This window comes from Asterias rubens, chromosome 8, assembly GCF_902459465.1.
Source record: "Asterias rubens chromosome 8, eAstRub1.3, whole genome shotgun sequence".
NCBI classification, from domain to species: Eukaryota; Metazoa; Echinodermata; class Asteroidea; order Forcipulatida; family Asteriidae; genus Asterias; species Asterias rubens.
In genome coordinates this window covers 3,304,809-3,422,481 of record NC_047069.1, presented here as the reverse complement: position 1 = coordinate 3,422,481, position 117,673 = coordinate 3,304,809, and the positions used below count along the sequence as shown (strand labels likewise).

At 37.9% G+C, this 117,673-nt stretch overlaps 3 protein-coding genes across 6 annotated transcripts; 1 reads left to right on the top strand and 2 right to left on the bottom strand.

Annotated features, from left to right (window-relative positions):
* Window positions 1-3,322: 3,322 nt before the first annotated feature.
* Window positions 3,323-36,619, bottom strand: LOC117293910 (multifunctional protein ADE2-like). 2 transcript variants are annotated; one of them, XM_033776388.1, is made up of 8 exons: window positions 36,469-36,619; window positions 19,796-19,987; window positions 18,106-18,284; window positions 15,309-15,516; window positions 8,799-8,968; window positions 6,070-6,247; window positions 4,588-4,746; window positions 3,323-4,119 (listed from the first exon to the last, which is right to left on the bottom strand). In XM_033776388.1, exons 1-8 carry the CDS (start codon window positions 36,473-36,475, stop codon window positions 3,947-3,949), a joined length of 1,266 nt encoding a protein of 421 aa, XP_033632279.1. In that variant the 5' UTR covers window positions 36,476-36,619; the 3' UTR covers window positions 3,323-3,946. The 2 variants fall into 2 exon arrangements, with proteins under 2 accessions (XP_033632279.1, XP_033632278.1); XM_033776387.1 differs by lacking the exon at window positions 36,469-36,619 and adding an exon at window positions 34,303-34,452.
* A 10,884-nt stretch (window positions 36,620-47,503) lies between these two features.
* Window positions 47,504-78,787, top strand: LOC117293332 (amidophosphoribosyltransferase-like). 3 transcript variants are annotated; one of them, XM_033775604.1, is made up of 8 exons: window positions 47,504-47,528; window positions 63,941-64,145; window positions 64,706-64,973; window positions 68,815-69,067; window positions 72,986-73,216; window positions 74,145-74,272; window positions 75,114-75,335; window positions 77,667-78,787. In XM_033775604.1, exons 2-8 carry the CDS (start codon window positions 63,982-63,984, stop codon window positions 77,931-77,933), a joined length of 1,533 nt encoding a protein of 510 aa, XP_033631495.1. In that variant the 5' UTR covers window positions 47,504-47,528; window positions 63,941-63,981; the 3' UTR covers window positions 77,934-78,787. The 3 variants fall into 3 exon arrangements, with proteins under 3 accessions (XP_033631495.1, XP_033631494.1, XP_033631493.1); XM_033775603.1 differs by having other exon boundaries at window positions 63,917-64,145; XM_033775602.1 differs by having other exon boundaries at window positions 47,510-47,644.
* An 11,736-nt stretch (window positions 78,788-90,523) lies between these two features.
* LOC117293895 (xaa-Pro aminopeptidase 3-like) lies at window positions 90,524-102,373 on the bottom strand. The gene is made up of 4 exons (XM_033776372.1): window positions 102,161-102,373; window positions 96,289-97,433; window positions 91,934-92,054; window positions 90,524-91,008 (listed from the first exon to the last, which is right to left on the bottom strand). The coding sequence occupies exons 1-4, from the start codon at window positions 102,345-102,347 to the stop codon at window positions 90,848-90,850; spliced, it is 1,614 nt and encodes a 537-aa protein (XP_033632263.1). The 5' UTR covers window positions 102,348-102,373; the 3' UTR covers window positions 90,524-90,847.
* Between the last annotated feature and the right edge of the window lie 15,300 nt (window positions 102,374-117,673).

Sequence of the window (117,673 nt, the reverse complement as noted above, 5' to 3'; positions counted from 1 at the left end):
AAACCCACCCTTGTTTCCACACGTTTCGCCGTGTCATAACTTGTGTTTAAAACAAATCCGTAATTTTCGATATCGAGAATTGATAATTGTTTTAAAGTTTTCTCAAAAAGTAAAGCATTTCATGGAATGATATTTCGAGAGAAGTCTTTCACCATTACCTTCTGTAAACCCTGTAAGTTATTATTATTTTGTTTCTGTTCCGAAAGTGTCCAATGGCTTTAAAAAGAAAAACATGATTGTTGTCAAGAGTACCCTATAGTTGGTGATCACCTTACATGCCTTAGCAGTTTGATTATACCAACTCCAGTAATGAAAGAGACAGTCTTTACATAACATAGAAACATACATATACATACATGTAGCAGCTGGTTTATTTTGAATTTGCCAAACTTCTTTATTTCACTCTTTGTAGTTATTCTGCTCACACTTCTATTTAAGATAATAACAAAGTAGTTTGTCCCTCACTCCTAAGCCCAAATGGAACAATCCTGATGAGGACATTGTACATTCTTAAGCTCATACATTAACTCTGGGCCAGGTTTGAGATAATTTAGTTTGACTTTATGAACATTCAGTATGGTGGGAAGTAGCAACACTAATTTGAATATTCAGTTCAAGGCACCAGTGATTGATACAACATACATCTTATTTATTATAGAAAAATAAAATAGGATTGGAATGAGTCTAAACTTAAGAACCAATCAAATGTAAGGTTTTTTGTTTTTTTGTCTTCAAATACTTATGACAATGTGGAATGCTGACTGACATGTCCATTACCATTGCACAGATGTTTGCCTGAAACTCTATTTGTAAGTTGGAGTAATCAAAATGATTCAACCACTTTTTCCCACCACCTGAAAATTAACCAATGTTTACCGCCACCACGTGAAAAAGAGGATATACATGTACATGTACGTATTGTAAGTCACATTACATGTATGTTAGTCAAATTACATGTATACAAGTCACATTACATGTACAGGTACATGTTACATGTGTATGTACATGTGAGTCACATTATTAAACAAATAATTAATCAAGTGTGTACAATGTGCCAGTGTCTCTCTTGGTGCAGATTCATGACACTAAGGGAACTACACCTTGTACACGTATATGAATGGTTAAATCTGCCTGCCATTCTGGTGACTACACCTTGTATATGAATGGTTAAATCTGCCTGCCATTCTGGTGACTACACCTTGTATATGAATGGTTAAATCTGCCTGCCATTCTGGTGACTACACCTTGTATATGAATGGTTAAATCTGCCTGCCATTCTGGTGACTACACCTTGTATATGAATGGTTAAATCCGCCTGCCATTCTGTGGACTACACCTTTTATACCAACATACAGGTAGGAATGGTAAAGTCAATTATTGAACTTATTATCCCACATCAGTGCAGGGTAAAAACCAAGATAATTAGAAACCTGACAAGTGTTTATTTCGTATGCAATTATTCCAATGGTTAAAGACAATGTACACCACTGTTCTTGAATGATTTAATTAATACCTTACTTCTAGATTTCAATTAACACATACAAACACGTCCCAAACATTTCAGTAAATTAGGTGGTCAAGGTTAGCTGAAGACTTTAAAAAATATAAGCAAAACATTTAATAACAATGAATGGATGATTTGTGGGTGCTTCAAAAGTCATTTCAACGACTTGGGCAGTATTTCAGAGAATTGTTTTCCAGGAAAGATTTGCACAAAAACAGTTAAACGTCCTTTCTTTTCTTCTAGTGCAACCAATACCGTAATTTTCGGCTTATAAGCCGCCAAGCAAAAAAAGGGCATTGCCCCCAAAAATAAAATAAAAAGATTTAGGTGTCAGTGTATAAGCCGCTCGGCATATAAACCGCAGTCACGAGTGCACAAAGAGAGGGGCCGTGCGTATTTGCGGTCCATTGAGGTGATGTGCAGTGACTGGCGGTAGGCACATCAGTCATTGAACGTCGCCAGTACATGTAGGTGATGTGTTGCAATAAAGTCAAACTGTATTAAAGTTAACACCATAGATCGTGTTTGGATGGTCTGCAGCAAGTGGGTCTATTTAATTGTTATTGGTATCATAATTTTGACAACTGATCAACGTTGTAGCTACTACCACGGTCGCTGCCGGTCAGTTCTGACAGCAGCCCCAGCTTTATAATATGACCGCGGATCAATAACAACTTCACAAACCCCAACCGACATAAATTTATTTATAATTGTTCACATTTTCATTGAAATAAGTGAAAAATAAAGGAAAAAACTTGACGTCTCCGTATTAACGTTTTTATTACATGGGCCGCTTGAATGGTGTGCGAGTTTGCGAGATGATCCTATCAAAGTCTACTCTAAAAAGCATGCATTTATCTGTACACGCATTTACTATGGCAGCTGGTACCCAGAAGTGTGTGTCGCAAGTTAACCCAACTATATTTCTTTAATATCTCGTACCTCGTACTACGATCATGCCTTGACCTGCTACATCATGAGACATTATAGTCTAGACCAGATTTCCAAAAAGGGCTCTAGTTAAGGAAGTGAGCGGAATTTTTGAGTAAAAGTTGGTAACATACCCGATTTAACTAATTTGGGGGTGCTGAATTTGAAAATGGTGGATACCAAGGCTAATTTTTAGTCCTTCACCCTGAAAAATCAAATTTAAAACAATACAGAAAACCTAGCAGACGACGGTGAAGAATACTTTCTAAAACGACGGAGAATTGTAATCGAAAAATGAGTTACTTTAAAATCCTCTAAAAGATTTTTTGACTGGTAAGATAATTTCAAGCCATGAGTGTGAACACTAAAAGCTAACCTATTCAAAAACAGGGAGCACTGAAAAGTTGATATACAATACAATTTTCTGAATCATTGTTGAGTCTAGACTACACCTGGTAGGCCTACCTGTTTAAGTGGTGTATATAGGCCTATATTATAAGAGAAAATAATCGGTTTGTGCTTTTAACAACAGAGAAATTATGTTCAAATAATAAATAACTCTTTATTAGAAAAAACACTAACTCAAATACTTTCAAAATGACATTGAAAACACCTGTTGGTCCCTCTGAAAGTGCAACTTGGTTGTAGATCTATCAAGTACACCCAAAAGTTTGTTACTGATACCTGACCTGCACCCGGGTACCTGCCCTGTATGGTATCCTGACAACATCAATATGGAACCACAGCAGAACCTGACTATTTTTCACGTGAGAAGTCCGTCGTCTGCTAGGTTTTCTGTATTGTTTTAAATTTGATTTTTCAGGGACAAGGACTAAAAATTAGCCTTGGTATCCGTCATTTTCGGATTCAGCACCCCCAAATTAGTTGAAATCTGGTCTAGACCATTACGGATTATATCATCTGTTCGAGGATGACAATTATTTCCAATTGTTATCAAGAAAAGCCGCTGGACTAACAACATTTTGACGTTCAAAGTGTTCAGAAATATGAACAAAAAACAATCTTGTTGAATAGACAGAGATCCTTATAGAAATATGGAGTAGAAATAGGACTTTTTGCAACCCATTCATCCAGGAATAAAAAAGGGACATTGTAACGGCAGACAATATTGGTGGAGTCGTCCACCATTCAATAACTTACTTTTTAAGAATTTTCTGAGTAAGTTTGCGGCGGCGATGTATGATTTTGCCTGTCTGTCTGTTTGTTTATTTATTTATTTTTTTTTTTAATTTAATTTTACAATCGATCTTTCTTAAAAAAAAATTACGCTGTTTTTTCCCCCTCCAATATTAATATATCGGCATATAAGCCGCTCGGCGCATAAACAGCAGAAGTTAAGGTCGAAATCAACGTATAAACCGTGGTTTGTAAGCCGAAAATTACAGTATAGGACTATATGTTTATAAATAATCACTTACATGAAAGCAAGGTCTGACCTTAGTATTGAATACGTAGATAGAAACCTTGATTTGGATTGTGACTGTGGCTGATCTAGTTTGTATCAGCAGTAGTCTGGAGCTTGAAGTCTGCCGCTTTAAGTGCCAGCCATGTATTCATCTGACGGGCACGAATAGTACTCCAGATGACATGATCAGTCAGGGATAGCATTTGAGCTGCACACCATGCTGCTCCATCAGCTGACATGACAGTACTACATCCAAGGCCTACATTTATCAAGCCAAGAAACAACAATAAGTCATACAGTTCAACTTCAATCTAAAAAACAGTATGTACAACATATCATGTTTAATAATAATAATTTTTTTTTTTTAACGCGCCGTTTTCCAAAGGATACAAGCGCCAATTTATTTTACTGCAAGGTGAGTGGGACGAAATTTTGAAATTATGAGACCTAATCCTTAGCACCATGTAATGGTTTACAAGGTGCTACGGCACATACAGCAGTCACAGCCAGAAACACTGGGGCGAACCCCTTCTCTTTTCATGAAAGATTATACAAAGAAATTACAGTACCTCCCATGGGAGGCAAGTCGCACATTCTAGCATGCCATTGCTAATTATCAGCTGTGTCTCCTAGCCAAGGTTGGGCCATCTCCCAAGAGACACAAACATTAAATCCCAGTGCATTTTCCTTTATGTGATTAAGTAATGGTTTCAATCTGAAATCTTACCAGAAGGCAGACGTAGAGATGACCAAATGTCTTGAGGTCCCCATTCAGCTTTGACTGGAGGGCAATTAATGACTGGGAATGATGTGTTACCAGATAGGACTGGACCAAGCCCATTACTACGACCAGCAACTGCTATGAAGACAGTGGCAATCCCTGAAGCTGCAAATAACAATCAATCTTATTATATATCCAAGTCCCATTCACAGTGCACGATAAAAACATTTCACTTTCTGGTTTGATTATAATGCAATTACTAATTATCAAAACTATGTCAATTAAAGGAAGGTTACAGAATTAGTAAGAAACCAAATCGTAAAGATCACAGATTTACATCGAACTTACACGGTCTAATAATGATGATAGTAGAAAACATCCCTTGAAAATTTCTGCCTGAGATGTCTTTAACTTAACTTTGCATTTGGAGTTATCGCTCAGTGAGCATTTTATTCATTTTTTTGTTTTCATCAATGTCATGCAAAATGTATTATCGGTTTTTCACTAGTTTCTCGTGACCCAGAGAGTCGATCGATCTCAAACTTCTACAGGCTTGTCAGTTTATGTATGGTGGATTATATAAAGTGCTTACACTGCCAGCAACTGTTTTGTTAGCAAAACCAATTCTGTAATGTTCCTTTAAAGAATGAGTTTCCTCTTTAATATTGGTTGATGATCTAAAAAGGAAACCAATAACTCATAAGGGAAACACAATAAAATTACACTTGAAAAAGTCAACAAACCCCCCCCCCCTCCCCCCACAAGAGCATGTGCCAGGGCGTGACTGTAAAGTTGTTTCAATAAAAAAAGGCCTTTTATTTACATGATGTAAAGATGTATGTATGACATAAATACAGATCATTCAACAATTCAGTGAGCAGGTGTAGCCAAAAAATTGTTTAAAGTTGAGAACTCAAATGTTTTAATGAAAATTGAAAACGCTATTCATATCTTATTGTACTGTGAACTAGAATTAGCAAAAGATGCCAAAGCATGCCGAATGAGGGGGGGGGGGAGGGGAGGTGACACTGTTAAAATTGCACAAGCCAGCATGCATGGAGTGCTCTGTAAGAGTATTATGTCAAATGCCTCAAATATTTAAGAACAAATGTACATTTAGTTTGAGTCTGCTTGCGGACTGTAGGTATGTTATACTAATGCTAAACAGTTGTATGACTGATTTGACTGTTGAGTCCTAACTGACATAGATCTATAATCTTGATACGCACCAAGCATGAACTACACTTCAACAAGAAGTGACAATACTAACCTCCTTCATAGCAATGTATCAAATCATGTCTGGATTTTTTTTTTTTTAAGCTAGTCATTACAAGTGACTTCCTGCACAGGAAAAGATATTAATGAAAACACGGAGAAATAACATTAAACCTAAATGATTAAACCTATTAAACCTAAATGACTGAAGTTTTAAGTTAGGTGAGATAACAATGTGGATATATTTAAAACCACAGGTCTTGATTGTTATACCTTCATATTGAGCTACTATATTGAGTGTCTCGTCAGTTCCCTTATGGGCGGAGCTTACTCGTAGATGACATGGGAATCCAAAGCTCAAACACAGATCACGTATCTTCTCCCCATGTACCATATCACTAGGTGAACCCATAATGACCACAGCTTGTCCTTTGGGAGATGGGATGAAAGACTAGGAAAAAAATAACAACATCAAGCAGGTAAGTGAGTGTTAATGTCAAGTTAGGGGTTTAGTGTGACTAATGCTTCTAGCGGGTGGGTCTAGATTCTGGTTGTGACACTTGTGTTACTTGAGTAAGACTTTCCAAGCAAAATGCTGCATCAGCCAGCCAGAATATATGATTTTATCGCAATCAATCTACTCCAGCTATAACAAAGAACATTCATTATGAGTGATCCAGCCGTAGCCATTGCCATCAATAAACACAATCAACAACTGGGTCTTGAGACTCATAATATAATGTAATCAAAGCAAGCCAAGCACAGTGTGCATGGTAAGCATACAGCTTCCTAGTGCTTCTGTCATACATGGGAAGCAGCTATGTATTTCCACACAAACTGTGCATTGCTTGCTTCATTTGAGTGTACCCTCTATGAGTCAAGTGACTGCAGTCCCTGATTGTGTCAATTCGGACAAGGCCTTTTAGTCTAGTGGGATTCCTGGAAAAAGTGACTGTTTGGAGCATTTTGGGGTAAAAGTGGGAAACCAGACTTTTTCACACATTTTTGGTGTGCTGATTCTGAAAAAAATGGTTCTCAAGCGAAATTATGAGTTTTTGACCATCTAATTTGCATAATCATATTTTTGACTTGTTGTCAACCATTTCAAGCAAACCTCTGGAACATGACAATAAAAAATGTCAGGTGATGCATCTGTACTTACATGGTTAAGGTCACGCAATAGGATTAAAACATTTCTAAAGTAATTAGTGGTAATTAATATTCATAAATATGCAAATTAGTGCCACCATTACAGAAAAATCTTTTTTCTTCAATATCTCAGTAACTAGGCAAGCAAAGATGACAATTTAAGTGGTTTACCTATGTTTTGAAGGTCTAAAAAAGGATTAAAGCATTTCTGAAGTAAACACTTGGGAAGGAATAACTTCTAAGCCTAGATTGGTAGTCTACTTAGGAGAAGCAAAACCCTGATCACTATCCCGAGTAGGTAGAACCTGTAAGCCTAGATTGGTAGTCTACCTAGGAGAAGGACCTCTCTGGCCGCAAGAGTGGTTCCCACAAGTCCTATTATAGCCTTAAAAGGACACCAATGGTAAATGTTATGGCAAAGCATTTACTTCCAGTCCCGGGAGTGGACAGGATCGATGCTGCGGACATGTGTGCAGGCAATGTCTTGGCCCGACATATAACAGTGTCTATACCCCCCACACCCCCCCCCCCAGGTTGCAGGTTGTCCAGTTTACTTGCGGCTGTCCTTAAGCATGGGCTTCTGCCAAGTCCACTTCACTGGCTGAAAAGTTTGAATTAAGAGATGATTTAACTAAAGATTTAACTTTTTGTGGCTTCAGTTGACTTTGTAACTCTTTATTGATCCAAGGTGTGAACTATGACAGCCCAGCAATCCCAACGATTGATGCTCTCTGTTACAATTTGATGGGTACTCCCTATCAAGCAATGTTTTGATAAATAATCAGTGTTCCATACCTGAGCTTCCTGAGCCCATATACAATGGATGGGAACATGGTGACTCAGAACCACAGCCCATACTGATGTCATTGAGTCAAATCCCTAAAAGTTAACTGCTGGGCGTTATTTTGTGCTCATGCCAGAAGCATGGGTTTCAACACATCAATGAGTGCATTTCAGCAACAGATTGGTGATCAAACTCATTGTATGGCTACATGTTCCTAGGCAACAGCAGTTCACTCTATACCCAATTTAGGATTGACCTTAGATATACATTAAGCATTGATTCGTGATTATCAAATTCATTGGTAGTCATACTTGCTGATTTGCATATTAATAAGCATTTGAAGCTATTTTACTAGCTCGTTTGCATATTTATAAAGCATCTGGCTTATCATTGATCACATTGTTTCAGCCTCAGAGCATAGGAAAAACACTGTTGCTTGCCTAGTTACAGAGATATTGAAGAGAAATGATGTTTTTGTAATGGCGGCCACTTATTTGCATAATTATGAGTATTAATTACCACTAATTACTTCAGAAATGTTTTAATCCTATTCCGTGACCTTAACCATCTAAGTACAGATGCATCACTTGTCATTTTGTATTGTCTTGTTACAGAGGTAATTGCTTAAAATGGTTTTAAAAACAGTCACAAATATGATTATATGCAAATTAGATGGTCAAAAACTCAAAATTTCGCTTGGGAACCACTTTTCTTCAGAATCAGCACACCCGAATTGTATAAAACAGTCTAGTTCCCCGCTTTTACCCCAAAATGCCCCAATCACTTATCTAGGGCTCTTTTTCAGAAGTCCCACTAGATTATTTGGTGCAAAGAAGTTTACTTTGCTATTCCTGAGGTGCCACAACGATTCAATTTGGCTGCAAAGGGTGCCTTCTGGCTCTTATATTGTCCTCTTTGTGGACAAATCCGATTGTACACCACAACTAACGTTTGGTGTAATCAACCTACATGTAATCACTCACTTTTTTTACAAAATTCCCACAAAATTCTTTGACAATACAGACTGAATCATATCCTATTTTAATGTATACTGCCTGTATGTACTTACATCAAGCTGATCTGCAACCCACTGGAAGTTGCGAATCACTTGTTGCAAGCCCTCACTTGTCACTTCCTTGAACTCTCGATAGACTTGTTTATCCTTCATGAGTCTACGATCACCCTTTGGCCATAAACGCCATGAGTCACTGTCAATAATATCAGCCAAAACGATTTCACCTGTAGTAGATAACATATCATTGTATTACAATTTTGTATAGATCTATGTAGAATGTTTACACCACAGCCATAATGAATCCTTTCTAGTGTATTATAAATTATCAAACAAGCGCAAGAGGAATACAGAAAAATATAGCGCTTCTGCGTCCCATATCCAACGAGGCCGAAATCTTCCAGTCACACGTGCAACACACAAAGTTTAAAATTTCAGAACATTATTTCACGACGAACAGCATGCACGCGCAAAGTTTAGAATTAAATTTTTGCATTGTCCGTATGCGGAGCGTGACACATTGACACTCACAATACGCAGAGTGCAATATAAAAACTGGGAGTTGGTAGCTTTTTATACCACCCTGCAGTTGTAGCATTTGATTTGTGGATAAGCGCGTACTGGAAGATAATAAAGTTATCACACAAGCCCGAGTGGAATACCGAAAAAAACCGTGCTTGAACTGCGCCCCATGGCCTCGTTGGATATGGGACAGAGACGTGCTTTATTTTTCTGTATTCAACATGCGTGCGTGTTATAAAGAATTCATCTTCCAGTCTCATATTAAAGTCAACCTCATTTATAAAGAAACAAAGAAACAACCTAAATCCCTCAGTTGAACATAAATTGGGTGTTATCAAAACACCTAATCATTGAGCTGATTCCATCATCACCACTGAGATCGAGAAGGACAACAAAAAGTGCCACATCCACCGATCTCTACAGAAGTGCAGGTATCCTACATGTAAGTGGGCCTTTAAGAGGGTCACTAACCCAATGAATACAAAAACAAATAACATCCCACAGGGACATCGGAAGCCCTTAAAAGAATCTTTGCTTCATACACATTAACACGTGTTTCAAACCCACAAACACCCTTAGACAACTACTCGTATCACCCAAGGACAAAACAGCCAAGAAGGACCATACGGGAGTGGTCTACCAAATTCTTTGTCAAGGACAGACCAGACAGGGCCAATGTACAGAAACCTACATCGGAGAAACCGAGCGATCGCTCAAGACTAGGTTTTGGAGCACGGCCGCCCCAGTTCGTCCTGTTCAGAGATTTCCCAACACATCCACATAGAATCACCTGGCCACCATGTAGACATTTCCAAAGTAACTTATCTAGACAGAGACGCAAGATCTTGATAGGGGAGTGAAGGAGGCAGCCTACATCAAAGCCTACAAACCCTCCCTCAACCGAGACAGGGGGCGGTACATGACAGGAGTCTATGACGCGGTCTTGGGATCAGGTGTCCGTAAGGTCACGGGTTCAACATCCGTGTCATCCTGCTGATGAACACCGAAGTTTAGGTCGAAAATTTCAGATGGTGGCCTCGCAAAAGCCCGTCCACAACCGTCGCGGGGAAACCCATTAGGTCGGCGAGGGCGGGGTACGCTGAGCCGTGTGGAAGGGGGAATCCCTTCGGGGGAATCCCTTCGGGAAAGGAGTAACCATTAGCCCTACAGATGCGCTCAGAGTATAAGCCCTGGCTAACACGCTATTTTAGTGGAACGTGCAACACGATCGCGATAAACACGGGCGTAAACCTGAAGTGTTAATCTGTTCACCACACAACTTATGACAATGAATGCATTTAGTGAACAATGGACGAAGTTATCGCAGAGCGCCGCCATCGTGTTCATAGTGTTAATGTAACACGCTCGTTTACAGTTGACAGTCAGCAGCCAGACAATAAACAACCAAGAATAACCGACCTTCAACAGTTGTACTTCGTTGGTAATTATTGGTGCTTACATTGACTCAAACATTTTGTTTCAAAACGAAACGTATTGATTGAGCTAACTGAATAGATTGTATCCGAATGCCAGTTTGCCAACACTTCTTTGCAATTCCAGTTTACAGTACCATTTCCGCTGCCAACTCATCTTTCTTTGACATTGAAACTTGATACATTGTCTGCCGATAAGGAACACACAACTGACCTTGGCTGTATAAACCTAATGTTTAAACTGGAGGGGGAAATAAACCTTAGACGGGACACAATCCTGGACGGGGAAAAATTAAGGGACAGAGACACAAACGGGACTCGGGAAATAAACCTGGAACGGGGAAATTAGCCGAGTTAACCGGGACGGGGAAGTACTATGAGAAAAAAATGGAAAGGGCAAATAAACCTTGGAGGAGAAAAGAAACATGGGATGGGGAAATGGTAAGGGACGGGAAAAAAGGAAATAAACCTTCTTTGACAGGGAAACCACCCAGGACGGGAAAATAATAGTTATGGGACTGTGAGAAAAAAACCAGGAAGGAGAAATAAACCTAAGACGGGAAACAACCCTCGACGGGAAAAAATTAAGGGCGGGAAAATATTCAGGGAGAGAAAACCCGGAGGGATGAGGAAATAAACTTTCTTTGATCATGTTGATGGAGGAAACAACCAAGGGTCGGCGACATAATTATCACGGGACTGACAAAAAAACGGGAAGGAGAAATAAATCTAAGACGGGAAACAACCCTGGACGGGAAAAATTAAGGGACAGAGAAAAAACGGGAGGGGAAAATAAACCTAGGATGTGGAAAAATTTGCGACAGGGAACTTAAACCTGGGACGAGGAAATATTACGAGACAGAGAAAAACCTGGGATGGGTAAATAAACCTAGGACGGGAACGGAACGGGAAAATATTAAGGAGAAAAAAACCAGGAGGAAATCAACATTCTTTGACGGGGGTAACAACCCAGGTCGGCGAAATAATTTTACGGGACTGAGAAAAAACTGGAGGGGGAAATAAACCTTAGACGGGAAACAATCTGGGACGGGGAATGATTAAGGGACAGAGACAAAACAGGACTCGGGAAATAAACCTGGGACGGGGAAATTAGCCGAGTAAACCGGGATGGGGAAGTACTACTGAGAAAAAACTGGAAAGGGAAAAATAAACCTGGGAGGAGAAAATAAACCTGGGGGAAAAAACGCGGAGGGAGAAATAAACCTGGGAATGGAAACAATCTTAAACAACCCTGGAGGGAAAAATTAAGGGACAGAGAAAAAACTGGGATGGGGAAATAAACATGGGACAAGGAAAAACTTGGGACTCTGAGAAAAACGGGTAGGGGAAATAAACCGGGGATGTCATGGATGTGGAAAAACTTGGGGACGGGGAAATATTACGAGACTGAAAATAAAAACAGGGAAGGGGGAAATAAACTTTGGATGGAGAAAGAAACCTGGAACGGGAAATATTACTAGACAGAGAAAACACCCAGGATGTGGGGAATAAACCTAGGAAGGGAACGGGGATATATTAAGGGGGGGGGGGGGAACGCGGAGGGAGAAATAAACCTGGGAATGGAAACAATCTTAAACAACCCTGGAGGGAAAAATTAAGGGACAGAGAAAAAACCGGGATGGGGAAATAAACATGGGACAAGGAAAAACTTGGGACTCTGAGAAAAACGGGTAGGGGAAATAAACTGGGGATGTGGAAAAACTTGGGAACGGGGAAATATTACGGGACTGAAAATAAAAACAGGGAAGGGGGAAATAAACTTTGGATGGAGAAATAAACCTGGAATGGGAAATATTACTAGACAGAGAAAACACCCAGGATATGGGGAATAAACCTAGGAAGGGAACAGGGATATATTAAGGGGGGGGGGGAACGCGGAGGGAGAAATAAACCTGGGACTGGAAACAATCTTAAACAACCCTGGAGGGAAAAATTAAGGGACAGGAAACAACCCAGGACTGGCGAAATAATTATTACCGGACTGATAAAAAAAAAACGGAAGGGGAAATGTTACACTAACTTGTCCTAAAATTGATGCAGGTGTAACAACACTTGGAAATTAATTTTGCTTCTCTGCCATTCCTTAATGGATTTTACCCATTCAAAAAAGAAAACCTGATAACTTTTTACAACTCTAAATATTTTAAATACAATATCACTTATTATCCTAGTGTTCCATTAAAATAAATCCTCATGGATTCCCTCAGGTGGGATGGCTTTCACACCTTTGTCAAACACTATAGGATGAGTGATGATAACAATCTCAATTGCCCCAACTCCCAGCTGATTGAAGCCCTCCAAAGGTATGCGTCATGTTGGTCGTTGGTCGGCTTTATTGATGGCTGGACAAATCTCGGGTGTGTGTTTTCTTCAGTCCATATCATGTCCTGTATTGGAGCGTGTTTAGCGTGTAGCACAGGGAGCGATGGAGGTTTACTATAATCCAAACTAATCCTCCCATCGTGTCTTAATCCACACGCTTCAAGCTTACACGCTTGGATCGTGTTTATCGTGTTTCTAAAGGCTTATACTCTGAGCGCCACTGTACCTCTCTTGGTCGCCACCCCAGAAAAAGTTTTCTTGGACTTGCCGGGGCGCTTGACCTTCAATGGGTGGACCCAAGTACGCTGACTAAAGAGGGGGAGCGGGAAGGCTCCCTCCTTGGTCAGTGGGTCCCCCAGCCGACGCAGCCGACTGAGGCTGTGGGGGCCGGTTGAAGGGCTGCGAGCCCAGAGACGGAGTGTCACCGGCCCAGCACTCCGAGAGCTCTGATTGTCCCGGAGAAATGGACATACCCCCACTTCCGACAGTCGTAGCCGTCCCCAATTACCTTGAACTTCTCATTTAATCAATGATCTATATATCTCAAACACTTCAACTTAACAACAACTCTACTATCTTCAATCTCAGTCTTTATTTCAGATCTCGGCAATAAAGGTAAGGTGTTTTAAAAAACAGTAAACTGTTGGACACAGAATTATTTACGTCCTCACCCAACTGTGGGTAAGAGAAAAGAGGATGACTTCGTGGCAAGCATGTCAAGGGGCATTGTGGGTAGGACGGCGCTTTTGTGTCTAAAGTCTTAGCAATATTGCCTGGTGGTATAGGGAATATGCAATTTAGTCATTCGACTCTACCAGTTAGTAGAGTGAAGAAGACCTGTATTTTTGTTTTGACGTTTAGTCTATCATGGTTGGCCCCATGCTGTCTGATAATAGTTACTGTCAAAAGCTGACCAAGCCAGTTTATTGGATGGCAAATAAATCAAGTTAGTGTAGATTAATTTCAAAATTTTTTTTATGTGAAGTTGCAACATCACTTATGCCACGATTCAGCTGATTTTGACAAAAATTATCAATCTTGAGTTGAGAAAGCAAAAAAATTTATGTTAACCATTTAGTAACAAATCTGTCAATGATTTTATTGTGTGTAGCTTGACCAGTTGTCAAGGTTAGCACTCAACCTGGGCAAATAGTGCGACTAGAGAAACAAGTGCCAAAATCACGACTATTAATTGCTACATGTATGTCCATTCGCGATTGTTGCTTTTCTTTCAACTAACCAGTTTAACCCCGCACACACAGCTCTATGACCTTTCGAAGACCATGCAGATCACCCCTATCTCAAAAAGTTATCAAGTCAGGGCACAATTGCTGTCAAAATCCAGCAATTTGGCAAATTTAAGACTACCAGGTCAGGGAAAAGAAAGGCAGGAAAACTTTTGTCCGGAATTTGGGCCATCGGAGAACTTGTCCAGATAAGGCAGCGTAGACAAAACACTCACAGAAACATAGGCTACAATTCTTACATTGTTACAATGTGTTGTGCATCCTCATTTTCAAGATATTTTTAAACAGGTATTCCACAAGCGCGATGCGTCCTCATCGTCGACTGCCATAATATTTACTTGCCTCAAAAATACACACACAACATACATTGTGTACGTACGTCGATGCTTGTGGGAAAACTATGTGTACCTAGTCTTGTCTCAGGATGTTGGCTTTTTAATACAGCTTTTAGTAAAAGTGCCCTCTCTTGGTGCAATGGAACAATGAGATTGAGGTACATGTATAACAGACATCATGCTAAACGAAAAATTAACAACAACGGCTCCAATGAAAGACCAACGCGGATCATTTTACTGGGTCTAGCCCCCGACTCATACATGTACGTCATAATTAAATCGCAATTCCAGGTACATACTTTTTGATGATCTATTTCGGGTGTAAAAAAAGGAAGATAAAAACGAACGGGAAAGAAGCGGAGCCCGCAAGAAAAACGCAAAACGGGAAAATTACAAAAGCGGAAATCCGCTTCAAGGCGGATATTTCACAGGCCTGGACTACATCCTGACTATACAGCTTAGTTCACTGCTAGTCGCTCACATGACTATGTACACAACACAATCAGTGACAATCCTGATCATATGCAAAAGTTGCACTAACACACAGCCCAGGGTTCTCCATTAGTACCCTTTAAGAGATGCTCTTGACCGTTGTTCACCAGTGAGGTTAATTGGTTCCTCTCAATACTCTCAATATTATTTCACCAAACTATTTATCAGGTTGTGGCTTAACCCCTAAACACTCACCCGTTTTAGCACTGACTCCAAACTCAATTTTCATATCAATTAGTGAGCAGTCTAGAGACATCCAAGCTTTCTCCAACACCTCAAAGATAACGACTGTCATTTTACTCATCATATCCACCTGATGACGCCCAATCACCAACCCACCACAGGTGAGTTTAGACTCAATAATCTGCTCAGCAGACCACTGGGGATCCCCTGCAGCATCATCCTACATCAAATTACAACCAAAATGCATCTTAAAGTTCATTTATACACAAATAAGAAGATGGGAGTGGTGAAAAGCCACACCTGAATCTTTAAATGATCACTAAATCATTAGTGTAATTTTAGCTAGGCCTGATCTGAAGGCAAACAGGGGAGGCTACATACTTAGGTACATGTAGTTGCTTCATTAATTCTAGGGGATACAAGGTACTAAGGCCAGAACAATAAAAAATTAGTTGATGAACAAGGCTACATCCTATTTGGTTTGGTTTTGACAATTTTGGTTGACAAGGAACAATGAGAAATTTTCTTCGAGAAATGATAATATAAAGCATCTATATATATATGGTGTCCGTCAGTGCAGGGGTACAAGAGAATCATTGCAGGTTTTTTGTTAATGAAAAACATAAAAAATGTTACATTGTGGGCATGTTTTTAAAAGAGAAAAGTTTGTAAAAGGGTTCACTAGACATGAGGCCTACATGTAATCAAACAAAGGATTCTCACTGAACAATTTTGGCAAGAATCCTGGACTCTCGCATTTTTGGGGGAATGGATTCTCGCATTTATTTAAAAGCCATCGGACACTTTTGGTAAACAGTATTGTCCATAGGCCCATACTTCCTGTATCACAAAATAACAAACCTGTGAAAATTGAGGCTCAATTGTCAAATCATACCACGTTTTGAGTTCAATAGAAACAATGTACAGTCGACTCCCGTTAATACGAGGTCCGCCAGACTGGCCCGTTTTCCTTGTATTATCCGAACCTTGTTGTATCCGATCACGGTAATAATCATTGAACCATGCACAAAGTGCGTGCATAATGGCCGCACGTGTACACAGATGCATGGCAGAGCTGCAATGGACTAACTGTGTGCATGCATAGAGTAGTGTGTGATGTACTGCACAAACAAGCACAAAATTAGGCTAAAAACTGTTTTAATTAAGTTGGTTTAGTTTTTAATTAAATTTTAAAATCAATTTACATTTTACAAGATTGAAAAAATGTGTGAGATTTTAACTTGCGTTCTTGTTTTGGGAGGTTTCCCTTGCAAAACAAATAGAGTCTTGGTTTACATCAGTAACCACCTGTATAATGCTGGATGGTTCATTGCTACTGCGAGATACCAGGGAAAATCTTGCTGCTGCAATCATATTGCACACGCTGTAAAAAACTTCGGCCGTAGCAGTCAATAAAATAAAAGAGCCCCCTGGATTTTAATTGGTAACCACTAGTGTTATAATAGATGGTTCAGTGCTAACGCGAGATACCAGGGAAGATCTTGCTGTTCCGAGTTTTTTTTTATATTGCTCATGCATGTGTGTGCACGTGCAATACACCTAGCCGCAGCGAGCAGTTCACAAAAAATAGAATCTTGATTTTCATTGGTAAACACCTGTGTCATAGATGGTTCATTGCCAATGAGGGATACCAGGTAAAATCTTGCTTTTGCATTCGATAATATTGATCACGCAACTAGTTTTGCTTGTAAGTTACGGGTGGTTGTTTTCTTCTGAAAATGCATAATGCGCTTATAAACTCAGTGGATCAGTATCTTTTCTAAAGATTTATCCATTGTTTAAACCATGCAAACCTCCCAATCCCACCATTGTCTGGAATTAACAACCTTGCTTGCTGACTCGTGACTCCCGGTTTTGGATTAGTGTTGCTAGCGTAGCGACCACTTACCCCACTATTGTATGTCTTAAAAGCCACAAATAACGACTTGACAGGCTGTACGGGTATTTCCTCTGTTGGTTTTTGAATTGTTGTCGTTAAAAAAGGGTTTTTAACAATGTTTTGCTCGTAATGGGTCGCCCAAAGTACCTCATTATAACCGTGTTCTCGCTACTACCGTGCTCGTATAATCACTATTTTAATGCATTGAAACACGCATGGGGCAGTTCGGGACTGGCAAAAAAATAGTAACCGGAACCTCATAATATTAAAAAAAGTAGGCCAAGTTTTCCTAAAATATTGAATATCATGAAATTTTGAAAGAAAAATTTACTTTTTGTTCCATCAATGTATTGTTACTTTAGTAGTACATGTAAACTTCAAACAGGTAAAAAAAAACTACTTAATCAGGGTAAACACTTGGAATAATTGGCAAAACATTATTTTTGAGCCAATTTCACAATTTTCCAAGTATTTTTCCAGTTGAAAATAGCACTTGAGCCCCTAATATACTTTTAGGAACAAATTGTATTTTATTAAAATTCATACAATTAGCTACAAAATCATGTCTCATTTGTCACATTTGTGCCATTTTGAAAATTTGGCATTTAGGATTACACATTTCCACGGACCGGTTCATACATGTACTTCCTGCGAATGTGAAGCGAATGTTGACGTCACAAGTTTCGCAATGAATATTTGCAGCAGTTCAACTCTGCTCCACTCACTTGGGAATATCGCTGCGAAAGGAGGGTTGTCGCGTCAAATTCACATTTGCATGAAGTATACAGGGTTTTAGAAAGCCTGGGGACAACAGGAACACGCGGAATACTATAAAAAATCATGGATTTGTGATACGAGGACCAGTTTTATAACACTTCTTTTGCAATGATGTTTTACTTAATGTTTTACCTTGTAGAAGAATTCCAACTTAACTGGTGCAAAGCGATAGCCTTCTTTGACACCAGCATTACGCTTCAAGAATGATCCAGTAGCAACACGTCTTGTCACCCATTCAATAGGAATCATGTCACAGTTGGCTGCTGTGAAGCTTGTATCACTATGCTTTGCAATGAAATGATTCTTCACACCTAATCGAATTATAAGCAAGATAAACATTTATCAAAGCTATGTCTATTTGTACTATTCACTTTAGATTCTTTAGATTCTGTTAGCCTTGAACACCCAGCTGCAGCAGGGTGAATATGTGCGCATTACAAGTAGAATTGTGCTGTGTAGATTTGGCAGCTCAATCTGCATATTAAGAGCCGGCAACATTTCTCAGACTCAAATTTAGGGGTTTAAAAACTACTGTACTTATTGTTAATTATTAGTATTGATTACTTAAATCTTGTTAATCATAACCTGCTGATAATGCACTCTGCAAACGCGCGTTTTTACAACTAATTACATCTACCAGTGCGTAAATAGAATGTGTAAACAGAGGGAGTTTGTTTGGCCAGCTAGCGCCCGCAAGCATGAAATTTGAAACTTTGCCTTTAGATAAGGAATTAAGTGGTGTGCTTTTCACGTGTGAGCGCATCTGACTATAATACAAGAGCTGCGTACATTTCAAGCTGAAAATATCATGATTTCTATTTCAGAAAGATATTTTGACGCTGTTTATTTTTTCTCCTAGTGCAACAGGCAGTAGGCCTTGACATTTCCCTTAATTGCCGCAAAAAATTGTTACGTTTTCACAATTTTGACATCATCTCACCATTGTCATTTAAATCATACTCAAAAGATGACACAATTTACCACTTCTAAGTTCTATGATCCATGTTTGTAAATTATCAGAATAATTCGGAAATGTTTCCTATTGCCAGCCACCTGAGGTGATCAACCTCCTTCCCATTCACAGGCAATGCGTGTGTACAATGGTGCAATGACATCACGCACTTATCATGCCAGGGGGACGAAATTGCAACACTCAATTAAGCTGATGATGCAGTGACAAGAACGGCCAAAACAAAATATTTTTCTCATTCCAAATCACAGGAAATATTAATAACAGAATCGCTGCATACAATAGATAAAAATATGGAACGTTACATTGTTTCTTCGAGCCTTCCTGAGATTTTGTCAACAAATCTACTACAGTGGCAGGGACAGGCCTGAAACTTCACAGAGGCAATGAAGGAGGCATGCAACTCTAACTTTACCAAATCAGAGAAAATTACAAAACTTCAAAGATTTTATATAAAACAACATTTTCAATTTAGAATGGTCAATCTGAGAAAATCAGCTGCAATCATGCCTGTGAACACAAGGTACTTTTTAGCTGAAAGTTGTTTTGTCAAGCAAACCCCTGCTGTGAACATATTTAGCAGTGAGTTAGCTACTCATGTGAACATGCCAAACCATTGAATCAGAATACTGACCCCAGCACTTTAAATATTAGCACTTTGAAAACAAAAGTCTCAGTCAACAGAAAAACAGACTACAGTTACTGACCTTTGTTTCAATTAGTTTTGACTCAAAACCTCAAGTCATGACATTGTCTGCTGTCTACCGTGGATAATCTTAGAACACAATTAAACTAAATAGTACACAAGAACATTTTGGGTTTCAGATCAAAACAATATTATGTTACTCTTACCAATTTTGGAGAGAAACTCAAAGACTTTACATGCTGTATTGTTCGAAATGGCTGCTTTTCCTTCCAGGTCATTGGTCCGCAGTGCATTATTGGCAGAGATACGATCCTTAGACTGCACCAATACTTCATTATTAGGCAATTCATAGATGATTTTAGTCTTTCCTTCAGCTAATTGTTTACCAGGTTCAGTCCCTAGAAAAGATAACAAACAAGAAATCTCAAATTTGATGTACGGTATATTCCTCCATAAACAATTAAGCATCACCACTCGAGGCATTTTTGTGTAATGTTATTACATGTCACGGAATGAAGTCAGTGGGTGTGTTCACTGTTAAAATACACATTTTATTGCAAAAATATAAATAATGTTTGAGTGTTGACAGTTGAATAGAATTATTGGTAAAGAAGCCAAATCTAAACATTCTCATTGGCATTTTCTTTGGGAATACATGGAAATCTAAACTCATTGGAATGCTAATTGAAGTGTTTTGTTAAAAAAGTGTCCAGACAAGCATATCGGTAACTTGTTCACATTTTTAGGGGTTTCAGTCTGGTAGCTGAAACACCCAATGTAATCATCCAGATTAGTTTTGTACCTGATTTTTTTCCGAGATGATCCAATACAATCATAACGTCCTATCATAACAAGTGAGTTATACCTATATTATGGATAGCTAAAAGTAATTAATTGACTTAAAGATGATACGTACATGAACATTTAATAGCCTATCTTGAGACTGCAGTACCTTAAAAAGTACATGTAGGTATCAAGAACGTCCAATTGCCAAACGTTTGAAGTGTTTGTGCAATATGAGTTCAAACACCTCTTGTTATTGTTCTGGCTTCTTTTTGTCTTCTCAGTATCTTCTTTACTGAACTCTTTTCTGTCGCAAACTCAAGATTTAAATTGAATTGAACCTTGAAACTCATCACCCATTCATGCGATTTGGCTCCATTTGGGTTCTGTGCCTGTCCAGTCTGACTCTATGTTTGTGAAGAATTAATTGACCATGCTGGCTTAGGCCTATAAGATGCATAATGTTGCAGGCTGTCAAGAGTTCGGCTTAGTAAATTAATCTAGTCTTAGAGGAACATGTTGCCTTGGATCGGTCGAGTTGGTCTTTGCAAAGCGTGTGTAAGCGTTTGTTATAAAATGCATAATGGTTTGATAGATAATTAACAAGTACATGTAGAATATAACATGTATAATGATCCACAAAAGCATCACTCAAAATTGCGTGGTTTTCATTTTATCTTGTCAACTAACACTGTCACCCATTTATGGGAGTCGAGTTTTTGACTCCCAAAAATGGCGGACGGTATTAGTTCGCAAAGTAAAAGGAAAAGCATGCAAATTCGAGGCAAATTTGTGTGGATCATTGTAGAGAGCTCTGTGATAAATTGGAACTTCCAGCTTGGAAATGTTGTTTTGACCAACATTGACAATGCGCCCTATACTCAGAGTTTTAGTTGTGTATTCATAAATACCCCAGACAGTTTCTCTACTCCTATTGGTGGAGAGCGCGTCACGTGGGGGTGTTTTAAACGGTGGATAAAGTACAGCTGAAGCCACGGCTGGCTTCCGCGTGTCGGGCGCGCACAAGATTATCACGCGAAACGCAATTCATAGCTATACAGCGCGTAATATATGTAAGCGCACGCGTAATCTATTTATAAGCGCGTGCGCGTACACACAACAACCCACGCGCAATTCTTCACAAAGTTTTTGAAAAAAATATTTCAAACCTCAAATTTTCAATTGTCAAAGTGTCTATAATTGTATTTTGTTTAACGTTTTTTAACGTCTCACATGGCAACGACCCTGCCGGTTTTAAACGGCTTTTTAAGAACTCGTCGCTACACTTTTATTCCCTTATTTACACACCCAAAGGAAATACGTCTAAAATTTGAAAAACTCCTGAAATTATGAACCACACATTGGATATTCACAATCCTTGCATCATCTGAGAAGTCTTAATACACTTAACATGGCTACACAAAGTCTGACCCGTTTGACACCGACTTTCGGTTCCAGCTGGAAGATATAATTTAGTGATTAAAAAAAAAATAACTACTTAACAACACATAGGATTTTTACTATTGGAACATAATATATGTAAACGATATACAGAATGTAACCCCATTTGACATTTACTTCCAGTACAAACCAGGGGATGAAATTTAATATTAAAACTAATTGTGAACCACATGTAGCATCTGTATGTCTACAGAAAGGGCTCTTAAAGTCTTATAAATGCTACACACCTTAATAATAATTTATTATACTAATTAATGCAAGTATCGCGTCTGTTTGTGTTAGAAAAACTCCCAGGTGCCTCCACAAATCAGGCTGCAAATTTTCTTACGGCATTTTTTCGGTCCGATGATCATACTAGTGGGGTTTGATTTTTTCAATTTTCTTTATATTTCAAAATTTGATCTATTTCACATCCTTTTTTTGAAAGATGAACGAATGCAAGGTATGAAAGCGTGGCTTTCCATATGCCCAAATAGTACACTCTATCACGTCCGCCATAGAGCACGCACCTCAAAGTATGACGTCAGATGTTCAGGCTAGGTTTACCGTATGCTAGGTTTGCTGTAGCGTGGTGTAAGGGGGTGAAGGGGGGGGGGGGAAGGTAAGTGGATGGACACAATAAGAGTATAATACAAAATAACTGCGGCAAGCAACCCATCTTAAGTTAAGCGGATCTGAGTGCTTTGTGAAATCTATGTTTTTGTCCCATAGACTTTTGCCGAAGAAAGAGAATCATTCTAAAGAGTAAAGGCATCAGAAAAACAGCAGCAGCAGTAGAGCAGACATTCCCAAACAGTGCCAAAAGTAGTTTGACAATAAAAAGGGAAGGAAGAGAAGGAGCTCGAACAGCCCGCAAAACCGCTGAGTAACAAAAGAATACTCTGACAATGCCCCTCTCTGGCCAGTGGAAAAAGATAGGGGACCTCCAGCTGGATGGCCGATTAACGAGCGGGATTAAATCTCTTTGTACAGAACGTGTGGTACTGCCAGTCTGCGCTCTTGCCTGCTTGTAAAGTTGAATCATTGGAGACAAGAACTGTGAATATACACGTTTTCATTTACCGTTTGTGGTGTTTCACGGAAACATCATGGCATATTTTTACATTTTTTGTGACTTTCCGTTCACAAGCGGTGGTTCAAAGTTTGGGTATTACCACACGAGGGTGGTAGGTATTCAATTGTGTTTTTCGATTTGGTGGGCACAAGTGTACACAATTTTATCAGGTCTCAAACAAGTTGTTTTTTCTGTATTATATCCATACGACATACGACACCATAGTTGAGTGAAGAACCAAGTGCGCACGCGCAAACTCACATACGCCAGGTCGCCCATTGTCTGTATAAGGTATGTGGGTGATTACGAGGTGTCGTTAAACGACCGCGGTACCGCAGGTTCGACTTTTGAAGTCCCTTCGTTCGAGCTCCTTCTTCCATGGTTAGACTAAGTATTGCACCACAGTCCAACATTAACAAATGCAGTGTAGTAGTTGAAAACAGTGTTCTCAGTTGAATCAATCGTTTTCTCTTTTATGATAGAGTAATTATCTGTCGAGATGAATGTTACACAATTAATTCCTTATATCTTTCAAACACTTCGCACCATGTATGTAATCATCAGGTTTATAAAACAATTTTACTATGATTATCAACCAAATACTTGTACTAAATTTCAACAGCTTATCCACTTCCACTTTCGAAAAACACAGCATTGTAAGGTTAAATTACATAATCATCACAATTTGTTTGGGGCAGATTTACAAATTCCATACAACAAATTCCATACAACCAAACCCGCCCCCCCTTCCCCCCAATTTTTTTATACAGTACCAGCCGCAAGTAATTCCAAACCCCCGCGAGTTCGGAACGGGTACCCGCGAGTAAACTGCGTGGCGGGTACGGGGACCCCCGCACCCCCGCGGGTATTTTGCTGGGACGGAACGGGGTACACGCGAGCGGTGGTACTTGCGAGTGGCAAGTTTTGCGGGGCACACGAAGGTCCCCGCAACAAGTCTAGTAATAACTTCACGCATGGGTTAGCATGAATACCTTCAATGATAATAGGGAAGGCGGCCTGAATAATTGTACACAAAAGAATTCTTTAATGCCGCTTGAGACTTTGAAGAATGTCCGTTTCCGTCTTTTAATAATGCCGGCATTCGAGTTGGGGTACATTTTTTTACAAATTAAGAATGTCCGACCTCCCCTCCTTGTTTATTTTTGCCGTCCTGGGACAATGAACAATTATTTTTTAATGGTAAAATGGCAGCTGTATTCCGACTGATAATATTGCTGGCATTCGAGTTGGGGAACATTTTTTTTAATGGTAGAATTTTTTGTAATGGTAGAATGTCCGTTTCCGTTCTTTAATAGTGCCGGCATTCGAGTTTGGGATTTTTTTTACAAGCTAATAATGTCGACCTACCTTTTTTTTTTTTTTTTTTTGCCGTTGTGGGAAAATGCATTTAATATTTTTCTTTTAAATTGTAGAATGTCCGTGTTCTGTCTTTTAATATCGCCGGCATTCGAGTTGGGGAACATTTGTTTACAAGCTAATAATGTCGGACCTACCCTCGTTAGTATATTTTTGTCGTTGTGGGAAAATGCATTTAATATTTTTCTTTTAAATGGTAGAATGTCTTCCGACATTTAATATTGCCGGCATTCAAGTTGGGGAACATTTTTTTACAAGTTCAAAATGTCGGACCTCCCCTTGTTGTTATATTTTTGCCGTTGTGGGACAATGCATTTATTGGTAGAATGTCCGTATTCCGTCTTTTAATATTGCCGGCATTCCAGTATTGGGGAACATTTTTCTCAAGCTAATAATGCCGAACCTACCCTCGTTGTTATATTTTTGCCGTTGTGGGAAAATGCATTTAATAATTTTCTTTTTAAAAGGTAAAATGTCCGTTTTCCGACTTTTAACATTGCCGGCATTCGAGTTGGGGAACATTTTTTTACAAGCTAACAATGTCGGACCTATACCCTTGTTGTTATATTTTTGCTGTTGTGGGAAAATGCATTTAATATTTTTCTTTGAAAAGGTACTGGTAGAGTGTCCGTATTCCGTCTTTAAATATCGCCGGCATTCGAGTTAGGAAACATTTTTTTACAAGCTAATAATGTCGAACCTACCCTCGTTGTTATATTTTTGCCGTTGTGGGAAAATGCATTTAATGTTTTTCTTTTAAATGGTAGAATGTCCGTATTCTGGCTTTTAATATTGCCGGCATTCGAGTTGGGGGAACATTTTTTTACAGGCTAATAATGTCGGACCTACCCTCGTTGTTATATTTTTGCCGTTGTGGGAAAATGCATTTAATAATTTTTATTTAAAAGGTAGAATGTCCGTATTCCGTCTTTAAATATCGCCGGCATTCGAGTTGGGGGAACATTTTTTTACAGGCTAATAATGTCGGACCTACCCTCGTTATTATATTTTTGCCGTTGTGGGAAAATGCATTTAATATTTTTCTTTTAAATGGAAGAATGTCGGCAGTATTAAAAGATGGAATACGGATATACAAGAAAAATGTTTAAACAACGGCAAAGATATAACGAGGGGAGGTCCGACATTTTTAACTTGTAAACAATGTTCCCGAACTGGAATGCCGGCAATATTGAAAGATGGAATACGGACATTCTACCTTAAAAGAAAAATGTTTAAGTAAATTTTCCCACAACGGCAACAATATAACAACGAGGGGAGGTCCGACATTTTGAGCGTGTAAAATAATGTTCCCCAACTGGAATGCCGGCAATATTAAAAGATGGAATACGGACATTCTACCTTAAAAGAAAAATGTTTGAATGCATTTTCCCACAACAGCAAAAATATAACAACGAGTGGAGGTCCGACATTTTGAGCGTGTAAAATAATGTTCCCCAACTGGAATGCCGGCAATATTAAAAGATGGAATACGGACATTCTACCTTAAAAGAAAACTGGACGACAATATTAAAAAATTCAGTGTCGAAACCAAATGGTTGCGTAAAAAAAATTATACAATGCTGGAAAGTTTTGAAATGGCATAAATTAAAAAGACGAGTAGGCCTATGGATATTCTTTTCTTACAAACTAATTGTTTTGTAAGTAATATACAAATGTCCCACAACCACAAGTTATTAAAAAGATGGAAGTTATATTAGAGAATGGAGGAATGATTGCAATACAATCATGCCAAGCTCGTTCCCACGGGTTAGGAATCCACACTCAGTCATGTTTTATGTAAACGCTGGCAACGAGTTTGAGGAATAAGGGGAAATCCCAGACTGAGCAATATTTGGAGAAACACGTGCACGATGTCACGGACCCTCATTGGACAACACTTTCGGTTGCCAGTTTTCATGAATGAAGTGAACGGGATCAAATCATTGAATCATTTGACTGGTTGGCCTATAAATATTGTGTAGGCATCTGGTGGATACAATTGCAAGGACAACATTAACTGTAAATCTCCAGAAAAAGAAAAGCTGGGAAGGTGCTGAGAAAATCGTCTCAACATGTGCTGTGCTGTGCCAAACGTCATTTTTGTAAAGAAAATATGAATTTGTAAGAGTGGAAATAAAGACACAAGACACAGGTGTGGTATTTTATTTACTCTTAATAGTGAAATATACCGTTGAATTTTTTTTAGTGAGGTGTGTACTCCATGGAATAAACCTCCAAACGAACGGCAGCATTATGTTTCATGGGTATACAGCACTCGCTGTTGTATTCAACACAACAGCTTTATGCATCAGTGATTGCCAAACAAAGGCCCCCGTTGAGCCCACGAAGCCGTTTGCGGGTTGCGGGGGCCAATTGCGAGGCCCCGCAAATCTCTTGCGTGGTCCCCGTTAATTTTCTCGTGGGCCCCCTCACCCCCGCGGTATTTTGCGGGGGTCCCCGCCACGTACTCGTTGCCCCTCGGGTTACCCTCGGGGGCTTGGAATTACTTGCGGCTGGTGCTGTATCACATTCACACTGTACTGAAACCGGAATTCCGGTTAAAACCGGAAGATTCTCATGCCTTGCCATTTCTATAAACCGATCCTCAAATTATTAACCCATATAAAATTTGCTGTTGATGAAAACACTTTTATTTGGGGCAGAAATTAAGGGGAGAGAAAAGATGGCCAAAAAGCAATTTCACGACCTCCACTTCGATTTTGGCCAAGCTGCTTCTTTAGCCCATCACAAGCCCAATTCAAACCCGAAGGCGCCGATGAACCTTTTTTCATATCCATGGTTCTTGTGATGTGTTCGGAGCCCCTTCTCTTAATTCCTTTCGTGGTCAGGTTTTGCGTGCCATATCCTCTTCCAGTAACTAATATATAACTACAGTGTTTTGTTTTATTTTATTCGGTATTGTTTACATCGATTTGAACATTCATTTTTTCCGTGGTAATTTCCCCTTATAAGTTTTATTGCTTCATTTTTTTAATATATTTTTTTGTACAACATCAACATCAACAAATATTTTTTCATTTTATCAGTTTGTCTGTTTTAATTTCTTTGTTATTTTTACCTTTAGTCTTGGTATTTAGTTTAGATATATATTTGTTTTTTGTATTTTATTTGACTTTAAATTTATTTCTCTTGTCTTTTATTATTTATTCTATTTAATAATTTAATGTAGGCAATTGCTTTTAAAGTACATTTTTAATATATTTTCACAGTCGTTCATGGTGGTTTGTTTCTGTTCCCTATTTTATTTTTATTTAATCTTCAATGTTATGTTCAATTTTCTTTCGTAAGATGATTCTATTTTAATTGTTAACTTTGTACACATACATATTGTTTTTATATACATGTAGTCTATATGAATATTGTTAACTGTGTATTATCCTTTCCTGTAATTGGCGGCTCGTCCGCTGTTGGTTTGGTCAATAAAACATAAATATAAATATAAAAAAGCACCATGCTTTTTTATATTTAAAGTCACCTGGAAATAGATATTTGTTTTCTTCAAACATAAGAGTATATGTTGATGAATAATAAAATATTTTTTTTAGTAATTGTTTGTCACGATTTATATGTTAAAAAAATAGATAAAGTTGTTTAGGGCGGTAACCCTGCCTACCACTTTTGTGACGTCAATCGAGGCAGACTCAGCCTCGATCACACATCGAACACACGTGCGTACATGCAAGTCCTTGTCGTAAGTTTGTACATTTAAAAAAAAAGTTTTTTTCTTGCATTTTTCTGGCAATGTCGACCAGGTCTATTGCTGCTGGATGCAGCAAAACAACTAAAGATGGGGTCAGTTTACAAAGTGGTCCAGTCCATCGTCCTTTTTCAGCGCTGTGCAGCGAACACTTCGAGCTGTCGTGCTTCGAATCTGGAATACAAAACACCACACATTTTGACACGAAGAGAAAAGTTATTGTAAAACATGACACCATCCCAACAATTTTTCTAGCTTGTGGGAAGTCGAAGAATGTACCTGAAAGACGTGACGAACCTAGAGGAGAATTTGAATAACGTGAAAAAAAAAAAACGGGTAATGTTTCAACTTTGAGGCCATGTTTTTAGCTTACACTACACCAAGCGTCAAGCGATCTTGTGTTAGCACTGCATGCGATTCACCGTGCAGGGTAATCCGAGTGGACCGTCCGCACAGCAGCCATAGTGCGTGCAGACATGGTTCGCGACCGTAGTTCTGTACATATGCGTATGCATCATACCGATCAGGTACCAAGACTTAGTGTACTGGGCCAGACTACACATTTTCTCTTCAAATATCGCCCCTCGATTGACGTCACGAACAGTGCCCTCTCGGGTCGGGCCTACTCTTAAATTTGTAAATAAAACAAAAACTAATCTTTTGAAATGAAAACATGTTTAATAATTGTATTGTGACAATGAATGCTGCGATACCTGGTCAACTATCACAGTAATCGGTGTTTCAAATCTTCAGCGATGTAATTTTTCCATGTCTGTCACTTACTTTCATGCGGCGTTCATGAATTTTCCGATCGGCCTGTAAGTTTACCTTTGACACGAGACGTAGCCCCTCAAACGCCTGCTTGTAGTCAGGCACCCTCAGTGTTTTCACGAAACGTGCGATCAGCACATGTTTTTCTGCGCGATCTTATACTCGTATAAAATAAATCTGTCAAGAAAATAACGCTGGCATTTACTTAAGTTCGACAATCTATTTTCTCGAACTTCATGCAAATCTGTCATTGTTTGTGTTTGATGGCGATCGTCACTTAAAATCTGTCAAATACGTTCGAAACTGACGTTTTTTACCTTTAAAAAAAAATATGGACGCTTGACAAAGTTTTTATTTTTGATAAATATTACGTATGAGAGGCTGCAATAATCAGAGAAATTACAGTAGTCTTGTGCCATAAAAAAAATAATTACAGAAAATTTTGCTTGTTTTTCTGTCAACCTTTTGCCCTCCTCTGTCAGGCTTATATTTTCTGTGTTTGGTATTTTGTTGACTTTTTACTGATTTTATTTGAAAGCCATTTGTTGGGCCTCATTATAGTAAACAATGAATGTTCCTTAGTGATTTACTTAAGCTAGTTTTGAATTAAATATATAAGCACAGGTTTCACTGCTGCAGACTCTACATTTTAAAAATGAACACTACAAGATTAAAATTAACTGAACTATCCTTAATATATGAACATTTTAGTAAACCTTAATATGTACACAATTATTTGAAATATCTGAAAAGGTCAAAAATAATTTTTTGAAAAATGACATTTGAGGTTGTAAAATGGTCCATATTTCAAAGAAGCTGAGATGCCATATCTTGGCGACAAAAGCTTGATTTTGAAAAAGTACCACTTCCAGGTGACTTTAATACATTTTATTTATATAAGCAAGTTTTAAAGGGTTTGTCTTAAAGGGACACAATGTCTTGGATCGGACAAGTTGGTCCATAAAAATCGTCTGTAACCGTTTGTTATTTTGTTGGCTACTACCCGCAGGAACGGCCACCAGATGACAGATTTTTCTCGCTCCGACGATCAACCGCCATCGCGTTGACCATGATAAATGACCTGTGCTTTAAGGCAGTGGACACTATTGGTAATTACTCAAAATATTTATTAGCATAAAACCTTACTTGGTAACGAGTAATGGGAAGAGGATGGTAGCATAAAACATTGTGAGAAACGGCTCCCTCTGAAGTGGAGTAGTTTTCGAGAAAGAATTAATTTTCCAGGAATTTGATTTCGAGACCTCAGATTAAGAATTTGAGGTTTCGAAATCAAGCATCTGAACGCACACTACTTTGTGTGACAAGGGTAATAATAATATAATAATAATAATTAGAGATTTATAAAGCGCACATATCTGCCTAAAATGGCACCCAAGGCGCACAAGAAAAAGAAAAAAACTAGAAACAGTAATTAGCGGAATGACAAGTATGGAAATGACATTTGTTCTTTTATTATTATCTCGCAACTTCGACAACCGATTGAGCTCAAATTTTCACAGACTTGTTATTATAATGTTGAGATACAGCAAGTGGGAAGACTGGTCTTTGACAATTACCAATAGTGTCTAGTGTCTTTAAGTGTGCAATCTTTATCTTTTGCCTATTGACATGATTGATACTAAGTATACTGATTTGCTCAAAACAGATTGATTACAACTATTTGTGTTTTTTCTTTTTCAAAGACAATGGAGAGCCGATGATCAGAACATCTGTTTTTTTCATCGTTAAGTTTGAGATAATTTAATGCCATCCAAAGTTTTATGTCCTTGCAGCATGCTTCCAGTCGTTTCATTTTACTGTATCACATGTACATGTAGGGGTTGCAGAGATGTAGGGGTTGCAGAGATGTAGAGTTGATTATCATCAGCATGAGGTTGTGTCCAGTGCTGGTGTGTCAACAGATGATGTCACTATTAGTAGCAAATAAATGTTAAATAAAATAGGACTACATGTGTAACACTGATTACAAAATAGTGTAGCTCGTTTAATATGTTCCACACCCTTCAGAGAACATATTACCCCATCACTTAGGAAACTTCATTGGCTACCAATTAGAGACAAATCCATTTTTAAGATTGCTCTTCTCGGTTTGAAATGCTTTATAACAAAACTACACCTCATTATATTACCACTTTACTGTCACATTACACTCCTCACCGATTTCTTCGGTCCACACTTGACATCACTCGCTTGAATGTTCCCCGAGCAAACAAAATTCTAGGTCAAAAGGCTTTCAGTGTGGCTGGATGGGCTAAGCTTGGGCGATATCACGATATTATCGAATATCGCGATATTAATTTGGACACGATTTCGATATCGGATGGATTTGGTTTTAATAGAAATATCGCGATATATCGCGATAAACGCGATATATATCGCGATAAACGCGATATATATCGCGATAAACGCGATATATATCGCGATAAACGCGATATATATCGCGATAAACGCGATATATATCGCGATAAACGCGATATATATCGCGATAAACGCGATATATATCGCGATAAACGTGATATATCGATATATTTGCTAGCTGAGACATCTTGCACCCCATAGGTTTGGAGTAATACCAGAAGAATAGGTCATTAGAACACCTCTCGTATGCTAGGACTGTCTCTTCTACAACTTTCACTTGTAGTTTTAAGACTGATGATGTCAAATTTCATTAATCGCGATTATATCGAATATCGCATATATTGTCGGCGATATATCGTGAATACCGAAATAGTTCTAGGAGTAGGCTCTTACTATCCATTGGTACACGATGATCAACATCGTCAGTGCAGAACTTCGACATATTTTCGGATATAATTTCTTCCATGGATATATTTTTAGCTGTGAACTCGTTGAAAATATAGTGAGGGACACTATGAATATTATGAACAGAATTTCAGCTTCTCAAATCAGGTAAAAAATAAAGAAAATTGTAGTCAAACTTGTGTTCGCATTGTAAAGAACCTTTATTAGCGAGTCCACCGATCCGCCCCTTTTGGGTATTTGTATCTGTCACACGTAAAAAAGGGCAAACTTCATCGATGAAAAAGTGCTACATATACGACGCTTTAGTTGCTCCAAATACCTTATGTTGTTCACGATCATGGGTTGTGATCATTTATTGTTTAGTTTTTCAACTTACGTGCACTTAAGATGAGGAAATTTTCGATTAACTTTCACCTTTTCAGACAACCACCGCTAACGCGGGCGCATCCATTTTGAATTTTTTCACGTGACGATGTGTTCTCGTTTTCGCCTTAAAATCTCGTGAGAGGATAGTGACACAAGATTCATATTTCACACAAATGTTGTAGAGAAATAAGCGTTCCTGACCGTAAGAAAGTTGTAAACATTTAGGCATTTAGGCTTTCAAAAGGTAAGAAAATTTGCCTCAAACTTTGTATTGTTTGTAAAATTTGTTTCAGATTGGTGTCAGGTTCATTTCATTTCGTTGATTACTGAAAATCTAAAACCAAATAAAGTCCAATAGGGGTGTAATCATATGTGTTAGGGTCACCGCTATAACATGAAACCATAATTTTGGTTGTAAATGCTGGCGCATTTTAGCGCAAGCCCATCTTTTGGAGGCAGTCCAGACTCCATTTTATCATTTTGAGTTTTCCATTTTCTGTTGTACTAATTTGTCGTCAAGCCGCCGTCAACACAACCACTTCGCAGATGGCAGTATTTGATTAGTCTTGGCAGAAGACGTCAGTGAACAAATTACAGGAAAGCGATGTTCATAATACATATGAACACAACCCCGCCCCCAGGATGCGTCGAGCGATTACAAGGTTACCTATTAAAACATGGTTTAAAATTAAGTAAACTATGGGGACGAGGTTGATATTCACGGGAACGATCATTAACGTCTTGGGCTAAGACTATTCCATATGCAGGAATGTTGGCCATCCTGTACAAGCTAAGTGAAAAGCAAGATGTCGGCCGACGGCTTTGCTGATTGAGATACGTTTTGTTCGCGAGAGAAAAACTCATTTATTGAACTGAAATGTAACCTCAAACTTATGAAAATTCTCTGTAGCTAATATTTTCAGTTCTCTGCCTCTTTTGTGGATTTTAATTAATATTGGAGGACTAAACGGCAAGTTGACAGCCTTGACAGCACCAAGGGAATTGACGGCAAATTGACGGCAAGTATATTACAGGCCCCCTCCATTTTGAACTGCGTGTCAGCGATTTCGCCAGATGGTTACGTGGTAAAACTGTAAAATTATATTGTTGGTCCCACAGAAAATCCACAACGGATAAAAAGTAATTAAACTTGAAGCACATCGTCAATTATGATTGGTTATTTTTTTTACTGTTTTATAATGGTTTTATCAAAGGAACACCAAACAAAAAAATTACTCAAAGGTGACATAAGATTTTATTACACTTATGACTCGTGTTTAAAGTTTAGTTATTTATTTATTTTGAAACTTATCGTGCAGGAATGGATCAACCAATTGTGTTGTCAAGTGCTCTGTCCCTGGTTTTAACAAATGTTGAAATTAATAATTTTGAATCATGAAGACACCCCCCCCTAAAAAAAAACTAAAAAAAACGGGCATATCTTTGTGTAGTTGCGATAACGTAACCCACCTACCGACAGCCGCCAGGCCAGAGGGTTACGAGTTTGTTTCGAGCGGAAACAGTTGATCTGGTCCAACACGTACAATTTTGACAGCTAGTCACCAGATTTGCCCCGTTTTCACCACTTTCAAAAATCATGACACAAATTCTGAGGGTACGAACTTAATCCGCAATGTCTAATGCAGCCTGCCATAATACTCAAAACACCATTTAGGAAACTAATCTTTGTGAATAATGAACCTATGGCAGTATTTTTTTTACTATCAACTTTTATATAAGACAAGCTTTCCATTGATACCAATTTTGTGTATGTGCGCTAAAAAATAATTGATTCAAATATATGACAGACACCCTCCCCCAAAAAGCAACATTTAAACGAGCATAACTTTGTGAATAATGATCCTATATAGGATGGCAATAATTTTTTTACTATCAAATTACTCATGGGACCAGCTTTCTATTTATACCAATTTTGTGTAGGTGCTCTGGAAAAACCTCAAAAGTGCCGGACTCCCTACCTTTATACCCAGGACGTCAGTGCCACTGACTGACGTCCTACCAGGGCTACGATTTGTCCCATCTTTACGGGAGATTGCAGATTATGTTGTATAGACCTACTTTCATGAAATCAAACAATTTTGTCAGTGCGTTTTGTAAACAAAAAGTTACGCGGCAGGAAAGGTGCCTGCGGGAATATTTGTAATGCGGGGTATTTGTAATATTTGTAGATTTGGGGTATCGGAGGGTATAATTCAGATTCAGATACCGACGGCCGCCAGAAGGAGGGTTACGTTATTGCAACTCGATGAACTACCGAAAAAATGGCGTTTTTTTAGAATTAACAAGCATGATGACAAGTGGAACTACACAGAGAATCGAGATACGGAAAATACTTAAATTCCAACCTAAGACCCGTGCAGGGCAAGCTACATACTCACCAGCCATAGTGTATGCTTTGCTGCTGCTGTACTCAGGTTTCCACAAAAATTATAATAAAAGCAAGCTCTGCAGTCACCTTACTTTGGCTGAGTTACTACGACAGTGCATGTGCTACGACTACTTACTACGACTACTAGGTACTGCTACCATGCCAATTGCCAACCAACATACAGTGTCTACAGCAGATCTCCTTTATTATTGTAAACGTTCAACACGTGCGTACATTGGGCGCAATTTAAGAATTTGCTCAATATGACAGATTGCGCTGCTCGTTTTGAATAGCGTTTTGGCCTTGGCGTTTTGCGCAAAATAATTATCTCCAGTTCGAATAGTTCGTAAAAGCCCGCATATTTATATTTATTTCTTGGGAAAGAAAAAAGCAAAAATGCTCACGTATAAAATCCAAAGTTGCCGCTCAGAAAAGATTGCCAGTCTCCAGTCACCATGACTCCAAGCGCTGGCGTGGTCACACTGCTCCCACATTGCGCACCGTTAGTGGATTTCGACAGTCAAGCTGAAGATTGAGCGAAATTGAGCGCAGTCTTCAGATTGAGCATACCACTAAATTGCACTCGTTGCCATTCATATGCCCATTGAACCATTCTCGCGCCGTCTGCCTGGTCACGTGCTTTCCTACTGAAGATAACATGCTGGGCCCAGTTTCAAAGAGCTGCTAAGCACAAAAAATTGCTTAGCATGAAATTTCTCCCTTGTTAAAAACAGGAATGCCAACCAAATTTCCACGTGACTTTTTCAGGAGAAGATTACACCAGCTGAATACCAAGTAAGAAGTAACATACAGCAAATGGAAATTTGGTTGGTAATCTTGTTTTTATCATGAAATAAATTTCATGCTAAGCAAATTTTTGTGCTTATGAAGTTGGGCCCTGTTGATCTATATTGATCTCCCACTATTACTAGTAGCGGGATGCCGCGCTTCCTATGGCAAGCCATATGCCCAATAATTCGATAAACAGTGTTTATCACCGATTTTCATGTTTGTCACTTGATATTAACATAGTTTATCTCGATGAACACTGGTAAACATAGTTTTTCGCTGGTAAATCTTGGGCCCCATTCACCAGCCATAGTGTATGCTTTGCTGCTGCTGTACTCAGGTTTCCACAAAAATTATAATAAAAGCAAGCTCTGCAGTCACCTTACTTTGGCTGAGTTACTACGACAGTGCATGTGCTACGACTACTTACTACGACTACTAGGTACTGCTACCATGCCAATTGCCAACCAACATACAGTGTCTACAGCAGATCTCCTTTATTATTGTAAACGTTCAACACGTGCGTACATTGGGCGCAATTTAAGAATTTGCTCAATATGACAGATTGCGCTGCTCGTTTTGAATAGCGTTTTGGCCTTGGCGTTTTGCGCAAAATAATTATCTCCAGTTCGAATAGTTCGTAAAAGCCCGCATATTTATATTTATTTCTTGGGAAAGAAAAAAGCAAAAATGCTCACGTATAAAATCCAAAGTTGCCGCTCAGAAAAGATTGCCAGTCTCCAGTCACCATGACTCCAAGCGCTGGCGTGGTCACACTGCTCCCACATTGCGCACCGTTAGTGGATTTCGACAGTCAAGCTGAAGATTGAGCGAAATTGAGCGCAGTCTTCAGATTGAGCATACCACTAAATTGCACTCGTTGCCATTCATATGCCCATTGAACCATTCTCGCGCCGTCTGCCTGGTCACGTGCTTTCCTACTGAAGATAACATGCTGGGCCCAGTTTCAAAGAGCTGCTAAGCACAAAAAATTGCTTAGCATGAAATTTCTCCCTTGTTAAAAACAGGAATGCCAACCAAATTTCCACGTGACTTTTTCAGGAGAAGATTACACCAGCTGAATACCAAGTAAGAAGTAACATACAGCAAATGGAAATTTGGTTGGTAATCTTGTTTTTATCATGAAATAAATTTCATGCTAAGCAAATTTTTGTGCTTATGAAGTTGGGCCCTGTTGATCTATATTGATCTCCCAATATTACTAGTAGCGGGATGCCGCGCTTCCTATGGCAAGCCATATGCCCAATAATTCGATAAACAGTGTTTATCACCGATTTTCATGTTTGTCACTTGATATTAACATAGTTTATCTCGATGAACACTGGTAAACATAGTTTTTCGCTGGTAAATCTTGGGCCCCATTCACCAGCCATAGTGTATGCTTTGCTGCTGCTGTACTCAGGTTTCCACAAAAATTATAATAAAAGCAAGCTCTGCAGTCACCTTACTTTGGCTGAGTTACTACGACAGTGCATGTGCTACGACTACTTACTACGACTACTAGGTACTGCTACCATGCCAATTGCCAACCAACATACAGTGTCTACAGCAGATCTCCTTTATTATTGTAAACGTTCAACACGTGCGTACATTGGGCGCAATTTAAGAATTTGCTCAATATGACAGATTGCGCTGCTCGTTTTGAATAGCGTTTTGGCCTTGGCGTTTTGCGCAAAATAATTATCTCCAGTTCGAATAGTTCGTAAAAGCCCGCATATTTATATTTATTTCTTGGGAAAGAAAAAAGCAAAAATGCTCACGTATAAAATCCAAAGTTGCCGCTCAGAAAAGATTGCCAGTCTCCAGTCACCATGACTCCAAGCGCTGGCGTGGTCACACTGCTCCCACATTGCGCACCGTTAGTGGATTTCGACAGTCAAGCTGAAGATTGAGCGAAATTGAGCGCAGTCTTCAGATTGAGCATACCACTAAATTGCACTCGTTGCCATTCATATGCCCATTGAACCATTCTCGCGCCGTCTGCCTGGTCACGTGCTTTCCTACTGAAGATAACATGCTGGGCCCAGTTTCAAAGAGCTGCTAAGCACAAAAAATTGCTTAGCATGAAATTTCTCCCTTGTTAAAAACAGGAATGCCAACCAAATTTCCACGTGACTTTTTCAGGAGAAGAATACACCAGCTGAATACCAAGTAAGAAGTAACATACAGCAAATGGAAATTTGGTTGGTAATCTTGTTTTTATCATGAAATAAATTTCATGCTAAGCAAATTTTTGTGCTTATGAAGTTGGGCCCTGTTGATCTTCATTGATCTCCCAATATTACTAGTAGCGGGATGCCGCGCTTCCTATGGCAAGCCATATGCCCAATAATTCGATAAACAGTGTTTATCACCGATTTTCATGTTTGTCACTTGATATTAACATAGTTTATCTCGATGAACACTGGTAAACATAGTTTTTCGCTGGTAAATCTTGGGCCCCATTCATCGTGATTTATCTAGCGTATGTCTAATGACACATACAAAGTTGTCGGAGCACCAAATAAGCGAGTTTCGGAACATGTTGTGCAACAGATATCTAATCTACTGTTTTGACCACCGCTTTTGGGGAGTAACAGAGAGTCGGGCTCATTAGTTTTTAGTTTATTCTCATATCAATTAATTGTCATGTAAACTTTCTGGTCAACATCCGCCGGGACGCGCACCCCGCGTGACGAAGTTCCCTGACAAAACATCAAATTTTATTATTTATCATATCTCTGGAGATCAATGTCTGGAACCCTATGCTCTCTTAATATTTATACATGACGTCATAATTCTTACCCAAAATGAGGCTATGTGCGCACTTCCTCCATCACTTGCAGTGGCTGCGCCCATCGCCTCGTTTTGGATTAGCATTGTGACGTAGCTCATGCATAAATAATATACAAACTAAATAGGAACGGTAATTTTATTGGTCTTGAATAATTACAGTCTCGACGCCCGACGAAACCCGACGCCCTATGGCTTAGTACAAACGAATTTGGCAAAATGTACATCATGAGTCCTGACCAAACTGCTTTAAGTTCTTTCAATTTTGTTGCTTCTCAGAACTTTTGCCCAATGGAATGTTCGTTACAGCTTCAAAACAGCCGTTGATGTTTTTACAAAGTTCGTAACTCTGTGAAAACACTCACTATTGGTAATTGTCAAATTCATTCTTCTAACTTCTTGGTGTTTCTCACTATATGAATTAAATAACAAACCTTGGTGTTTCTCACTATGTGCTTTAAATAACAAACCTGTGCAAATTTGAGCTCGATTGGTCATCGGAGTTGCGAGATAACTATAAAAGAAATAACACCCTTGCCACACGAAGTTGTGTGCTTTCAGATTGTTGATTTCGAGACCTCAAATTCTAAACTTGAGGTCTCGAAATCAAATTCGTAGAAAATTACTTCTTTCTCGAAAACTATGTCACTTCAGAGGGAGCCGTTTCTCACAATGCTTTATACTATCAACCTCTACCCATTACTCGTTACCAAGTGAGGTTTTTATGCCCACAAATTCATTTCAAATAGTTTTTAAATCAATCGCTATGCATTTATATTGTAATGTGCGCATTTTCATTGAAAATAGCATTTATTACTGTGGCTAATTAACAACTAATTGGTAGACCAATTTTTCACGCTTTGTTATTTTGAGTGCTGTTGGTATCAGTCTTCAAGATTCTGGTCTTAAAAATTAATTTTATATCTTAACGAAGGGTACAAATTCTTTTCAAATAGTTTTTAAGTCAAACGTTGTGCGCATTTTTACTGAAAATAGCTAAATTACTGTGGTTAATTAACAACTAATTAGTGGACCAATTTTTCACGCCTCGTTATTTTGAGTGCCTATGGTATCAGTCTTCAAGATTCTGGTTTAAAAAATTAATTGTTTATCATAACAAAGGGTACAAATTCTTTTCATTATATGATTTTTACAAAACGGTGCATTTTATTACATAGTGATGCAAACAAAATATAGACTCGTATTTGGCTCGGTATTTTGCGGCCCATTTTTTAATTTATTTTTTAATTAGTTCAATATAATATTTTGCTTAAAAATAATTAATAGTTAATAAATAAATATATTATATATTAAAAAATTGTGTTTTATTGTTTGTATTGCAAAATTCGTTCGATTAAAATAACGGATTCCAGTTTTGAATCCAGCAAAATGCGAAATCTTGTCACCTCCCTGTACTGTATGTGTTCTATTTCCCGAATACGCGGCTGGCTTTTCCGTTTATGGCGTGTCAAACGTTGCATTATTCGATAATGTACAATATGTGCGATGTTTCTCATATAATATATACGATAATTGTCACATATGTGCGATATTCATTTGATGTATGCAATAAATGTAACATATATGCAATAAATGTAACATATATTACAATTTATCGCACATATATTACAATTTATCGCACATATATTACAATTTATTGCATATATATTACATTTATTGCATATATATTACATTTATTGCTTATATATTACATTTATTGCATATATATTACGTTAATTGCAAACATCAAATGAATATCGCACATAATATGTGACAATTATCGCATATATATGAGAAACATCGCACATTATATTGTACATTATCGAATAATGCAACGTTTTACACGCCATATCCTTTCGGTTAGTGGTCTGAACTTTTTCACCAGACTGAAGTGAGCACCAAATTTGAGCCAACACCAAATTTGGTGATGAGCACCAAATTTGTTGCCAGCGCCAAATTTCAAAAAAACTGTCAACGACCGTCAATGACCGTCGAAGACAGTGCGATGGGATTGTACACGCGTAAGGTATGGGCAGATACAAAGCCAGGAGTTCCAACTAAATTGGAGAGTATAATTAATTTTTATTTCATAAATCTGTTCCACATACCCCTGACTATATCAGATTAGCGCCCCAACTTGCTAAGTCTGCTAATTAGCTCAGCCCAATTAATTTAATAAGGGAAGAATTTACGAATTTTGGTACTGTATGCACTGTATGCGTAAGGTATGGGCAAATACAAAGCCAGGAGTTCCATCTAAATTGGAAAGTATTATTAATTTTTATTTCATAAATCTGTTCCACATTCCCCTGGCTATATCAAAGTAGCGCCCAAGTGTTTTAAGTGTGCTAGTTAGCTCAGCCCAATTAATTTCATCAAGGAAGAATTTACGAATTTTGATACTGTATTGCGCTGTATGCGTAAGGTAGGGGCAAATAAAAAGGCAAGAGTTCCATCTTAATTGGAAAATATTATTAGTTTTTATTTCATAAATCTGTTCCTTATTCCTTTGGCTATGTCAGGTTAGTGCCCCATTGTGTAACGTTTTCTAATGAGCTCAGCCCAATTAATCCAATTAGGGAAGAAGTTGCAAATTTCGTACTGTATACGCTAATATGCCTAATACATCATGCGTAGGGTATAGGCAACAACTAAACAAACGAATTCCATCTAAGTTTGAAAATATTAATATTATTTATCTCATAAATGTGTTCCACATACCCATGGCTAAATCAAATTAGCACATCGACGTGTTACCTTACCTAATTCTCTCAGCCCAATTAATTTAATCAAGAGAATCATTCACGAATTTCTTACTATACGTTGTATGATATACTAAACACACGCGTAAGGTATGGGCAAATACAAAGCCAAGAGTTCCATCTTAACTGGAAAATATTATGAATTTTTATTTCATAAATCTATTCTTTATACCTCTAGCTATGTCAGATTAGCGCCCCAACTTGTTAAGTTTGCTAATTAGCTCAGCCCAATTAATTTAATCAAGGCACAATTTACGAATGTTGGTACTTTATACGCTGTATATGTACTTAATAACAAGCGCGTAAGGTATGGGCAATTGCAAAGCCAAGAGTTCCATCTTATTTGGAAAATATTATTAATTTTTATTTCATAAATCTTTTCTTAATACCTCTAGCTATGTCAGATTAGCGCCCAACTTGTTAAGTCTGCTTATTAACTCAGCCCAATTAATTTAAACAAGGAAGAATTTTCGAATTTTGGTACTTTATACGCAGTATATGCTATACTAAGAACTAGCGTGAGGTTTGGGCAAATACAAAGCCAAGAGTTCCATCTTAATTGGAAATTATTATTAATTTTTATTTCATAAATCTGTTCCCCACACCCCTGGCTATATCAATATAGCGCCCCAACTTGTTAAGTCTGCTAATTAGCTCAGCCCAATTAATTTAATAAGGGAAGAGCGTAAGGTATGGGCAAATACAAAGCCAAGAGTTCCATCTTAATTGGAAAATATTATTAATTTTTATTTCATAAATCTGTTTTTCATACCCCTGGCTATGTCAGACTAGCGCCCCAATTCGTTAAGTCTGCTAATTAGCTCAGCCCAATTAATTTAATAAGGGAAGAGTTTACGAGTTTTTCTACTTTATACGCTGTACATTATATTATGCTATACACAAAGAACAGGCGTAAGATATGGGCAATTACAAAGCCAAGAGTTCCATCTTAATTGGAAAATATTATTAGTTTTTATTTCATAAATCTATTCCTCATACCCCTGGCTATATCAGATTAGCGTCCCAACTTGTTAAGTCTTCTAATTAGGTCAGCCCAATTAATTTAATAAGGGAAGAATTTACGAGTTTTTGTACTTTATACGCTGTACATTATGCTATACACAAAGAACAAGCGTAAGGTATGGGCAAATACAAAGCCAAGAGCTCCATCTTAATTGGTAAGTTTTATTAGTTTTTATTTCATAAATCTATTCCTCGTACCCCTGGCTATATCAGACTAGCGCACCAACTTGTTAAGTCTGCTAATTAGCTCAGCCCAATTAATTTAATAAGGGAAGAACTTACGAGTTTGTGTACTTTATATACGCTGTTTATACGCTATGCAAAGAACAAGCGTATAGGTACGGGCATATACAAAGCCAAGAGATCCATCTTAATTGGAAAATACTTTTTTGTTTTCTTTCAAAAATCTATTTCTCATACCCCTGGCTATATCAGATTAGCGCCCCTACTTGTTAAGTCTGCTAATTAGCTCAGCCCAATTAATTTAATAAGGGAAGAACTTACGAGTTTGTGTACTTTATATACGCTGTTTATACGCTATGCAAAGAACAAGCGTATAGGTACGGGCATATACAAAGCAAAGAGATCCATCTTAATTGGAAAATACTTTTTTGTTTTCTTTCAAAAATCTATTTCTCATACCCCTGGCTATATCAGATTAGCGCCCCTACTTGTTAAGTCTGCTAATTAGCTCAGCCCAGTTAGTTTAATCAAGGAAGAATATACGAGTTTTTGTACTTTTAACGCTGTATTATGCTATACAAAGAACAATCGTAAGGTTTGGGCTGAGCAAATTATAGGCAAGGTAACACGTCGGGGTGCTGATCGCATTTAGCCATGGGTATGAGGAACAGATTTATGATTTAAATAAGGATAATATTTTCCAACTTAGCTGGAATTCGTTTGTTTTGTTTTTGCATAATTATACCCTACGCGTGTATTAGCATAATAGCACATACAGTACAAAATTTTGTAAATTCTTCCTTTATTAATCAAATTTGGCTGAGCTAATTAGCCAACGTAACACATTTAGGCGCTAATTTCATATAGCCAGCGGTATGTGGAACAGATTTATGAAATACAAAGCCAAGAGTTCCATCGTAACTGGAAAATATTATGAATTTTTATTTCATAAATCTATTCTTTATACCTCTAGCTATGTCAGATTAGCGCCCCAACTTGTTAAGTTTGCTAATTAGCTCAGCCCAATTAATTTAATCAAGGCACAATTTACGAATGTTGGTACTTTATACGCTGTATATGTACTTAGATAACAAGCGCGTAAGGTATGGGCAATTGCAAAGCCAAGAGTTCCATCTTATTTGGAAAATATTATTAATTTTTATTTCATAAATCTTTTCTTAATACCTCTAGCTATGTCAGATTAGCGCCCCAACTTGTTAAGTCTGCTTATTAACTCAGCCCAATTAATTTAAACAAGGAAGAATTTTCGAATTTTGGTACTTTATACGCAGTATATGCTATACTAAGAACTAGCGTGAGGTTTGGGCAAATGCAAAGCCAAGAGTTCCATCTTAATTGGAAATTATTATTAATTTTTATTTCATAAATCTGTTCCCCACACCCCTGGCTATATCAATATAGCGCCCCAACTTGTTAAGTCTGCTAATTAGCTCAGCCCAATTAATTTAATAAGGGAAGAGCGTAAGGTATGGGCAAATACAAAGCCAAGAGTTCCATCTTAATTGGAAAATATTATTAATTTTTATTTCATAAATCTGTTTTTCATACCCCTGGCTATGTCAGATTAGCGCCCCAATTTGTTAAGTCTGCTAATTAGCTCAGCCCAATTAATTTAATAAGGGAAGAGTTTACGAGTTTTTCTACTTTATACGCTGTACATTTATGCTATACACAAAGAACAGGCGTAAGATATGGGCAATTACAAAGCCAAGAGTTCCATCTTAATTGGAAAATATTATTAGTTTTTATTTCATAAATCTATTCCTCATACCCCTGGCTATATCAGATTAGCGTCCCAACTTGTTAAGTCTTCTAATTAGGTCAGCCCAATTAATTTAATAAGGGAAGAATTTACGAGTTTTTGTACTTTATACGCTGTACATTATGCTATACACAAAGAACAAGCGTAAGGTATGGGCAAATACAAAGCCAAGAGCTCCATCTTAATTGGTAAGTTTTATTAGTTTTTATTTCATAAATCTATTCCTCGTACCCCTGGCTATATCAGACTAGCGCACCAACTTGTCAAGTCTGCTAATTAGCTCAGCCCAATTAATTTAATAAGGGAAGAACTTACGAGTTTGTGTACTTTATATACGCTGTTTATACGCTATGCAAAGAACAAGCGTATAGGTACGGGCATATACAAAGCCAAGAGTTCCATCTTAATTGGAAAATACTTTTTTGTTTTCTTTCAAAAATCTATTTCTTATACCCCTGGCTATATCAGATTAGCGCCCCAACTTGTTAAGTCTGCTAATTAGCTCAGCCCAGTTAGTTTAATCAAGGAAGAATATACGAGTTTTTGTACTTTTAACGCTGTATTATGCTATACAAAGAACAATCGTAAGGTTTGGGCTGAGCAAATTAGGCAAGGTAACACGTCGGGGTGCTGATCGCATTTAGCCATGGGTATGAGGAACAGATTTATGATTTAAATAAGGATAATATTTTCCAACTTAGCTGGAATTCGTTTGTTTTGTTTTTGCATAATTATACCCTACGCGTGTATTAGCATAATAGCACATACAGTACAAATTTTTGTAAATTCTTCCTTTATTAATCAAATTTGGCTGAGCTAATTAGCCAACGTAACACATTTAGGCGCTAATTTCATATAGCCAGCGGTATGTGGAACAGATTTATGAAATAAAAATTATTAATATTTTCCAATTAACATGGAACTCTTGGCTTTGTAATTGCCCATACCTTATGCGCTTGTTGTCCAAGTATCAGCGTATAAAGTACAAAAATTCGTACATTCTTCCCTGATTAATTTAATTGGGCTGAACTAATTAGCAGACTTAACACATTGGGGCGCTGGGCTTATATAGCCAGGGGTATGAGGAACAGATTTATGAAATAAAAATGAATAATATTTTCCAATTAAGATGGAACTCTTGGCTTTGTATTTGCCGATACCTTACGCGCTTGTTATATAGCGTTTAAAGTACAAAAATTCGTAAAATCTTCCCTGATTAATTTAGTTGGGCTGAGCTAATTAGCAGACTTAACATTATGGGGCGCTGGGCTTATATAGCCAGGGGTATAAGGAACAGATTTATGAAATAAAAATTGAAAATATTTTCCAATTAAGATGGAACTCTTGGCTTTGTATATGCCCATACCTTACGCTTGTTCTTTGCATAGCATATTATTATACAGCGTATAAAGTTCAAACACACGTAAATTCTTCCTTGATTAAATATATTGAGCTGAGCTAATTAGCAGACTTAACATGTTGGGGCACTAATCTGATATAGCCAGGGGTATGAGAAACAGAATTATGAAATAAAAAAATAATAATATTTTACGATTTAGATGGAACTCTTGGCTTTGTAATTGCCCATACCTTACGCTTGTTCTTTGTGTATAGCATAATGTACAGCGTATAAAGTACAACAACTCGTAAATTCTTCCCTTATTAATATAATTGGGCTGAGCTAATTAGCAGACTTAACAAGTTGGGGCGCTAGTCTGATATAGCCAGGGGTATGAGAAATAGATTTATGAAATAAAAATTAATAATATTTTCCAATTAAGATGGAACTCTTGGCTTTGTATTGGCCCATACCTTACGCTTGTTCTTTGCATAGCATAATATACAGCGTATAAAGTTCACACACGTAAATTCTTCCTTGATTAAATATATTGGGCTGAGCTAATTAGCAGACTTAACATGTTGGGGGCGCTAATCTGATATAGCCAGGGGTATGAGAAACAGAATTATGAAATTAAAAAAAAATAATATTTAACGATTTAGATGGAACTCTTGGCTTTGTAATTGCCCATACCTTACGCTTGTTCTTTGTGTATAGCATAATGTACAGCGTATAAAGTACAACAACTCGTAAATTCTTCCTTGATTAAATTAATTGGGCTGAGCTAATTAGCAGACTTAACCAGTTGGGGCGCTAGTCTGATATAGCCAGGGGTGTGTGGAATAGATTTATGAAATAAAAATTAATAGAATTTTCCAATTAAGATGGAACTCTTGGCTTTGTAATTGCCCATACCTATACGCTTGTTCTTTGTGTTTAGCATAATGTACAGCGTATAAAGTAGAAAACTCGTAAATTCTTCTCTTATTAAATTAATTTGGCTGAGCTAATTAGCAGACTTAACAAGTTGGGGCGCTAATCTGATATAGCCAGGGGTATGAGGAATGGATTTATGAAATAAAAATTAATAATATTTTCCAATTAAGATGGAACTCTTGGCTTTGTAATTGCCCATACCTTACGCTTGTTCTTTGTGTATAGCATAATATAATGTACAGCGTATAAAGTAGAAAAACTCGTAAATTCTTCCTTGATTAAACTAACTGGGCTGAGCTCATTAGGAGACTTAACAAGTTGGGGCGCTAATCTGATATAGCCCGGGGTATGAGGAATGGATTTATGAAATAAAAAATAAAAAGATTTGCCAATTAAGATGGAACTCTTGGCTTTGCATATGCCCGTACCCAAACGCTTGTTCTTTGCATAGCATATACACAGCGTATAAAGTAGAAAAACTCGTAAATTCTTCCCTTATTTAATTAATTGGGCTGAGCTAATTAGCAGACTTAACAAGTTGGGGCGCTAGTCTGGTATAGCCAGGGGTATGAGAAATAGATTTATGAAATAAAAATTAATAATATTTTCCAATTAAGATGGAACTCTTGGCTTTGTATTTGCCCATACCTTACGCGTGTGTTTAGTATATCATACAACGTATAGTATATTCGTGAATGATTCTCTTGATTAATTTAATTGGGCTGAGCTAATTAGGTAAGTTAACACGTCGAGGTGCTAATGTCATTTAGCCATGTGTATGTGGAGCAAATTTATGAGATAAATGATATTAATATTTCCCATCTTAAATGGAATTCGTTTGTTTAGGTTTTGCCTATACCCCACGCATGTATTAGGCATAATAGCGTATATACAGTACGAAATTCGCAATTTCTTCCCTAATTGGATTAATTGGGCTGAGCTAATTAGCACACTTAAAACACTGGGGCGCTAATTTGACATAGCCAAAGGTATAATGAACAGATTTATGAAATAAAAATTAATAATATTTTCCAATTAAGATGGAACTCTTGCCTTTTTATTTGCTTCTTTGATTAAATTAATTGGGCTGAGCTAATTAGCAGACTTAACAAGTTGGGGCGCTAATTTGATATAGCCAGGGGTATGTGGAACAGATTAATGAAAAAAAATAATAATAATATTTCCTAATTTAGATTGAACTCTTGGCTTTGTATTTGCCCATACCTTACGCATACAGCGCATACAGTACACAAATTCGTAAATTCTTCATTGACTAAATTAATTGGGCTGACCTAATTATCAGACTTAAAACACTGGGGCGCTAATCTGATATAGCCAGGGATATGTGGAACAGATTTGTGGAAAAAAAAACTAATAATACTTTCCAGTTTAGATGGAACTCTTGGCTTTTAATCTACCTATACCTTACGCGTGTACAATCCTTCCGCACTGTCTGCGACGGGTAATGACGGTCGTTGACAGTTATATCGAAATTTGGTGCTAGCACCAAAAATTTTTGCCAGCACCAAATTTGGTGTTGGGCCCAAATTTGGTGCTCACTTCAGCCTGAAGTGAGCACCAAATTTGGGCCCAACACCACAATTCGATGATTTTGAAAAGGCCGGTTGGTAAGTTGGTAAACCGAGAACAACCTGCAAGCACACACTTTAATTGTTTTTGATACTACATGTATACAAGTAGAACTAGCACTACGTACATACTTTGGGTAAAAGTGATCTTGATTGTAAGTAAGATATCGTTTTGTTCTCTACTTTATTCTTTAAAATATCAAAATAACTTAATAAGGGAATCAAATGTGTGGTGAACACTGGAAGGTAGACCCAGTGACTGGGGCGATTCCTTTTTTCGAAATTTTGACATTTCGAAAATGTCAAAATTATCGAAACGGGTCAACTCGTACCCAAGTCAACTCGTACCCAAAATATTGTACCCAAGTCAACTCGTACCCAAGTCAACTCGTACCCAAGTCAACTCGTACCCAAGTCAACTCGTACCCAGGTAGGGAGGTCGACAGGTTTTCCAATTGTTTTACGAAAACAAACAAGTTTGGTACCATTGGAAAGCTTATCTCAAACGTAATCCAATGGTAGTAAAATCAATCATTTATCTTTAAAGGTTGCGGAGATATTATATTTTAATGTATTTTTGTACTTTGTTTTTGTCTGTCAGACCATTCTCAAAATCATGTCAATTGTCAAACAAAATGTCCCCATGTGGACAGCTTCAATACACGTAAGTCCATAGGCTGCAAAAAAAATCTGTCAGGACCCCCTCTAAATCTTAAATGCGCAGCTATGAGCAGCTACCTAGCAAAGAAACAAAGATATGCACATGATCACGAAGGTATAAGCTTTCAGAAAATATGAGTTTTGTAAAGGTTTTGTAGTTTCCATATCTGAAGAATTGAGGATTTTTGATGTAAATTTATGTGTAAAACCTCAACTTTTGGTAACAAAATAAAATGAGCGATATCAAAACAGTTTAAAATATCAATCAAATTCTATCAAATTTGGTACATATCAGTTCCTCAGACCTTCCGCTACACAAATATCAACATATCCCATGTGACCGTAGGCTATCGAGGCCACAAGAGGGCTCACTTTAAAAAACCCATTTTCGACACAAAATCAATTGAGTTTTCCCGCGACCATAAATGGGCTCTCTGTTACGCGCTAATTTTCTTATTTTCAACTCTGTGTTTTTCATTTAAAATTCCAATCAATCAAGAAAAAACTGCTTAATTGTGAAAGGAAATGTCTTCAGCCAACCACATACGATTTTGAACATCAAAATTCGCACTTAAATGATGTCTTTTGGGTGAGTTTTCACAAGCACTTTTCGTGTACAAACAGATACAAATCACGATTGAGGCCTTTCCGTCGACCTCCCTAACCCAGGTAAGCTTGGGCGATATCACGATATTATCGAATATTGCGATATTAATTTGGAAACGATTTCGTATTAGGATGGATTTGGTTTTAATCGAAATATCGATATATTGCGATTATCGCGATATATCGCAATATCGATTAAATATCGCGATGTATTTGCTAGCTGAGACATCTTCCACCCCATAGGTTTGGAGTAAAACCAGAAGAATAGGTCATTAGAACACCTCTCTTATGCTATGACTGTCTCTTCTACAACTTTCACTTGGAGTTTGAAGACTGATGATGTCAAATTTAATTAATCGCGATTATATCGAATATCGCGATATATTGCCGGCGATATATCGTGAATAAAATAAATCGATATCGACCAAGCTTAAACCCAGGTCAACTCGTACCCAAGTCAACTCGTACCGTCTAACGTATGTTGTATGCCGACGATACGGAGATTCCGTGCGGCGTGATTTTATAAGCGATGGGAAATAAAATTGATGTTCTACTCACTTTTATTAATAAAATTACCGTCTCACGAATTTCGTTTTTAATAATGCTTGATGTTCATCTGTCTTCTACTTTTTAATGTTTGATGCTTATAAAGACACTGAGACATAAAAAAGGGTTAACTTTTTTAACGGAAATATTCTTCCAATGTTTTAAACAGTCGGGCTGTAATTTCTGTTTCTATGTTCCTCTCTCGTTTGCTTAAAAAATAACTCATTCAATATAAAACAAAATACGATGTATAATACGCAAACGTCCCATGTTTTTCTTGTTAAAGGGTTCCCATAAGAACATTTCATGGTAAAAATTCATTTAATTCATTCATTTGCGTATGTTCTGATTATCTTTTTCCGAAAAAAAAAAAATAAATAAATTCAATCGGCCAATTATTTGTTTTTCTTCTTAAAAGTTTTTAGGGAACTGCTCCCAACCAAGTAAAAAACAAAAAGCAAAAAAACATTAGGCCTTTTGCGTTATTCGCTTGTTCTGTTCGTTACCTGCAACATGAAAAAAAAAAAAAAAAAATACCAAAATCATTACAACAATGAATAAATAAAAGGAATGTATGATTTACATAAATAAATAAATTAAACCACAATATTTATCAGTACGAGTTGAAACCCCAAAATGGGGTAAAAATTTATTTGGGTACGAGTTTACTTGGGTACGAGTTAACTTGGGTACGAGTTGACTCGGGTACGAGTTGACTTGGGTACGAGTTGACTTGGGTACGAGTTGACTTGGGTACGAGTTGACTTGGATACGAGATGACCCGAATTCAAAATTATTATTTGATTTATTAATTTTTTGCCCAATTGTGTCCCCGGTAATTAAAAACGACTTGCAGGAAGATCAGATTCAGAATAAATGTTCCTCGCAGTCACTAACCATGCTAACCTTTGTAAAAAAAAGTGTCCAGTTATTATAATATAACATTTTTGACTTTTCTGATGGAGAATGGCACACTTTGACTTGAGGGCATATTATACACAAGCTTTTCCTCCGTAAATACTACGCATGAGAAAATCGCGTCAAAGTGAAGAACATTAAATTCACCAATAATAATATTTTAATAATAACTGGACACTTTTTTTTTTACAAAGGTTAGTAAGGAACATTTAATTACCGTGAAATATAATCAGTGTACTGTAGATGTCCACATGAAAGAAATAATGATGGCCGGCCAATTCTGCCAGAGTCAGGCAATGTGGGTACGAAGTGACTCGGCTACGAAATGACTTGGGTATGAAGTGACTTTGGTACAACAATTTCGGTATGAAGTGACCTGGGTACAACAATTTGGGTACGAAGTGACTTGGCTTGGGTACTAAGTGACCGACATCGAATTGTAAAGGGCGAAATGATCTTGAAACGCGTACAATTTCGACAGCTAGTCAACAGATTTTCTCTATTTTTACTACTTTTGAAAATCATGGCACAAATTCTATGAACACGACCATGCAAAGTTTACTAAACAACAGTTCTCAATCAACAACCACGATCTGTCCGCCTCCAACAGTGCACGCAATCTGGGAGTTGTATTCGACATCTGTTCAACATGGAATCACACATCTCAAGCGTGTGCAAAAGCGCTAACTTCCATCTTCGTAACATAGCCAAAATTCGCAAATACTTGTCGCTGGATACAGCTGAGAAAGTCATCCATGCTCTGGTCTCCTCCCGCTTGGATTGTTGCAACTCGCTCTTGGTTGGGCTTCCAGCTACATCTACTTCTCGTCTCCAACGTGTTCACAATAATGCCGCTCGAGTCGTTGTCCAAGCCAGAAAATACGATCACATTTCACCAGTCCTAAGACGCCTACATTGGCTCCCCATCGCAAAGAGGATCACCTTCAAAATCTGCCTCCTTGTGTTCAAAGTTCTGCATGGACAAGCCCGACAGTATCTTTGTGAACTCATCTTCACTAAGCACAGCAGTCGTGCTCTACGGTCTGCTGGGTCTGACTTGCCGGTAGAGCCAAGGTCTAGAACAATTCGTTACGGAGACCGTGCTTTCGCCAAAGCTGCTCCTGCCCTTTGGAATAAGCTCCCAGTCTCACTTCGCCAAACAACATCTCTCAACAACTTTAAGAGGGAACTGAAAACACACTTGTTTACTTAGACTTTCATTGGGTTTCATTATGTTTTGTTTATTCTTCATTTTCTATTGTATAATGTTTTCATTTTGTGTAGGCGCCTTGATCGGTTTTCTGGAAAAGTGCGCATTATAAATCCATATTATTATTATTAACACGAACTTAGTCCTCAATGTCAAATGAATAACACTCGAAACGCCATTCAGAAAATAAAAAAAAAAAAAAAAAAAAAAGCTTACCAGATCCCGGAGCAAAACAGTCACAAATGTCCCAGGTTGATATGTCGCATTCCCATTTTGTGACTTCCTGATATGTTCAACGCTTTATCTTTTGGTCACCAAGCGCTGAACCAGTCAATAAAATTGACGACCTGCCAAGCCGCGGTCGAGTTGGACTAAACCATTCTGTAAAACGGGTGTTATAAGGCAGTGCGTGCGCTGTCCGTTTACTATGCCCCCCGTTCACTCATATAGCGCGCATGCACTGCGGTACTGCCTTGTAACATCCCTTTTACAGAATGGTTTAGTCCAACTCTGTCGCGGCTCTGTAGCAGGACCTCAATTCAATTGGCTGATACCTGCGGTTCAGCGCTTGGTGACTCAAAAATAAAGCGTTGAACATATCGGGAAGTCGCAAAATGGCGATGCGGCAGGTTAAAAATAGAACCTGGGAAATTTGTGACTGTTTCGCTCCGGGATCTGGTTAGTTTTTGTCCTTTTTCTTCAACATATTTTCTCAATTGTGTTTTTGAGTGTTATTCATTAGACATTGAGGATTAAAGACGCTGTATCGTCATACGCACGAACAAAAATGCTTGCCAAGCATATTTACCTTTGACCCAGTGCGACGATAGCTGTTACATGTACCATCCCCGGAGGGCGTAGTCTAAATATAGGTACGGGCTATTGCAGTGGCATGGGATTATACACACGATATGTGCTATTGCAATGGCATGAGTTTATACACACGATACTCGCTATTGCAATGGCATGGGTGTATACACACGATACGCGCTATTGCAATGGCATGGGTTTATTACACACGTCGATCGTGTTTGTCTGTATCTAGCGCTTTTCGTAGTGTTTTGATGTATGAGTGTTAGCAACCACCGCAGTGCGACGATAGCTGTTACATGTACCATCCCCGGAGGGCGTAGTCTAAATATAGGTACGGGCTATTGCAATGGCATGGGATTATACACACGATACGTGCTATTGCAATGGCATGAGTTTATACACACGATACTCGCTATTGCAATGGCATGGGTGTATACACACGATACGCGCTATTGCAATGGCACAGGTTTATTACACACGTCGATCGTGTTTGTCTGTGTCTAGCGCTTTTCGTCGTGTTTTGATGTATGAGTGTGCGCAACCACCGCACCGTATCCGATGCATATCAAAATGGCCACGAAAAAGAGGTGAGGAACAGGAAAGTTACCTGGGCAGTATCGGAATCTGCCAGCAAAAGAAGGAATCTGTGCAAAACAGAGATTATCAGAAGGAAGTACACAGGGTCAATCTAGCTGATGCGAATGATGAATTCCAATCAATGCGAGAGCAGTGTAAATTCAATAAATCAAAACTGTCAGAGTTTGTCAAACACCTGATGACAGTCCTGTCCGCGATCTTGTTTACCTACTACACTGTACATGTTCTACCAGTAGACTTCTACTTGTGGTCAAGACAAGATTTTACGACTAGAATATTCACCAGAAGGTAGGCTAGATTTAAAGTTTTACTCCCATTTTACTCGCTCTCTCTATCTATGTATTCGTTTTTGCTTCATTGCTTTCGTCCTTCCTCCATGGGTTAGGGGTCCCTACTCTTGCTATGCTTTTTATGGGGCCCCCTCCACAAGTGATGATATTACCAAAATAATGTTTAAATATTCCTTCTTTTTTAATTTAAAGTGGATTAAAGAATTAATTATAATGAAATGGGCTTCTTATTGATCCTGGGGTTTTTAAAGAAAGAGCTTGGTTTGGTTTTTTTTTATTATTTTTTTTGTACTAAAGAATATGCCTGCAAAATAGCTTTAAAGTTCTCATTGATTAATTTTGTTTTCATTATAAAAAAATAAAATCTAAATAAACGGTTAATAAGGCCTATGTTTTCACACAGCAGGGTCGTCACAGGCATGCAACTGTAACTTAAACAAAAAGGAGGAAATTACAAAATGTCACAAAATTTTGTACGGTATTTTTCAATTGAAAGTACTGAGAATTAAAAAAAGATGATATCAGCTGAAGTAGTTGCATGCCTGACATCAGTGTGAAAACCCTTTTCTCCCTGGCATAGTCTATAGGGAGTCTAGGGACCCTCTAGAAAAAAATAAGCAATACAACTGAAAATGGAGGGGAAGAATAAATAAATGCCTTGTCGTGTAAACAAACGGGTTTCATAATTTATACTCGTGGTCATACCCTAAATGTGTTGTGTTTACTTTCACTTTTCAGTGATCAAGATAGTCTACTGGTGTCATCAACGCCAATAAAGAAAACCACAGCAAAGAGACTGTTTGGACCAATGGAGAAAGGAATGACACTAAACCATGCTAACAAAAACTCACAACGGTTAGTAACAAAGTTGTCAGAGACTACAATCTTTCTGAAGGTTCTATGAAGAAGGGATGGCATTCAAGGACCTTGCAACTTGTCTTGTTTTATATATACTAAGGCTACTTGTGAACTAATCAACCACAACGACCGTGAATGCACAAAATAGATAATGGCCTGACGTTTCAACCCAGTCTAATTTCGAAGGCTAAATGCATACACTGTTAATTTTGTTCTGAACAGACACAATAATCATAATTTGATTTTTGTTCACAAACGTCACTCATACAGGTTAAACAAGTCTAGTATTGAACAAAACAAAAATGGGCATGACAGGTTGTTTTTGAAAGAACATTTATTGTAACAATTAGGATGCCTTTTATTCCAAATTACAACTAAACAGAAACAAACTCATCTATTTGACCAGTTACAATTCAATCAAAATGTTCATGTTAAAACTTTTAACTTGCCAATAAATAGACAGAAAATGCCTTGCCTTTATGCACTGCAAAAGCTGGGGTGTAAAAAATTCACACCAATGTATTTTCACTTTATTGAGACCCTAAAAAGAACCCAAATTAAAGGACCACGTTGCCTTGGATCGGTCGAGTTGGTCTTTGAAAAGCGTTTGTAACTGTTGGTAAAAAAAAGCATATGGTTAGAAAAATGATTTAAAAGTAGAATACAATGATCCACACAAATTTGCCTCGAAATTGCAAGGTTTTCCTTTTACTTTGCGAATACACACGGTCGGCAAATTAAGGGGGAAATTTGACTCCCATAAATGGCCGACTGTGTTAGTCGATGAGTTAAACGGAACCACCCAATTTCGAGTAATACTAGTGTGGATCATTATATTCTACTTTTAAAATATCTTTCTAATCATATGTATTTTATAACAAACGGTTACAAACACTTTTCAAAGACCAACTCGACCGATCCGAGGGAATAAATGAGTGTTATTTTTATGTTGCTAAACACCCAATGATGTAAACAATAAGTTGTTGTTTGTACATGTATCTTTGTTTGACAATGATCTTGTGTCAATTTTAACACCCAAGTATGTGCGCGTGTAAAATGTTTCGTAAAAAGTAAGCTGTTTCCAAAATCAGTTGTTTTTGTTATATTAACACACTACACCTCTAGTAACTAAATAAACCTTCCAAAGGATATCCTTAGGAACATACATATTCATTTCAATACATCATCTTGTCATAAAATTCTTCATTTTTCAAGAGCTCCAGAACACTTGAACTCGTCAAACCAAGGTGTATTTTTCTGATCTCATATTATATTTCCCTTTCCCAGGTTTCCACAGGTAAAAGAAATGGTCAGCACATCCTAAGCCCAAACCGAAGCCCTATAGCTACATCACAGATTCGATGGAGAGGATTGCAGCTAAAAGATCATAAGTGGGCGGGGCGGGTATTTGGTTATTTATCATAGCATGTCACTTTTTACTTTATTTGATGATAATCCATAACGCATTTCTTTCACCATTGCAAAAGTGCCAGCCCCATCCCTAGAAAAACTAGTCCAGGAGAGACTTGATGGGATGAACAAGAATTAAAGAAATTGGAAATCTCATTCTTTTCACTTTGAAAAACAAAACCACTTGTTTGTTTTGGTTGAAATCATACATGTTCTGTAGTGTGGCATGGCAACACTAAATTTAAAAGATGTGTAAACTATTTTAAATTGTGGGTCAGTCCACCAATGGTTTTAATGGTTTAAAACTATTGCAGGTTAAATATTTTGTAACATCTGTTTTATAGACACTTTTTGGTAATTGTCAAAGACCAGGGCCCAATTTCATAGAGCTGCTTAAGCACAAAATTTTGCTTAAGCCAAAAATTCATTGGTTGGTAAAATCAGATTACCGGCCAAGACTCCACTCGATTGTTATGCTAAGTAAACAACAGCTAAATACTAGTTATAAGCAATGTATATGGCATGAAATTTTGGCCAGTAACATGTGTAAAATAAGCGAGCTATTTTCGGGCTTAAGCAAATTTTTTGCTCAAGCAGCTCTATGAAATTGGCCCCAGTTTTCTCACTTTGAGTATCTCAACATTTATATGCACAAAATAACAAACCTGTGAAAATTTGAACTCAATTGGTCATCAAAGTTGCGGTAAAATAATGGAAGAAAAAAAAAACTTGTCACACAAAGTTGTGTGCTTTCATGTCTTGATTTCAAGAACTCAAATTCTAAATCTGAGGTCTCAAAATCACATTCGTGGAAAATTACTTATTTCTTGAAAACTATGTTGCTTCCGAGGGAGCCGTTTCTCACAATGTTTTACACTATCAAAAGCTCTCCATTGAGTTTTTATGCTAACAATTATTTTGAGTAATTACCAATAGTGATTATCTTGAAGATTGTTCATATCAGCCAAAATCACAACTATCAGACAAAATTAACTCCCACTTTAATTTCCTAAATACATATAATAATAATAATAATAATAATAATAATAATAATAATACACGGTTTTTATATAGCGCTTTTTCACTGGGTGTCTCAAAGCGCTTCCGACATTATTACCCCTGGTCACTGGGCCTTAAATCATTCCTTAAACCATCTCAGCTCCCTGGGGAGTATACAGCCTGTGCAACAATTATATGCGCTACATGGCTAAACAAATCAACAGAAACATCTCTGCCCTCACAGGTACCCATTAACCCCTGGGTGGAGAGAAGCAATTATAGTTAAGTGTCTTGCTCAGGGACACAAGTGTCACGACCTGGATTCGAACCCACACTCTGCTGAACAGAAGCATCAGAGCTTGAGTTCGGTGCTCTTATCCACTCGGCCACGACACCCCGACATATACAGACTAGTTTCTATGACACTGCTCTAGAATTGCAAATAATAATAATATACATGCGTGTAATAACATGCGTTTATATAGCGCTTAATACAAGGTTTTTAAGCGCTACAAGGGTCGTGGGTTCGAATACCACCCAAGTAATTAGTCTGTGATGTTTTTTTTTCACAGATTTTTGAAAAGTACCAAAATACAGTGGCTCACACGCATCGATTTATATGGGTAAAACCAAAATAAATATTAATAATCCCTGATGCAAATAAAACATATTCTAAATCTTATATTGTTGTTATACTTAATATTTTTGTGTGTAACAAACATTCACTATGTACAAACCAGCTACATACCCTCCCATGTCTCAATTGCAAAATTTAATGAGCTGAGCTTATAAATTAGTGTGGAGACACTCATACTTAAATATGCAACAAACAACAAGGGGAACAGATTGTGCGGGTTTTAAAAGTAGTTTGCGTTTGAACAATGGAAAAGTAATTTGAGTGAGACTTGAGCAGCAACCTTAAGATTAGCGTACATGCAATCTAACAAAATGAGCTAGCCAGCACTATGTTGGCTGTGTCCCTATTAGTCAATTTCTGATGACAAATAGGGACACCGCCAGCATGGGCTGGATAGCTCAGTTGGTAGAACACTTATACGTTAATCCAGAGGTCATTGGTTTACGTCTCGCTGCGGTTAATTTTTCTTTGTTCAAACTCATGTAATAAAACTATTTTAGAACATGTTTAAAAACTGCAATATTATTTGTAATAAGAGCCTTAGAGTTCTGAACCCAATATAAACACCATTTGGTGCTAGAAACCTATCCTTTATTGACAAAACAAAACACATGGGATGAATCTACGGTTTATAGCACCAAGTCACCTATGCTGCCAAAAAAACATGCTGCCTATAAGCTGCATGCTGAAAAACTGTCATTATTGTGGATTTGCTCTGCTGCCAGCATGTCATCACTGTAATTCATGACCACATCCAGCACATGAGCTGTGTGTGTGTGTGTGTGAGCCACCCATTTCACCTTCTAGTGCAGCATTTATTCTCCTCCAGCAGTGTTATATCCCTGCGATTTCAACATCTGCACCATGGCAAAACTTCTTGAGGGGGAGCTTGGGGTTCATGGCTTGTGGTTGTTGGCTGCAGATTGCAATCGACATGCTGCAAGCTGCTGTCTCTACAGCTCTGCGGTTACATTATCAACCTCTTGGAAGAGCGTTGAGATATTTCTGAAACGGTAGACACACATTATTGTTATTTACATTCAGGCATATTCATCCTAGGCTGTTTGACAATGTGTTGCCCTTGGGAAAACCAGACAATTGTGATTAGTGTACGATGGCCTTACACCATGTGTAGATCAGCCCTTCCATTATCTAAACTATTTTTTTTTATTTTCCAAAATAACAAGTATATCATGCCTGCACTTGCTCTAAATGTTTTATTTTATGTATTTATTTTGTGTTTGTATACGCCCCTGTAAATATTTCCCTAATTTTTGGTTTGTAATTTTATGGTTTGATTCATAGTGTTTTTATGTGTATAAATATTGTTTATTATTCTCCCCCTTGCCTTGCTGTCTTTCTTCAATCAAGTTCAGTTAGTTTTCCATATACCTAAATATTGTTTTATTTTGATGAAATTCATCTATATATTTTCACAGAGTGATTCAGGTACATGCAGCTCCTGTAAACCATATAGACATATTTTAACTTGTCTTTGTACAGAAAAATAATAAACATTGACAAAATACCTGGATGTTGCTTTCTCTTCTTGAATTTGTTTCGCACAGCATCAGATTTGCCTGTTCTCCCCTCGCCTTCAGTTGTTTCTGAATTCGACTCATGAAAAATAGTGTAATTTGTTTTTATTAACATGTTTTCAGATTTACATTTAACTGACACATTTTGAATACATGTATAAGGGTTGTAAAAAGCTTCTCTTAAAATGTTACTTGCTGATGTATTGGGGCAATTGGTAAAACAAAGTCACGCAAAATAATCCATCGTCTCCGTTTAAGCACGCATGTAAAAACGTAATTACCAGTTATGATATAAGTACTAGTATAACTGGTCACACATTTTACATGCTAAAATAATTGTTCGTCTCACCGGGGTCTCAGCAAGTTAGTATTTTAAAGGTAGCTATCATCACTATTTACCGTGTAAGTTTAATGTAAATCTGTAGATTATAGATATTTGTGTTTTGTGTCCTGATCCTACAAGCACAATAAGTACTCAAACCGTTTGCCGTTTTCTCGAGAGAAAATTATGAAACTTCACCCGTTTTCCAGAACGGTGAATAATAACGAAAGTGACAATAAACACGATTGGATCGACTCTGACAAAACTGGGGTAACATAAGGCTAAAATAGTGATAATGCTTACTTTATTATTGAGATCCCTGTTAATGTTCCTCACTTCCTTCCGGTCCTTTTGTTTGTCTTGTGCCACACACACTTGCCTAAAATTGAAAAAAAAAATCCGCGAAGCACCCTTCCGTAGGAAAGCTCCCCGTGTTCCTCTGTTTTCTGGCAAGTGTTCTTGCAACAAGCACATCAGAGTGACGAGCTTACCATGAACAGTGTATCATCTCCGATTCCGCCATCTTTGTATTCACGACGAACTAACAGAGGGTGTAAGTCACCCTCGCAGAACAGCGTAAACAACTTTTATGAGCGAGAGGGTGCTATTGCAAAAACTGGTTTTTCTTTGACGATAGGGGGCCTTTAAGTCATGATTTTTGAAATTGGTAAAAATTGAGCAAATCTGCTGACTGGACCACTATTTCACCCTTTACAATTCGAGCATGCTTCGTGACCCTCCGGCTCCACCGTCGGCAGGAGGGTTACGTTATTGCAAGTAGGGTACGAAGTGACTTTGGTACAAAGTGGCTTGGGTACGAAGTGACTTGGGTACGAAGTGACTTGGGTACGAAGTGACTTGGGTACGAAGTGACTTGGGTACGAAGTGACTTGGGTACGAAGTGACTTGGGTACGAAGTGACTTGGGTACGAAGTGACCGACATTCGTTGTATAATAATAATAAACAGCTTTTTATATAGCACCCTTAACCCTAAAAGGGTCCTGAGGCGCTTCACAGAGGTTGAAAACTATTCAGCTAATATAGACCAATTTAAAGCCATTATACACTTTCGGAACAGAACAAAAAATAAAAGTTCACAGATAACAAATAACTTACAGGGTTTACAGAAGGTAATGGTGAAAGACTTCTCTTGAAATATTATTCCATGAAATGCTTTACTTTTCGAGAAAACATTAAAATAATATCAATTCTTGATAGCGAGAATTATGGATTTATTTAAAACACATGTCATGACACGGCGAAACGTGCGGAAACAAGGGTGGGTTTTCCCGCTATTTTCTCCCGACACCGATGACCGATTGAGCCTAAATTTTCACAGCCTGTTTGTTATTTTATATAAAAGTTGGACATAACTGTTTACCGAAAGTGTCCAATGGCTTTAAAGCCATTGGACCCTTTCGGTACAGAAAAAAAAAAAAGATCACAGATTTACAAATAACTTACAGGGTTTACAGAAGGTAGTAGTGAAATACTTCTCTTGAAATATTATTCCATGAAATGCTTTACTTTTTGAGAAAACAGTAAAACAATATCAATTCTCGTTAACGAGAATTACGGATTTTTTTGAAACACATGTCACGACATGGCGAAAAGCGTGGATACAAGGGTGGGTTTTCCTGTTATTTTCTCCCGACTCCGATGACCGATTAAGCCCAAATTTTCACAGGTTTGTTATTTGATATAGAAGTTGTGATACACGAAGTGTGGGCCTTGGACAATACTGTTTACCGAAAGGGTCCAATGGCTTTAAGAGAAACAGATTTAAAATGGTTAAGAAAATTACAAAAGACCAAAGTTAATTATTAAAAAGTTAAGCAAGTACGAACAACTCTGGACAATTTAAGATTTAAACAGATTAAAAATTCTTAAGAAAATTAAAAATGACTACAACAGTGATAAAAATATAAATGGACAGTCTCAAATTGATGAAAGAGGCAGGCAGATTGAGAATCATTAAAAAGAGCAATGAATTAAAAATCATTAGCCCCATGATTTCATAATTAAAACAAAACCCAATTAATGAGTAAAAAGGAAAGTTTCAGTTTGAACTTAAAAATGTTCATAGATGATGCAAGCCTGATTGTTGAGGCAGTTTGTTCCATTCTGTTGGGACATTTTTTGTGGGAAGGGCAGCTTCCATGAATGAACTGTGTCTATAGGCAGTACGCGGTCGTCGAGTCTGTGGTTTATATAAGTTCTGGGTTGATGAACGAAGCGATCGACAAGGAGAATATGGCGTAATGAGTTCTCTTACGAAGAAGGGGTGCGTCCATTTAGTGTATTGAATGTCAGCAGATTGATCCTAAATATGATTCTCTGGTGGATGGGGAGCCAATGAAGCTGTCTCGTTACATTAGTTGTATTCGTGTTTACGAGTTACCAGTCTGGCAGTGGTATTCTGGACTCTTTGGAGTTTTGTGATCTGGGTGTCAGGTAACCTGTAGAGAAGTCACAAGTGAATTACACTGATCCAAACGCGAGGTGACATGTTGTGTGGACAAGTTTTTCTGTTGTGTCTTGATCAAGATATTGTCTAATTCTTCCTATATTACTATTAATTGCATATGTTGCGTTATGACAAATGATGTTAACATGCTCTGACATACAAAGCTGGTCATCTAAGACTACTCGAGCAGAAGAAGCTGGTATGACAGTTGAGTCTCCTACTTTTATTTCAGTTATACTGTCTTTTTCAAATTCCGCGATGTGACATGAAATACTTTAGTTTTGCTATCGTTGAGCAGCAATTTGTTGTGAATTGTCCAAGATTTTATTTCGGCAAGGCACTGCTCAAGTTTTGCGATGCAACAATTTCTGTTGGCAGGTTTCATGGATATGTGCAGTTGGGTGTCATCTGCATATGTCATACACTGAATTCCATTGGTAGAACTTATGTCTTCAATCGGTGCACTATAAAGAGTGGAACACCATAGTTAAGAGGAAGCAATTCAGATAGGGTGCGATTCTCAAGATAGGATGAAAACCAACTTAGCACTTTGTCAGTTATACCATATCTCTCCTCCAGGTGAGCAATCAACAGTTGGTGATCTATCGTGTGGAATGCGACAGAAAAGTCTAGAAGAACAAGTATTGCCACATCACCCAGGGTTGTCTCAAGTCTGAAGAAGACCATTGCAAACGCGAAGAAGAGCAGTCTCTGTACTGCGGTAGGCAGATTGGTTGTTTTCTCAAAGCCCAACGTTCTCTTTCAGGTAGGTTTGGAGTTGGCTCATGGCAACACGCTCAACAAGTTTTGAATCAAACCGGAGATTCGATATAGGACGATAGTTGTTCATATCCTCATAGTCTAGAGATGGTTTCTTGATGAGTGGTTTCACACAGGCCAACCTGTAGGCATCCAGAAATTGGGCAGAAGATAGAGACATGTTAATGATCTTAGTGATTGCATGTATAGGCAGAAGGTCATCAAGTACATGTGTAAGTACATCAGAAGCGGCGCTGGCAAAGGATCTAGGTCGCAGGTTTTGTTGGACGACTTTGTCACAAAAACGCGAACTTCATCCTCAGAAACCTCCTGAAATTGAACAAGGGATGAGTTACATCTGGTTAACACACTGACGAATGGAGCAGTCGTGGAGGCAACATCTAGAGCTGTTCTTAGTTTATGAATATTTTAAACAAAGAAGTTGACAAACCCGTTTGCAAGCTCTTCAGCAGACGAAGTCCCTGATGGCAATAATGATGGAGTTTTAGTGACAGACAGTTTATCAATGACACTGAACAGTTGGTTCTGGCCACAGTTAGTTATGATGGATCTGTGATATCTTGTCTTGGTTCTTTGAAGTAGTTTCTTGTAGTCAGAGCAACTCTCGTGAAAAATCTGCCTACATGTATGTAGGAGTTTCCAAACCGATGATTTCCACTTTCTTTCACATGAGCGTTTTTCCCTCTTTGCTTTCCGGAGCGTTTCATCATACCAATGAGTATGAGGGCAAAGAGTTATTGTACAGGTACTCTCGGGAGCATGTTTCACACTATGATATTGATCAGCAAGTGCGGTAAGCTCATCAGCTGGAGTCAGGATCAACGGTGAGTTGACAACATCATACCGGAGCGCATTAACATCAGGGTTCTTTAACTGCCGAAGACGGATGGTGGACTTGATTGCATTGGGTCGTGTCATATTAAATTCACCTTTGACTGCGAAGTGATCGGATGGAAGACCATGGAGTACTGCTGTCTTTGACAGTAAATTTTCAGTATCTCGAGAAATGATGGGATCAAGGGTGTGTTGTTGTTTGTTGATCCAGTCACATGCTGAAGAAACCCTGCTGATCCTACATGTAGTAGATCAACCATGTGTAAAGCATCACAGTCAGTGCCACTATCCATGTGAACATTAAAGTCTCCAGCAAATAAAACAGGACATTGGATGATGGAAATTGTCTCTAACAGCCTTGCAAATTCGCTGAGGAAAAATGAGCAATTGTTCTTGTTATGCTTCGATGTACATGTATATTGTTTCATGAGTCGAATATCACACCAAGATTACGAGCTTTGGTAACAGCGGTAAATAATAACCTGGTACTCATAATCACATCGCTCTCATTGCATTTTTTTCCCCCAATTGTGCGTCTCAGATCGTAGAATAAAAAAACATTTTTTTTTTGCAAAAGAAGTTTTTTATACAATCGAACCTCAAATCACGAACCAGTACAACTGGTTGTTGATAATAAAAGCACCAAGTGGTGTGATTTCACATGCCTTAAATTTGAGACCTCAGCTGACGTCTCAAATTCAATTCAAACATTTTATTTAGAAATTACTTCTGTCTCAAAAACACTGTACTTCAAGTAAGTTTTTACCCTAGCAATTAGATTGAGTAATTACCAACAGTGTCCGGTACTTAATATCTTATTTATTTTACTCATTGTACATTCAACTATTTCACGATTAGTCACACACAAGGATAGTTTCTGAACCCTTAAAAAACGTTCACACTGTTGTACTTTTCAGCCTCTTCTCTTTTTTCTGAAACAGTGTTTGTGTCAAATGCATTTGCAGAGAGATTGAATGACTGAGCTGGCTGTATTTCTTGTGAAAACATGGCCAATAGTAGTAATCAGCAGACATCTGAACTACAAACATCAGAAGATGTAGGACTCAGAGAGGCATGTGGAGTTTTTGGATGTGTTGCTACAGGAACTTGGCCTGCACAGCTTGATGTAGCTCACATTATATCTTTAGGACTGATCGGTTTGCAGCATAGGTAAGGTTTTGTTGTAAAATCCTGTAAGCAGTCCTTGGCAATGAGTGAAATTCACTTCTAGAGTAGCTGTGTTCCAGAGATTGTTTAATTACCATGAGGACACTTTGCAAGAGGGGTGACCGTATATACGCAAGGACTGTGGGTTGTAGGGAGGTGGGAATGATTACTTGATTGACCCGCTTTAGTAGCTACATGTAAAGAAGGCTGATAGTGATGGCAAAGAATACCATCAACTACCTTGAGTTAATGGAAATCCAACCTTGGTTTTTGTATTGTCGTGTTATAAAAAGGGTTTTAAACAACGTTTTTCTCGTAACAGGCCACCCAAATTACCTCATTATAACCGTGTTCTTGCTACTACCAAGCTCGTATAATCCATATTTTAATGCATTAAAACACGCACGCGGCAGTTCAGGACCGACAAAAAACCTTGTATTAACCGGAACCTTGTAACATTGAGCTTGTTATTTTAACGGAAGTGGACTGTATATCAAACATCTTTTACATCATTTTCAATTAACATGTAGTTGACAATATGCTTTTTGATCGTATTCTTACAGGGGCCAGGAAAGTGCTGGTATTGTGACAAGTCATGGTGGTACTTCATCATTCCGTAAACACAAAGGCATGGGTTTAGTTAGTCAAATCTTTAATGAAGACAACCTTAACAAGCTCCATGGTAATCTAGGCATTGGCCACACACGCTATTCTACAGCAGGAACATCCGATCTTATTAACTGCCAACCATTTAATGTTGAAACATTACATGGTTGGATTGCTGTAGCACACAACGGAGAACTAGTGAATGCAAATAAACTAAGGGAAAATGTAAGTACACTTTTTTTTGAGATTTGCTGTACAGAGAGTCCTTGTTTACTATATATTTTTCAGCAGAAAGTCTACAGTTTCACCAGCATATTGGGTGTTCAAGGAGTGACAAAGTCTGCAAACAGCATGAGTTTGTGCACACTATCCCATTCTAATCGCATATTTAGAACTCGAAAAACAAACTTTGAGGGCGGTTGCCTGCGGTATTTGGATTAAGTGGGAAGGGCGGCTGCTTGCTATGCGTGCTATTTAAATGGTTGATACTGTGCAGCACACACTAGGTTGACAAACTGCCAGTGCTAATGCAAACCTTGTACTATGTACCATGGATGTACAATAGACTACATATATAGTATACAAATATTGATTGCTTCGAGTGCTATGGTTAAAACTATGACTCCCGAGGTGATTCCCGGAGCGTTCTATTTTCCCGAGGTGAAGCCGAGGGAAAATAGAACGCTACGGGGATCACCAGGCCCTGTCTTGATTGCTTGTTGTATAAGGGGATGCGGAGGGGGACCAGCTTCAGTTCACGCAATCAATAGGAAAATTATTATTGTTTGTTGTCTGCTGCAGAGTTGCATGCCTAAAATCAGCAGTGTGGTGAGGGTGGCAGCTTGTACATGTAGTGCACGATGTAGTGCACGATGAAACGTTGAACATCTGCCATGTCTCCACCAAAATACATTTGTAATTAGTTGTTTTCCCCAAGTGAGATTCAGACTATGGAAACAATTAAATATTTACATGTACAGCCAGTAAAAACTGTCTGGGCACCTTTTTGTTTTTGTAAAAATCCTTGAATGTAATACTCTTTTTGTTCAATTAACATTGCACTGACGCACGATTTACCGTAATTTTTCGGATTATTTTATTATAGACCGCGGTTTATACGTTGATTTTTGGCCCTTTTTTAAAGTTCCTACGGTTTATGCGCCGAGTGGCTCATATGCTGACAATTAATATTGAAGAAGAAAGAAACAGCGTACATTTTTTAAAAGAAACATCGTTTGGTAAAATTTTCTAGAAAAAAAATACAAAACAGACAGGAAATATCATACACCGTCGCACCAAACTCACTTTGAAAATTCTTTAAAAAGAAATGATTATGAACGACTCCAGCAACCTTTTTTACCATTACAAGGCCTTGCCTTGATTTTATTCCCAAATGAATGGGTCATGAATGGGTCCTATTTCTACTCCATAATTAATACATCTAATCGACAATATCGTTTTTTGTCCATTTTTATGAACACTTTGAACGTCAAAATGATGTTAGTCCAGCGACTTTGCATAATAGCAAATTGGAAAAAATTGTCATCCTCGGAACAGTGTCACCATATACATGTAGTGGGGTCGAGCGCAAGGCAAGATCGTGAGTACGAGGATAGCTGCAAAAGAAATATAGTCGGGTTGCCCTTTCACACAGAGAAAAAACACATGCTAAGTGTCATTGCCAAATTGCTTACTTCTGGGTACCTTCTGCCATGTACAGATTGGTGTATGTTTTTATTGGTAAATTTCCTCTGTGAAAAAGCAAGATGACGGGGACAGTTTTGCTGCTTCAAGATATTTTTTAATAAAAAGAAACTCAATTTTTTAACCGAAATGTAACCTAAAAAATATGAAAATTCTCCTTTAGCTAGAGTACTTAACAGTTCTATGCCTCTTTTGAGGATTTTAAATGTATATTAGAGGAGTTGACGGCGAGTTGACGGCAATTACATGTAGTAGGTCCCCACTTACGCATGGCCCCTCTCTTTGTGCGCTCGTGACTGCGGTTTATATCCTGGGCGATTTATGCGCTGACAACTAAATATTTTTTTCTATATTTTTGGGAAGTGAGGTTTATACACCGGGCAGTTGATAATCCGAAAATTACGGTAATTATGTCTCCTGACTATGACTAGAGCACATTTTGGCAGAAAGTCTCCTGTCGATGACTAGAGCAAGCTACATGTGGTCAAAACATTGAGACCAATTCAAGAATTGACATTGCGGTAATGCAGTTAATTAACCCTACAAGCTAAAGTGGCAGTGCCAGTCAGCTTTCTACATGTATACCTTCCCCCCGGGTAGTAGTTAAAAAGCAAGACAGTTCTTTTCAGAACTGAGAAGTCTCCCAAACATCCTACAAATCTAAAAAGTTGCTTACTCACAAGACAGTGGGAAATGTCACTGGATTAATGCAATGTCTAGAAGTGATCAAAATAAATCAAAAATTTACTGAATGTTTCTTATAATGTTTTTATTATTAACATACATTACATTTCTTTCAATAGTATGTGGGGAAAAACAACGTAGTAAGCAATGTCACCATTGCTGTTTACGTTAATCATTATAACAAAAACAGCGTAGTAAGCAATGTCACCATTGCTGTTTACGTTAATCATTATAACAAAAACAGCGTAGTAAGCAATGTCACCACTGCTGTTTACGTTAATCATTATAACAAAAACAGCGTAGTAAGCAATGTCACCATTGCTGTTTACGTTAATCATTATAACAAAAACAGCGTAGTAAGCAATGTCACCATTGCTGTTTACATTAATCATTATAACAAAAACAGCGTAGTAAGCAATGCCACCATTGCTGTTTACGTTAATCACTTGTGCAATATTTTAAGTCGTTTTAATTTATCTACAAGTTTAGGTTTTATTTATTCATTTATTTCCCTTTATTGTTTATCCTTACCCCATCTGTTATTTTAACTTATTTATTTATTTTTAATTTAATTTATTTTTTATTCTTAATATATATTTAGCATTTTCTATTGATTTTTAATTTTCTGCTTTTATTATTGCTTTGTGTACTATATTATGTTAAATCTAGATTAATTTTATTGTGTACCCCAGATGTGGGGCAACAGATCTACGGATCATAGTATGTATTTGCTTTTGTTGTCCCTTGCCCATCTTGGGGTATAATGTTGTCAATGTATTTTGTTTTGTACTGTTATGGCGAATAAAATAATAATAATAATAATAATAATAACAAAAACAGCGTAGTAAGCAATGCCACCATTGCTGTTTACGTTAATCATTATAACAAAAACAGCGTAGTAAGCAATGTCACCATTGCTGTTTACGTTAATCATTATAACAAAAACAGCTTAGTAAGCAATGTCACCATTGCTGTTTACGTTAATCATTATAACAAAAACAGCGTAGTAAGCAATGTCACCATTGCTGTTTACGTTAATCATTATAACAAAAACAGCGTAGTAAGCAATGTCACCATTGCTGTTTACGTTAATCATTATAACAAAAACAGCGTAGTAAGCAATGTCACCATTGCTGTTTACGTTAATCATTATAACAAAAACGCATTGTACATACTGTCATAGTCCATAGTTTAAACGTAGTGTGCTTTCCATGAAGTGCCTGGTTAGTAAATGGCTGGGCAGTTTTAAAGGGAAGGTACACGTTTGGTAGTTACTCAAAACAAATATTAACTTAAAAACTGACTTGGTAACAAGCATTGGGCAGCTGTTGATAGTATAAAACATTGTGGGAAACGACTCCCTCTTAAGTAATATAGTTTTTGAATAAGAGGTAATTTCTCACTAAAATAATAAAAGACTTGTAGCTAGAAGTCTTTTTTTATTTCTATCTGAAAGCACACAAATTCATCTAACAAGGGTGTTTTTTCTTTCATCATTTTCTTGCCACTTGAGCCCAAATTTTTACAGGCGTGTAATTTTATGCTTATGATGGGATACACCAAGTGAGAAGACTGGTCTTTGACAATTCCTTAACGTGTACCTTCCCTTTAAGCAGTACAGAGACTAAAAGGGTTTTAAATTAAAAATCACAATATTTTGTTGGTATGTTATTTTCAGATTCTGCGTCATGGTGTTGGTCTTTCTACAAGCTCTGATTCTGAGGTTATTACACAACTACTTGCCAGACCGCCTCCAAATGAAGAGACAGATGGACCAGACTGGCTGGGTAGAATTCAGCAGCTTATCAAAGAAACTCTCTTGTCATATTCATTGCTCATAATGTATGGTGAGAGTGTGTATGCAGTCAGAGATCCGTATGGGAATAGACCTCTATGTATAGGTAGATTGATGGGTGTTGGTTATAATGCAGGTATGTCATCATTCTCTTTATTTAATCCAGCATTTTTGTTTTAAAAAATCTCTGTTACTAGGCTTGGGCAGTTTTGCAAATGTTGGAATCAGTTGCTAAATATGCTATATAATTCCTTTCTAATGCTTTATGTATGGCAACAAGTGCTTGCATAAAAAGAAAGAATTATCTACACCTTAATTTCTGGTGTAACACATGTAAGTGGCAGTACACCAATGGGCAAATCAAGCTTTGTGTTGGCACTGTATACTCAGTACTTTGTGTTGGCACTGTATACTCAGTACTTTGTGTTGGCACTGTATACTCAGTACTTTGTGTTGGCACTGTATACTCAGTACTTTGTGTTGGCACTGTATACTCAGTACTTTGTGTTGGCACTGTACACTCAGTACTTTGTGTAGGCACTGTATACTCAGTACTTTGTGTTGGCACTGTATACTCAGTACTTTGTGTTGGCACTGTATACTCAGTACTTTGTGTTGGCACTGTATACTCAGTACTTTGTGTTGGCACTGTATACTCAGTACTTTGTGTTGGCACTGTATACTCAGTACTTTGTGTTGGCACTGTATACTCAGTACTTTGTGTTGGCACTGTATACTCAGTACTTTGTGTTGGCACTGTATACTCAGTACTTTGTGTTGGCACTGTATACTCAGTACTTTGTGTTGGCACTGTATACTCAGTACTTTGTGTTGGCACTGTATACTCAGTACTTTGTGTTGGCACTGTATACTCAGTACTTTGTGTTGGCACTGTATACTCAGTACTTTGTGTTGGCACTGTATACTCAGTACTTTGTGTTGGCACTGTACACTCAGTACTTTGTGTAGGCACTGTATACTCAGTACTTTGTGTTGGCACTGTATACTCAGTACTTTGTGTTGGCACTGTATACTCAGTACTTTGTGTTGGCACTGTATACTCAGTACTTTGTGTTGGCACTGTATACTCAGTACTTTGTGTTGGCACTGTATACTCAGTACTTTGTGTTGGCACTGTATACTCAGTACTTTGTGTTGGCACTGTATACTCAGTACTTTGTGTTGGCACTGTATACTCAGTACTTTGTGTTGGCACTGTATACTCAGTACTTTGTGTTGGCACTGTATACTCAGTACTTTGTGTTGGCACTGTATACTCAGTACTTTGTGTTGGCACTGTATACTCAGTACTTTGTGTTGGCACTGTATACCCAGTACTTTGTGTTGGCACTGTATACTCAGTAGGCCTGGGCGAATTATTTGAATATCCGGTTAATGGTGAATAGGTTTTCCTATCCGTAACCGCGAATGCCTTTTTTTTCTTAACCGGATATCCGCATAGGGCGCGAATACCTATTTATAAACCGGATAGTTCTGTAATTACAACCAAGTAACCGGATATTCTTTTAATATCCCTATATCCGCGGACGTCGGGCGACAACTGATAGGAATGTTTTGTCTGAATCCTTATGAAACTTCTATTAAGACAGCATAAAACAGCATAAATTAAGTATTTAACTATGCTCACCTCCGTGAAGAGTTAAAACAGTGACATTTCTGACGTAATTTGTTCAAAGATTACGAAAGTTTTCCTTCACGTAGAGTCAATCACGATCAAAAGAAAAAGCAAATCGCCATCTTAATTAGATCCGCCATCTTTAAATTAGATTTTTATGAATGAACCGAGTGACACTGTCTAAAACTAATATCAATCCGCCCATTTTTTTTAATAGCGCCCTCTAGCGGTGAAAAAAACTATTCGAATATCCGGTTAATTTCAGATAGTTGGCCAGCGGTATGATGTATCCGAATATCAAAATTTCACTATTCGCCCAGCACTAGTACTTTCCCGAGTCAGTTCTAGAGGCAGTTTCGAATCCTATGTCTTTGGCAGCGGGTTCCGCAACAACATACCTAATACATGTAGATGTTAAATAAAAAAAAATGCAAATATAACATCCTATCAAATCAAGATGGTGCAGTTGAAGCCACACCCTTGTATGTTACATGTAGCTGCATTATGATTGCACACAAAGAGGACCTGAACAGTATCTATTGGTGCTTTCTATCCCTAGTATACAAATTTGTGTTAAATGTCACCAAGTTGCAATCTGGGTATCACTTATTTCTGGACAATTCTCATTATCTTTGTTTTGAATGAACTATGTAGCTCAGGGATGGGATTCTTTTGCCTTTTGGCGGAATTCCGACTTTCCGACTTTGAAATACCGTCTTTTTTTTCAGTTCCGACTGTTTTTAAATCTCTGACTTTGGCAAATTGAGTTCTGAACCTAAAGTTCACTTTCCAACATTTAAATTGACAAAAAGTATTATAAGTTTTGAAAATTTTGAAATGAAATAAAACTGTTTTAAGCTTTACGTGTGTGGGTTCGAAATTAGCGGTCGCCCAGTTGCCAAATGCCAGTGAAAATAGCGTCGGGCAATTCAAAACCCTTTCTCACTAGCCTGCCGGCCGGGCGAGTCAAATATCTGTTGTCGTACACGTTGTCGTACAATCATTGAAAACACGATGCACAAACCACATGGTGCAGAGTATCTACACATAACACACCGTCGTCCAAAGTCCATTCTGACCAACATTCACCACGCTGTGATTGGCCGTTGATGGCTGATGATAATTCCATATTCATGACCTTCTTGACTAGACTTCAATGCAGTACACATTCATGAACGGAGTAAAGAATTGCCGCACGTTGTGCATTATGCCTGTAGACTGTGCACAATGTACAGCCTTGGAGGAGTTCTAATAGCATGGACAACTTTTGCCAACAGAGGGCATTGCGGGGGCAAAGTTCATTGAATTATTTCTCGATGTGCGTTGTTGGCTGATCGATGATTCATGAAGATTTTGTTGCAAGCGGAGTTAAAAAAAAACCTTCAAATCAACCTAACCACGAAGTCATTAAAGTTGTTGTTGATGGAAAAGGGATAATTTAAGGTATTAATTAAGAGATAAAATCCTCAAAAAACGCAATTTTAAGGGCTTCAACCCTGTTTTATGGTTTTTTTGGTTTTTTTTCGTTTCGAAATTTTGTTTGTATAAATACATGCGGGCTAGTGAAAAACCTGCAGGCAATCGAGAATTTTGGTTGACTTGCCCAGCGGGCGATTGAAAAAAAAAAGTTTAGGGAACTCACCCCCAGTGATGAAATTTCAGACTTTTAAATTTTTTTCAGAATCTCATCCCTGGTAGCCATCAGTTTTTACGAATAATTCATATGATCTTTATTTTATGTTAATTGCAGCGGAAACAAGGTCATTTAACAATACATTGTTGCATCACAAACAAGCCAGTATAATATTTCATGCTGTGATCTTGTCCGTTTCATTTTGTTAATCAAGGTACTGTAATATAGTAGTTTTTTTCAGGTAAGATTTTTAATTATGGATTACAAAAAGACAGAGGAAAATCCTACTAGGACTTTGTACTCGGGCGATATTACTAGTATTAACCCACAATACATCAGCAAAAAAATATTGCACTATTTGATAATATCGCGACTAATTTTTGGATGTCTAAAATTCCAACATTTCACGGACGTAGAGTGAGTTTAAAACACAAAAATTCAATCGAGGTATACTTACGTGGGTGTACTGTACTTCTACCCATGATGTGAAAATCTGGGCCTATTAGTTACACACACATTTAAATTGTCTTTGTAAAAATAAGTGTCTACTGCACTTAAATGTGTGCATATTTAATCAGATCCTGCCCATTTCATTCTAGTTAGCCAATAAGCAGCCATAATGCACATGAGGTGACTTCCTCATTCCCAAAGGTCATTTGATGGGATTTTCAAAGAAACCTGGTCAGTTTTGGATAAATCTTGCGGTTGGATCGGGACTTTATATTTTTTGAAATGGTTTACTGTATACATTGTACATTTATTTTTGTGATTGTTTTTTTCTTTAGATTCAAAGGACCAGGAGAATAATGTTGAAGGTTGGATTGTGTCGTCAGAGTCTTGTAGTTTCCAAGCAATGGGAGCTCAGTACTACCGCGAGGTTCAACCAGGAGAAATCATCCAGATAACTAAACAAGGAATTAAAACTCTGGCTACTGTACCCAGAAAGAAACAGCAACCGCCAGCTTTCTGCATATTTGAATATGTGTACTTTGCCAGACCTGACAGTATACTGGAAGGTATTTCAAATGTTTTGTTTTGTTTGGACAGTATTCAGAAATTAATCTCTAAAGGTACGATTTGAAGTACTGTTGTGGTTTAAAATGACAGTACAGTTAAAAAATTTATGTGCACAAATTTCCATGCAATCCATTAAACAAGTTACTAATTTAGCTGATATATCATAATACTTACCAGCACAAAGCTTCAATTTAGTAAAATCAAGTAAACACATTATGTAAATTAGTTGAGAGTTAGGTAAAATTATACTCTGGCTAATCTCAATTAGTAGGGTTTTTCTGTAATCTGCCCCCCGGAATTTTCCATAATACACAGTCTGGGCATGTAAGTAAATTGTCCACAGAACTTTTTAAACAATGAACCATGATGAAAAGCAAAGACATGCAAATCTCAGCCCTAATAAATAAGACAATATGACAGTCAGCAGCCAGTGTCACATGACTCATGGAGGGTATACAATGTAAATAAACCAAGCAATCTTACATGCAGTGCATGGAAAAGCATGGCTGCTTCCAAGTATACATGTGAAAGGAGTTGATCAATGGATTGTATTAGACTGGTTCCTTATGAAATCGGGATGTCAGATAAACGAGCGTGTGGATTATATGCAATGCAGGTTAGCGCTAGCGTGTGCGATGAAATCTCGGGAGTGAAATCTCTATTGCGCTTGTAACGTTGAATACCATGACTGCTATAGAGTTCCCTGGATTAATATTGTCGGCCGTAAGTAGTCAGCCGAAAACAAATGTTTGTGTCAATAATAAAATCTTGGGCTTGGATAAAAAAAGGGCACGACAAAAACCAAATTCAATATGTAAATAAAATTCCAACTTGTTTTGATAAAGCATTACAATTGTTATGTTACTGGAAAGTCAAAGGTAGTGATGGAGTTAATAATGGATGATAATCTGTTTTGGATTGTTGCAGGTCAAATGGTGTATTCTGTACGGCGGCGTTGTGGCGAGAGACTAGCCATAGAAGCTCCAGTTGAAGCTGATATAGTAAGCACAGTACCAGAGTCAGCTACACCAGCTGCTTTGGGCTATTCACAAGCAGTAAGTCTCAAGCTGTTAACACTACATATCATACTACATGTATGCACACATTAAAAGAACACGAAATTGCACGGTTTTCCTTTTACCTCGTGGATCATTGTATTATTTTTTAAAAACATCTTTTCAACCATATGCATTTTATAACAAACGGTTACTAACGCTTTTTATAGACCAACTCGTCCGACCCAAGGCAACGTGTTTCTTTAAGGATGGTAGGTTTCTTAAAAAGGAGAGGATCAGAAAACACTTCTGTTTTACTACTGACAAACTTGTGGATCAATGTCCAGCTTTTTCAAAGTTACTGATGCCAGGCAGTTGATGGAAGTTGTTTAGTTTTGTTTGCGCTTGAGGTGGTTGTGGTTGTGATTAGTGGATCGTAAACATGACTAAAATGTATATACATTGTACCACAGTTTTACTAAAGTTATGTTTGTGATGTTTTTGATTTCCAAGCTAGAAATTCACTGTTTTTAAGCGTCTTGCATCGAGCGAGGTGTGTTACATTTTGATGGTCAAAAAGAACTTTGTTAGAATTCATTCATTCATGCTAGTTACAGAGTTAAAATTATTTAATCCATACAAAATTTGTGTTTAACAGAATTTGACAAAATATGTTGGGATAATGTGGCATTGGAAACAATGTAACCATGCGCAGGGTTAGGGTTAGGGTTAGGATAACATAGAAAACTTTGTTTACTCTGCAAAAAGAAGAAATAACATTGCTTGCACAAGTTCAAAAAGCACCACCTATATCAAATTGTTACAAAAGGCAAATACAAATATTATTGCACAAGAAACAACGCTCACCATAATTCAGTCTCAAGTTTTTCTTTTTTTGCAGTCTGGTATTCCCTATACTGAGGTATTGACCAAGAATCGTTATGTTGGGCGGACTTTCATTCAGCCAAGTACTCGCTTGAGACAACTGGGTGTTGCTAAGAAGTTTGGTGCTCTAACTGAAAACTTCAAAGGGAAGCGTATCATACTGATTGATGACTCAATAGTTAGGGGCAATACAATTGCTCCAATCATCAAGCTGCTTAAACAAGCAGGAGCTAAAGAGGTAAGGGCTAATACAGATCAATATAACTAATGAAGGTAATTCTCTAGTTAATAATAAAGGAATCAAGGTCGAGGTAAATTATCAAGAACCAGGCTTCGGCGGGTTTAAACCACTAGTTGGAAACCGATTCAACACACTTTGATTCCCATTCATAAATACCTTTTCGGTCAAGAAACATAAAATAAATAAAATAAATGCAAAAGTTGTTCAATGATTTCTTTCAACATAACACCCCTCCAGCTATGAGTTGGTAAGGCCCTCGGGTAAACAACTCCTTATAAGGAGATTGCTGTGCGTGTCGCGCGTATTGGGTGATGTGGCACAACTGTTTCAGCCGTTGCTCTCGACCAATAGGAAGTAGCTACCCTTTTATTCCCATTCATAAATACCTTTTTGGTTAAAAGGCGTAATAAAGTAAAAAACTATGTAAAACTTATTCGTTTCCAATGTGCTTGAGCTCTGTATGTTTCTACCTTCATGGTATGTACATGTTACATGACGAAGTCCGTGTGTTGCATCCCGATTTCCGACAGTTTTCGGTTCCATTCGTGCGCATGCGCGTATAGTCTTGGTACAACACATTCTGGTTTTCCTTTCACACACACGCGGTTATCTCACCAAGAAGCCTGCATCGCCCGTAACAAGAAACGTCTTGCATCAAGACTAGCGCGGAGTATCCGCTCACATCCGGTTATAAACACTGGTCATTATCAAAGGTTTAAACACCCCCACGTGAGGCGCTCTCCACCAATAGGAATAGCGAAACTGTCAGGTATATTTATGAATGGAGGTTTAAGACCGAATCACAACTCTTTTATTACCATTCATAAATGCCCTTTTGTTAAAAGTGTAATAAAATGTGAAAATCTGTAAAACAAATCAAGACCAAGTAACTGTACTCTTTTGTTCCCTTATTATAACTCACCTCTTGCTTGTTCTGTAATCTGGTTGTAGCCTAGTGATCAAGCGTGCATGATTTGTGGGACCTAGTGTGTGGGACCTAGTGCCCGAAGTCTTTTAATTTTTGACTGGTTACAGCGCCCTCTCTTGACGTGAACCATGAACAGCAACTAAAAAAAATTCTTTCTTTTTTAGGTTTCTTTTCTTCCTTCACATTTAAGACCGAGGTGTGTTATAAAACACGTATGAACTGGCAAAATTTGGTAACTAGTGCACGCCTATTCCCCCTTGGGCCTGTGAGTGACCAGAAGAGGGACCTATTTCCCTCAGCCTCGGGAAATAGGTCCGTCTGGTCACTCAAAGTCCCTCGGGGATAGACGTACACTAGTTACCTCTTTGCCATACATGGTAAGGATAGCTGAATTTGATGCTTGTTAGTAATTGAATTGTAAACAATAGCTCGAATCTCCCCATTTTCTGTGGGATATTGTTTTATCCCAACATTACACCAGTACTGAGGTCACTTCACTGGCTACCAGGTGAATCTCGTATTGCTTTTGCTTTCTTCCATTGCATACATGGTTCTGCTCCTAGATATTTCTTTTGTAAAAACATATACTCCTATACGATCTCTTTGATCTTCTTATACTTGTCTGTTAGTAGGCCTGTACATGTTCCTAAGAGCAGGAAATCATGTTGCAATAGTCATTTTCGCATACTGGACCCACACTCAGGAATGACTTACATGTACATCTTCAAATCCCCAATATTTCTAGAGTTAATACTTTCAAGTTTAGTTTGGAAACCACCTTATTTAATGTGGCTTAAATTGTTCTGTCTAATATTCCTTTACTGTGTGAGGATTCCCTCTTGTGTGCCTTAAACACCTTAGTTGGGTAGATTTTGGCCCCTTATAAATAAATCCCTGATAAAAGTGTCATTTTGCCCTATAAAAAACGTTAACAACAAATTAATAGGCTGCCACCCTTGTTTATCATTATATTTGGTACCATGGGAGGTAAGAAAAATAGGCCAATTAACGGCTCTGACTAACGACCAAGGTTTTGCAATTGACATTTTTTTGGAAGGCGGACAAATCCCAGTGTATTTTATGACAACCTTTGTCTTCAGAGTTTTAATGTGACAATGATATTTTTAAAAACAAATTGTTCTGAAAAAAGAAAGAAAAAAAAAGATCCTGTCCGGGCACAAACCCTTTTTGAAACCCTGGTGTGGAGTGGTTTAAAAAAATCATTGAATTTTTTGTGATTTAAAAAAAAAATGCCCAAACGATTATTGGAAAGTTGGCTACTAAATGTTTATTGATTTAACTTTGTAATATATTTTGTAATCAGAAAAGAAAACGATAAAACTGTATACAGACTGTTTTTGAACTGGTAACTGATTAAATATTTGTGTACATTTGTTAAGGTTCATATTCGTGTAGCGTCTCCTCCAGTCAAGCATCCATGCTACATGGGAATTAATATCCCCACCAAGGAAGAGCTGATTGCAAACCGGGTGGAGCTACATCGCCTAGCCAGCTACTTTGGTGCTAACAGTGTTGTGTATTTATCTGTTGATGGTTTGAAAACAGCTGTAATGAAGGGAATTCAAAACAAAGACACATCCTCCGATAAGTCACAGCACTGCACAGCATGCCTAACTGGAGAATACCCTGTGGAACTTTCATGGTGAACTCTACCAGTATTAACATTTATTTGCTCTGATGGAGGATTTATAAACTACAAATTTAAAGTCAGAAAAATTACCAAGCTATTGTATATATAACAATAAGTGAACAATGGTACAACATTGTTAGTGTTCCCAGATGTTGCAGGGTTATTTTCCAAGTGTTTTTATTTATTACATTTCAGTCAAACTGATGGTAAAATGGATCACAAGAAAAGATAACTGTAGTTAGGATGTAAATCGATGATGTAACTGAAAATGGTCCTGCAGCCGATTTGACGAAACTTTACGCAACTACGCAAGTCCACTTGCACAATGTTTATGGTGCAAGACATAAACATTGCACAAGTGGACTTGCGCAGTTGCATTAAGTGTTGTGAAACGGCTGCTGGTATTTCTCTCAGCTATAGAAATACTGTGAACGAGAAATGAAGAGACGAACAAAAAAACTTCTTCTTTTGCATTCAAGAGTTATGTTACAAAATGCACTGGCATAGGCAAAAATCCAAAATATTATTTTGTTGCAGTCTTTTATTGATCATCAAATTATATCCTCAATACTAGCATTTTTTGGGCAAATCAGCTGGTGATGACCATGTGCTGACATTTTTTTTCCAAATTTGTTTTGTTTTACTTGTTTGTTTATTTGTTCAACGATTCCCTATTTTGAAGCTATAGATAGAGCATGATGAAGAGCATGGCCACATTAGGCCGATGGTCTTACAGCATTCATAAGGACCAGAGGGTCATCCATAAAAAAGGACACTTAAATGATCTTTCATGCATTTATTAAAGACAGTGGACACTATTGGTAATTGTCAAAGACTAGCCTTCACAGTTGGTGTATCTCAACATATGTATGGAAAAACAAACCTGTGAAAATTTGAGCTCAATCGGTCATCAAACTTGCGAGATAATAATGAAAGAAAAAAACAACCCTTGTCACATGAAGTTGTGTGCGTTTAGATGGTTGATTTCGAGACCTCAAATTCTAAACTTGAGGTCACCGAAATCAAATTCGTGGAAAATTAATTCTTTCTCGTAAACTACGTCACTTCAGAGGGAGCCGTTTCTCACAATGTTTTATACCATTAACCTCTCCCCATTACTTGTCACAAAGAAAGGTTTTTTTGCTAATAATTATTTGTGAAATTTCCAATAGTGTCCACTGCCTTTAAAGGGCACGTTGCCTTGGATCGGTCCAGTTGGTCCATTAGAGCGTTTGAAACTGTTTTTAATAATATCGATATGGTTAGAATGATGTTTAAAAAGTAGAATATAAATAATGATCCACACAAACATGCCTCGAAATTGTGTGGTTTTCCTTTTACTTTGTGAACTACAAAGTCGGCCATTCTATTTAGTCAAAAAATTGACTCAACAAAACGGCAGGCCAAGTTAGTTCTTGACGTTCACGACGTTGTCCTTGGCAGTAACCCACCAACATTAAACCTATACATTGTACATGTGTACTAATTGTATGTACCAGAATATTAATTGAGAGTATAATATGATATTTTTTCACAGGACTTGGGGAAAGTACTGAGTTTACAGTGCTAATACATCGGTGTATGGATCTCAACAAAAATTAATATTCTTAATCCCTTATGCAAATTTAACATCTATAAATAGAGATTATGGTCCCAGTGTAATCAAGCAAATGACAGGTTATATTAGTTGGATTATAACCAAGTATCCAGTGCTATAGATGCATGGGTAAAGCACAACGATGTACTTCAAGACCGTTTTAGAAGATCTGGAAGATTACAATCAATGCAAGATTTGGTGAATAGAGTTGTGCTGTGTCGTGTTTTTGTGGGGGTTTTCTCATGCTGTAAATGAATTCTCGTTTCAATAACATTAAATATTAAGAAACAAAGTACTGAACCACTTCTTGTAAATTCGTGTAAATTCAGCTTTTGGTGTGCCATTAATGTATGCTTCAAAAGTAACATAAATTGGTGTACAAACACTCGACTTGTAAAGGGTGTTTTTCTTAAACCGATCTGAAATGGACGTAGTTATTGTATTCAAGAATATATTTTCTACAAAACTTTACTACAGTAGATTTAATTCGATTTAAAGTTAGTTACAATTAGTTTTTTGTCTGGGAACGTTGTTTATAAGACATAAAGAGTCTAAGGTGCATTTTACGTTTTTTATTGGATTTTTTTTGTGTTATACTTTGCCTATTGTTTTTCTGATTTAATGTTTGTTTTCAATGAAGCAATCCCACCACTAGCCTTGCTCAAAGCAGTCGCTATATTCACTCCGAAAAGACGCCGCTGTAAACCCACCCGTATACACTGTGCAAAGTGTGTGTATTCACACCGCACGACCCAACCGTATATACGCTGTCACATACATGTAGCTCAACGGCTACCGTTCTGTGCACAAGTCATCCGCACTCTGTAACTTCCGGGTTTAATGTATTTCATGGACAAAAATGTTCAATATTGGAAAAGGAATGGGGGAGGGTGGCTCTCGGATATGCTAGTATGCAGCTCATGAATATGTATTCGTCAGACCTATCAGACATATAGGATTTGAAGCAAATGAGATATTCATTTTGACGTCCAATCAAGCACTTCCCTTACCACGACCTTTGGACCCTATCATGTTTGCTGATCACCGTGGTGGTGGTGTGATGTAAACACGACTTCTGCCCTGACCAATGGGGTCTCGTCTTGCATTTATGGTAAGGAGTTGACCGTGGGAACTCTTCTTTCGTGTTTACTATACTAATGAGGTCAGTGGCTTCAGCACAGACCCTACAAGGTTGGGTGGGTTCGATGCATCCATGCAAGCACACGACATCTTTCTGACGTCATATTATGGTTGATTTTGAGTCGCAATGTCAGATTACCAAAAAGTGACTAAAATACAACGTCAGATTGGCGACAAGAATCAAACGTAAATTAATAATGTCATATGGACGTCGTAAGATGGTCATGACTATGATAACTAAAATGTAACCGAAAATTAACGTTACATTTTAGGTAGATTTATAACTTAGAGTAACGTCATTGACCACACGTTGCTTATACGTAATTTTATTGTCGTAGTCTAACCATCGTTTTATTACAACAGTCTGACCATAAAGACGTCGCATTAATGATTGTATTTTAACCAGATATAGTAACTTCATTGAGCAGACGTTGCATAGACGTCTTTTGTATGTCCCTTTGTAACCATAATTGTATTGCCATAAGCCGACCATAAACAAACGTCATAATATTGTTTGTATTATATAACCAGTTAGCAGCGTCATTATATTTTTGTCAACCTGTGACGTCATTATGACGTCATAATATGTACATCAGTATTTCGTCATATTATGGTCAGCTTGTGACGGCAATTTTCCGTCACAACATCATTTGCATATTATGCAAATTTTGAGGTCAGATGTGGTTACAAACTGCAACAATTATACAACAAATTAATTAGATACTACTACTGTAATTAGATACTACAAACACGTGTTTTGTTTTGTTTGTGTTAAATATCAATAGATTTTGTGATAAATTAAATGTGTGAACTAAATTTGACAGCTTAATTCCAAAATATTAATTAAAACTACAAAGTTTTAATTACAATCTATAACATCCATGAATGCAAATTTCTTGAAACCGATCGGTATATATATATACACATGCTGTACCATTGAATAGTATAGGTGCGGTGACTAGAGGTCGACGAAGGGAGATCAAGTGGATTGTATGTGTGCTTTGTATTAATTGATAATGGTAATAATTATAAATAAACTAACTAATAAATAATAAACATAAAATGTTGATGTAACGTCAAGTTTGGGGTATTCTAATGACGTGTAAACGATATGTCATTAATTGACAATATGCCGCCGTCGGTTTGTGGTCGGAAAAATTACGTTGTATCATGGTCGATAACAGACGACCTACAAACTTTCACAGAGAACCATGAGCCGACCGTCATCCGACGTCGGGATTTGACGTCATGTTTTGGGAAATTTGCCGACGTCTTAATGACGTTCATTTATTGACCGTCTGTCGACGTCGGTTTGTGGTCGGAAAAATTACGTTGTATCATGGTCGATAATAGACATCCTACAAACTTTCACATAGAACCATGAGCCGACCATCATGGACGTCGATTTAACGTTACTATGACCATCTTGTGCCTGCTGGGATGTGGATAGCGTACAGGGGGGGGGAGGGGCTTTGTGTCGTGTGGTCACACACATTTTACGCACAGTGTATACGGGTTGGTTTTTCAGCGCGCCATCTTTTTTCGGAGTGAGTAATTCGACTGCCTTTAAAAAGGCTATCCCACCACTAATTAGCTGGCCATTCACTGATCATAAAATGAGGGCATGCTGAAGGGTTGTTGTCATGAGGAGCTATACATGTACATTCAACTTGCTATTTGGGAACAGATCAACATCCCAGTTTGGAAAGAAACTACTAATATCGTGATTGAAAATGCTAATTGTTGTTCACAATGGATTACTTGCAAAGATTAACGGTTTCGCCTCCTTTGAACTGCTTTACTTTTTTATTCATTAAATAAAATAAAATATTTAAAAACACTGAAATTGCTTTAGTTGAACCATGTAAATGAAATTGAAGACCCCATCAAATATCTTAACATTCAAATAAATGTGAATAAATGTAATTCGTAATAAGTTATTATTTCGCATTTGTACACATTGGCTCAATATATATTATTTATTGTTTTATGTAGTTTTCAGTTTTACACAAGTACTGTATGATATTGCAGGTATCAAGCGGTATAACACACAACAAGAGAAGATATTTGAACTTTAAACTTTATCCTGTAATCATGGTAATTGAGCCCTGCATTGATATCATTTTGTAATGTTTGTGGAGGGATTCGCAAAAAAAATGGTTAGACAAATAAATGGCAGAGAGAAAATGTACGTATGTATGTGTGACCATAATTTGAAACTCTTTGGCCACAATTAAACATTTTAAAATTCCCTTTTAACACAGTTTAAGTACTGTAAAATGTAATATTTGACAAAAGAAATAATAAAATGCGCACTGAAACTTTAAAGAGATTGTTGCAAATGACCTTTTCTATATGCCACCTTTAATAAGAACACAGAAACAATGTCTTTATACAGTCAGTGTACAACTTCCAAATAATGAAGCTGATGCGCTGAGTTTCTTTGCAAAAATGTGATCAGATAAGGCGCTTTTGGACCCTTTGAGAATTCACGAGAAACTCGAGTGTTCAGTAGCTGTTAGTAAAACCGCTCTGTTTGGTGTGAAATATTTATTCAACAAAGCTTAAAATAAAGGAAGATTATATTGAGATGTTTTTCTGAATGAAAAGAGTTATGAACCTTGTTAAACTGTTTGCAAACTTTAAAGAAAAACCTTTCTTAACAGCGGAGACTGACATGCTGTACCTGACTGTTTCCCACAACATCATAAAAAATAAATAATAGATAAGGATCAAACAACCTTTCGACATAAGTGTTGAAATCTACCGCAGGGATTTGATAAAATAACAAAAAGAGACTTTCTGGGACCTAAATTTTAATACAAAACGTAAAAGTTTTCACCCCAAAATCTCTCGAAATATTTTTTTTAATTAATAATTTATCAGCCTGATCGAAAATGTAGACCCTTTAAACCTTCATGATCCACAAAATTAACTCATTTATTTCATCAAACTTGAGGTTTTGATTTTATTTGGTTTTCAAAAAGGACACCTTCAGGTCATTATGTATGAAAAAATGCCTTTTGGTGCGCGCGTAGCAAAGAAACTAAAGCACTTTTGAGAAGTTGAGCATTACAGCCTTGGTCAAAACAAAAACTTGTTAAAAATCACAGATTTACATAAAACTTGCACGGTCTAATGATAATGATGACAGTAGAAAACATCCCTTTAAATATTTCTGTCTGAAATGTCATATTTGATGAAGTTTATCGCTCAGTGAGCATTTTATTCAATTTGTTTTAAATCGATGTCATGAAAAATGTGCAATTCCATTTTCCCTTTTTCACGTGACCCAAACGGCTGATCGATCTCAATCTTCAACAGGTTTGTCAGTTTATGTATATTATATATGTATTGTGGATTACATAAAGTGCTTACACTGCCAGCAACTGTTTTGTTAACAAAACCACTTCTGTAATTTTCCTTTAAATCCAGAACGTGAAATGTTCATTGAGTTCATTTGACCTTCTCAAGACTAGTCATTTCACTGGCTATTGTTGACATGTACATGTATGCAGGGGCGACAACCCGTCTTGGAAGGTGAGGGGGACATAACATTTACGGCGTGGGGTCCGGGGCCCGCTTTAGGGCCCCGGGAACTTTGAGGGGTGATGTTCCCCCTCTCAGATGTTTTAATTTAATGCCTATTTCAAGCTATGATGCACCTATTCTTGCTATCATGGCTATTGTACCTAAAAAGCAACTAAATTATAGCTTCGTTATATCCATATTGTTTCTGCATTCTAATGCTCAGACGGCGTTTCATCCCTATCATCACCAGACACAAGTTTTATGGGGCAAATATGTCAGAATGGAACAGAACATCTGTAAAATGTGAGCAGCAGTAGAACCTTTTGGGTTGACAGCATCTTCAAGTGCGGATCTATGAACCTAGTTTTAGGGGGAAATCTGTCGAAGAGAGAGCTCACGAGTGCGAAACCTTAACAGCATGGGCCCGGGCCCGCTTAATTTTTTTTGTATTTTTAGAAGCTCTGTGGTGCAATCTTTAGGCCATTTAGCGGCCAAATGGCAAACGAAACAGAACAATGAGCTGTGTGAAAATTGTGTTCCAGTGCTCCACAGTTCCACAGTGCAAAACACGATTTTCATGATAAAGGTGGTCAAACGACACGGGGAACATTTGATACCATACCGTGTCCCCCACCCTTCGAAAATGGGGTAGGGTGGGGTGGGGTACACGTCCCTTCCACTCTTTCAAGGGGGAGGTGCAAATCTGTCGACGATGGAACATGCGTGTGAGAAGCCTTTACAGCTCGGGGTGCGGGCCTGATAGATGCATTCTAGATGTTCCTGCCGAATTCCAGATTCACAATGTTCATGTCGCCATTTTGAAAGGCGCCCTCTGTATTCGGTGTTGTATGGTGAGACAATGGTACGAGAAAAGAGTTCCCAACACTCAACAAATAAACACGCTACAGTCAGTTTTTACTTTCTGGTGATTCAAGACCCTTATTATTTTCAGAAATTATGCCTTGCCTACTATATTCACCTTTAGTAACTTTAAAACAATAAACTATGCTTTACCTTAGCGAAACTGAGTATAGAAGTGTCAATCGTTACGGAGAGAGGTTGAAAAACTGTATTTCACTACGGTCTCGACATCCTGGATACTAGCTCTTGTCAAGAGGGGGCGCTATACACAAATAGGGGGTGATTTTGGCACTAACACTAGATGCTCTGTGGTGCAATCTGAGACTAATAAGAGGCATACAGAACGGAACAGAACATCTGTAAAATGTGAGCAGCAGTAGAACCTTTTGTGTTGACAGCATCTTCAAGTGCGGATCTATGAACCAAGTTTTAGGGGGAAAAATCTGTCGAAGAGAGAGCTCACGAATGCGAAACCTTTCGACACGGGTCCGGGCCCGCTTAAGGGCCCGGGAAAATTTTGCATTTTAGATGCACTGTGATGCAATCTAGGGCCAATTTTGAGGGGGGATATTGTGTCATCCTTTGCCCACAGGATTAATGCCCATATAGGGACACAGGGTTTCGTCTTACACAGTGCAAAACTTGGACTTCAGAGGGAGCCGTTTCTCGCAATGCTTTATACTATCAACAGCTCTCCATTGGTCGTTACCAAGTAAACAATTATTTTGAGTAATTACCAATAGTGTCCACTGCCTTTAACTCTCTGTGACTAATAAGTGCTATTCACACGACAGCAATTTAACTGGGGACCCTTACTTAATTTTAGCATGGTTGTGAAATATAGCAATGTTTGACGACATTTTGCAAGAATCATTAATCCTTGCACCAGTGTACATTATTTGTAAAATGCTACATTTTAGCAAGGGAAAGGGACCCTTAATTGCTACCCTTGCTAAAATGCTCTCGTGTGAAAGGGGCTTGTTGCCACTGTGTGTCTGGTCTTCTTCCCAGGAGTCGAGAGAATAGTTAAAAATCCTATGCCACAGAGGTAAGATTCCAAAATATAATAAAAATATTTGTATTCAGTTCCATTTTTTTGCAAAGGACTTAATTTGGTGCCATTGCACAAAGACCATGCCTCCATTTTGTACATGTTTCTCTTTGTCTAATGGAATCTACCATGCATAATATGTGTGCATGCAACACCATCTGGTCTAATTATAAAAAAAAACAATGCGCAAATAAAACAAGCACAATGCATACTTGCTTGTTTAGAGGCCATTTATTCGCTAGCTCACAAAGTCATTATATCACATGTTAGTTCACCCGCATTTGATTATGTGTGGCTGAGTGCGGTTATTTCTCTGCATCAGCCACACAGAATTCCTCCGCAGATTTGATATCACGCGCTCTTACTCGCAATCTCAGACTTGATTCTCTTGTTCATATGGAATATTTATATTATTCACAATCAACATTTGCATAACAACACAATGCCAGAGAGATGACCAATCATCAGTAGACCACACACAGCCGTTGGCTGCGTCTAATCCAAATAGGATATATTCGCTTCAGCATTTTCTGTCAAGCCATTTATTTTATAGTGCTCCAGTGCTCTGTATGTATACAGTGCGATATATATAATTTATACAGAAAATAATACAAGATCTAATCTTGAATCGTTGAAAAATAAACATGACAAACAATGGATCCTTACCTACTAGATGAAACATTGTGATACCTTTGATTTGAAAGGAATCATTCAAAGAACTTCAAATGTTTTTTTTTACGGATTTTGAATGAGTTTTTTTTTAAATCACTTTGTTTTTTGTTTGTTTCCAAACTGTTAGTTGATCACAGATTATATATACGTACATGATCAATGTCACATTGTTGTGCTATTTCCTGTGGTATAAAAGGTTTAAATTTTAATGTTTATTTTATTGAATCTGAGTGTTCCGTCCACGAAACAAACCGTTGACATTGGTCCCAAGTCTGTGATCGTAGGCCAATGATGACGGAGGTTAATCCAGCCAATAATCTGTTTGCTTTCGGGTAGACTAAAAGCCATGATCACAGACTTGGAACCAAGTCTCGCACTTGACTAATCAGAGTGCATTACCTCTCTGGCATGTTACAATATATACACATTGATTAATCAGAGTGCATTACCTCTCTGGCATGTTACAATATATACACATTGATCTAGCAATATTGACAACGGTTAAACTTAAAATGAATCCAAGTGTTTTGTGAAATCAAGAAGAGGACACTTCAAACATAACCAAAACTTGAAACTTCATGAATTTTACTGAACATAAAACTCTTTGAAATTCTCTATTTTCCTACAATACTTGGCATACAAGTCATGGTTATAAACTTTGATTTTAGCCCTCCAAATGATTGGTGTCGTTAAAAAAAACAAAAGGAAAGATCATTGGTAAAATAATTTCTTATATTCAAACAAAAGCAGATAATGGCAAAAAAAAAAAAGCCATTGTTATTTGATGACAGTAACTCGACGGCAGAGTATTTTATGTTCACCAGGAGAGCCACGTAGATTGTAACTCATGCGTCTAATGTAGTTATCACAGCCAACCATTGTTGACTTTAGCAGCTGATACTGCCTTCATAACATGACATGTTTTTGAGCAAGAGTGCTATTTAGACTTTCCACCAGTCTACAAAAGGTCCTTAAGTGAACTTTGCCCATGCTTTGACTTTGAGTAGTTTTTTTTTCTTCTCTCAAATAACAGACTCGGTTACGGTTTTTGGAGGGTGCCAGCCTAGAGCAAAGACATATAAAAGGACGGATCGGGCGTGGGTCGTGCTCTTTTTCCCCATACTGCGACCATCAGGGCCAGAACCATCTATAATTGACGTGAGTGTTGTGTTCAATAATCAGGGAAGGAGCCTCACGCTTTAGTGAGAGTCAATAATTAAATCAAGCTTTACACAATCATTTACCCTAATATGCATCATGTCTTGAAACCATTTCACTAAAGAAAATGTTGGTGTAATTCCAGAGCCGAATATCTTTTGTAGTAGATCTTGTAACACACATGTAGGCGAGGAGAGATTGGATGAATGAATGAGTATAAATTAAACAAGTCAAAGTCACTCTGAATTTGACTACATGTATGTCCGTCCCTGTCATTGCTTTAACTACCCACAAGTTCCCTATGGAAAAGAAACAAAGTCGGGAAGCGACGGCCAGCTCACTCAGAGGCCCGCCAGAGGAGGCGCTGGAGACACCTGCACCTGGGGAACGTGTAAGGTTTCCCGATCATCTTGAGTGTTTGTTTGAATGGAGTAAAAACAGTGTGAATAGCAAGCATTATAAAAGAATAGCCAAATTGCTAAGTAAGTACCAAGACATCTTTTCTAAGGGAGATTCAGACATTGGACGTACGATTGGGTGCGACATCAGATCGATACCAGTTGTGCCTGACCATGAAAGGAGAGACCCAGGAGATTTCGCCCAAAGGAACAAGAGGAAATTGAGCTTCAGGTAGCCTAATGGTACAATCGAGCCTACCGTTAGCTCTGGGGCATCAAAAGTCGTCCTAGTAAAGAACAAGGGTGGGAAAAAGAGGTTTTGTGTAGACTACTGTCACTACTGTCACTACTGATACTATAGCCGGTTCCAAGTGGTTCTCCACTTTGGATTTAGCCTCGGTATGTTGGCAGGTTGAGTTAGATAAAGATGCGTAACATAAGTCTGCATTTGTGGTTGGCGGTGGTGTATACAGTTGGCGAGTCAAGCCCTTTGGACTGTGCAATGCCCAGTCAACCTTCGAAAGGCTTATGGAGAGGGACCTATCATGATTGCACTGGATGATACTTCTGGCCTACTTCGATTAAGAAATTGTCTTCGCTATAACGGTTGAGGGGGAATTGAATTGCCTTGACACAGTTTTCCATCGTCTTCGTGAAGCAGGTCTAAAACTGAAACCCCAAAAGTGTCATTTGTTAAGCAGAGTGTGTTGTACTTTGTTGTACTTTTAGCTGTGTGCGATTGAAAACCACCTATTGTACCACTGTGAAAGAAGAACAGAGTTTCTTAGGCTTAGGCTTGTTAACTTCAAAGAACCCAAGGGTCACAAGGCTCGTTGGTTGTAGGTGATAGGCGAGTAAAACTTCACTATAGTGCACCGGGCTGGTCGATCACATGTTAATGCTGATGGCTTGTCACGCAAAGAGTGTTCTCAGTGTGGGCGAGATGAACGGCCACATGAGGAAGTGAATAATACAGCCGAAATGGTAGGCGAAGTTCCAGCCGTGACAGCTGTGATCATATGATGCAAAAAATATATACCAAAACCTCCCCTTTATGGAGCTCCGCCCCTAGGTTAAACATTGGAGGAACCATCTGAAACCATGTTGCAATAACCAAAAACACTATTCCCAGTACAAAGTATTAAGCTGTCAGAAAAATGTTTTGCTGCATTATAGGCCTGCCAGCCACACCCCGCCCCCTTGACTTCGGAACTTCCAAGTGTGCTTCTGGCAACACATTTTGACTGGCTCACCACTGATGCATCTTTTCTGGGTACTTCTGTGCAGCTACTTAAGGTTGTCAGTGTCTGTTGTCAGCTGAATCTCTCCAATCTTTTTGTACTGAGGCTTATATACAATGAAGATTATATACAATGAGGCTTATATACAATTTGGCTTATAAATTATATGCAAAAATGCACTACATTCTGATACACGTGTACAGGGTGTTTAAAAAAAAAGTATATTAGAAAAAATGTCCCAATTGGATTTTTTATGGCCCTACGTTATGGTGGACCAAGGTCATAGCTTTTTAATTTCAACCAATCCTCAGATGTTCCGCATGAGTGAACACTAGCTTATTACTTAAACCAGATTTTTAATTGGCTTGCACACAAAAGTGAAAGGGTTGTAACAGAACCAAACACGGTAGTAGGCAAGGTGCACGTGGGGTATGTGCTTTGCTGCTCACAAATTTTTAATGTCACATGACAGAATGTGAAGCTTTGGTTTAAAACTGAAAGTCATCTCTGTACACTTCAACATTTATGCACTGAATTGAGTACAGCATGGTTCGTCCACAGTACACACCACAACAGAGATCCTTTTTGGTATCAGAGTACCATCGTACTAATGCAGTGTCTCTGCAGTGCTCCAAACATTCCCTGTCCAACACAGTTTACAAAAATGTTAAATAGTACCAGGCTACTGGGACTAGTTTGAATCTGAACAAGGAACGATCTTGCCGACCCAGAACTGGTCGATCTGCTGCAAACATCTGATGTTGCATTCGCCATGATGATTTCCATTTGGCCTGCGTCCGAACTTGGTAGACTCATGGAGGACTGAGGGTTCATCCGATTTCCCAGCAAATTTGTGAGCAACAAAGCACATACCCTTCCTTCCCTACTACGGTGTTTGTTTCTGTTAAAACCCTTTCACTTTTGTGCGCAAGCCAATTAAAATCTGACAAAAGTAATTAGCAAGTGCTCACTCATGCGGAACAGCCGTGGATTGATTTGGTAGAAATGAAAAAGCTAGGACCTTGGTCCACCAATACTTAGTGCCAGATTCTTGTAACTTTATAAAAATCCAGTTGGGATACATTTTTCTAATTGTATTATATTATTTTGAACCATCCTATACTGTGCATTTGAATAATTAACATAGTAAAATATATTTGTTTTAGTACTACAACTCGAAGTATTTAGCCAAGGTCAGAGTCTTGTAGGCATCGAATAGAGTAAGGTACTGTGTGACAGGCTTGCCGTCCATGTTCAAATGATACATGTATACACATTGTACTACCTTTTCATCAGCTCTTCAATGTCACTGATCTCCTTTGGACATTCTTGGGAGAGAACTTGTGATCCAGCAGATGTGATAAGTACATCATCTTCAATTCGGATCCCAATACCACGGAATTTGGCTGGAGCATTGGTGTCAGTCTCAGGAATATACAGACCTTGAAAAATAAATTAAAACTATTCTAAATACTGCTCAGACAACATTTCTTTTGTTTTAGGCATAATGACCGTAATATTTTAAACTGAGGGGGTCAAAAAACAACCGATCCCTAGGCCAATCCACAAACCAGGTTTGGAGTTGATACACCAAGTCCTTCTGGAGTTATCACTCAGACAATGATCACGCACACACATGCACAAGTGTGTAAACCCCTGCAATCAGAGACCCTCCCTTGTTCATTGTGGACCCCATTATCCCATTTGTTATAGGTCCCCAGTTTGAATACAAACCCACACACACACACACACCAAACACGTGCCCCTTTGGCTTGCTTCGTTAGGCGGGGCATAAACAAAAAACTTGTAATAAGTCAATCATAAATACCTCAGACAGTTTCGCTATTCCTATTGGTGGAGAGTGCGTCACGTGGGGGTGTTTAAACCTTTGATAATGATCAGTGTTTATAACCAGGTGTGAGCGGATACTCCGCGCTAGTCTTGATGCAAGATGTTTCTTGTTATGGGCGATGAGGCGCAGTCGGTGAGTTGGCCGCGCTGCGTGTGAAAGGTAAACCAGAACGTGTTGCAGCAAGACTATACACGCATGCGCACGAAAGGAACCGGAAACTGTCGGAAATAGGCATGCAACACACGGACGTCGTACATCCTACATGTAACATGTACATACCATGGAGGTAGAAACATGACAGAGCTCAACCACGTCGGAAACGGATAAGTTTTACAGAGTTTCTTACTTTATAACGCCTTTTAACCAAAAAGGTATTTATGAATAGGAATAAAGGGTAGCTACTAGTTCCTTCATGGCCGTTTAAAACCTTGCAGGCTCGAATTGCCCGTTTTAAACGACCGTGAAAGAACTAGTCCCTACCCTCTTTTACCCGTGCTTGATGTTATACAACTTACCTGGCTCTATAGTAACCACCATACCTGGCTGAAGTGGACTATTTCTTGAAACACATCCAGTATCATGTGTATCCATTCCCAAGTAGTGACCAACGTGATGAGGGCAGTACTGCTTGGCTATCTGAATACCAACACAACATACCATAAATAACATATATGTTCAATTTGGGTCAAAAATTCAAAATAGATTCAGAATAATCATTCCAACTCAGTCAAACAGTCCAATTGTTCTAATTTATTAATTTGATAATGTTGGGGCTACAACTATTTCAAATATTTAACAAACAATACTTTAAGCTCAACATATTGTAAACAGTGAGCAGTAAATATACAAAACAATAAGACCATTTTGAAAAACCTCTTTAATGTTAACTGCTAATGTTTTTAACATCTTGTTACAAATATGCTCTGCAACATTTTTGCCGAAATACGTACCATATGGCTGTTTTAGAAAAAAATTATGGCTATCTGCGTGAATTTCAGAGTGTTTTTTCATGACAAGCACATACTTTGAAGTGTAACTGAACAACAAAATGTCCTAGTCTCATATCAATGCTTGTGTTTACACTGTACTAACCTACTGATCATTCATACAATCATTGAAGTTTAGAGTGTATTTGGTTTAAAAGAAACATATTTCTTTGGGTGCACAATTTCGGACATAACTTTGGACAATGTGGACATTTCGGAACTCTCTGTAGACATTACATAGTTTTACATGGACAAGACACTAGGAGACACCTTTTTTTGTATTTAACTGATGGCTTGGTACATAAATAATTGTAAATCATGATGTGGGATCTCTTTCTTTCAGTCATATCATTATATTATAGACATAACTTTGAAATTTATCATCTTTCGGACATAACTATGTCCAATGTCCATTTTTGTGAGTACTCAGGGAAGTTATTTGGATCACTCTTATTGTAGCATCGCAGTTTGTTCAATACGAATCTACTACTGGAAGACAGCAGATGGTCTACTAACAAGATATTCCCCAAATAAAATTAAGCTGCCTTACCTATACAGATTACGGAATGTAGCAAGTTAAAGGCCTTTTCAGTGAAACCATGTCAAAACCATCTTCAAAGTAAAAAGTAGGTGACATATTTGAAGAGAACTGAAACAACGAATTTAAACTCAAAAGACATTTTAACACCAAGTAACTGCCAATAACATCATATAAAAAACAAACAAGTTTAACTTGGACACAGTTGTCTTTCATTTTGGTTGATCTGGACGACAGGTAAATACCCCTGCTTTACAATAACGCCAGCTTTTGTTAAATTTGTGACACATCATCACTCCACTTGCGTGCACCCCTTTGAGTCATTATTATAGGGTTTGGAATTGAGATCACCATGTTTAGGGATGCCCATGATGACTTCCACTCCTTGTTCTCTCCAGTTGGCCAAACAAAGTAACCCTTTTTTGACAACCTGAGTTTGAAAAAATGAAAGAAACTTTTGTTTAAGAGGAAAGCAATAATATGACCTTAATTTTAATTACAATTAATAAGCAATTTAAGTCACACTCTCAGATACAGAATACAGATCTTACCTGGTTCCTTTTGCAACAAAATTTACATCTGCTCTTTGTTTCCTAAGCCTACAAAAACATGCAAGGAATCTCTGGAAAATAGTTTAAATTCAGGTCTTATGATTGTTTTAAGACAACACAATTATCACTTACCTATTCACTGCAGCAGAAGTGTGGTATACCGTGTGATATGTGCATGCAGAAGTAGTGCTTGTTGTAGTATACTGTCATGTAGTCTATGTATACTGTGTACATCATCAAATACAGGTTTGATGCGTACTCTTACAGAAATGCAAGTCAAACCCACCCAGACACACACTCCTGTGGAAGTTTTAACAATTTATCTGTTTCATTACCTACATGTAGACTAGAGCCATGGCCCACCGTTTGTATGTCCACTGTCTTTAGTTATGTCCGAAACAGCAATATGTCCACACAAGGAAAAGTCAATTTTGAACAAAACACTTCAAATTTCAGCATTACTTTGGGATAATTGGTGCAAATAAATTCACTACACATTATTTGAGACTCAAGAAAAAAGGTTCTTTACATCACCGTTCTTAACTTCCCACATTAAAAGCTTGGGTCTTTTGGGAGAGAGACTTCAAATGTGATGATCATTTCAGAGTTTATGCTCAATTGAAGTTTTATTTATTTCACAATGCCAATTTATGTTTTTAGTTAGTTGAATTGATGAAGTACATTAAATATTCGCCCCACCCACATACAAAATAAGTTTAAGTCATAAAAAAAAAGCATTAAGTGAATTCTGGACAAAACAGTTATGTCCGAAAAGGGTTTTTCAGTATATTTTGGAGTAAATTGTTTATAAACTTACTAATGGTTCTGTATGTTTTTAATTATCATTCTTCAATACAGAAAATAAGAAGTGTCATAGTTTCAAGATTATAACTTGCCCCAAAATGTTTATTCTTCCATTGAACACGTTTTGGACATAACTTCTATTTCGGACATCTATTAGGGCCTAACTCATGTGGAGGGAAAGTTCTTAATCCACCTCCCTCGTGGAGTTTAGGGGTAACTGTTTCAGGTGAAGATTTTTATGAATTGACAAGTCAATACCACTTGTTTCATCTATTAACTTGAATGATTTCTTTACTAGGGGTACATGTTATAAAGAGAAATGTTTTATTTCGGACATAACAAAGTTGTGGACGGAAATATGCATCACTGTTTTTAGCCCTTTGTCACACTTAAACCGGCGCATCTGAGATTATGAAAACAATTGCACTTAGTGCTGGGCTAAACAACCTTGGGAAAAATGTTAAACTTTCTGGTTTCCTATGTTACTAGTTGATAGAAACTAGTATCAAGAAAATACCTTAAAATTGGACGGAAAATAGTTATGTCCGAAATGGCTCACTAATGACCCTGGTGTGCTTTTACTAGACATAAATCATTGAAGCTATTGTTGTAATCAGCAAGGCATTTCTCCATTCTATTATCATGTAACATGCAGTGATGGCTTTGCTAACTAATGTCTTTAATTGGCAACTGAAACAAAAATATATATTTTTTATTGAATGAGTTTCCGTCCACAAATCGGCCTTTTACCAACCGTCTGAAAATCTTGCAAAGCAACTTATGAGAAAGTTGTTGCTACTGTAGGTACCTCTAGGTGGGTACTTAAAATGAATGCTTTAGTTATCTTGACATGATGTTTAGTTTATGTGCTACAATGCTAAAAGGGCATTCTAGCTAATTAGTGCAGTTTAGTGAATTTTCACCCATATATCAAGTTTAAGCCGACAGTCACTGCAAAACCAGATTCTACACAGCCCTATGGGAGTGCATTCATCAAAGTAACAGGGAGCGCTTATTATTTAGCATGTATTTAGACAGCGCAAGTCATGTGGGTATTGAAAACAACTTGAGGATCAAAAGACTATTTAAAGGAAGGCTAAAGGCCTACCTTTGTTAGTAACTTGAAAAAAAAACCACCATAAAATCGTAATTAGAAAGAAGCAGTCCTAATTGATAGGCCAAATGTATTAAGCCCGGTTCATACTTCCAGCGAATGCGAATGCGAAGTGAATGTTGACGTCACAAATTCACAACGAATAATTTGTAGCAGTTCCAACTCTGCTATACTCACTTGCAAATATCGCTACGAAAGGAGGGTTGTGACGTCAAATTCACATCAAATTCGCTTCATATTTGCATCAACCGGGCTTACACTTTGGGAATCAATGCCCTTCTATTTGTGGTTATGTCCTTGTGTGTATGATTGCAGGTAAAATAATAGTAAATGTTGCTTCCCGATTCTTTGAAAGATGTGTGGTACATGGAGGAGTGTTCCACTTTTTTGTCAACCTTTCTTGCAGATGCATCAAGTGCTACATGTATTCAAGCAGAAAGAACTTGGTACAAAATTGCAAACTTTCAAAATTTTGTTTCGCTATCACATAAATCAGGAAGTTAAAAGCACAATTGATGGCACTTTAAACATAAATAGGGGGTAATATGAAATAATTTGTGAACTTCATGAAAAACAACTTTTGCAGTCTTTCAGTTATTATTCCTTCCTCACACTGCTACTTCTAACCTCTTTTCTTTCAACCTCAAATGAAAAGATTAAATTTTGTTTAGTAACATAACCTATAGATATAACAAGGGTATTGCGATCCAATCACCAAGAAGTTAGAACAAAGACCTGGATTGTAAATATTTGCATGTGGTGTTTTAAGTACTCATGTGTTTAATAGGTTAACCTTTTTTGTTTACAGTGAGTGATATTGGAGTGGACAAGTCACAAATAAACACAAATAAAAGACAAATGTCAGAATGGCGTTTACCTTACAAAGCTGCCATTCCTCATGCCCAGATTGAACTATTCCCATCTGCTGTAGACGACGACCAAGACCAACCAACATATAGTAATACACTTGGTCTAACGTCCTCCCAACTTTGCACATTTCGATGCATTGTTTCTGGATATCTAAGATAGCTTGATAGACTTCAGCCTGTGGTTGAGTAAAATGACCATTAATTGGCCACGTTCTGGTAATGTCACTGGCATAACCATGGAACTCGCACCCTGCATCCATCAAGACTAACTCATTATCTAAGACCACTTGGTTATTGCTAATGTAATGAAGAGTGTTTGCTCTGTTCCCTCCAGCTATTACAGGAGGATAAGCAAGAAATTCAGCTCCTTGAACACGACAGCTGTGATCTAGTTTGGCAAATAGAATAGATTCATTCACTCCTGGATGCGACAACTTGATGACTTCTTGAATGGACTTAGCAGCAATGGAGGCAGATGCTTTCATCAATTTTCCTTCTGCTGGTGATTTAATGACTCTTTGTAAATCTAGAGTGTTCTCAAGGGTATTAATTGAGTGTCCTCTTGTGCGACATGGTTGTATTAAGTGAGTGTATACCTCTTCATGTAACTTTCTATTACACGGCTTAAAAATATCGTACCAAACAGTTAACTCATCTTTCTTTGCCAGGCAATGTAATGTTTCATTTAGTTCTCCGATTGGTTTACTTTCATGTATACCTAGAAACTGCAACGCTCCTTCAGTACCAGCCCTCGGACCATCCCACAACTCCTTTTCAGGGTCCCTTTGTTGCACAAATAAAGTAGCCTTGTGCTCAGGTAAAGCTTTTCCTGGCACCGTCTCCAAAATCAGAGCACTATCTGGCTCCTGGAAACCAGTTAGATACAAAAAGTTTGTACTTTGTCGAAATGGGTAGGGTATTCCATCAGTCATGTACTTTTTATCAGCTGCTAACACAACCACTGCATGGTTGGAAGAAGTTGCATTAAAAGAACTTCCAACAGCAGACATAATACGCGTACGTCTACTCAAATATTCTTGAAGAGTAATTCCTGGAGTTAATTCATCTGTCTTCAGCAGGTGGGGATGAGTGAATGAGGTTGGTTGGCCAAGGTATCTCTTTGGGAGTAAGTTGTCTTGCTGACTGAGGTGACCTGCATGATGGTAATCAAATCAATAAATCAAGAAAACTGTGATTTTAATAAGTTTTAGCAAGGATTCCCAAATCAATGAACCTACATTGTAGATCCATCAGGGCGTATCAAATGATTCACTGCTGATCATGATAACGAAAGTTCCATCCTTAAAGGATTTGTGTACTTTTTCAAAATGCCCACAGATTTACATTAAACTTGCATGGTTTGAAGATATTGATATTAAATGGTTCCCTTTGATTATTACTTGCTGAGGTGCGGCAGTTTTTGAGAAATTAGTAAAAACAAGTCACAAAACAATGTTCATCCCATTAATTGTCGCTTAGGCCCAGAAGTGTATAAATAGAGGAGTCTGAGCCACCTTGAGCCAGACACTCTCTGGAGCTCACCCGAGAAAAGACCAGCTATGCTCCATAATGCCCCTAGCCTTGTTAATTAAGACAAAGACAGATTTGTGACTGTGTGGGTCTGCCATGCAGTGTACAAATGTGTACACGAGCAGGACCAAGCATAGACAAATTTTGTCTGCTGTACTGGTGGGATTCAATCTGTTGCCATTCTACAGCAGATGTGTCAAGTACAAGCTAGACCAGAGATTGCCTGCTACATGTAGCTGTTTCAGCAGTAAGTACTGCAGAAGCTAACATTTTAACATCCAGTTTATTGTTAACTAATCGTTGCTTTTAAAACTAAGGTTTGATTTTTGTACTCAATAATGGCACCTTGGTTTCAAGGCACTAGACACTATTGGTAATTACTCAAATGATTGTCAGCATTAAAAACTTATTTGGTAACGAACAATGGAGAGCTGTTTGATAGTATTTTTAACACATTATTGTGAGAAACTGTGCCCTCTGAAGTATTGTAGTTTTTGAGAAAGAAGTAATTTCTCACTAAAATATTTGAACTGAATTTGAGACCTCAGCTGAGGTCTCAAGTTCAAGCATCTAATGATCTAGTGAAAGCACACAACTTGTTCTTCCATTATTCTCTCGCAGCTTCGACGACCAATTGAGTTCAATTGAGTTAAAATTTTCACAGGTTTGTTATAAATGCATGTTGTACACCAAGTGAGACTGGTCTTTGACAATTACCAAAGGTGTCCAGAGCCTTTAACTCATGAATGTCTACACTGAAAGTTCAAACGAAAGTTAATACGAAATCGGCTGCTAACGTTGGGCCAGATAAAAAATAATTGTAATTTCCTAATGTTACGTTACCTTTAAAAAACACCCAACGACATAAACATCGGCCTCAAAAAAAGGCCGACGACATAAAACAAATAACAGGGTTGGGCCAATGTTGGGCCACCGTTCTCGCCGACGTCAACGCAATGTCATAGTCATTTGCCAACGGTTGCCTAGTATGACAATGTTATTGCCCAACCAAAAATATGTTTACGTTGGGCCACTACCTTCATGGTTGGGCCGACCTACCTATGACATGGGTATTTAACTGCTCTTTTACGTATAATTATAATAATAAGTTTTTGATTGTATTCAAGTTTGTCACAGCAGCATACAAGACATTATCACACTACTTGTGACTTGACTCAAGCAAAGATGACTTAAAGCCATTGGACATATTCGGAACAGAAACAAAAATAAAAGTTCACAGATTTACAAATAACTTACAGGGTTTACAGAAGGTAATGGTAAAAGACTTCTCTTGAAATATTATTCCATGAAATGCTTTACTTTTTGAGAAAACATTAAAACAATTATCAATTCTCGATATCGAGAATTACGTATTTATTTTAAACACATGTCATGACACGGCGAAACGTGCGGAAACAAGGGTGGGTTTTCCCGTTATTTTCTCCTGACTCCAATGACCGATCGAGCCTAAATTTTTACAGGTTTGTTATTTTATATAGAAGTTGTGATACACAAAGTGTGGGCCTTTTGACAATACTGTTTACCGAAAGTGTCCAATGGCTTTAAATGCACCCGTCAATTGCAGTACAGTCATTTGACCAGTTCCGGATCATTGACCGGTTTGGGATCACTTCAACTTTGCAATAACCAAATAATTATATCACTTCTCATTATTACCAATTTCTGTTGATAAATGTGAAGATTAACACCCATTAAACCAACAAACCCAAAATAAGGTGCCAAACATCATCAGCAAATAAATTATGGCCGTTTTTCTGAAGGTTGTCTGCGAAATTGATCATTTTTTTGTTTAAAAATGTTGGTTGAAAAACTCTCTTAAAACTTCTTACCTTTAGAATTGGAGTGCCGGGGCAAAAAATATTTTTGTAAAATGATAAGAATGTGTAAAAAAAAATTCCTGTAAATACTGTGCAGTCATCTTGTTTTTTTGAGGAGACGAAGATCCCAAAATCTTCTTTGGGGGGGCAACTTACCCTTGACCAGTTCGGGATCACTCAACATCTCATTGCGTCAAATGGTGCCACACTAACTTACTAAGTAAGGTAAAATCATACTACTGCAGTAGTAAGTTTATTTAGTTGATTTTGAGAAACATTACTTCAACAAATTCTCGTAGATTTTTTTTGTGTGAGAAAATTAAACTAAATTACATTAAGCAATAATGCTTTTTAGGTTCGCTTCACTTTTTCATTTGCCTTTGCTGTTGTTTTGTGGTTTTGTCGCTGGGTTTTTGCGCTGCTGTTGTAGACCCTTGCATGACATTCACTAAAGAAAGGAAGTCCAAGTCCATGGCAACACACCTCTGAAGTTTCGTGTCTTTGAGGGACAGTTTTATGAATGGGAGTATGGGTTTGCAATAAAGGGCACTCTACTGATTCAGAATAGATTCAACTGATCCTGAACTGGTCAAACAGGTGACGATACTTTTCTCAAAGGCCTCTTCAAAAGAACTAATCTTTTTTTGTCAGTGAATACTTGGTGAGTTTTATGTCATGTTTAGGTAAACTGATAAACTTTTTTGTTTAAGATATCAAAGAGATTGCAACAAAAAACAATGTGAATTCAAAAAGTGATCCAGAACTGGTCAAACGACTGTACGACTTGTAGTTGTTCCGTCCCAACTATAGTTGGGACTGGTTCCAACTTGAGTGTTAAAGTTGGGGCGTCCTAACTGTAGTTGGGATTTCACATAGAGCTCAACAGGATCAGGATACTGTGCGTGGATTACTGTACTGTGGATTACTTTACTGTCGGGACCAGACTGTGTAGACTTGATTTCAAGTCTGAGACCGGTTATTTCTCTGCATCAGCCACGCAGAATTAACTGCCGTGTCCCAACTGTACCAATGAGTTGACTATCCCAACTCGGAGTAGTGGGGATATAGGCCCGGGTTGATAATATTTAAGCCGAGTGGTAGGGATGGTCTCCTCATAGATGGGACAGTCGTTACTCTAGTTGGGACCCCCAGTCCCAACTGTAGTAATGACTGTCCCAACTGTAGTGGGGATAGACCAAATTTATTTCATAATATTTTATCTGGTAGGGATGGTCTCAACTATAGTTGGGACAGTCATTCACTGCAGTCGCGACAGTCATTATTCTAGTTGGGACAGTCCCGACAGTAGAAATAACTTAACTTCGCTTGTTCATTGTCTTGGACCCTAAGGCATGTTTTTTGTTTGACGCCCACAAGTTCATCTCTATTTACAAATAGGCTCGAGTGCGTAATTTTCGATATAAAACTATATCAAGAATTACTTGAGAATAATTAATTTACCCACTCAAACCCGTCTACCACCCTGCCGCGCTCCAGCCACAAAAGCGATGCTGACCCCACACACACACACATACTGGGATCGAGAAAAGTACCGTCCCTGTAACTACACTGCTAAACACTGCTAATGGGTAGTCTACCCACAGAGTTATAGGGTGCACTGGCCTAATTAATACGCGACCCGGCATGCGCACATGTAGCCATTTTGTAAGTTGACAAAACAGCATCGCTCAGCGTGTGTTGTGCGGCCATTTTGTAAGTTGACAAAACAGCATTGGGCGTAGCGTTTAATAAACACAAACTCCAACGTGTACTTCATATTCAACGCGCTGCTATTATATACAGAATGGCGCGCGTGTCTCCTTGATGTCCCGTCGCGTTTGTGCAAGCAGCATCACCAGTGCGCCCTCTAGTTCTTATATATAACTCTATGAGTCTACAACAGACCTCCATAGTTTCTAGAGGTACTCCATGACCACACTGTGACTGTTTAATCTGTGCACACACAACCAGCGCACACAGCAGCAAAAAGATAACCCTGGACCTGGTACCTTCCGCGCTGGTACCCTGCATTACTGTCCCAACTATAGTTGTGAAAGTTTGGACCAGTCCCAACTACTCCTAGAACTATTTCCGTTTCGTTCCACTATCGTCTCCCGTAACCTCATATAGTCATGATAGACGCAAGTCAGTTCTATGTTCCTACATGTATGTATGAATGAGGTTACGGGAGATGATTAGCGGAACAAAACCGAAACTTGTCCCAACTATACTAGTTAGGACGATTATCAATTTGGGGCGGAACAAATTCATGGTAGTTGCGACAATAACCATGATAACCCTCCTCGCCGTCGGGAGGAGAGGAGGGTTACGTTAATATCGCAACGACACAACTTGCTTTCATGAGTTTGTTGAGAAAAATTAGGGTTCAAACTGCTGACATGACAATGACAAGACACAGGCATGATTTATATGCCAGTTTGGATTTCTGCGACGTAAAGATAGCCTACACAGTACAGAATGAGTGAGGTGCATTATTTGTTAGCGTTCCTACCAAAATTTGTGCTGAATCGTCTACCAGTACCACCATGCCCAAATCTTGCAAACGTGTTCTTAACATGGTTAACGTTGATGCTTTTCAATTCCATCAGGGCAGCCTTGTTTGTTGAGGAACTCTTTGCTGCCCTACAAATACCAGAAAGCGCCGACATCCCAAGTCTTGAGTTTAACCTGGTTGGCATGATCACCAGCAGAGAGGTCCGTGCCGATGCTGCCATCATACTTTGCTAGGTGACTTTATTAAGGGAGTTGACTGGTGGCATAGGCCCTTCCTTCGGTCTTTCTCTTAGCACCTATGGAAATCAACGTCCAGATACCGTAATTGTGACGGCACCCGACTATACCCAAACCATGGGCAAAATCTGTGAAAACGCAAGCGAAAACACGTGTAAAGCAATGGGCAAGTGAAGAGATGACGACTGAAAAATAATGTGTTTTTAGGGTAAACAAATCACCAAAGTCTAAGAAACAATGTAAGATCATTAGCTAGATACCTTTTCTGCCGTTAGTTGTTTGCTGTTTCTCCTCCTCTTTCTGAACTTTCTCCAAAACGATGAAAGTAGAAGAATTTTATTTAAAAAAATATGTTCGTCACACACTTTCCGACCAAAAGGCGCGTCGGTGCGTGTTTTGCGCCGGGCTCTGATGACGCGTACCGCATAGACTTACGTGCTACTGATACGCGATTGTTTTGTGTGCATTCGACGCGAGCGTACGCAACACGGAGGGCCATAGTATGAACTTGATGCGTTTCAAAGCTAGGCTATTATTTTTATACACATATTGACTGGCAACGAGGTAACTATACGTCTATTCCCACGAGGGACTTTGAGTGACCAGAAGAGCGACCTATTTCCCGAGGCCGAAGGCCGAGGGAAATAGGCCCCTCTTCTGGCCACTCACAGGCCCGAGGGGGAATAGACGTACACTAGTTACCGAATTATGCCAGTCAATAAGTGTTTTATAACACCCATCGAATTTACATGTCAAATAAGAACAGAAAAAGGAGTTTTGTAGTCGTGTTCACGGTTCAAGTCAAGAGAGGGCGTTGTTACCGCGGGAACTATAGACCTTTTCGCAAATACCGGGCGCGCGCGTAAAGCTAGGAATTAGGTGCATTGTGGTCTAGCTGGTATCCAAATTTGATCCATATCTATCCCACAATGCACCTCATTCAACAGTCTGCGCTTGCGCATTGGTATTTGCGATAAGGTCTATTTTCAAAGACTAGTGCCCGCTCTGGTACTATTCCCGCAAAACACGCGCGCGCGACCACTAGCTTATATTAGTTCATCCCACGTGACCGTGTTTCAGCCAACCAGAGTACAGAACAAGCAAGAGGTGTGTTATAACGTTGAATAGCCCATTGAGTAGTTACTTTGGTCGGTGAACATGTACAAGAGTAAAAAAATATCCAACACTGTGACACATTTTTCACTTTGTACACTGCTCCAATTGATGATATTTTAGCTGCACATGGCATTGAAGGCATGGTCTACGCAGATGACACGCAGCTTTACACGTTTTTTGATCCATCAACACGAGACACTGCACTTGCTTCTGTGGAAGCACGTATTGCTGATATTAGAGCATGGACAATTGCAAACAAGCTCATGCTGAATGACTCAAAAACGGAGATCGTTCATTTGTCATCCCGCTTCCGCACGACACAACCTTTACGACCGCTGAAAATTGGACTTTCATACATCGAACCCGTGCCACAAGTACGTATTCTTGGTACTATGGCTGACCGTCACCTCACAATGTCACGCCATGTAAATATGGTGTCCCGGAATGCTACATATTCGATTAGAAAGATCGGTCAACTACGCAAGTTTCTGAACCGTGGTACAACTGAGATACTTGTACATGCTTTTATTTCTTCTAAGCTAGACTATTGCAACAGCCTATTACATGGATTGCCTCACTTTGAACTTGCTAAGCTGCAGCGTGTCCAAAACACAGCTGCTAAGCTCGTTGTCCGTGCCAAAAAACACGACCATGTTAAACCCATTCTACACAATCTCCACTGGCTCCCAATTCGCAAACGCATACTGTTCAAATCACTCTTGATGGTCTACAAGTCCCTTACTACATGGCACCTGTTTACATTAGGAATCTCCTCAATCCATATGCCCCTACCCGCTCCTTGAGATCCAGTGCCAAAGGATTACTGACAATTCCACAAGCATCCCGTACATCACTGTCCTCCTATGGGGGCAGAGCTTTCTCCATTGCAGCTCCAAAAGAATGGAATAAACTCCCCGATGACATTAAATTTGCAAAATCACTAAACCATTTTAAGAAGGCTCTGAAAACCTATCTTTTTAAATTGTCATTTGTTTAAATAATTTATATTATGATCATAGTTGTCAAGTGTTTAGTTGTATTGTCACCTTTCGAGATTACCCAAATTGTGTATATTTTTAATCACTCCTGACTGGCTCGGGTTTTTATGTTTTATTTTAATTGTTAGTTATTCTTAAATTCATTCATATTGTTATTGTAGTTTCAAATCGTTTTCTGTTTAAATCTTTTTAGTATTTTTTCTTTTCTTGTTACAGCGCTTTGGGGTCGTTAGGGCGTAAAGCGCTTTATAAATGTTACCATTATTATTTATTATTACACGCGCTCAAGAGATAGAATCAAAGGAAGGGGTATTATGTTATAAAGCGAGTTTAGACTGGATTTCCCGGAAAAATAAGTTGTAAACATGACATTTCAACATTTCAACTTCAACTAGCAGGTCATTGTCTCAGACATGCTGAGCTGGCAGCGAGCAAGCTTGTGCTTTGGGCCCTTACTCAAGGTCACTGTTCCCGAGGTAGACCACAAACCACCTATGTGGACACCTTGTGCCGGGACTCAGGACTGCGTCGGGAAGAGCTGCGTACAGCAATGGAGGACCAACGTGTTTGGAGGGCCATCATCCGATGTTCCGCATCGACTGAATATGAATGAATGAACTTCAACGCCCAACATTTGCAAACAGACATATGGATTATTTATGAAGTGTTGTCTTACATATATTAAGGCTACAATCCCGCATCGGGTTCATCATCTCATGCAAATTTATAAAATATAATTTAGACAGTGCGGGCACTGCCTCAAGGTTACCAAAACGTGTACTAAAAGCAGCGGGTCGCGCGTTAACTTCCACCCACGGTTTGAGAACGTACAAAATTTCAGTTTGGCGCCCCCTATTGTCCGTCTATAGATTCTTTATGTCTATCTGTCGTGTGTACCAAAGATCATAGAGCGCCGTCGGTGCCCAATGTGTACACACACCTCCCCGCCGACTAGCGCACTTTCCCAAAATGCATATGACGACCAAAGATCGTATAGCGCCGCGTAGCGGCGAATGACGACCCATACAACCCTAAGCGCATTCTACAAATTTGGACAATTATTTTCAGCTTGCGCACAATGTGGCGCTCATCAGGGTCTGAACTAGACTTAGGCCCCCCCCCAAAAAAAAAACAAAAAATGTTTTGGATTGCCCTTTCATCCGATTTTTTGCTTGGGTCGGTCGGTCGGGATATTTTTAGCTGTTCCGACCTACCGTCGGAACAGGTGTTCGATAGTGTTGCCTTTTCTTTTTCTCAAATGTTAGCCCAACATAACCTGTGTGCATGCATGACACGATGATGTTTAAAAACACAGTAAGCGAAAAATGGTGATCATAAGCGCAGAGTTTGGTGGTTAAGAGTTCTGTGAAATCACCTTGTACTAGATCAAACATCAAACCACCGACCAAAAAAAATAATAAAAATCGTAATTAATTAACCACGTGACCCATATTTGCATATTTAATTGTACAAGGGGACAAAGTTGTTGGAACTTCCTGTTGATGCTGACATCATGAGAACATCAGCATAAGTATTGGAATTGCACTACCTATTGAACCACTTGGAGTGTTCAAGGAGTCCAACACGTCAGTCTAGAGTCCAACTCTGATTGTAAAAGTCAATTCAGGCATCATCTTCAATTTAATTTTATGCAACAAGCAAACTTGGAAATTTTCTGATTTTATTTCAAAGGGTAACATAAATGGCTGTTAGCAAACGGTTTCCAACAAAAACTACATGGTGTACGTGCACAATACTCTTACTGGCCTCAAGCATTTACCTCTAGATAATAAATCAAGCATTCAGTTCAAAATGATAAAAGTTTGTTATTGCCACATTATTCAGCGAACCATGAATCATACACAGCTACTATTCACAAGAAAATCTATGTGTGGAGGGTAACAGACAGCACACAATGGAAGCGGAGTTTAACAATGACAATACCAAAAGTGCAATCGTCAGCCGTTGAAGTTTATTATACATGGGGCTGATGGTGATCAAAAGGGTAAAAGTATGTTATCGCCACATTATTCAGCGCACCATGAATCATACACAGCTACTATTCACATGAAAACATGTGTGGAGGGTAACAGACAGCACACAATGGAACCGGAGTTTAACAATGACAATACCAAAAGTGCAATCGTCAGACGTTGAAGTTTATTATACATGGGGCTGATGGTGATCAAAAGGATAAAAGTATGTTATCGCCACATTATTCAGCGAACCATGAATCATACACAGCTACTATTCACAAGAAAATCTATGTGTGGAGGGTAACAGACAGCACACAATGGAACCGGAGTTTAACAATGACAAAACCAAAAGTGCAATCGTCAGACGTTGAAGTTTATTATACATGGGGCTGATGGTGATCAAAAGGATAAAAGTCTGTTGTCGATACAACCGCCCACTTATATTCAACGGACCATGAATCACGGACCATATGCACAAAATAAAATATTCAAAAGAATATCCATATAATAGATTTGTCTGGTGTATAAACTGATGTCCCAGCCATGGGATTTTCGTGTGTTTTTGCTAGATTCCTCGCTCCCCAACCAAGGTGACTACAAAACGTCTCTAATAGATAACAATGGTATATTTCGACATGGTTTTTTTCCCAGCAAGAGTTGTGGGGCCCAATTTCTGTAGTATTTATTTTGGGTATTTTGTTTATCTGTTTCATTTAAATATATGGTTAAGTTTTATTGTACGCTAACTGTTTTTGTGTTTGTTCTTCCTGTAATTTTGAATTGTTTTGCCGCTACATAAGATTACACCCACTAAATAGAATTGCTAACATTGCTTTCTTCGTTAGAAAAAAGGGGGGGGGGGTCCGTACTCGTTAAGGTTTGCTTTTTATGGGCCCCTCCATCCCCTACATGTGTTTTGCATTGATTTTTAGTTTTTGTTTTCTATTATTGTACGATTGCATTTGCTTGTAATAAATTATGTATTACCTTCTGTGTAGACTAAGCAAGTCTCGCGCGTATTTGAACTTGCGGGACCATTATGTTCCAAACCTTATGGAGTTTTACGTGGGACATTTTGTTTCGTCCATTATTTTAGTTTAACGTAGTTTATGACCATGAATATTAGAATATTGTTGGAAATGTAATACTAGTTAACAAAACGTATACAAGTAAAATCCTTTCAACAAAAGAAATCCTACTTTCGGGATGTCAACTTCCCGAGATAAGTTATCACAGGAAGACGACATCCTCATTTTAGGATGTCGACTTCCCGAGATAAATTATCACAGCAAGACGACATCCTACTTTTGGGATATCGACATTCCGAGATAAATTATCACAGGAAGACGACATTCTTCTTTTAGAATGTCGACTTCCCGAGATAAATTATCACAGGAAGATGACAACTGACGTTTAGGATGTCGACATACCGAGATAAATTATCACAGCAAGACGACATCCTACTTTTAGGATGTCGACATCCCGAGATAAATTATCACAGGAAGACGACATCCTACTTTTAGGATGTCGACATTCCGAGATAAATTATCACAGGAAGACGACATTCTTCTTTAAGAATGTCGACTGCTTGTAGTTATAAGACTCCTTGGGGATAGGAGAAAAATTTGGGAAAAACCGTGACCTCAATTTGACCTACAAGAACTACTCAACCGATTTTCAATTTGTTTTCACATGCAGACTCCTTGACATTAATATTGACTGTGAAAACTCGTGACCCCATGTTGGCCTCTACGTCCGGGTGAACCGGAAGTGGGACCATACGCCAAGTACTATACAACCGATTTTCAATCCTGTTTGTTCAGTTTTATCCTCCTAAGGCATTAAAAATCAACTTTGAAAATCCATGACCCCAAGTTGACCTCTTTTTCCGGGTCAACCAGAAGTGGCACCATATCTCAAGAACTACACAACCGATTTTCTAACTTTTTTCAGTTACAGACTCCTTCGGCGTTAGAGATTAGCCTTAGGTTATTATTATTATTAGGTTACCGTGACCCCATGAAGCGGCACCGTAACTCAAGACACTGTAAAGTATTTTTCAAACTTTTTTCAGTTATAGACTCCTTGGTAATGTTAACACATAATCAAAGCAAAAAAATACGGAACAGCTTTGTGTTTGTTCACAAACACCTAATGTCTAGTTGTTGTTGTTGTTGTTGTTGAGATGTCAAAGAAATAAACATTTTCATGAAAGATCTGTTTGTCAAATACAAACAAGCAAGGTATTTCATCTTATAATATATCTCGCTTCAAGCGCTCTTTTTGCGTCTTTATTTTGGCAAAATCCTTCAAAATATATTTCCGAGATTCATTTCATTCACCATGTTTTTTCGTCCATTCAATAAACAAGCGATACCATATAAGGGCATTAATGGCAACAGCGCCCTCTGTTGTTCAGTGGATTGTTAGACTGGTTCCTTGTGAAATCGTGACGTCGGATAAACGGTAGATGTTAGTTTCCAAACGCCAGGAGTCGATCGTTACACGTGAAAAGGATCCGAAATAACCACACTGGTAAGAACGCTTTTAGACTTGACCAAGTCCGTCCAGAATTTGTCTTGTTGCGAGTTGATCGGACCCACTGCAGGGGTACATACGTATCACTCTCCACGTTGCAAAACTTCTCAACACGAACGTACGTTATCATTCAAGTTAAGGCCAATCAAAGACTGGTCTATTCCCTTTCAGTACACAAGAGATTCATCTAGTTCTGCTGATTTTATTATATTTTTATGAAGCTGTCTGGTATTTATTTCAGATTTTTAAATATTTAAGACCGAGAGTCCCCCTAAAATTGCTTCATATACTGTGACAAGTCACTGTGCCGTGCGTACAGTTTAAGATTTCATTTTATCATAATTTGATAAAGCTCCATTGTATTTATTTTAGATTATTGAAAATTAAAGAGCACGCGAGTCCGTTTGCAGCATAGGCTACTGTGCGTGTGTAAACAACGTACACCGCTGTGTGCACAGTTTACGATTTCATCAACGCCACGGGTCGATTTGTAAAACGGTTTATCAATACGGTATTATTCAAATTAGACCAATCAAAGACTGGCATTACCTAAACAAAGCATTCATGTAGCATTACTGATTTTATCATAATTCTAAAAAGCTCCGCTATATTTATTTCAGATTTTTGAAAATTACACACCACGAGTTCCTTTGCAGCATACTTTGTATGTGTACTACACTGCTGTGCGTACAGTTTAAGATTTCATCAACGCCACGGGTCGATTTGTAAAACGCTTTATCAATACGTTATCATTCAAACGAAGCCAATCAAAGACTGTCATTACCTAAACAAAGCATTCATGTAGCACTACTGATTTTATCATAATTTTATAATGCTCCATTATATTTGTTTCAGTTTTTCGAAAATTACACACCACGAGTCCCTTTGCAGCATACTTTATGGTGTACATCACTGCTGTGCGTCAATTTACAATTTCATCAACGCCACGGGTCGATATGTAAATCGGTTTATCAATACGTTATCATTCAAACGAAGCCAATCAAAGACTGCCAGTACCTAAACAAAACATTCATGTAGCATTACTGATTTTATTATAATTTTATAAAGCTCCGTTATACATATTTCAGATTTTTGAAAATTACACACCACGAGTCCCTTTGCAGCATACTTTGTACGTGTACTACACTGCTGTGCGTACAGTTTAAGATTTCATCAACGCCACGGGTCGATTTGAAAAATCGATTTATCAACACAGTACTTTTCAAACGAAGCCAATCAAATACTTTCATTCCCTTAACAAAGTATTCATGTAGCATTACTGATTTAATCATAGTTTTATAAAGTTCCGTTATATTTATTTCAGATTTTTGAAAACTACAAACCACGAGTCCCTTTGCAGCATACTTTGTACGTGTACTACACTGCTGTGCGTACAGTTTAAGATTTCACCAACGATTTGTGGAACAGTTTATCGAAAGGACCCGCCCTTTGATGGTCGTTCGCTGATCGTCCTACAACTTACACGAATGTAGAAAACGATTGCTGGTGATGGACTGGAAGCAATGGTTTGCATGTATTCAATTCCAAATAATATGAAACAAACAACTTAACTTATATCTAAACTGAAGACACGCCGTTTTGTTTCTCTTGTGAATGGGAGTAAGACAACATTTATTGAATTTAGCAAAACGAGTATAATGACGTTTAAGAACAATCTGTTAATATAAAACAATAAAAGCAGTGAAAAGAGTTAACAACTGTTTTAAGCATTTGCAAGTTTCGACGAGTAACAAATATAATGGCAAGTTAATCCATTAATTTTGTTATGTGCATGGTGTTTATACTCGTAAAGTTCACCACTCAAAAACTTAACAATTCATCCATTAGAGATAGCATTCAAGTTCGCTGGAGTTTCTTGAAGGGTGTGTCTTTTCATTTAAACTCATTTTTGGCCAGTCATTTTTTGGATTGTGCAATGTAAAACATAACACTTGGTTAAAAAGTTGCTTCCTTTATTATTTAGGTTTTTTGGTCAAATTCGGCAAATGAGCAGTCAAATTAATTTTTACGCGCTCATATTAAAGCTGTTTGTCTCCCCGCCAGTTGAGAATTGAGAATTCGGCCATTCAGTTTGGTTTTGAGTCGAGTTATTCCTTTAGCACTTTTATTTTTATTTTAATGACGCAACGTTACATTTGACTAATCATAACACGAAATAAAGTAAAATAAATTATGGGCCTTTGGACAATCTGTTTACCTATGTTGTGCGATTGCTTTAGGGGAGCTAGAGTACACAATGCAATGCATCAGGTGTCCGTTACAGACAACTGCAGTACTTTGCTTCTCTTCCTTTCCTGACCCCGTCTCTTTAGTACATTTCTGTGCTGCCTTTGCTATCAACAAATCACCCCACATGACGAGAACAATTAATAGTATAGGTCATTAATTGAGTATCGCAAAGGAACATGCAAACATGTAAACTATTCATTGGTTCTCAGCGATGCAGAAACAGCAGAGAGAGGAGGGTGGGGATGGATGCAGAATAGAACTGGAACGGGTGTTAACATTATTTTGGTGTTAACCGCGAAATGTGCAATTTATAACCGAAAGCTTTGTTATATGATTATCAATTTAAAAAGTTGAATATGGTAATGTTAGAAGCATCCTGCGAAACTATTTTTGCGTTCTTTCTAACGTGGGCGTTCTTGTGCAATACTTTGACCTTTTTTCTAAATGAGTTGGGACTAAACTCATCTGGAAAATTTCACCAGTGACTTTCATACTATCGCTCTAGATATGTTTTATTACACAGCAATCACAATTTCGTTGAAAAAAAATGGTTATCCTACATTAAAAGCCGGTTAAACTCGCTGATCGAGTGTTTCAAATATCAACTTGAAAGAATTCACTCAAACTACTTTAAAAATGTCACTCCATCTTGTTACATGTATTCATTAGTGTGAATTTTTCCCTCCTGTAACTTTGTTGAAATTTGAAATTTGATAGACAGAACTAACCCCCCCCCCCTTCGATTTATGCACTGAACACGTTTTGGAAATTGTCAAAGGCCAATTTTCTCACTTGGTGTATCCCATATCGTGTGCATAAAAACAAACTTGTGAAAACTAGGGCGCAATATTTTATTGGTCATCAAATTTGAAGCAGCATAATGACACCATTGTTGCATTACTTCGTAATGAAATGCTTCAGCGAAGTTTTGTATTATTTAATGATAAATCACCTCTTTCTCATAAACGAAAGAACACTATAGGCCTAATCAGTGAGAGCTAGGAAATCAACAGCTTCCGGAACGAGGACGTCAAGTAGATACATTTTCCTGTAGGAACAATAAAGGTAAAGAAAAATGTCAATATCTTGTAAACGAGAACCTAAGTTAATGAGGCTTTAATGTCTAGGGTATAATTTTTATATAGAATTGACTGACACGCTTTATCTGTGTTGACATCGACAGTGCGTTGAAACCATGAATGCAAAATGTCACGTTTAAGTCCGTACACGCCAAAAGTATTCTTAAACGGGCCTATATCAGTGAGTTTTGAGAAAGAAAAAAATGTACATATTACTGTAATAATTATAACAAAAAAAAGTTGCGTTACTGCTTTTTTTTAATGGAATTTAATAACAAACTAAATGAAGTACGGAAAAACGAACTATCGGTGATTTAAAGGAATTATAACCCTTACTCGGTTTCCAAATAAGGCAATCGAGCCAAGGAAGTCTTCAGGGCTTGAGGGAAAGTATACTGTAAGTTTCCCAATTCGAAGATATTCCTGTGAAGCAAAACAAACAAGTAAATAAACAAACAATTATTGTAAAATGTATTTAAAGACAGTTTAGAAGAAAATAAAGTTATCAACAGCGATAAAGTAGACGTGTAGCACCCATTCTTGATAAAAGTACTGTTTTCAGAGCGGTGCGGCTCAATATAGGCTATATGCAAGCCACGCCACTCACAAAAGCAGCAACAACAACAAAGTAATTGACGTAAAAAAAAAGTTATTTTGCAGCAAGTTCTCAAAATTGTTTAATTTTTTACCTTGGCCTCGCCCTCGTTTGGCTCTTGAACTGGTCCTCCAGCTGCTTGGTTAAAACACCGTAGCCCTGTAGTATTATTTTGTAAATAACATTTATATAAATACCTTAAAAACATTCAATAAATAAGATTTTTTACTGCAATGTATATCTTCCTTTGTTCAGTTGGTGGCAGGTCTGCAAGTGTGGTCGTGTCATCAGTTCAGTAGATTTTCAGTGTTGTCTTAAATAGCACCCTCTTGTGGATTAACCCCGTCTTTAATGCGAGCAATAATAAAAAGAATGTCCTTACTATAGTGTTTTATACGACCAACAACAACACACTCAATGCATGTACGTAGAGCGTGCCGCTGCTCCAAACAATGGAAAGCTGTTGATTTTTAAACATTGTGATAAACGGCTTAACTATTTTTGAGATACACCAAGTGAGGAGACTGGTCTTTGACATTATTTTTACCAAAGATGTCCATAGTGCCTTACACTGGCCTGCAGTTCTCGACAATAAAAAATCAAATCTTTGTTATAATTATATAATTACATTCATTGAAAGTTCCAAAAATTCTACATAAAAATGGTTTTCGCTTGGTAAGACTGGCAGCATTTTTTTAATTAAATGTTAAAGGTAAAGGGAAACGTGGTGGTTTTGTGGCCTCCTGAATGGCCCTCATTAATAACCGCGATCTCAATACTTGGATGTCTCCACTAGTTTATTAGTTTGGCATACGAGTTTTAGCCGGAAAACCGCTAATTGAAAATTAGTAATGTTGTAAGACTAATTCAGCAGACATTCCTGTCCATTTTATCTCTTTTCGAATTTTCTATAAGAATAAAATCAACTGACCTTCGACGTGACATCTGTTGATAGATGGTATGCATTCCTCTCCGGCATCCCTCGAAGGTATGCATCGTGTCTTCCGCAGCTGTGCCTCAGAAAATTATAACATAAAATTAATACGGAGAAAAAAAGAAAAAAAATAGACACACAAGGGCCACGAGCAGAACAACAGCAACAACAACAACAACAACAACAACAACAACTACATCAACAACAACAACAACAACATCAACATCAACAACAACAACAACAACAATTGGCTTCGTTTGAACAATAACTGTTTTATCTATCGACCCGTGGCGTTGATGAAATCTTAAACTGTACGCACAGCAGTGTGGTACACATACAAAGTATGCTGCAAAGGGACTCGTGGTGTGTAGTTTTCAAAAATCTGAAATAAATGTAACGGAGCTTAACAAAATTAAGATCAAATCAGTAGTGCTACATGAATGCTTTGTTTAGGTAATGACAGTCTTTGATTGGCTTCGTTTGAATGATAACGTGTTTATAAACTGTTTAACAAATCGACCCGTGGCGTTGATGAAATCTTAAACTGTACGCACAGCAGTGTAGTACACATACAAAGTATGCTGCAAAGGGACTCGTGGTGTGTAGTTTTCAAAAATCTGAAACAAATATAATGGAGGTTTATAAAAAATATGATAAAATCAGTAATGCTACATGAATGCTTTGTTTAGGTAATGACAATCTTTGATTGGCTTCGTTTGAATGATAACGTGTTTATAAACTGTTTAACAAATCGACCCGTGGCGTTGATGAAATCTTAAACAGTACGCACAGCAGTGTAGTACACATACAAAGTATGCTGCAAAGGGACTCGTGGTGTGTAATTTTCAAAAATCTGAAATAAATATAACGGAGCTTTATAAAATTAAGATAAAATCAGTAATGCTACATGAATGCTTTGTTTAGGTAATGACAGTCTTTGATTGGCTTCGTTTGAATGATAACGTATTGATAAAGCGTTTTACAAATCGACCCGTGGCGTTGATGAAATTGTAAACTGTACGCACAGCAGTGTTGTACACACGCACAGTATGCTGCAAAGGGACTCGTTGTGTGTAGTTTTCAAAAATCTGAAACAAATATAATGGAGGTTTATAAAAATATGATAAAATCAGTAATGCTACATGAATGCTTTGTTTAGGTAATGACAGTCTTTGATTGGCTTCGTTTGAATGATAACGTGTTTATAAACTGTTTTACAAATCGACCCGTGGCGTTGATGAAATCTTAAACTGTACGCACAGCAGTGTTGTACACGTACAAAGTATGCTGCAAAGGGACTCGTGGTGTGTAATTTTCAAAAATCTGAAATAAATATAACGGAGCTTTATAAAATTAAGATAAAATCAGTAATGCTACATGAATGCTTTGTTTAGGTAATGACAGTCTTTGATTGGCTTCGTTTGAATGATAACGTATTGATAAAGCGTTTTACAAATCGACCCGTGGCGTTGATGAAATTGTAAACTGTACGCACAGCAGTGTTGTACACACGCACAGTATGCTGCAAAGGGACTCGTTGTGTGTAGTTTTCAAAAATCTGAAACAAATATAATGGAGGTTTATAAAAATATGATAAAATCAGTAATGCTACATGAATGCTTTGTTTAGGTAATGACAGTCTTTGATTGGCTTCGTTTGAATGATAACGTGTTTATAAACTGTTTTACAAATCGACCCGTGGCGTTGATGAAATCTTAAACTGTACGCACAGCAGTGTAGTACACATACAAAGTATGCTGCAAAGGGACTTGTGGTGTGTAATTTTCAAAAATCTGAAATAAATATAACGGAGCTTTATAAAATTATGATAAAATCAGTAATGCTACATGAATGCTTTGTTTAGGTAATGACAGTCTTTGATTGGCTTCGTTTGAATGATAACGTATTGATAAAGCGTTTTACAAATCGACCCGTGGCGTTGATGAAATTGTAAACTGTACGCACAGCAGTGTTGTACACACGCACAGTATGCTGCAAAGGGACTCGTTGTGTGTAGTTTTCAAAAATCTGAAACAAATATAATGGAGGTTTATAAAAATATGATAAAATCAGTAATGCTACATGAATGCTTTGTTTAGGTAATGACAGTCTTTGATTGGCTTCGTTTGAATGATAACGTGTTTATCAACTGTTTTACAAATCGACCCGTGGCGTTGATGAAATCTTAAACTGTACGCACAGCAGTGTAGTACACATACAAAGTATGCTGCAAAGGGACTCGTGGTGTGTAATTTTCAAAAATCTGAAATAAATATAACGGAGCTTTATAAAATTATGATAAAATCAGTAATGATACATGAATGCTTTGTTAGGTAATGACAGTCTTTGATTGGCTTCGTTTGAATGATAACGTATTGATAAAGCGTTTTACAAATCGACCCGTGGCGTTGATGAAATTGTAAACTGTACGCACAGCAGTGTTGTACACACGCACAGTATGCTGCAAAGGGACTCGTTGTGTGTAGTTTTCAAAAATCTGAAACAAATATAATGGAGGTTTATAAAAATATGATAAAATCAGTAATGCTACATGAATGCTTTGTTTAGGTAATGACAGTCTTTGATTGGCTTCGTTTGAATGATAACGTGTTTATAAACTGTTTTACAAATCGACCCGTGGCGTTGATGAAATCTTAAACTGTACGCACAGCAGTGTTGTACACGTACAAAGTATGCTGCAAAGGAACTCGTGGTGTGTAATTTTCAAAAATATGAAATAAATGTAACGGAGCTTAATAAAATTAAGATAAAATCAGTAGTGCTACATGAATGCTTTGTTTAGGTAATGACAGTCTTTGATTGGCTTCGTTTGAATGATAACGTATTGATAAAGCGTTTTACAAATCGACCCGTGGCGTTGATGAAATTGTAAACTGTACGCACAGCAGTGTTGTACACACGCACAGTATGCTGCAAAGGGACTCGTTGTGTGTAGTTTTCAAAAATATGAAACAAATATAATGGAGGTTTATAAAAATATGATAAAATCAGTAATGCTACATGAATGCTTTGTTTAGGTAATGACAGTCTTTGATTGGTCTAATTTGAATGATACCGAATTGATACACCGATTTACAAATCGACCCGTGGCGTTGAAATCTTAAACTGTGCGCACAGCAGTGTAGTACACGCGCACAGTATGCTGCAAAGGGACTCGTGGTGTGTAATTTTCAAAAATCTGAAATAAATATAACGCTTTATAAAATTATGATTAAATCAGTAATGCTACATGAATGCTTTGTTTGAGTACTTGGAGTCTTGGATTGGCTTCGTTTGAACAATAACATGTTGATAAACTGTTTTATAAATCGACCCGTGGCGTTGATGAAATCTTAAGCTGTACACACAGCAGTGTAGTACACATACAAAGTATGCTGCAAAGGGACTCGTGGTGTGTAATTTTCAAAAATCTGAAATAAACGGAGCTTTATAAAATTATGATTAAATCAGTAGTGCTACATGAATCCTTTGTTTGGTTAATGCCGGTCTTTGTTAGGCACAATTTGAATGATACCGTATTGATAAACTGTTTTACAAATCGACCCGTGGCGTTGATGAAATCTTAAACTGTGCGCACAGCGGTGTTGGATACACACGAACAGTAGCCTATGCTGCGACAGGACTCGCGTGGTCTTTAATTTTCAAAAATCTGAAATAAATATAATGGAGCTTCATAAAATTATGATAAAATCAGTAATGCTACATGAATGCTTTGTTTAGGGACTCGCAGGCTTTGATTGGTTTCGTTTGAACAATAACGTGTTGAT

Bases quoted from the DNA above. Each gene is read 5' to 3' on its own strand.
- LOC117293895 (XM_033776372.1), bottom strand. From the start codon at position 102,347: ATGCCAACCAGGTTAAACTCAAGACTTGGGATGTCGGCGCTTTCTGGT. The intron at 97,434-102,160 runs GTAGGAACGCTA...ACCATCATGCAG, and splicing joins ACGATTCAGCACAAATTTTG to GTCACCTCAGTCAGCAAGAC. The intron at 91,009-91,933 runs GTAAGTTGTATA...TTATTTTTCAAG, and splicing joins GGTGGTTACTATAGAGCCAG to GTCTGTATATTCCTGAGACT.
- LOC117293332 (XM_033775604.1), top strand. From the start codon at position 63,982: ATGGCCAATAGTAGTAATCAGCAGACATCTGAACTACAAACATCAGAA. The intron at 69,068-72,985 runs GTATGTCATCAT...TTTTTTCTTTAG, and splicing joins GGGTGTTGGTTATAATGCAG to ATTCAAAGGACCAGGAGAAT. The intron at 73,217-74,144 runs GTATTTCAAATG...GGATTGTTGCAG, and splicing joins ACCTGACAGTATACTGGAAG to GTCAAATGGTGTATTCTGTA.
- LOC117293910 (XM_033776388.1), bottom strand. The intron at 15,517-18,105 runs GTAAAACATTAA...AATTTGATGTAG, and splicing joins AGTTGGAATTCTTCTACAAG to GATGATGCTGCAGGGGATCC. The intron at 4,120-4,587 runs GTAAGATTTCAG...TGATAAATGTAG, and splicing joins ATCTCTACGTCTGCCTTCTG to GCCTTGGATGTAGTACTGTC.